The 144,179-nt window shown below is 46.7% G+C and overlaps 1 protein-coding gene across 1 annotated transcript; it reads left to right on the forward strand.

Annotated features, from left to right (window-relative positions):
- The first annotated feature begins 47,257 nt into the window (after positions 1–47,257).
- Positions 47,258–91,683, forward strand: UBE2QL1 (ubiquitin conjugating enzyme E2 Q family like 1). Its single transcript, XM_030813900.1, has 2 exons — positions 47,258–48,233; positions 90,307–91,683. The coding sequence occupies exons 1-2, from the start codon at positions 47,451–47,453 to the stop codon at positions 90,436–90,438; spliced, it is 915 nt and encodes a 304-aa protein (XP_030669760.1). The 5' UTR covers positions 47,258–47,450; the 3' UTR covers positions 90,439–91,683.
- The last annotated feature ends 52,496 nt before the right edge of the window (positions 91,684–144,179 follow it).

A 144,179-nucleotide genomic window follows, 5' to 3' on the forward strand; every position in this document is an offset into this window, starting at 1 on the left:
TGCGGCACTAGTCAACTCCAGTTGTTTCAAGGGTTAGGTAAAGGCTCCTTTCAATACCATGCTTTTTTCCCAGATCTCGGAGAGAGGTGTCATAATTTATTGGCACAGCAGAGCCTTTGCATGTGAACCTGTGGCCTGGTCCAGGCTTTCTCACTTGTCTCACCACAGAATCAGTACCTCCCAGAAGGTGGCTGTCCCTCCAGCCTGGGTTCTGGGTGAGAAGACATGAGTTACGCCAACCCGAGTGGAACTGAGCAGGTCCAGTTGAGCCACCGCCGGCCCCGCCCTGTCTCCACTTCATGTCTCAAAAGCAAGACAGAAGAGATCTTGGTGCAAGCCATTGACACGCTCAGGCTGTTTGTGGTCACAGCAAAAGCTGACAAATACAATTTTTTTGAAAGTCTTCCTGTTTTTTCATGGCTTATCAGTTTTTCTTTTTCCTGGGTAGACTTTTTATCCCTTTATCAGAAACTATCACGAAAAATAGGGTCATGGGCCTATGCTTGGTATCTGCTTTGCTGAATTGTATATATATATGTGTGTGTGTGTGTCTATATATATATAAACACACACACACATACACACACACACACACACACATATATATATTCACAATAACGTCATCTTCATCCCAGAGCTGTGTTTTCTTAATCTTTCCTCTTCTCATGCTGATCTCCAGGCAGTGGATCCAAGGGTAACACATTTCACAAGCATGATAATCACAGGAATTATCCAGCTTTGTTTCTGAGTAAAGGTGTAAATAACACTTGTGTGACTATCGTGACTGTACATTGACCCAAGAATTGCTTGGCCACGAAATTCTCAAAGGACTTTTACACTTAACACAGAAACTCTTCTGATCAATCGTCTGTTCTAAGGTATATATTTTATCCCAGCTTCTGTAAGAATTATTGGCTTTTAGAATTCCATATTTTGCAAAAAGCATATTAATTCTCATTTCTTAAGAGAGAGAATTAACATTTCTCAAAACTTGGCACTATTTATAGTTGCTAAATTGGGGACTGGAATCTTTTTTTTCTTTTTAGCTAACAGGTATTAAAGAACCATTCTATGGCAGGCATTTTTACATGTGTTAGCATCATTAATTCTGGAAATCCATTTTTCCTTTTGTTATTACTTGGTGCATTGGTCTCATTCTTCTATTCTCTTCTCTCTGTGATGGGTTCCTCTTCACAGGATGCCTCGGGGTGGAAACGGGATGACAGCCAGTGGTTTCTCCACACACGGACTTGCCAGAAACTTTCCTGAAATGCTAGGTTGGGAAACTCACAGCTGATTAATTACCGCAGTCCACGGCTTACTCCGTCAGGTGAGTCAGACACGACTTAGAAGAGTCCCCTCAGGTTGTGTCCTGTGGGAGCCTGCGGAAGCCTGACTTGCTTCTTCCCCCGCATATGTGTGTGTTTGTCAGTGTGTGTGTGCATGAATGTGTATGTGAGAGAGTGTGTGTGACTATGTGCATGTGTGTGAATCTGCATGTGTATGCATGTATGTTACCATGTGCCTGTATCTGTGAATATGTGTGTGTAGCGGGGTGGTGGGTAGATGGGGACTTTCAGAATGGAGAGAGCCACAGCACTTGTGGGAGGAATCATCTTTGACTTTATTATTGAAATTTTTTCTTTATTCTTCAGTGAAGGTGAATGAACCTGACTTGCAGGTCCCCTGGGACATCTAGGAATCAAAGCAGGACGAAGGGCCTGTGTGTGTCCCTGGGAGAAACTCCAGTGGGACTGGATCCTGACACCTGGGGCATCGAGGGCAACCTGCATCCTTGGGGTAGCAGCCAGGAAAGTGGGGAGTGAAAAGAGCATCAAGGGCATGGAATTCAGAGCCCAGAGCCAGGACCAGCACCACAGCACTTGTCCAGGCGGACCGCACATCCACCCCTTGCCCAGCCCAGGCCATCCAGGCAAAAGACCTTTTGTTTGTTTTTCATTTGTTGTGTACAGTTTTATAAATTTCCCTAGTAACACAGTACAGGAATAAAAGTTTCCAGTAGTGCAGGAGGACTTATAAGAACAAGCGTCCTCCACCCCAAGCTTCCTGGTCCCCCTTTTCTGAGGATCCCTGTGAAATGTCCCTGCTGTGACCTCTTCTGGTGGTCTCTGCCATCTCTCTAAGTAATGTGCTCATATGAGCATTACTTAACTTGTCGATTTAAGCATTGGCTCTTGATGGCATGCTCTGAGATACTGAGAGTTTAACTTAATTATATTCTACCACTATACCCAATCAAGTACCTCACTATTTTTTTGTTTTCCTGTTGGTTCCTTTGTAATATGAAGGAATACACATTCATTTATTATTCCATCAAGTATAACGCACATATTATGACCCTCAAATGTGTAAGATACTAGCCCCTACTCAATGACTCTTCAGTGCTTTATCTAGGAGGTTGCTATAAACCAACCAACAGGGCTTACCTTGCTAAGACTATGAGAATATACTTACCTACAACCAAATAGTGTGCTTGGATTGCGTTTCTTTTGTTGTACTGCTTGTTATTTTTCCTGAAGTTTCTAATCCCTTTTACTTTTAAAAAATTTGCCTTCTTCACATCCTTTTATTATTTTCTTCCACCTCTCCAGTGTCTGTTCTATTCAACCAAGTCCTTCTTCCCCCAAAAAACCCTTCTAGGAGTTCCCCGGGTGCCATGCCCAGCTCTGGCTGCTGTCCAGGTGACACCACCTCACCCTGGGAGACGCCCTCCTGCTGGGTGGGACCTGGCATTTGGAACCCCTGTCTTCCTGTTTCTTGCTTTGCTTGCACATGAAGTTAAGTAAGTATCTGTGTGTGAAAGGATATTGATACATGAAATATTTGAATGCATACACATCTGCAATGTTTTTATTCCTGCCTCCATGTTTTATTGATAGTTTGGCTGGGTAGAGAAATCTTGGTTCGATGCCGTTTTCCTTCAGAATTTGGACAGTGCCACACTGTAGTCTTTTAGATCCACGGTGGAGAGCGAGAGATCTTATTTCAAGCTGATGCTGGTTGTCTGAAAGAGATTTCCTGCATACTTGCTTTTCTGAAATCCCTCAGGAATGCATCTGGGCCTACATTTTCTCATTCATAGCATTGAGAACTCAGTGGGTTTTTTCAGTCTGAACACTTTTGTTCTTTAATTCTGGGAAATTCACAATATCTTTGTATGTGATGCTTTCCACTCAATTTTCTTTTTATTGGCTATTAGTCTTGTATTGGACCTCCTACGTTTTTCCCTTGGGTCCTTTACTTTTTCACTTATATATTCAGTCTGTTTTGCTGTTATTCTCTCCTCTGAGAGATTTCTCTATTTATATTCCAAACTTCATTGATTGTTTTTTAATTTCAGCAATTGCCTTTTATGTCAGCCATTCTTTGTTATTCTCTGATGGTTCCCTTTTCTTATAAAACCCTATTTTTGCTTAGCAGAAGCAATATATCTTGAATATCTGAGAATACAAAATAGTGGGGTGTATTTCTTATTTACCAAAAAAGTGTTCTTTTGTTCCATGTTTAGCTGTGTTTGCTTAGGTACATTTCCTTTCCTGTTTATCTAGCTTGGTCTTTCTAGCTCCTAATATCGGTTTTCCTTATCCATTGATTCTCACCCCTTCTTAGTTAAGTACAAAGCAGAGCAAAGCTGCCCAGGAGCTCAGTCTGTGTGGGTAGAGCTCATTAACCAGCTGGCTTCCCTTCCCTTCACTTGGCTGGGTATGGTGGGAGGCGACCATTATGCTTCAGGGTCCCTAAATGCAAGAAGGTAGAGTGTATTGCTTGGGAAACCAGTTTCCAGAACTACCTAAGTTCTCCCCCAGCATCTCATCGAATTCCTTAAGAAAATCATTCTACTTTAGGGAAAGAGGGTAGATGAGGGCATGGGGATTATTTGTGTTTGTTGTTGTTAATTGTTGTTGCTTGTATTAGAAACAAATTCCTAGTAATTTGATATTTTTCCTGGGAGCTGGAGGAGTGTTTCATCCTTAAAAACTATAGCATATGCTACAATCACGTCAAAAACTCCTTACAGTAAGGCGCAAGGAAATTTAATCAGAGATTTCTGTGAAGCCAGCAAAAGTAGCAGAATTCAAACCTAGACAAAAAAATGGTCTGACCTTTTTAGATCATGATAAAACCTAAACTTTTACGACATCCCTGATGAGTACAAAAACCACAAGACTTTCCTGCATGTAAAGACTGGAGCTGAAATGAAACAGAATTCCTCAATTACTGTGCATCAGAATGGGTTTGTGGTCTCTCCTGAAATGCATGCTCCTACTATTCATAGCTTCCTCTTACTTCAGTGTATCAGCCTTCCTCAAATTATGTATGAAACTAGATAGCTTTACTTGCCGCAGTCTTAAAGGTGGAAAGTGCCTTAGTAGTCACCTGGTTTAATTTCTAATGTTAGAGATGAGGAAACTGAAGCCCAAGGAATTTTTTTAAGTGAAATGTCAAACTCACGCAAGCACAAGTGGGAGATAAAAGAAGGGAGATGGGATTGGAGTGAAAACACTTTGGTCTTGTCTTTGTGCTGCCATAACAAAAAACCTGGGACTGGATAATTGATAAAGAACAGAAATGTATTTCTTATAGTTCTGGAGGCTGGGAGGGCCAAGAACCAGGTGCTGACAGCTCAGTGTCTGGTGGAGGCTGTTCTCTGCCTCCAAGATGGCACCCTTTTGCTGTGTCCTTCCATGGCCGAAAGGGGCAAAAGGGAAAGAATGCTGAATCCTCATAGCAGAAGAGATGGAAGGGTAGCATGGCAAAAAGGCAGAGCCCTCATCATTTACTCACTTCCTACAAGGCCCTACCTCTCAACACTATCACAGCGGGTGTTAGGTTCCAACATACAAATTTGGGAGGGATGCAAACACTCAAACCATAACAGGCCTGTCCCTCGTTTTGCTGGTTTGAGTTGATGTATTCTAGCTGAGGTATTAGCTGGGATGTGTTTCTGGTGTTAATATATAGACATAAGTCCTGGTAGCAGAAACTTTGGGTGTTCTAAATCCCGATAGATCTTGCAGAATATCAAAATTACCTGAGAAATATAAGCTTAGCATTTCAGGTGGCCTTTTAAAGGACAAGGAAGACACCCCTGGACACATTTGCATAAATCCATTCTAACCATTATTGTCTGAATTGGCAGGTGAATTTTTGGAAGCCAAATGGTCCTTCAAGACTCCTTATGAAGCTGTCAGAGCTGATTTAGATGGCTCCTAAGAAGAGTCAGAGACTTGACGAATTGTAATGTGTTAGGAATTCTAAGAGGCCTTAGAGGTTAGCCATGCTGATGTCTTCATTTTACAGGTGAAGAACAAAATGCATAAGTAACTCGAACAAATTTGCACAGTGAATAAAAGACAGAGAACAGAACAGCCATCACTGGATGGTTGACTGGGGCTTTGCCATCTGGGACTTTTCTACTCACTGTGCCACGTGACCCATAGGACACTGTTCCCCAGCCAGGCGCATGGACCTCAGATCATGAGCTTCCAGATGTGTGGTTAAATACCAGCTGACACATTCCCCAAGGCTGTTCATTCCAGATACACACAGACCATTTTTCTTTTAAAAAATGGAATCACATATGGCTTATCTCTATGTGACTAATGTGCTTATAAGGAAGACATAAGGCTGTATCCTAATTAATGATTTTTAAAATTATTCTGGTAATGATAAACTCTTCCAAGCATTTCCTGGGATCTTAAAGATGGGGATTTTCTCAAACCAGCTGCTGTGAGAAATTATTTTCATACCATTTCCTCAGAAATCTACTTTGGATTCCAAATCTTTATGTATGCTTAATATTTTAAAGAATGTATTTCTATTCCCTTATTAACTTTCCTTTATTTGGTTTGCAGTGAAATTCAGTGAAGAAACAAAAGATGATGTGTCCAGAGTTTACTTGGGAAGCTCACCTTTTCTTTGGAGTGTTTTAATGAAACTATGTAGTATACATTTACATGGTACATTTGTTCCACTAACAACTTTAAATTTTATTAATTTTAACTAGGCATGGTGGCCTGTGCCTATAGTCCCAGCTACTCAGGAGGGAGACAGGAGGATTCCATGAGCTCAAGAGTTCGTGGCTACAGTGAGCTACGATCACACTGCTGCACTGCAGCCTGGGCGACAGAGCAAGACCCCTTCTCAAAAATAAAAAATAAAAAACTTATCAATTTTGAAATGAATGCACATCAGGATACAGAATCTCAATGAGAAATATTTGTTGGGTTTCTTTTTTTGAAATGGAGCCTCAATCTGTCGCCCAGACTAGAGTGTGCAGTGGTGTGATCTTGGCTCACTGCAACCTCCCTCCACCTCCTGGGTGCAAGTGATTCTCCTGCCTCAGCCTCCCGAGTACCTGGGATTACAGGAGCCCCCAACCACACCTGGCTAATTTTGTATTTTTAGTAGAGATGAGGCTTCACCATGTTGACCAGGCTGATCTCGAACTCCTGACCTCAAGTGATCCACCTACCTTGGCCTCTCAAAGTGCTGAGATTACAGGCGTGAGCCATCATGCCCAGCCTGAGAAATATTTGTTGACCAAATATTTCTTAATTCCACTTGGCACACACAAATAAAGTTCCCTTTTCAATCATCTGGCCCCTGCCATTCTCTCTGTTTTAATACAGGTGGTTTTGTAGCAGGACTGTACTAGTTGAATGTGATAACCTATCTTTTGGCTCTTCCTTCTGATTATTTCTGCCCAGCATTCTTAGCGAGTAACTTAATATTGGCAAAGTATTGGAAGAAAATTTCAAAATATAAGAAAAGGAGCCTTGAGAGTAACAGGATCTATGGGGGCGGGGATGTCAAATCCATGGATGTTACTTCCGAAGCCAGCAAGGCCTGCATCTCCCTGAGCGAACAGTGGGCACGCCCAGAACTGCCATCAGCCCCAACTCCAGTGCACAGTTCTCCCCTCATTAGTGGCAGCTTCGGTGGGCCACTTTCCTCCTCTGGGCTTCTGGTCACTCGCTTGCAAAATGGGGCTCTGTGACCAATGACCTGTAGGGTTTGTCCCAGTGCCAGAAGCCCATGTTTCTATGGCACAAGTGAAATAAAATTTTTCCATGAAATGTAGTTGAAGAACAAGCCATTTGAAATGTCCTTTCCAGCTTTAGCAACAGTTTGTGTGTTGTTTTGTTTTGTTTTAACTGAAACCTGCAGCGCCAATGTGCTGAATGCATTTCAGATTGTACAAAAGTTGAAAATGCTACATATCTCAGTGAGAAGTACATTAAAAATCTTTTAAAAGTGTTCATGTCAACTTCCTTCTTTCAATTTCAGGGTCATATTTCATTGTGAATTGTGATGGTGACATTGAATTAGAAATACTGTAAGTGCAAATATGCATGTACAGTTACATAATACAGGTGAATAATCTTGTTCAATTAAGTTTCGTAAAATCTCCAACATGATCCATGGGCATTTGCATCAGCACTTTGAAAATTGATGGCATGACTTATTGTTGTGGCAGAAGCACTAGTGAGCAGGGATCTCTGTAATGAACTTGATTCCTCCTTGACAGCTCCAATTTCATAGCATGGTCCATCTCAGGAGCCCTCAGAGTTGAGCACTGGACAACTGGCTGCAGAAATACACAGCTTGATCAGGTGTTTTTGCTTGCACAGGCCATACCCTGTTCCTGGGGGGGTTAGGTGCCCTAGAGGTCAAATAGCTGTGGCCACCCCCTCTCCTCAGCAAGGACACTCCCACAGAGGCATTCCAGCTTCTGGGCTCCTGTCACCACACAATTCCAGTGGCTCCAGGAATGTTGATTCCATGCCAAATGCTTCTCTGGAAAAACACAGGTTAAACCAAAGCCAGCTGTTATTTGGGTGGTGACCCAATTCAACATCACAACAAACAGGGCAGAGCCAGGCAGGAGCTGCTGATGAGAAGAACAAAGACCTCAGGGAGCTGCAAGCCTTGTGGCAGCCTCCACGCCCTCTACCCCTTATAACACTTTCTGAACCCGCATTGCTTTCAGCGTTCATAGGATTCTGTTTCAAAGAAGGTATGGGATCTGTACAGAAAAGATCATTTACCTTAACATCAGCCCAGAAACCTTGGGAATGAGTCAGTCATCATAGGGCAGAGGGATGTGTGTCTCCAGGTGAAGAAATGACCAAAATGCATAGCACAGCCTAGCCTGGCCATTCCACCCAACCAGCTCCAAGAACAAAGCAATAATGGTGGAGGAAGTCGGGAGCAGCCACACTCTGCCTCTAATAAAATGGGGAGAGGAAGTAATTAACAGATCCTGGGGATGAAATGAATAAGCCCCTCAGACACTGTAACTTCAGATATTTGGTAGATCTTATCCAGAAGTTTTCCTGTGCTCTCATCAGGGTGGATTCTTTGAGGATTTCCCACGATTATGTCTAAAATGCATTTCCCTCAATATTCCAATTCCAGAGCAGCCTGACTTGACAACAACAAACAAATCAGACCAGACGAGCAGTATTGATCCAGCAGGCGTGAATTCAGAGCCACCACGTTGCTTTCTTTGTGATTACAATACGATAATGGAATACCCACAGTGTCGTCAGCCCTGAGCAGCAACAAGGCACAAATCCTGCCTCGTGTCATCTGAACATCACAAACTTGCAACAAAAGGAAACGATGGCTCAGTCCTGTGCTGACCCTGGAAATGCAGTACGAGTCTCCTTACCTCTTCTCCTTCCAGAGATTATAGGCACAGATCCAGCCGTGGGGATGAAAAGTGCTTCTCCTCTTCTGAAGAGATTCAACAATAAATAAATATCACAAGTAAAAGCTACTGCATTAAAAGATTTTAAAGGAGAGAAACAAAATCCTAGGCACCCTGGACAGAGCTCAATTAATGACTTATAGACTCCAGTCCATTTTTGGTAACACTGTTGATCTTCCCATGTGAAAACCTAATAGGAAGAAAATGCATCTAAAAAAAGCTGGGCTTTTTACGAGATTATTCCCAGTACAGGTACCTGGAACAATTGATAAAGACATAAGGTGGATTTGCTTTGCTTTGAACCCTCACCCTCCTACGGAAGACCTAGATAGCCCTTTGAAAGGCGTAAGTGCTCTGTAAAAGTACTCAAGAGTAAAGGCATAATAAACCGTGGCTGCAAGCAGGCATTTGAAAGTGACAACCGAGACCTAAGGGGGAGTTTAACAATATGTTTGTGACAGATAAGTTTGAATATGCAGGATTGGAAAGATAACATTTCTCAACTGCTTCTTTAATTATAGCCTTGAAGAGGAGGTTGTCAGTTCTACCTTCATTCAGGAAACTGTCTTGCGATGTCTCCATTAATTATGACTGTCTATGTATTGCCAGGGAGCTTTCCCATTCCTTGACACCACCAAGGCCTGGCAGCAGGTCTCGGGCTGGGGCAGAGCCTCATTTCCTGGTCAGTGGTCAGTGCAGCTCTCCAAAACAGGACTGAGGTGAGCGGGCCATCTAATCAGGCTCGCATAGCTCCACCTCTTGCCTTTGGTTAGGTGCCCCATCATCCCGGGTACCACGGCCACTCCTGTAGCACTGGCCATCCAGACACCAGACACTAACATCAGTCATGTCATCACTGAACAAGAGCTCTCTGCCTTACTGATGTTTTTGTTATCTGTTGTTGGCAAAAAAGTAAATTCAGGGGACATATGGACCCACCTCTCAAAAAAAGACAAATAATGTATGTAAACTTTCCCCTCCATCCGTGGAGCTTAACACCACCCCTGCCCCCTCAGGTGTGGCCTCCGCTTAGTGACTCACTTCCAAAGAGCAGAGCAAGGGGAAAGTAGTAACATGACAGTGGAGGAAGCTGGCAGACACCACCCAAACCAAAAAGGTCAAGGTTGTCATCCCCAGTGATGTCATGTCCATACCATGGACCCTTGACATGATGCAATACAAAGGAATCTTCACCTTGGTGGTATTTTTTTCCAAAAATTCCCCCAGAAACCCAGTGTAAACAGGAGGAAAACAACAGAGAAGCAAAATGAAAGGACGTTTTACAAAATGCCTTGCCAGCATTCCTCAAAAGTGTCAAGGTCAGGAAAAACAACGAGAAAAGGCTGAGAAACTGTCACAGACCACAGGAGACTAAAGAGGCATGACCAATGCTGTGGTCTGAATGTGTCCCCTCCAAAATTCAGGTGTTGAAACTTCATGGCCAATGTGATAGTATCAAGAGGTGAGGCCTTTAAGGGGTGATTATGCCATGAGGGTTTCTCCCTTGCCAATAGGATTAAGGCCCCGATAAAGAGGCTTCTTGCAGCATTTGGCTAGCTTGCTCTTCTGCTGTTTCGCCACAGGTGGACACAGCGTCCCTCCCCTCTGGAGGATACAGCAACAAAGTGCCGCCTTGGAAGCTGAGAGCAGCCCTCACTGGGCAACAGAACCTGCTGGTGCTGTGATCTTGGACTTCCCAACCTCCAGAACAGTGAGAGATACATTTCTGTTATTTATAAGCTATCCAGTCTTAGGTATTCTGTTGCAGCAGCACAAACAAACTAAGATTAAGCAGTGTGGGATCATGGATGAGAAAGAGGACATAAGTAGAAAAATGAGTGAAATCCAAATGAAGTCTAGTGTTTGGATCATAGGAACGCACCAACCTTCATCTCTTAGCTGTAACAAAAGCACGATGGTCACGTTAGATGGGAGCATGAGAGGAAGCTGGGTAAAGGATATGCGGGAATGTAGCTAGATTTAGGAGTAGGTAAGTGAGGTGCCTGGAGTGTGAATTTAGGAATGTGCTCACTTTTGGAACCATCCCTGTGTGACCCTGTGCTATCTTTGCAAATTCTCTACAAATCTAAAATTATTCCAAAACATAAAGTTTATTAAAGAATAAGGCCCTGGCTAGAATCTTGCAATATCTTCTTTAGGGTACAAAACAGCTACTTGCTCAGCAAGAGAAAGGGAGAATCTGACACACAATGTCCAGGAGGGTCTAGCCCACTTCAGGCCTGGGAGAGAAGGGTCGTCATGTTGTACCTGCCATCCAGGTGCACATGGACCTATGGGATAAATGTGCAGTACAGGAGATACTGGCATTAGATGGTCCCAGCAACCAAATCTTGGGCATGATAGTCACGCAGGAGCTCCCCAGGTAAAATATCCATATTTACAATACCTAAAGGGATTCTTTAACTTGAGGCTTTATAAACCCAACCAAACTTAAGTTGAGGATGGGTGGCCCACAGGCCATTGATGTATTAATGGACTCTATGTACTGCTCACGGGCACCATGGATAATATACGATGGGTTCTGATAAGAATTATCATTTTCTTTTCCCTCAATGACTGACTGTAGTCATAAAGCAGGATGGACAGCATCCAGCTGGGTCTTGAGTCCATCCTGATGTGGACTCTCATGATCTGGACTGGCTGGGAGGATGCTACTGCCTGGTGGCCCCATGCCTGTTGGCCACGGGACTTTCGGCCTTCACATGTTAACTGAAATAATGAACACCATGGTGCTCCAGGTCTCTCGCTCCCATCCAGGCATTCTCCACCTGATATGTCTCTGGAGGGTGGATGCTTTTGTCAGCTGTGTCCTCAATAAACTGCAACCAGGCATGGGGCAATGTGGAGGGAGGGAAAAGATTTAAATTCTTTTTCTGGGGGGAAGAGTCACCTCCTACTGGAATCGAGAGCTAAAAAGAGTTCTTCCATGTGTGCAGTGCCACGTAACTTCCGGTGTAATGCCACGAAACACCCACACGTGGAAAACACAGTTGCCAGTTCTTCCTCCTCCACCGTGAAGCTCCGGGGAGCTGTGGGGAGCCAGCCCCCTCCAGAATTATCTGATGCCAGGGTTGGCGTGGACATAATAATGAACAAATAAGCATTTTTTTAAATTGACAAGGTGAAAAAGAAGGTTTAGGATTAGGGAATCTTGCCTGAGGGTTAGTCGAATGTCAGTGAGGAGAAATAACACTGAATAAACCCAAAATATGTTTTCAGGAAACCTCGAAAATTCTTTCTGCATAACATTATATCTCCCTCTGCTAGAACTGCCAATTTTTAGTTTCTCACTATTTTTATTTTCTTGAGAAATGATCATTTTTATAAATAGCCTTTTAAATGTCAAACTAACTGGTTGAATAATTTATCTCTACTTCTTATCCTGAATAACTCACCCCTTGCTTGATTTTCTAAAGGGTTGGGGGAAAGGGGTTCTCAGACATAAGCGCCCAGAATAAACCCTTCCGTCTGTTAGAGGCTTTGGCTGTCTCCTTTCCCGAGGGTGGTGTGGGCTCCCTGTGGCTGGAAGGCGGCTGTCCTTCCTACGGCTTGCTTCCGCTTGGCTCTGCACGCTCTTCAGTCACAGCCACAGCCAGGGTCTATGAAGGCAGATGACAGACGGGAACCCCCAAGAGGCACCTAACCAGGGGTCACGTGTGCTTTCCATGAAGCCACAGGAAGACCATGACTCTCACTCCTCAGAGCCGCAACCCAGGGCTGCGGCATGATGGGCCTGGTCGGCGCTGGGTGCCTCGTTCGGTGCCAGCAGGAACCAGCACGCAGTCAGGCTGATGAGACCAGGAGGGTCAGCTGGACACTGACCATGGTTCTCAAAGGGTGTGCCAGGACCTGCAACAGAAGCACCACCTGGGAACTTGTCAGAAATGCAAATTCTTGCCCCTCCTCTAGGCCCTCTGAATCCTAAACTCTGGAGGTGGGGCCAAGCGATCTGTGAATGAACTCCCACTCCGGGTCGCACCGACCCACCCTCACGTGCGAGAACCCCTGGTCTAGGACCCTGGTTCTCCAACTCGCCTGTATATGTTTTCAAAATGCTTCACCTCTCGCTGGCAATTTTTAAAAAAATAAATTTAAAAAATGCTAACATCTTGATTGCCACAGATTATGATTCAGTTTCTGTGAGGTGTGGTGTGGACATTGGGCTTTTTGGAATGCCCCAGGGATTCTGATGGGCAGTAAAGTTCCAGAACTCCTGGCCCAGAGCAATCCCCAAAGCTCTGAGCCTGGGCTCCTCCCGAACCTGGTGCTGCACTGTCTTCCAGACCCTGAAATCCTTTTCTCTCTGAGGGTAGTTCTAGCACAGGGTTCACTGCTCTGACTGCACCTGAAAATAAACCCGGGAGATTTCTAAAGGTTCCCATTGAATTGTTTTAGATTTTTTGCATTATCAGTTATCAGTTAATCCTAATGTGCAACCTTGGTTGAGAATCAGAGACTAACTCTCACCCCCATTCTCTTCTGGGTAGAATTTTTCCTCTCCGAACAACATCTGAAATTATCTCCAAAATCAGATGGCAGGGGTGGGTGGGGGGTGGGGGGAACCCCTCCCAAAATGCCCCAGGATTAAAAGTGCCTCCTCTTAGTAGTTTTAAATACTTTGGGCCCTCATTGTTCCCAGACCACCTCTCCTGATTGACGTTTCCAATGACCTGCGGGTTTCTGCACTTGTTCTAGGTCCTTGAGTCACAGCAAACCAGAGATCGCTGTGAGAAATGCTTCCACCACATCCTCCTCCCCACCTTCTGGGCCAAGCCCTTGTGCTCACGGCACCTTTGCTTCTATACAGCAAAGCAGAAAAGTTTCACTTTTCTCCCTTAACGCTCTCTGGGGCTCTCTGTTTGTATTCAAGGGGTATCCCTAATTAGAGAAATTGTATGAAATTCCTTAAAATCAATCATCTCAAATTGCATTTTAGCATAGCCAGTTTCACTGTAACCCAAGTGTCCTGGTGGATGTAAATCACATAGAGAAAATCAAGACCTTCATTTCTAAAACAAGCATGCAAATTCCTCTCTAAAAGGATCTCAGCTGGCTCTAACTTCCTCCAGAAAGCCCTCCCTGATATCCCCCGAGATAAGACTCATTGTCAAAGGCCTCCTAACTCTGTAGACCTCTGCTCATCATGGACAGAGTCTGAAGCCACTGATTTGTGAGGTGTAATTCCTCTCTGTCCTGTGAAGGCAAGGCCAGGCTCTGTGGCCCCTCTTGTATCCCCAAGGCTTGGCTCAGTGGCCGGCACAGTTGTCAAATAAACGGAAGCCTGTTCCTCCTCCTCCAAAGAGCAGGAATCCTTTCCCCCATCTTGGCAGCTTTCTCGGGAAAGGCAGAATAGGCTGCTCGTGAAATCAAAAGCGCCCTTGAGAAATGTAACGTTCCACATGGAAGTTTAAAGCCAGAAGCAGAAGGAAGGCGGTCAGTGCCGGAGGGCGGCTGGCTGCACACGGCTGTGGCACTGTTTGGTTTGAGTTTGCTAGGTTTGGGGATGCTTTTGCTCAAGACAGTTAAGCACAAAGGAGGGAACGTTGTAGGGACTGGGTCCTGCGATTGGATCCAACAGAGAGAGGCTGGGCTGGATGTAGACGTGGCTGTCCAGCCTCTCCTGCCCCTCCTGAGGACACCCGCTCAGAGCCGCTCCTCACTTCTGCAGAGAGTGCAGTGTTGAGCTTTTGATTTTTCTCTGAGTCCCTACATTAGAATGCAGGATGGAACATTAGATCAGGTTCACTCCTCTCCTCTCTGTCTGCTGGGCGCTGTCTGTGTCAGATCATGCTCTGACAATCATTAAGTCCAAACATGAACTGATAAAAACTCTTAAGATAAACAAGATTAATCCATTTTCAGTGACAATTTTATTTTTATTTTTTAACTGTTTTTGGTGACTTTTTATTTTGATGTAATCTCTAAGCTTTCAAGAATAGCACAAGAATAGAATGAGGAACTTCAGTGTATCTTTTAGTCATATTCACAGTTACTTACATTTTTCCCTATTTGCTTTATTATTCTCTATGTTTATATATATATAATTATCATTTGAATCATTTGAGAGTTAGCTAGAAATATCATATCCCTTTGTCACTCAATACTTCTCTCTATATATTTTCCAAAAGCAAAGACTTCCCTTTTATAACCACACTTTAGTATCAAAATTTAACATTGACCCCATTTATTTAATTCATAATTCATATTCAAATGGTATTCATTGCACCAGTGATGTCCTTAAAGCAATATTAGGACCATAAGCATCATAATCAACTAGTTTATTATTATTTTAAATGAAGAGACTTTTTTTTTTTTTGAGACAGAATCTCACTCTGTCGTCCAGGCTAGAGTGCAGTGGCACAATCTCGGCTCACTGCAACCTCCACCTCCCTGATTCAAGCAATTCCCCTGCCTCAGCCTCCTGAGTAGCTGGGATTACAGGTGCACAGCACCATGCTCGGCAAATATTTTTTCTTTTTTTTTTTTTTTTTTTTTGTATTTTTAGTAGAGACAGGGTTTCCCCACATTGGCCAGACTGGCCTTGAACACCTGACCTCAGGCAATCCGCCCACCTCCGCCTCCCAAACTGCTGGGATTACAGGCATGAGCCACCATGCCCAGCCTAAATGAAGATTCTTAAAGCCCCATCTTAGAAAACAAAATCAGTGATCATTTAAAAGGTAAAGTTAGAGTCTGCATAGAAAAGTAAACAATTGTTCCATCTGCCCCCGACCCCACCAAGTGTTTCCCAGATGCAGCTGGGATAAAGGAAAGATCGGCAATTGTCACTTTTTTTTTTTTTTTTTTTTTGTCCCTTGACATGCTAGAAAGACAAGGAATCGAGAAAGGGCAGAAAGTCAAAATAGCAGCAAACTGATTTTTTTTGGAAATCCTAGAACTAAAAAATCAACCCTTGAACAACCAAAAATACATTATAAAATAAAACCTCCAGAGTCAGTTTTCCAGCATGGGGAGTTTCACGGGTAATTTAGGGAACGTTGCATGTGGGTGTGTATACATCATAGCAGAACCTTTTCATTCCATGACCATTTACAGGCATTATCTACTATACATCTCAAAACAGCGGTGAATGAGTATTAGTCCTCCCCTAAGGCTCAGTGAAATGAAGAAATATGGTCAAGTCTGTGCAGCTCTGAGAGCCGTCACTGGGATGTAAACCAAATTCTCTGTCTCTGAATCCAGAACTCTGTTAACCACCTGCAGCCCCCAGAATCTGGACTAAGCCTGGAGCTGGCTGCGGGGTGTTATACTCACTTCTAAGGCTGTTTTAGCACATTACAAAACTGGAGGCTTAAAAAGAACAGAAATTTATTCCCTCACTGTTCAAGAGACCAGTAGTCTGAAATCAAGGTGCCAGCAAGGAGCTCTCAGAGAGAATCCTTCCTGTCCTCTTCCTGCTGTTGGCTCCAGGCATTCCTTGGCTTGTGGCTGCATCGCTCCAATCTCTGCCTCTCTCTTCACCTGGCCTTCCCCTCTGCATCTCTGCATCTTCTTCCATCATAAAGACAGTCTCATTGGATTTAAGGCCCACCCTAATCCAGTGTTTCATCTTGACCTTGACCTTAATTACATCTGCAAAAATGCTGTTTCTGAATAAGCTCATGTGCTGAGGTTCTGGCTGGGCATGAATTTGGGGGAGACACTATCCAATCCACTACCATCGCATCTACAGAATATCTCCACAGCAACACCTACATCAGTGCTTGGTTGAATAACAGTACAGTAGCCTAGCCAAAGAGACACGTCAAACTAACGATCCTGGGGGCAACAAAGCTACAGGATAGTGGTATTCATGCTTGGCCATGATTTCCATCTTTTAAGTTAATAATGTTGTGCTTTCTTCATGGTCTCCAAATGCATAGTCACCAATGGAAGACATGCAACCAATTCTTGGAGAAAGCGTTTGAATCAGAACACCAAGGGAACAGTGAATCTCCTTGCATCCTAAATTCCCCAAGTCAAGGTGGAGATTAGGGCTGTCTCCACCTGGCAGAGCTAAGGTCACTTTGAAGCACACACCAGATTCTTCTGGTGACGCTTCATTGTGAGGTAGGCTGGGAGTGCGGATCTAACCCAAGCAAGACAGCCTGCACCCACACCTGCTCCTTGCTGAGTCCTGGAGAGCTGGGGGACTCCAGGTGTCGTGGACATCGTCCCCGTACCTTGCCCAGGTGGGTGGACACAGAGAGAGATGCATTGAAGTATTCTGGAAAGCAATGATAAAAACATGGGAAAGTGTCTTTCGAGCTGCCTTAGCACACAGCCACCTGCACTGCCTTGTCCCAGCGGCCACTGCACACAAAGAAGTCTCCATGCTATTCTGTTCCTCCATGCAGAAACATTTCAATAAACAACCTTCAATGCAGCGTCTCCTGCTTAACGTGAAGTGTCTTGTCAGCCAACCCAGCACAGCGTGGCTCCATCCTAGGTAGTGGCTTTAAGTCTTTCATGCAATTCATACCCCCAGTCCAAGTTAGGCAGCCCAATCTTTTTAAATCCCCTGCCTTGCACATGAAAACCCAGGCATTGAGATGTGTCTGGTGTTTTCCAGAGATCCTAGGAAGAGAGCCTGAGGGCATGGAGCTGACCTGGCTGCCACTCTCCCTCCAGTGTGGCCTTTGCTCTGAAGCCAGTCATGCCTGGTGACCTGCATGAGGTGCCTCTGCCAAATACCTCCCTGAAAGCCTCACCTCTGGAACTCGCTGCATCCCATGACTCTGAAGCAAGAGAACAGGTGCCCTGTACCCCTCCCTCCACCTTCTCTAGGTGAAAAGATGATTTTTTCTGGAAAAAAAAACAGAAACAAAAACAAAATAAACAAAAAAACAGGGGACTAAAGACAGGAGACCTAGATCTATCCCTCACTTGTGTCAAGACCACCCTTGACCTTGGGGAAAAGAGGGAATACCCTGGGCCTAATTTTTATTGTAAGGAAGATAGGAATCTCAACGTAGACGATGGATGTCAGAACCAGTGTCCAAACCAGACGTTGAGCCCTGTTAAACTGGGCGGTCCTAAACGCACTTCAGGAAGACATTGACTGCCGCTGGCTTGCTTTAAGGATGCTTTCTCCTCCCTTCCAACACTCTCTAATTCTAGGGAGGGAGAGCTAGGGTCTTATGTTGAAGCTCACAGCTGCCAGAGTGACATGGGGCCAGTTATTCCATCATTCTAGGACTTAGTTTCTATGGACAAAAATGCAGCTTGAGTGAGAGAATCCATGTAGACCCTTAGCAAGGGATCTGGCCTACAATGCTAGCAATGACCTCGGTGGGTACAGGATGTCACAGAGGGCTGCAGAGGCCCCAGTTCACCCACAACACATGGGCAGGCAGTTTCTTTTGTTTAAACATCAGAGGCAAGACACTGTCCAAAGGTGCAGGCATGACTCCTCAGGGGACAGGCAGGGGAAGGGATGTTTGCTGCTTGCAGATGTGGTGAGGTTTTAGTATATTTAACAAGTATCTACTTTGGCAATTGCAAATAACTGTAAAAGCACAAATGAAGCTCCTTGGCATCCACTTGATGATAAAGTCACTCTGGGAAGGGGGAAGGAAGAAAAGGAGCTGTTAACCCAGACCTCATTCAAAGGGATGAGAATCCGGGTGGAGGAAGGACATCATACAACATGGGACTGTGCTGGCCTGGGAGATGAGGCAGGGCAGCATCAGTGTACCCAGAAGTCATGGCCCTTCCCAGGGACCACAGGAAGGAACCTGTCCATGGAGACCATCTCTAAAAGGGATATTGGATCAAGAAGGGAGGGAAATTTCTCAAAAATACAGTTCTGACCAGAGAGCCCTGTTGGAAGGTCTTGTGAGGATGCAGGAGGTGCATTCCCGTGTTACCAAGAGCCAGGGTCCCTAACCCTGGTACTGGTCCATGGCCTGTTAGGAACTGAGCCCAGGTCGTACAGCAAGAGGTGAGCAGCAGGTGAGTGAGCATTACCGCCTGAGCTCCACCTCCTGTCAGACCAGCGGTGGCATTAGATTCTCATAGGAGCAGGAACGCCATTGTGAACTGCAAATGCCAGGGATCTAGGTTGCCAGCTCCTAATGAGAATCTAATGCCTGATGATCTGGGGTGGAACAGTTTCATCCCAAAACCATTTCCCCCACCACCCTGTACATGGAAAAATTGTCTTCCATAAGACTGGTCCCTCGTGCCAAAGAGGCTGGGGACCGCAGACTGCTGACGATGAACTGAGGAGGCACTCTGGTCGATTGCCGGCCATGAGGGAGACTGCAGTGCTGTAGGGTCACGTGCCCCCCTGGTGGGGGTGTGCATGGACAGTGGGGGCCTGGAAGGAGGAGCTGAAGCCTGAAGACCTGGACAGACCCCGGGTTTTAAGAGTGGAAGAAAATGGAATGCCCTTGACCCCACCACCCATTTTACAGGAAGAGAAATGAAGGGGACCCTGGACACCAGAAACCACAGGATATTTTAAGATTCATGAAAGGCCCCAATCATCTCTTTGGATATATTGGAGGGCAAGAGGAGAAGTAGGTGTCAGATGATAAAACAATGAGTGGCATCCATGCTGGCAGCCTGAGAAGGCCTGGGTCAGCCGTGGCCCTGATCGCCCACCCAGCCTCATGCCCCTCATACCTGTGGCACCCATGTCCACTAATAATCTGCAGTGAGTTTCCAACATCACTTACTTCCAAGGCCATGTGGGCTAATTTTAATGATCAGCTAATTTAATCACCCTCCAAATCAACTTGCCTGGGAGCACTAAGATCAGCTAGAGAGCCCCAAACAAGGTGATGCCACCAGCGGGGACAAGGAGTGCCAGAAAGGAAAGACGTTGCTTAAAGAGGATAGGGGCCCATTTCTCCCCATTCCCTGTGATTGATTACATATTGGGAGTATTTCTGGACAGGATTATAATCTTAGCATTCGCTTCAGCTTTATCAATAACTAGGTATTTGATTTCATCATGCAAAACTAGGGAAACAAGACAATTGACGTGGAAAAGTAGAATTGTCCAGAGATAAAAATCCACATTGATTTTCTACTACTCCGGCATCAGGCATGGTGCATTAGCTGCTACGACTTCACTCCAAATTTGACCTTGACTAATCTTTGCATAATCCTTTACCCCCTTCCCATAGCCCAGGATTCTCCACTGGGGCAATTTTGCACCCCCCTTCCCATAAGGGTCACTTGGCAGGGTCTAGAGACACTTCGCTTTTCACAGCAGGGGTGCTGTAAACACCCTGCAATGCGCAGGACAGGCACCCCACCCCACCCTACCATCAATAGTGCTGAGGCTGAAAAATCTGCTCTAACCCCCAAAGATTCAGGCTGTAAGTTGTTACAATGTTTTTAAACTCAAGTCATTCATCTAATCCAATCATTACTAACTTACATATCTAAATGATTATATCATAAATACCAAAGCGGGCCATTTAAAACAAAGTCCACAGAAGAAACTAGAATGTAAGGAAGGAAGTCACCGTTAACTTTCCAGTCGGCATTCATTAAAACTGAATGATCAATCTTATCACGTCATAGTGTAAATAAAAAACTAGGTACTAAATAAGATGAGTGTTCTTTTTGACCCTGACTTGTCACCTTGGCATATTCTCTGACGTGTCTCCCATTAACCACTGTGGCAAGAGCCCAGAAAATATTCGCCCTGTAAATACAATGTCAACGGAAGGAGAGGCGTGTAATTATACCAGGCAGGAGACCGAGCTTACCAAATTACATGTTTTCCCAGCTTCACATTTTACAATTTAATAATATCTCCTATAATTATACATTGTTACAGCATGATGTCAGAGATGCATTCGAGCTCTTCTCTCTGGCGGGGGTTTTTCAGTGGCTATGCTGCACCCAAATGCTTTCCCAATCTTCAAGATGTTCTGGTCTTTTTATAGACCTAACTAATAAAAATAGAGAAAGAAATTGCAAGGCGGCTGCTAAAAAGGGCACCTTTATGTTGAATGTTTGTGCTTTCACTGGTGTTTGGCGGCTGTGGCATTTACGGGAGCTGATGCAGATCTTATACTGAGTATGGTTAGACCCGATGGTACAAACAGCCCCCAACTTTTATGGCATCCACTGAATTTGTGCCCCCAGTCTCCTGCGTTGGTGATGCTTCAACCCTTGTGTATTGATGTCCTGGCACACACGGCAATGTATCACGGACTGGGAGCTTCAACAACAGACATTTATTGCTCACAGTTCGGAGAGTCCACGCATCCAAGATCAAGGTGTTGGCAGGGCCGTGCTCCCTCTGAAAATGCCAGGAAATGCTCCATTTCTGTCCTCACTCTTTGGCTCGTAGGTGGCCATCTTCCCCCTGTGTCCCACCCACTCCACTGCATGCCTTCCTTGTATGCATGGCTGTCTCTGTGTCCACACATTCCTTTTACAAGGACACAGCTCAGATCGGGTTAGGGACCACCCTAATGACCTTGCTTTAACTTTAATTACCTCTGTAAGGACCCTACCTCCAAATAAAGTCACACTCTGAAGTACGGGAGGTCAGGGCTTCAACATATCTTTTTCGGGGAACCACAGTTCCATCCATAACACACTGCATTCATGGCTTTGATCCTTGATCAGTGCTCTGTGCAGAGACACACTTGCTGAGGACCCATTAAGTCCCAGGCATTGCACCAACTCCTTTGTACGCATTCTCAGGCGCAACCACCACAAGCCCAAGGTAGAGGTTAAATGTACTTCCATTGTCCTAAATGATTTGACCTGTTCACACAGCTAGGACTTACAGAATCAGGATTAAAAACTGGGTCTGACCAATTCTAAAGCTCATGCACTTACCAGCCCAACCTGCCACTTCCTACTGCTTCTCTTCATCCTTGTAATTAAAGTAAATCAGTCTTAATTTAGCTCTTATGGCATCTAAGAGCCCCTACAGCTCCTCTAGAGAAAACCAGAAACCCCTTGTGTGTCACAAATGTGTCACTGGAAAACTTGCTTCTACAATTTTACATTTTTAAATTAGAGGACAAGTATAACCCTTCAGCTTTATGGTTGTTTTTCTAAGTATGGTGATTATGGTATTGGAGCCTTTGGATCTGATGATTTGTTTTCTGTTTTTTAAACTGAAGAATTCCTTGCCTCTGGAGTCAGAGGCAGGGCTGCACAGCCCCAAGGGTGCACCCACACTGCCAGGACAGCTCCCAGGGCAGCAGGCATCACCAGACGGAAGACATGAAGGGGGTCGCAGAGGTGCTGCGTGGTGCCCGGGCCCTGCTGTAAAGTATGTGCCTGAGGTCAGAACTGTAGATGAAGTCATTGTCCGCCTTCTTCATTGTGTCTGCTCACCTTGACCCAGTTCCCCCTTCCAGTCCAGCCAAAACTTGGCTTGGAAGACAGACTGTGGACTCTGCCCCACAAATCAAGATGGTTAAATTCTGTCCATTTACATTCTGTCAATGACATAACACCATATTCACAAGTGAAAAATCACTGCCACGGGAACTGGAAGGTGTTTCATGGGACAATGGTACGTGGCAGAGGACTTGCGATTGCCCCATCTTCGTGTTTCTGGAGACCCCTCCAAGATCATGCTCCCCACATTTACCATCATCTTCTTGCTAGCCCATGTTTGCCATCTTTCAGAAGAGCATAACTCTTATTTCCTCTCACCTTCTGCAACTGGTTGGATTGTGCCTCCTAAAAAGATATGCTGAAGTCCTAACCCTGGTAACCTGTGAATTATTTGGAAATAGGCTTTTTTGCAGATATCATTAAGATGACGTCATTAGGGTGGGCCTTAATCCCATGACTGGTGTCCTTATAAGAAGAAGAAAGAGCAGGCACGGTGGCTCACACTTGTAATCCCAGAACTTAGGGAGGCCCAGGTGGGCAGATCACAAGGTCAGGAGATTGAGATCCTGGCCAACATGGTGAAACCTCATCCCTACTAAAAATACAAAAATTAGCTGGGTGTGGTCGTGGGCACCTGTAGTCCCAGCTACTTGGGAGGCTGAGGCAGGAGAATCGCTTGAACCCAGGAGGCAGAAGTTCCAGTGAGCTGAGATCGTGCCACTGCACTCCAGCCTGGTGACAGAGCAAGACTCCATCAAGAAAGAAAGAAAGAAAGAAAGAAAGAAAGAAAGAAAGAAAGAAAGAAAGAAAGAAAGAAAGAAAAGCAAGAAAGCGAAAGAAAGAAAGAAAGAAAGAAAGAAAGAAAGAAAGAAAGAAAGAAAGAAAAAAAGAAAGAAAGAAAGAAAGAAAGAAAGAAAGAAAGGAGGGAGGGAGGGAGGGAGGGAGGGAAGGAAGGAAGGGAGAGGGAGGGAATAAAACAAAAGAAAAGAAAAGAAAAACTGGTTGGGGGCAGTGGCTCATGCCTGTAATTGCAGCACTTTGGGAGGCCAAGAGGGTGGATTACGAGGTCAACAGATCGAGACCATCCTGGCCAACATGATGAAACCCCATCTCTATTAAAAATACAAAAATTAGCTGGGCATGGTGGTACTCGCCTGTAGTCCCAGCTACTCAGGAGACTGAGGCAGGAGAATCGCTTGAACCCCAGAGGTGGAGGTGGCAGTAAGCCTAGATCGTACCACTGCACTCCAGCCTGGCGACAGAGTGAGACTCCATCAAAAACAAAAACAAATATTTGAAAATGGATGATTACCTCAATTTTCCCAGCACTCCCTGTTGACCATCTCTCTTGTTCAGGAGCTGGGAATTTTTTTTATTTATTTATTTATTTATTTATTTATTTATTTATTTATTTATTTTGAGACAGAGTCTCGCTCTGTCACCCAGGCTGGAATGCAGTGGCGCAATCTCAGCTCACTGCAACATCCGCCTCCCAGGTTCAAGCGATTCTCCTGCCTCAGCCTCCCGGGTAGCTGGGACTACATGCACCCGCCTCCACACCTGGCTAACTTTTTGTATTTTTAGTAGAAATGGGGTTTCACCAAGTTAGCCAGGATGGTCTCAGGATGGTCTCGATCTCCTGACCTCGTGATCCACCCACCTCGGCCTCCCAAAGTGCTGGGATTACAAGCAAGAGCCACCATGCCTGGCCAGGAGCTGGGAATTTAATGGGCGTGTTTGTACAAGGGGACAAGGAGTCTCCGAGGGAGGGATGTAGGACCCAGGCCATGGCACGGCTGTGGGAGGCACGGGTGATGGCCAGAGCGCCAGCCTCATGTGCTTGGACTCCGTGGCCCCAGCTCATTGTCCCTCAGGGCTCCTCCTGAGTCACTGCTGACCTGAATGGTGCTGAGTTTCTGCCTGGCCCAACTTCCTCTGTTCAAATAAAAGCACTCACCAGAGAGAGGTGATATGGGCATGAAAGTAAATATGTACCACACTCTAAAGGGCAAAGAGGAACTTAGAGAGGGCCACAGAGAACACAGGCAAAAACTAAAGCCAGCTACGGTCACCTGCAGTCACGCTTCTCAGTCCCACCAGACGCCCTTTGGAATACTTGGGACCCTGTCGTGTGCTAGGAAGGGTTGGTTTTATGAGGCAAGGGCAGATCGGTCAGCTCTCTTTAATAATGAATTGAAACTTTAAAAGGTTTCCATCTAGAGGAAAAACACAGGAAGGAAGGAAGTCTGATTAACTTTGTTTAACTCTACGAGTCACCAGGGGTGCCATCTCTGCAGTCCCTTTTTCCTGATGGAATCTCTGCCTCCAGTCTGGGATCGCTGGGGCAGAGGGGAGGCATCATGCTATGCTGTCCCAGCTGGGCAAATCCGTCTGGTGATATGCCCTCTGTCCTCATCCGGGAGGATGTGTCTCTTACTCACCACAGTGGAGAATGCAGACCAGGGAGTGACCCTCATGTGACAGGCCAGCACCCTCATCTTATGGGATTGTTGTACCAATGTCGTCCCCCTCTCAGAGTCTGAGTCTGTCCTGGGTGTCCCTTGGGGGATCCAGAGTCAGTGTGTGGCCCTAGAGGGGTGCACCATCCACCTGGGCCACTCACATCGGCCACGCTGGCCATTTAGGACACTGTCCACAGCACCACAGCGTGGGCCTCACCCAGCAGGAATGCGTTTGGAAGGCTGCTGTGCTCCCAAGAACCAGGCATTCACGCACAGCTGTGAGGGGCTCCTCCTCCCCATCTAGCCCGGCCTCTTATGGGGTGTGCTGTCTACCAGGCAGAACCAAGGTGTCCTCCGTCCTAGCACTGGCACTAGCCTCTGTTAGGGCACTCAGCGCATCACATGGGAGATCTGTTTACCCGCCTGTCTAGCTAGGCCAGCAATCCCAACCTTGCATACTTTACACCTGGGAGATTTTCAAATTACCCATGTCTGAGTCTCACCCAAGAGGTTCTCTAGTTCATTGGCCCTCAGGGAGCCAAGCACCAGTTTTTTCCAAGACAGCCCCACATCCCTGTGCAGGTGAGTCTGTGTGTGCTCAGGGCAAGAATGGTAGAACCAGAAGATAGGCCCGGAAAACCCTGATGGTGTGTTTTACTCCTTCCCTCCTTTCCTCCCTTCCTTCTCTCTCTTTCTCCTTTTCTCTCTCTTCTCTTTTTCTTTCTTTTCTTTTCTTTCTTTTCTCTCTTTCTTCTTTCTCTCTTTCTTTTCTTTCTTTTTCTTTCTTTCTCTTTCTTTCTCTTCTTCCTTTCTTCTTTCCTTCCTTCCTTCCTTTTCTTTCTTCTTTCCTTCCTTCCTTCTCTTTCTTCTTTCCTTCTTTCCTTCCTTCCTTCTTTGCTTTCTTTTTCTATCAAAGCCTAGCAAAGTCTATCACATTCAACAAATGTTAATTAAATAAATGAAGAGTGAATGAATTAAACTTTTATTTATTACTGAGGTTAAAAGGAAGAGTTAAATTCTTAGGTTAAAAGGAAGAGTTTTAAAAGTTACCTGCTTATTGCTTATTCTGAGTATGTAAATACGAAGACTGCTTTCCCGTCAAATTTTGATTTGCTAGAATCTATCATTTGACAGTAAAGGGAAATGCTGTAGGAAAAAATGAACAATATCTTTTCTACACCTGCAAAATTGACTAACAGCAGATCTCATTTGATTCAAATAAATGAAAAATCATTTGACTTTGGAAATAGATGAAATCTGGAGAGTTGCAGACATAAGCCACAACTTGTAAAGATGGGAAACTGACGAAAACTGGCAAATCAAAGGGGGTTTCCAATAGAAACACCTGTAAGTGTACCTGTGACATCGGGCGTGCTGTGGATCAAATCTGGCAGTACTGCAGCTTAACTTTTCGCATTCTTCATAAAGTAAAAGCCCTGGTCAAATGTTGGCTTATTTATCGAGCTTCAGGCAAACAGCTCATAAAAACCAACCAACTAGACTCAAACATTTACACAGTAGGAAAAACCTCCTTCAGACAAGCAAGGGATTAAGAAATCGTTTTGAAAATGTGTAAGTAGAGGAGAAAAATAGGAATCGACCAGGTGATACCAGCCAATGTAGGAGTCCCAAGTTTCTCGTGGAATAAGCTCGAGCAAGAACTTCCAATAGATAGAAATGAAAACATCTCAAAAGTGTGTAAACTGAGACTCAGCAAAAGGAGATCACTGAGTCAAAGAGCACAGAGAAATAAGTTTTCATAAGGAAAGTAACAGTCTCCCAATTCCCAAGCCCTCTTTCTCCTTCACAAGAAAATACGTATTTAATAGTGTAATCATGGTGGGGTGCACTGGCTCATGTCTGCGATACCAGCAGTTTGAGAGGCTGAGGTGGACAGATTGCTTGAACTAAGGAGTTCAAGACCAGCCTGGGTAACATAGTGAAACTTTGTCTCTGCAAAAAATACAAAAATTAGCCAGTCATGGTGGTGCATGCCTATAATCCCAGCTACTAAGTAGGCTGAGGTGGGAGGATGGCTTGAGCCCGAGAGGTCGAGGCTGCAGCGAGCTATGATGGTGCCTGGGTGACAGAGAGAGACTCTGTCTCAAATAATAACAATGACAATAATAACAATAATGTTCTTATTTCCTGCTACTTTTTTTGTAAAAATATACTCTGTTAATTCATATGCTATGCTTCGCTGGATTAAAATGTCCTTGAGAATAGAAATTGTCTTCCCTCTCACTAACATATGCAAGTTCTATGCCTGATGCCATTTTTACTGGAGAACATACACCTAGAGTATCTGCCTCTAATTATATCATTTATGATAACATATGTATTAATATATATGCATATCATATATTAAAAATATTTTATATATGTTACATATATCTATGCATACTTAAATATACATACCTATATGTATGTGTGTATATATGCATATATATAATCTTTAAAAGCAGATCCTACTGGAGATCCTGATTCTCTCTGCACTGGACTAAAACATTTAGCCTTTTGCCTTTTGAGATAGGTTACCTCTAAGGGGCTTTGGCAGATGAATAGATGAATGGATGGAAGAATAAATGAATAGGTGGAAGCATGAATGCATCTATTGATGTGTAGACATAGATCTTGAATCAAATGACATTTGTAAAGTAGAAACACTATAAAGTTTATGGCCTGATGCCGTGGCTCACGCCTGTAATCCCAGCACTTTGGGAGGCCAAGGAAGGTAGATCACCTGAGGTCAGGAGTTCAAGACCAGCCTGGCGAACATGGTGAAACCCCATCTATACTAAAAATACAAAAGCTAACCAGGCATAGTGGTGCACACCTGTGATCCCAGCTACTCCGGAGGTTGAGACAGGAGAATCGCTTGACCTGGGAGGCAGATGTTGCAGTGAGCTGAGATCGCATCATTGCACTCCAGCCTGGGTGACAGAGTGAAACTCCATCTCAAAAAAATAAAATAAAGTTTATCATGCTTGGTACAACCACTCTTCATAAAATTATTTCAACATTTCTCTGGAAGCAGACAGAAAATTAAGGATGGTCACAGGATTTAAGGACACGGCAAACTCCTAGTACCAATTATCTTCTTTAGGGCTAGTCATAGCCTCAAAACCACATCCTTTTACTCAGATTTCTAACAACACTATTCAGTCCCTAAGTAGTTCTGAGCAGCATCTCTTTTCTGTTCAAGCGCCTATTCCTGTCTTTGCACAGACAGCCTGGGTGCACTCCAACATTTTGGGAGGCTGAGGTGGCCAGATCACTTGAGCCAAGGAGTTAAAGGCAAGCCCAGTCTCCACAAAAAATGCAAAAATTAGCCAGGCATGGTGGTACAGGCCCATAATCCCAACTACTAGGGAGGCTGAGGTGGGCTAACATGCCTTAGAGACATGTCAGAAAGCTGTAGGGTGGCATCTGTAGAATCCTCCAAACTCACTTTGAGCCTGAAGTTCATAACTAAAATCTCTATCCTTTCAGGTTAAATTAGTGGTTCTCAGCCAGGGGTGATTTTGCCCCCACAGGAATGCTAGGCAATGTCTGGAGACATTTTTTTTACCACCACACCTGGCATAGGGGTTGCTCCTGGTATCCAGACAGTAGAAGCCAGGGATGCTACTCAACATCCTAGGATGTGCAGGACAACCCCCACCACTAAGACTCACTCGGCCCAAAATGTTGGTAGTGCCAAAGTTGAAAATCCCCTGGTTGAATCACGATGCTGTAGACACCTGAGATGAAAAACAAAGCTGAAGGGAACCATTACTGATATCTTTCAGATCACAGATATTTAAGTGACTTATATGTGCTAGTAATTCTAGAAATGCTACATCTAATCTAGCAATCACTGTGAGAAGGTACTATCCTCATTTTGTTGATGAGAACACAAATTTCACAGAAGTTAAATAACTTGCTCCCAATTAAGTAATTCTGTTGGTGGTGCCCAGAACATCAACCCAACAGAGACCGCTCCCCAAAATCTCTACTGAAATAAAACAGCTTCTCCAGAGCATGAGAGATGCAAGCCTAAGGCAGAAGGAAGAGCAGCCCCGCCACTGTGAGCAAACCTGCGGAACTCCATACTCAACAAAAGTCAAGGCAAGCTAAGAATATATTTCAGCCGCAAGATGCTGCATGAGTTCACAAACAATGCTTCCATGCCATTCTCATGGGAAAGCAGGCTGTCTGGAGTACATTTATGCAACTGCCACCCGAAAGGACCATCGCATCTTTCTGGAAACCCCCTTGAGACTAGGCCTAATATTGTGTCTCATCCTCAATCATCAATCCACAATTGCTTGTCCTTGTAGTCTGAAAAATCTTGGTGCGGTGGTCAAAGACAAAAGTTGGTTGAGTGGGTCATGGATTTTCCCAGGCTTGACGATTGCCGCATTCAGATGTTCTTGTCTGAGAAGAAAGAGAGAAAGAGAAAGAAGGGAGGAGGAGAGCGGGAGAGAGGGAGAGAGGGAGGGAGATTAAACCGATATCAGATGAGTTCAGTTTAGGAGGCAGCAGGACATTGGGGAGTTGCACTTCAGAATAAATCAACGAGTCTCACCCACCATTTCAGGGAGCTTTCCTTAAGACACAGTAATACTTTCAGGCTTGTTTTCAAGACTCCTTATTTATTCATTTTTAATTGACATGTAATAATTGTACATGTTTATGGGTCCTAGGGTTTGCTGAATTTCATAAAATTGTATGTTTCAATATATATAATGTATCAGATCAGGGTGATCGGCATACCCAGCATCACAAACATTTAGCACTTTTTTTGTGTGTTGGGAACATTCAATATCCTCCTTCTAGCTGTTTGAAACTATATACTATTGTTAACAACAGTCATCCCACAATGGCATAGAACAGAGTCCCCAACCCCTGGGCCATGGATCAGCACCCTGGCCTGTTAGGAACCAGTTGCACAGCAAGAGGTGAGTGGCAAGCCAGCGAGCATTGCTGCCTGAGCTCCACCTCCTATCAGATCTGCCCCAGCATTAGATTCTCCAAGGAGTGCGAACCCTGTTGTGAACTGTGCATGCCAGGGATCTAGGTTGAACACTTCTTATGAGAATCTAATGCCTGATGATCTGAGGTGGAACAGTTTCATCCAGAAACCGCCCCCCACCCCCGACCTTGGCCCATGAAAAAATCGTCTTACACAAAACCAGTCCCTGCTGCCAAAAAGCTTGGGGACGACTGGTCTAGAACACTAGGACTTATTCCTCCTATCTATCTACCTGTAACTTTGTATCCTTTAACAAATCTCTCCCTATCTGCCCTCCCCTCCCAACCTCCAGTATCCTCTGTTCTACTTTTCAGTTCTATGAGATAACTTTTTTAAGCTTCCACATATGAGTGAGAACAGTTGATGTTTAACTTTGTGTTCCTGGTTTATTTTACTTAACATAACATTCTCCGGTTCCATCCATGTAGCCACAAATGACAGAATTTCATTCTTCTTCATTTAGACAGAATCTTGCTCTGTCCCTCAGGCTGGAGTGCACTGGGGTGCTCTCGACTCACTGCAACCTTCACTTCCCAGGTTCAAGTGATTCTCCTGCCTCAGCCTTCTGAGTAGCTAGGATTACAGGCACCTGCCACCACGACTGGCTAATTTTTTGTATTTTTAGTAGAGATGGGGTTTCACCATGTTGCCCAGGCTGGTCTCAAACTCCTGGCCTCAGGTGATCCGCCTGCCTCGGCCTCCCAATTTCATTCATTTTAGAGCTGAATAGTAGTCTATGGTGTATATATACCACATTTTCTTTATCCATGCATTTGTTGTTGGACATCTAGGTGGATTCCATATCTTGGCAAGGGTGGAAAGTGCTGCAGTAAACATGAGGGTGCGATGTCTCTTGGATATACTGATGTCCTTTCCTTCTGGCAGATGCCCACTAGTGGGGTTGCTGGATCATGCGACATTCCTATTTGCAGTGTTTTGAGGAGCCTCCATACTGTTCCCCAAAGTGGCTGTGCTAGTTTACATTCCTACACCCCGTGTGGGAATTCCCTCTCCTCGGCAGCCTCGTCAGCATTCGTTCATTTTTGCCTTTTCGATAATAACCATTCTAACCGGCATGAGAGGAGACCTCACTGTGGCTTTGATCTGCATTTCTCTCATGATTAGTGATATTAGGCAATTTGTCATATACTTGTATTTCTAATTTGACACTATTTTCAAATGTGGATATTTTAATAAACTGTTCTCAAATTTGAATATTTCCCAATTTTACTATTGTATAAAACTCAGCAGATCCTGGACCTCTAAGAAATATTCCTTTCATATGTCATCATGACTTAGGACTCTGTGACATTTGAAAGTCATCACAAGATGGGTCACATTTCCTGTTTGTACGCAGACTTGTTCTATGTCACAGACTCGGCTTCTGTGTATGACTTTTAAAAATAGACCTTTCTGGTTCCCAGCCTGAGCTAGCTCATCACTGCTCTGCCTTCCCTTGGAGAAGTTCCCAGGCCCAGGGCCAGTGGGGACACAGAGGAGCTGGGGAACCGGCCAAGCAGAAGGGCCCCAGGCTTAGGAGCCCGCCGGGACCCAGAAGTCTTTGGATCTGCTTTTGCTGCCACCTGTGAAGTCTTTCTGTGACAGTGTTGCCACTTAGGAGCCTGTCCCTGAATCCAGGGATGGACTAGATGCGTTCTGAGGCTCTTCCACCTAGGAGATGGAGGAGCAAAGCTGACTCTCCATGCTGGCAAGTGGCCGGCCACAGCCCAGGGCCGCTCCCTTCCTGAATTTGCCCTCCTTTCTTGCTGTCCTCTCCCAGAGCCCTTGGGGCCTGACCCTTCCACCTTCAACAAGACAGAGGGAAGGACAGGGGAGGGAAGACCTTTCTATCTCCCCAGGTGCAATTCCCCAACGCCCATCTGGGAGGGGAGGGACAGGGAAGGGAAGGGGAGGCCATGCCCCCTCCCATTGGGTCCCTGACATCCTCCACTGAGACCACAGCTTCCTCCATCCGCACAATCTCAGAGGTCATTTTCAAGCCCCAACAGGTGCCAGGCTTTGCTGGCCATTAAGGGGTGCAGAAGAGGAGAAGGTGAGAACCCTGTGTTACAGGCTGTTTGTAACCTACTTGGCAAGAAAGAGTAAGCAAGGCCAGCTATTACATGAAAGTCTTCAAACACAGGAATGGAGAAAGACTTCAAGGACCCCCCTCCCACACCATCCCAGATCCCAGCACCTTGTGCTGGATGAGCCCAGGAAAAGCCCCAGGGGTACCAGCAAAACAGAAAGCAATGTAGCCTTCTGTGGGTGGGGACTAAGTCTGTGTGTCAGACGGGTTGTGAGAGAGGACACAGACCAGCCAGGAAATAATTCTATATATTAGGATTTTAAAAGCCACTGTGTAGTGGTTTGGGGACCTAATTGCTGTGCATAATAGCATTTTAAGGACAAACACAGTTTGTTTTCTAACAGATTTAAAAGTGAGCCTTGGGGACACAGCCTTTCCCAAAGTCAGGGTCTGCCTGTGTTTTATGCCATCAACTACAACTAGCTTAGGGAGGGAGGCTGAAAATAGAAGCCACTGCCATCTGGACTTGGCAAGGAAGCTTTGCTCCAAGATCTCTCCCCTCTGTGTTGTGTGAAATGCCACTTGGGTTAAGAGATTCCTGGAGCGGGGGTGTGTTAGTCTGCTAGGGCTGCCGTAACAAAGTACCACCGACGGGGGGCTTCAGCTACAGAAATTGATTGTCTCACCATTCTGAAAGCTGAAAGTCCAAGGTCAAGGCATTGGCAGGGTTGGCTTTTTCTGAGGCCTCTCTCCTTAGCGTCCTCCTATGTCCTCCTAATTACCTCTTATGATAAGGACACCAGTCACACTGGGTTAGGGTCCACCCCAATGGCCTTGTTTAACCTTAATTACTTCTTTAAAGGCCCTATTTCCAAGTGCAGTCACCTTCTGAAGCACTGGAGGTTAGGGCGTCAATATATGAATTTAGAGGGGGCACAATTCAGCCCTGAAAAGGGGACATTCTGTGTGTGTGTCTTGGAGGGACACAGCATTTTCCTTACCCCCAGCCCATGCTCATTTAAACCCAGTTGAATGATCCAAATAATCCCACACTCCTGGGAGACCACAGGTAACTGAGGAAGGGGAGGCAAGGGCATCTCAGGGACAAGCGAGGCTCTTGACTGGTGGTACGAGAGTGATCATGTCCCAGATCAGAGCATATAAGTGGTCCGGGGACAAGCAGAACCCAATGTGGAGGAGGCCTGCAGGAGGGAGGGACACTGGGCACCACAGAGCAGCCTTGCCAGTGGGTCCCACCCACATCTCGTGCAGCCAGAAGCTGGCTTTGGGGTTGGGAGTCAGCAGCCAGTTCAGCACGCACCCTTGACGAGAGTGACATGAGTGATATCGATCAAAAAGGACCTGGCTCTCAGCTTACTCAAGTAGCTCCTCCACCTCTCGAAACCCTTTAGAAAATATATATATCTTTGCAAATGCGCTGCCCTGCAATACAACCTTCTATATTCTAAATTCCTCTAGCTGAAAACCAAAGGGCTGTTTACATAATGAGTTTGAAAATAAAAGGAAAATATTAGAAGGCATTCCTCATGAATTCCGATAAGGATATTATTCTGTTCAGAGGCATCCTAATTATAAAACTACACAATAAACCTCAGTTCCAACAGAGTTATTCTTCTCTATCGGGCAGATGGTAATTGCTTTTAAAATATATATATGTACAACTTGTGTCTTATCTGTTTTGAGAAAGTAATATCTATCTTTTTAAATTGCCTAATTTTTTATTCTGCAGAGGCTAACTCTGAATAAATCTCTCTTCAAAAAGAATTGCCAGCCTAGGCAAAAAAGCAGCACTTAAAAAATAGAATATTTTCTCAGAAAAGATGAGATTGCAAAGTGATAAGACTCAGAGAGAAGTATTATAAGCTTTTCTGCAGCTACTTGTGAATGCAAAGTGCAAAATGAAGTTTTCTGGCTGTTCTGCCCACACATGCCCACAGGGTAGGTTAGGACTGGGTGAGCTCCAGGCTGACTCACACCCCAGTGGGCAAGGAGCGGGCAGGCTCCGAACGGTTTCGGAATAACTGAGGGTGATGACTCCTGAAGTCGTACTAGGTCCACTCCCTTTCTTTAAAAGATGGCTTCATCTCGAGTGTTCCAGTCATAGCCCAGAATACTGCTTTCCTACCTAGCAAAGCTTTCGATGAAACAAATATTTTGTGGTGTGTGGAGGGAGAGAAGGTTCTATTGTATCAGTAGAAGATGATACACAGTAGAATTTTAACACTGCAAATCAAAGCGTATTTGAAAGAAGTGAAATCAATTTAGCATTTTTTTTTTTTTTTTTTTTGAGATGGAGTTTAGCTCTGTCGCCCAGGCTGGAGTGCAGTGGTACCATCTTGGCTCACTGCAACCTCTGCCTCCAGGGTTCAAGCAATTCTCTTGCCTCAGCCTCCCGAATAGCTGGGATTACAGGCATGAGCCATGACGCCCGGCTAATTTTTGTAATTTTAGTAGAGACGGGGTTTCACCATGTTGGCCAGGCTGGTCACAAACTCCTGACCTCAAGTGATCCGCCTGCCTTGGCCTCCCAAAATGATGGGATTACAGGCATGAGCCACTGCGCCCGGCCCAATTTAGCATTTTCTAAAAAATGAAATACTAGAATATCCTAGACTGGATTAGAGAGGAGAAATGAGGAAATATCCCAGTGCTGTGCACATAGGAAGGGTAAATAACGTGTAAAACTTGAACTCTTTCAGGGTCAAAGAGCAGTTACTCTGTCGTTCACTCACCCATCACCCACCCTCTTGACAGAAAGGGTTAATGCTGCCCTGGTGGCATTTTATGCTAAGAGAGAACACACAGGGAAGATCTGGAGAGTGACTCACATGAGCAAGTGTGACATCCCAGGGAGGACCGGGAAGCTCTATGGGATGGGAGGACCGTGATCAGATGGTAAAACCACAGTATCTCTCCTTGGGTACCCAGAGAGCAACAAACAGGCCAATCTAGTTGCTTGTTGTCTCATGAGCTGATTTCAGTAAAGATGCAACCAGAGACAAAGAGGAAAGGAACGTCACAGTATCAATGTGCACTGAAGCAGCCCACCTTTTCCAATGTGAAAATGGAACGTTTTAGACATTTTCAAAAACAGTTGATTTACTTCTAGTAAAGTACTATAGATTTTTCTTGTGATTGTGCCTGTGTGCGTGAAAGTCCACCCACATATCTCATGCGTCCAAAACACATACACTTTTTGCAGAAATAGTTATAATTAAAATGTATGTTTTAAACAAAAGACAAAGTGAAACACAAATACGGGTATAGAGGTATAGAGACAACTCAGACCAAAAATATCACTGACCCTAAAATAAATATCTGGAGTCCCTAATCAGCAGTGCCTACCATCCCCTATATCTAGCTTTCTTTCAGCTAAATTAATACTCTTGCACTTCAGAATAGTATCAGATCCTACAGCCATGATGGGATGGGAAGAGAGCACACCTTAGTTATTACTCTGCATTCCCTTGAAATCGCTATCATGTTTGACACATTACGTTTTTCCTATCTTTTTTTTTCCTAGTAAACAACCTAAATTAAGCTAAAATATCACTTATTGTTTTCTAACTGCAGCCTGTTCCTTGCATTTGAAAGAAGTCTGTGCCGCGGCTCTCCTGTGGATGAATGTATCTCACACACTAATGATAAAACCCTTCCCTGAACCCCGTGTCAGGGATTCTGAGCTCAGGGCAGATGCGTCGTCGTCATGGTCTTTGCTGCAGTCACGACTCCTTCCACTGTGGGGACCAATCAGTGGTGGTTTCTCTTCCACGTATTGCCTGTCTGTGCAGTCACATCTCTCAAAGCAATGTGGGACTTTGCCAGAGCCAGCTGCCTGAAATGTTCTTCCTCCCTCTCTGTAGTACCTGGATCCTCACGAGAAAACCTGCACAAACATGTTTCTGGAAAGGCAGTATCACCAGTGGAGATTGCTTTGATTAGGGCACAGACTTTTCCATCTAAATATCCATTTCTGGACTAATTTATTTATGCACATATTCTATCATTCAGTAAAACTGAATTCAGAAATCTATGCACTGAGAGAGACTACATTTATCTCATATCTCTCTTGAAGACATTCATTATATATATTTCTCTCTCTCTCACTCTCTCGTTCTTTTAACTTTGTTTCCTCAGGTGTTAATTCTTTGCTTAAGTTTGCTTTTCATCAAACGTTTCATTGAGAATGAGGTACACACTTCCAGAAGGAAGGAACTGGTACTTGTCATCAAGGTGACCAGCTCCCAGCTCATCCTGTGGGGTCCCTGGCTGCATCCAGCTTTTGTCCTAAGCCTGGGTGCTTCTCCCAATGCTGCCTCCTGCTGGCACAGCCAGGTTCACCATGATGAGGATCTGCGGTCCGTGCCCTGCTCTTCATTCCTGCTTCCTCCGGAACAGCTCCAAGCTCTGTGTCAGGACACACCTGCTGTGGATATTCTGGGCTACCCCGTCTGCCCATCTGCTTCTATCTACTGTCGTCTTTCAGGGATTTCTCCCAATTCCAGGTCCACTGGTGGTTCTTCTTCTCATTTTCTAAGTTTTACAGGTGGGAGTGTAAAATGGTGCAGCCAGCTTAGAAAAGAGTTGGGGAGTTTCTTACAGATTTAAACATATACCTAGCCTTTGATGCAATAAGTCCACTCCTTGGCATTTACCCAAAGCAGATGAAAATAAGTGTCTACAAAGACTTGCACACAAGTGTTCATTGTTCATCTGCACAATGGCCAGAACCAAAGCAACCCAAATGCTTTCCGAAAGGAGGATGGATAAACAGATGGTGGAATATCCACACAATAAATACTACTGGCCAATAAAAACGAACTACTGACCTATGCAACAGCATGGGCCAATCTCACCATGAGATTATATGTGGATTCATGGAAGCCAGATATGAGTACGTACTGTATCATTCCATTCATGCAAAGTTCAGAAATAAGCAAAACTAGTTTTTGATGAGAGAAATCAAAACAGAGGGTGCCTCTGGTGGAGGGGTGGGGTGAGCATGACCAGAAAGGAACATGGGGGAACTTTCTAGAGTGATGGAAATATCCCATGTCTTAATTGGGGTAAGTTACACAGGTGAGAACCATTTTTTAAAACCCACTGAGTTGTACAACTAAGATGTGTGCACTTCACTGTATGTAAATTAATTCTCTATTTAAATAGTTTTTAAAATCAGATACTATCTTTTTTTCTTTTTGAGATAGAGTCTCACTCTGTTGCCCACGCTGGAGTACAGTGGTGCAATCTCAATTCACTGCAACCTCCACCTACCGTGTTCAAGCAATTCTCTTGCCTCAGCCTCCCAAGTAACTGAGACTACAGGTGCACGCCAACATGCCTGGTTAATTTTTTGTATTTTTAGTAGAGATGGGGCTTCTTCACGTTGTCCAGGCTGGTCTCAAACTCCTGGTCTCAAGTGATCTGCCTGCCTTGGCCTCCCAAAGTGCTGGAATTGCAGGCGTGAGGCACTGCACCCAGCCTAATTATATTTTTCTAGGTTGACATGGGAGCAAGAAGGCATTTACTGTCATAAACTGCTGGCAAAAAGATTCAAAAGATTTCATTACATTCTAATGCTTTAAAAATGCTTACTATAAATATAATACATGTTCTCAATTTCGACTAATTATACTATTTCACTCACCACCCCACAGCCATGTCAGGAAGCAGAATTGACTTTTTCTTTCTCAGAATACTATATTTGGACCTATATTTAGACCTAATATTTAAGGTAGCATTGAATACAGACGCTACCTTGACATGCAATATCAGCTGTCATTTTACACTTCCACACAACCAGAAAGTAACTGCCTTTGCCTCAAGCAAAGATGAAAGGGACAGGAAAAATTAGATTATTATCTCTGGAAATCTCTTTAGGACCAAGCAGTTTCTTCTTCAGAAAGGAATGCATGACTCATTTCATCACTCAAGAATTCCTTCAACTGCCAGAGAAAATCTATACTCCATAATTACAAAAGCCATCTCAGGTTCCTTCTCTGCTGCAAAAGCTAAGAACAGTATAGGCCAAGAGGAATCGTTCAGAGATTTTCACAAAGACGGTTCCAGGCAGTCTACAAACCCACTGTGTTGGATTTGAACACTGGACATTTGGAGGTCAAAATTCACAAACAAGTTATAATGTTACGCCAGTTCCTGGCAGTTGCTGCCTCGATCATGGAGGTGAAGCCACTGTGGGTTTGAGCAGTCCATGTTGACAACACCTCCGCAGCCATGCTAGTACCAAACCAGCACAGCTCCAGGGGTAAGCTCATGCTCTGAAGCCTTAGGCTAGTGCCCCATTTCTTCTTCTGTTCCTTGAACATTTCCTCATCTTTATAACCAATTATCTGAATTAAATGTTTTCTATTAGCTGAGCATGGTGGCTTGAGGCTGCAGTTCCAGCTATTCAGGAAGCTGAGGCAGGAGGATTGCTTTAGCCCAGGCTGTAGTGAGCTATGATGGTGCCACTGCACTCCAGTCTGGGCAAGAAAGTAAGACCCTGTCTCTCTCTCGCTTTTTTTTTTTTTTAATTTTGAAATTAAAAAGAGTAAGAACAGGTGAAACTCACTCTGTCGCCCAGGCTGGAGTGCAATGGCATGATCTTGGCTCACTGCAACCTCCGCCTCCCAGGTTCAAGCAATTCTCCTGCCTCAGCTTCCCGAGTAGCTGAGATTACAGGCATGTGCCACCACACCCGGCTAATTTTTGTACTTTTTTTTAGTAGAGATGGGGTTTCACCATGTTGGCCATGCTGGTCTTAAACTCCTGACCTCAAATGATCCACCCACCTCGGCCTCCCAAAGTCCTGGGATTACAGGCATGAGCCACTGCACCCAGCCGACCCTGTCTCTTAAAAACAACAACAACAGGCCGGGCGCGGTGGCTCACGCTTGTAATCCCAGCACTTTGGGAGGCCGAGGCGGGCGGATCACGAGGTCAGGAGATCGAGACCACAGTGAAACCCCGTCTCTACTAAAAAAATACAAAAAATTAGCCGGGCGTGGTGGCGGGCGCCTGTAGTCCCAGCTACTCGGAGAGGCTGAGGCAGGAGAATGGCGTGAACCCGGGAGGCGGAGCTTGCAGTGAGCCGAGATCGCGCCACTGCACTCCAGCCTGGGCGACAGAGCAAGACTCCGTCTCAAAAAAAAAAAAGAGGTTGTTTTTCTCTTATAGATTTAAGTTCCTTATAGATGCTGAATATTAGACCTTTGTCAGATACATAGTTTGCATATATTTTCTCCCATTCTGTAGGTTATTTACTCTGTTGATAGTTTCTTTTGTTCTGCAGAAGTTCTTAATTTTCCTATGTCCAGAATGGCATTGCCTAGGTTATGTTCCAAGGTTTTTATAGTTTTTGGGTTTTACATTTAAGTCTTTAAGCCATCTTGAGTTAACTTTTGTATATGCTGTAAGAAAAGGGTCCAGTTTCAATCTTCTGCACGTGGCTAGCCTGTTATCCCAGCACCATTTATTAAATAGGGAGTCATTTCCCCATTGCTTGTTTTTGTCAGCTTTGTTGAAGATCCTATGGCCATAGGTGTACAGCCTTATGTCTGGACTCTGTATTCTGTTCCATTGGTCTATGTGTCAGTTTTTTCTACCAGTGCCATACTTGAGCCCTGTAGTATAGTTTGAAGTCAGGTAATGTGATACTTCCGCCATTGTTCGTTTTGCTTAGGATCGCCTTGGCTATTCAGGCTCTTTTTGGTTCCGTATGAATTTTAAAATAATTTTTTCTAGTTCTGTAAAGAATGTCATTGGTAGTTTGATAGGAATAGCACTGAATCTGTAAATTGCTTTGAGCAGTATGACCATTTTAATGATATTGGTTCTTCCTATCCATGAACATGGGATGTTTCTTCATTTGCTTGTGTTATCTCTGGTTTCTTTGAGCAGCGTTTTGTAATTCTCATTGTAGGGATCTTTCACTTCCTGGTTAGCTGTATTCCTAGGCATTTCATTCTTTTTGTGGTAATTGTGAATGGGACTGCATTCCTGATTTGGCTCTTGGCTTGATGGTGGTTGGTGTATAGGAATGCTAGTGATTTTTGTACATTGATTTTGCATCCTGAAACTTTGCTGAAGTTGTTTAATCAGCTGAAGGAGCTTTTGGGCCAAGACTATGGGGTTTTCTAGATATAGAATCATGTCATCTGCAAACAGGGATAATTTGACTTCCTCTCTTCCTGTTTGTATGCTCTTTATTTCTTTCTCTTGCCTGATCTAAATCTGCAATATTGTCTTTGATCTCTCACAGTATCTGTAGGTGAGGAATTCAGTCAGGGCACAGTGAGAATGAATTGCTTCTGCTCTATAATGACGGGGACCTCAGCTGTAAGACTCAAAGAATGGGGTCCAGAATCAGCTGAGGACCCACTCACTCACATGTCTGGTGGGTACTGCTGGCTGTCTGCAAAGACCTCAACTGGGCTGATGGCTGGAAAACCCACACATGCAGCCACTCCAGGTGGCTTGGGCTTCCTCTCACCATGGTGTCTGGGTCTCCCTGGAAACATCCTGAGAGAAAGCTGAGGAAAGCAGTGTCCTACGATGACCTAGTCTTGGAAGTCACATGGCTTCCATGTGTCCCGACACTGTCAGAGCAGTCTGAGCCGCTGCTCAGATTCAATGCCACAGAACGTAGAGCCCAGCCTTCCATGAGAGGAGGCCAATCAAAGTCAGCTTGGCCATCTTCGGAAAATACAATCTGTCTCAGGAGAGAAATTCTGCAAGCACAGGAAGGGTGTGCCAACGGTGCCAGAGGACGACAAGCACGACAGAAGTCCTCGCCACCCATGTCAGGTTGCAGCACTTGCCTGACCTCCTGCCCTGTCACCCTTTCCACTTTTTGGGCCCTCTTCACCTTCCTCTCTTCCTTCCCTTCTGCCCTTCCCCCCATAGAGGCCCAGAAGCCTGTGCACTGTGGCACCATGAGAATAGCCTTGGACAAGGTATCAGGACCAGGGACCCAGCTTCCTCTCTCACAACCTCCTGCGTGACTCTGGGCAAGACTCACTGCTGGGACCTCAGACGTCTGTGCTGCGAAATAAAGATTGGGTTGGGTTTTCAATTCAACAACAAAAATGTGTGTGCACCCATCATGTGTCTTGAGCAAATGCAGAGGTGAGCCTGAGGCATTCCTTGACATCCCCAAGCTCTTTCCTTCAACATCTGGAGCCATTTGCTGCAGAGTGATTAGAGAATGAGAAAGGCGTCCTCCTAGCGCCCCAGCTGCAGGAGGCTAGGATCTCTTCATTGCTGTCTCTACAGCAACTGCATGCAGTGAGTGCCCTTGAGCAGTGGCCACAAGCTCTGTCTGGAGCCAAAGCTGGGTCTGAATCCGTGCTCCACTGACTGTTCACTGCATTATTTTGGGCCAGTTGCTTAACTTCTCCCTGCTTCAGTTTACTCATCTATAAAGTAAGGATAAGCACAGTACCTACTTAATAGGGCTGTCACAAAGATTTAATGGGTGCATATATGTAAAGTGCTTGGGATGGCGCTCAAGATATGTAAGTGCCATTTAAGTGCCAGGCTTGGTGATGGGAAGTGAATGGCATAAAAGGACACATGACCTGTAACATCACAGACCCACACTGTGCTCCCTCGCAGTGAATTATTTTAGCAGAAAGTGTTTTTTTAATTTTGGCAGTGATCTTAACACCTTAGTTCAAGAGAGTAAATAACCTGTACACATTTAGGGCAGGTATTTTGAGGCAATGTCTTGGTGACTTTAGGAGACTGGGGCTCATGAGGAAATAGGACCAACTGAAAAACTGGGAGGCAGGTTTTGAGACAGGTAATAAATGGGCAAACCACAGCTCTTCATGTCTTCATAAAAGCTGCAGCTGGAGACAGCGGCACCTGGGACCACTGGGTGAATGTTCATGGAGGAGTCATTGACAGATAGGACTTATTCTCAGATGATGGGCCTCTTGTGATGACCAGCATCCCTCTCTCCCTTCCTTTCTTCCCTTCATGCTAGACTGGTGCAGGCTGTCTGCAGATTCCCTAACCACTCCCCTTCCCCACCCCTCAGTGGCTTGGGTTTCCTCTCAACATGGTGTCTGGCTGTCTGCAGATTCCCTAACCGCTCCCCTTCCCCACCCCTCAGTACTCGACAACATAGCAGGAGCTAGATACCCACAGTTGTCCTTAGAAATTATTTTATTTAACTATGATAAATGTGCTTAATTCAACTGTCTCAATATTATAAGTCTAATCTTCAATAAAATGACAACATTCGGTAATAATTTTTTTTTTCATTTTTACTGGTATACATTCCATTTTAGAATATTTGAAAGTCAAAATGGAATAACCACAACACAATGTAACCTCTACACACTGCTGGGCTGGGTAAATATCTGTTCATGCCGGGGTAAAGCAGAACTTTCTAGAATCTTCTGGGATGGAAGAAGGAGGGAAGTTTACAAACCACACAGGCCCTTCTGCCCACCCCTGACCTGACCATCCTGTCACTGAAGGAAATGTTTGGATCCATGGGCTGGAGAACTGAGGAAGGACTAAATTGAGATGTTCTACCTGTACTAACATGATAATAGTGATAACATCATTCAAAATTTATCCTTCTAGTCTTTTTTCCTGTGCATAGTTATATGTAGTTGTAGCTGCCGTGTGGATATAATTTTGCACTCTACTTTCTCACTTAAAATTATTATGTAGATCATGAATATTTCCATTTTGTGATATAATCTTGATAACTGTAACGTTCTTGCTGCAAAATATATTCTAAGTGGATTCAGTGTGATTTACTTAACACTTTCCCTCCTATTGTAAATTTAGGTCGTTTCCAATCTTTAACTAACCTTTAGCTCTAGCCTTTTTAAGAGTTGATCCAAGGTGCTCTAAGTGTGAGGGACAGGAACAAGGGAGGTGATGACCATCTCCATGCCAGCCTGTTCTGGCTTGGCCTCTTGTCTCAGCAAAAGTTTCTTTTCTTTTTTTTTTCTTTTCTTTTTTTTTTTTTTTTTTTTTTTTTTTTGAGACAGGATCTTGTTCTGCCACCCCAGGCTGGAGTGCAGTGGCCCAATCTCAGCTCACTGCAGCCTCCACCTCCTGGGTTCAAGTGATTCTCCTGCCTCAGCCTCTCAAGTAGCTGGGGTTACAGGTGTGCACCACCACGCTTGGGTAATTTTTGTATTTTTAGTAGAGACGGGGTTTCACCATGTTGGCCAGGCTGGTCTCAAACTCCTGACCTCAAGTGATCTGCCCACCTTGGCCTCCCGAAGTGCTAAGATTACAGGCATGAGCCCAGACCCAGCATCAGTATTAATTGTGATCCTTCCACTTACAAAATAAATATCTACAACAAGACAGTAAGGTATTTGATCTCCTAGCAATAACTCCATTCAGAAACAGAGGCCTCACAGAGAGCTGCCTGCAATTTTCAGCTAAACCATTCCCAAACCACATCTGATGACGTGTCTGCTTCAAGTAGGATCAGTTGCTGTCACTGCTACAAAGAGTTTCTGAAGCCTCGGCCCAGGTCAGCGGGTTCTGAAACCCGGACAATCAAGCCCAGGAGTCGTTTTCTCACCTCCCAGGGCAGGATGGAGACCGCACCTGCGTCTGAGACCCAGCAGTGCAGCCGGCGTGGGGCATCAGGTAGAGAAGCACGGAGCTGGCGCAGGGGGTCCCCGCTGAGTGTGGACTCCAGCTGGGCCTCCCAGCACGTGGCTGAGCTGGAGAAGCTGCTGGGCCTCCCTGAGACTCCGTTTCTACACCAATGAAAGTGGTCAGATGAAACCTGAGAGGGCCTCTGTGGAAGTTAAATCAAACACGTAGAGCCTGCCGACCTGCCCGTTCCCTCATGTTAGATGAGCTCACAGGACTTTACAGACACTGTCATCCTTCTCGCCTTATCTTAAAAACACATACATACATACATACAAAAAACCCCCAAAAAACACAAACAAACAAAAAAAAACCAGGGCTGGATAGAGCAAGGTCTCAAAACAAAATCAACCATGAAACCAGGGCAAATAGGCCCTCCTGTCGCAGCCGAGATACCCACTGCCAGGGCACCCACCTGACAGCACAGGCCCCCAGGCCTCCTCAGACGCACCCGTCTGCCGGTCGCCTCTCGGGGACCCAGGCGTGCAGGCACCCCTGCTCTTTTAGCTCACGCTATCAACTGGCTCTCCCGCAGACAACCCAAATCACCCGACCCCAAACCCTTCAGGCCTGAAACTGTTTCCACAGTGGCCAGAAGAGTTAATTTTCAGTGAAAATTTCTAATAACTTAGAAAAGGTAAAAATGGTAAAAGAAGTTAAAAACAAGAAGTCACCATGACGGCACCCAGAGTAAAGGGCTTTCCTGGAGAACTCGGACGCTCCTCAAGTTCAAAGCCAAACCGCCAGCAGCAGCGGCAGCAAGGTTTACAATCCTAAACCATGCAGGCTTCCGGGGTAATCGCTCCTGCACTTCACCATCACTACAGCCTCACCTCTGGGCAGCTCGGCCGCACACACACACCACACACACCACACACATCACACACTCACAGACACGCCACACACTCACACACACCACACACCACACACCACACACACACACCACACGCACACTCACACACCACACACACATCACACACACCACAAACATCACACACTCATACCACACACATCACACACACACACCACAAACATCACACAGACACACCACACACGCACACCACACACACACTCACACACCACACACACATCACACACACCACAAACATCACACACTCATACCACACACATCACACACACCACACACATCACACACACAGACACACCACACATTCACACACACCACACACCACATACCACACACACTCACACACCACACACACATCACACACACCACAAACATCATACACTCATACCACACACATCGCACACACACCACACACATCACACACTCACAGACACACCACACACACACCACACACCACACACTGCACACACTACACACGCACACACACCACACACACGCACACACTACACACATTCACACATCCCACACTCATACACCACACACACCCCCACACACCACACACACCCCCCACACACACACATCACAGTCACACACGACACACACAAACACCACACACACGCACACACTACACACACACATCACACACTCATACACCATGCTCACACCCCAACACACACCACACATATCACGCATTCACACACACCACACGCACAAATCACACACCACACACAAGCACACACATGCACACACACTACACACACACCACACACTCATACACCACACACCCCACACACACCACACACATCACACATTCACACACACTACACACTCATACACTGCGCTCACACACACCATGCAAACACCACACCCACACACCACACATTCACACAAAGCACACACACCACACTCCCACACAACACACCACAATTACGCACACCACACTCACACACCACACACACACCACACACACTATTCTCACACACCACACACATCACCCTCACACACACCACACACACACATCACACACATCACCCTCACACACACCACACACACCACCCTCACACACACCACACACACACCACCCTCACACACACCACACACACATTACACACACACCATGCATATCACCCACACACACCACACACACACACCACACACATCACCCTCACACACACCACACACACCACCCTCACACACACCACACACACATCACCCTCACACACCACACACACCACCCTCACACACACCACACACACATTACACACACACCATGCATATCACCCTCACACACACCACACACACATTCCACACACACCACACACACCACATCACAGTCACACACCACACACACACTAACACCACACACACGCACACACACTACACACCCACATCACATACTCATACACCAGACTCACACACCCCACACACACACACCACACGTATCACGCATTCACACACACATCACACATACCACACACAAGCACACACATGCACACACTACACACACACCACACACTCATATACCACACTCACACACACCCCACACACACCACACACATATCACACATTCACACACACGACACACTCATACACTATGCTCACATACACCATGCAAACACCACACACTACACACACCACACATTCACACACACACCACACCCATACACACACCACACTCACACACACAACACACTCAGACACATACCACACTCCCACATACCCCACACTCACACACACACCACTCACACACACCACACTCACACACACCACACATACACACACATCACACACCACACTCACACACACCACACCACATGCACACACACCACACTAGCACACACACACCACACAGTGCAGAGCAGGATGCTTCCAGCAAACAAGGAAGCTACGCGGTTCCCAGTCCTTCCAGCTCCTGGGGATCTAAACTTGGTTTTTGCTTGAAATTTCGCCCGATTAATAAAAAGAGGGAGAGAGAGTTTAATGGGTTCAAGGAAGAAAGGGAGGCGCGGATGCAAGCATCCCAGTGGAAGGCAGACCGACCCCGTGCCGCGGGCACCCCGGGGTCCGCAGAGGGGGTGCCCTGCCCCTGAGCCCCGACCGCCCGCGCTGGGCGCGCTTCTCCGCAGCCTTCAGAAAGGAGTCACCAGGCAGCGCTCCGCGGGCCCCTCCTCCCGGGACCCCTCTTGGGAACGCGGAGGCCCTGGGCGCGGCAGGCGGAAGGGGAGCGGGGTCGGCGAGGAGAGGTGAACTGGCGAAACAAAGTCGGGACTCAGGGGGCTTCTCTTCGGGGATCGCGGCGGGCACGCTCAGGGCATCCCATTCCCCGGCCCCGATTCTTGGATCGGTCCTCAAGAAAGCGGCCCCCGCGAGCCCCGAGCTGTGCAGAAACGCCAGGCTCCTTCCGACCCGAAGGCATCTGTAGGCTGCCTCCCAACCTTACCCAGATCGCGCTAACGGGGTTAAGTGGGGTCTGAGGCTCGGGCTGGGGGCCGCGGCGACCCGAGATCAGGGCAGGAGGGTCCCGTGCCTGAGACCCCGGCGAGAGCGCCAGGCTCACCCCCAGCGCCCCGCCCCCGCCCCCGCCCGGCTTCCCCGGCCTGGCCTGCGGCCCCAGCAGCCCCCAGCCCGGCCGGCCCGGCGCGCACCGCGGTCTCCCCCAAGCGGCCGCGCGCGTGTCGCCGCGGGAGCGGGCGGCGGGGGCGGCTCGGCGCAGGCAAGCCGGCGGCTCCGCCCCGCGCCCCCCCTCCCGGCCAGCAGGGCCGCCCCCTCCGCGCTTCGCTCGGCTCAGACGGAGCAGCAGCCTCTGCAATGTCAGCAGCCGCAGCGGCGGCGGCGACGCGAGCGGCAGCGGCCCGGGCCCCGCGGTAGCCGCCAGCGCGGCACGGCCCGCAGGAGCGCCAGGCGCGAGCCCGCGGCCACTCGCTGCCTCCGGGGCACTGCGAGAGGCTTTGCGCTCTCCGGCGCGGCGTTCGGACTCGGGGCCAGCACGGCCACCGCCGCGCACAAAGGACAGCAGACGCCGGAACTCGGGGGCTGTGCCCAGGGACCGGCCCGGGGACCCCCGCCCGCGCTGCGTCCACTCCACGCCTCCCCTCCCCGGGCGGCCAGAGCGCGAGCCGGAGCGGGCCCCGTCATATGACAGCGGCGACGCCGCAGCCGGCAAGCGCGCGTGCTGCCTGCTCCGCTGCGCCACGGCCGCCGGCGCCTGGGGTGGCCCTTGCCTCGCCCCGCTGAGCGGTCGCCTGTCGCCGCCGCCCCGCGCCCCCCGCGCCCGGGCTCGCGGGCTCCGGGGGAGGAGCCGAGGGGAGCCCCCAGCCGGCGCCGAGCCTAAAATGGCCACGCTGCTGCGGAAGATCGGGCTCATCCGCCTGCATAACCGGGACACCGAGGACCCCAAGCACCACCACAACCACCGCGGCGGCGGCCAGCAGAGCGCGTCTCTGCGCGGCAAGGGCGGCGCCAAGAGCGGCGGCCACAAGCAACAGCAGCCGCAGCAGCAGCAGCAGCAGCAGCAGCACCCCGGGGGCGCGGGCGACGCCAGCCCGGGACCCGGCAAGGGCAAGGGCAAGCGCGCAGCGGAGCTGGCCCCGCGCGACAAGGCGCCGGCGGCTGCGGCGGCGGCGGCGGTGGCCGGGGGCCCCCGCGAGAGGGCAGCGGGCGCCAGGGCGGGGCCGGGCCCGGCGGTGGCGGCGGCGGCGGGCGGCAGCCTGGTCCCCGCGGCGCGCCAGCAGCACTGCACGCAGGTGCGCAGCCGGCGGCTCATGAAGGAGCTGCAGGACATCGCGCGCCTTAGCGACCGCTTCATCTCCGTGGAGCTGGTGGACGAGAGCCTGTTCGACTGGAACGTGAAGCTGCACCAGGTGGACAAGGACTCGGTGCTGTGGCAGGACATGAAGGAGACCAACACCGAGTTCATCCTGCTCAACCTCACCTTCCCCGACAACTTCCCCTTCTCGCCGCCCTTCATGCGGGTGCTCAGCCCGCGCCTGGAGAACGGCTACGTGCTGGACGGCGGCGCCATCTGCATGGAGCTGCTCACGCCGCGCGGCTGGTCCAGCGCCTACACCGTGGAGGCCGTCATGCGCCAGTTCGCAGCCAGCCTGGTCAAGGGCCAGGTAAGGCGCGCGCGCCGGAGCTGCGGGGCTGGGGGCGCGGGGCCGAGATCGGGTCTGCAGCGCCGCCGGGCGCCCGGGCCCGGAGGTGAGGGCCAGCGCCGGCCCCTCCGGCCATCTCGCTCCTGGCTCTGTCTACACCAGCGCCCCACGGGGATGCTCCGAGCGCCTCCACTTCTTTTCCCTGAGCGTTTTCTTCCTGCCCCTGCGTTCCGTCCCGTCTCTCTCGTCCCCGTCTGGTCTCCGTCTCTGCCCGTCTCTCTGGTCTCGGTCTCTGCCGTCTGGTCTCTCTACCTTGCTCATTCTCTCCTCATCCCTCCATAATTCTCTTCCATCCCTCTTCCTTAGCCTCCCTCTCCCATACCCTCCTCTCCCTTTCCTCCTGGACTCTTTCTCCTCTCATCCCTTTCTCTGTCCCCCCATCTATTCCCACCCCCATTCCTTTTTCATTTTTTCCTTCTCCACCCTCCCTGGCTCCCCTACTCTTCTTTCCCCTCCGTCTCACCTTTTCTCGCCCCTCCCTTGTCTGCTTCTCAATCTCCTGTCCCTATAATCTCTATGAAGGTGAGAACTTTTCCTGGACCTCAGGATTTAAGTGTCCAACTCAGCTGATCTCCCCCCCAACCCCCCCCCCCACACACACACACACATACAAGGCTCCTCCGCAGGGGACTCAGGTGGGAGGTCTGCAGGTAGGTGCCCTGGGGAGGGACAGCTGCCTGCTTGTAAATCCGCCCCCTGCCTTTTTCTGGGCTGCCTCTCCTGGAAAGGTGGAAATTTTGCTCCTGGGAGCGCACTCTAGAGAGGCGGAGGTGTGGTTTGGGCATTCCCTTAAGGGACAAGACCAGACCCCGCCACGGCAATGCCTGTTTTCCCCTCAGAGCACCCCCTTCCTTCCCCGAACCCCTTAGGACCACCACCTCTGGGGTAGACGTTCCAGGTCTTGGTCTCTTTCAGACCTGCTTCTTTTTCCTCATCCCCTCACCCCACTGCCCCAAGCAGTTAAATCCTTTATCAGGGCTAAAGATTTTAACGAAATACCAAACTAAGGGCCAAACGGTTCTCCTGAGCCTTCTCACCTATTGCATCAGATGGCAGCTTTACGCAAAGAAACCCCAAAGTACTTGCGAGCAGGGTGAGTGCGTGATGGTGTTATCTGCTCGACTTATATGCTGTCGACTGCGGTTGAGTTCTCTGGTGTTTTTCTGAATCAATATTAAGCATTACTTAAGAAAATTACATTGCTGTGTGGGCATCTTTTAGATTTATGAAAAATCATTGTTTTCTTTAAAAGACCCCAAATGACCTCGGCTTGATCTTTCTACAGGCGGCCTATCAGAAGCCATCACTTCTTCCCTGCCTGGCACTTTCACTGCAGGCTTTTTCACACTCATCAAATAATGCTTGTTCTGCCAATTTCACTAAAGCTGGAACCCCTGGGATTCCAAACAAATAGCATCCTAACTCCAGCAGAGAAGGTCAGGTAATTCCTGACCCATCCTGCCAGTCCCTCTTTTCTAAGGTTTAGGTTCCACATATTTCCCGAGTTAGAAATAGCATGGTGTAACAACTCTAGAAAAACATCTTCAGCTGAGGGAGGCTTAGTGCTTTAATATCAGAGGTTTATTTTCCATCCTGCAGTTAAATGTTGAGTCTGACGAAAGGTTCATGTGATAGAATGCAAGCCTGGGGGGTAGGGGATCTCAGTTTTATTTTTCAAGCAGGATTTATACAAATGATGTGGCAGAATTCTTTGCAGAAATGCCTTGGTTATTTGCTTCTTGAATCACTGCTAATCAGAATTCTTTGGAACAGTCTGTTATTGTTTTTCATTCTTCGCAGTGAAGATGACATTGAGGATCAGGGGAAGAGGAATGTGTATTCCCTTCTGGGATCACAGAGTCCTAACATTTTAGACTTGGAAGAGATCTTAGAGATGAACTGGACCACTGCCTATATTTTGAAGGATGCAAGAAAATAAAGGGTTGAAATGAGAAATGGGGAATTTTTTTTTTAAGAGAGAGAGGGACCTCAGGAAATTAAATGTTTCCCATTTTTACATTAATGCTGTGTATAATAATAATTCCTTTGGTGCCCATATGCCAAGCGGCAGTATATCAAGGGGCAATATATAAAATACACAGATCCTTGTAAGTATTACATTTTCTTTTCTCTGTATTTAAAATTGAGATTCTCATGTACAGTTTGCAAGTGAGAGATTTCTTTATTGAAAGTAATTATCAACTTTTTCATTTCTTACTTTGATAAAATCCTAATTGAACCCATTGCCCTCCACCTAGCATATCGTGTTATATTGTCTATTCCACATCTAAAATAGAGGCGAAATATCAGCACTTTTAAAAGTACAAGTTCAATTTCTTTGCATTTTTTCATGCTGCTTCCAACATACAGCTGTCTAAGAGAGGGTAATGTGTGGCATGCATAAAATATTCAAAATGCAATGAAAGAAAGGAAGAAATGAATAGTCATTAATGTTTTAGGATTCTGTGCACAAAAGGATTCTGATGGTGTTTCAGGTAACCTGAGGTTGATTGTCTCTTTATGTACTTTTGCAAATTCACTACCTACTGGTTGTTCAGAGCACATATGGTAGTTACCAAATTATTTCCTCATTTAGAGGTAATATGCTTTGGGAAAGCAATCAAAATACCTGATTAGGTATTCAAGGAGAACTGGGACAGCTACCAAACCGATAATTACTTTAAAAGGGAGAGTAGTTATATTCTAGTTATGTTCTGATACTTTTCGGGATTTCTTTTTTAGGATTCATTTTCGTAAGCTGCAGAGTTAGAAAAGGCTGGTTTGCTTCTTTTATAGAGGAAAATATTCACTGCTCAGCTGAACTTTCTGAATTGAGGATACGCTGTTTCTATACTTCTAGAGAAATTGTGAAACAATTTTAAGAGTTTTGTGTGTAACATAAAAATATCTCCTTAACAGTTTTGTGTACAATAAAAAGCTTAAGTTTATCACATCATATGATAAATTCAGTCATTTCGTGAGGCTTTTAAGTGACTCTCTGGCCTGTGTTACCGAAATCTCTTGCATGTTGCTGTATGAATTGTGGTTGTCTTAAATTGAATTAATATATAAATTTCCTATATGATATATTCTATGTGGAAATAATGATATACATATCTTCCCCCTTTGTCTATTATTAAACCCTCTTTTGACTAGAGACATTTTTAGGTAACTCTTAGTTTTTTATAATTGGATTTTAAAACTCTGTACTTTTAGAATGAACTGGTGAAAATGTTAAAAGTATACTTTCAGATAATTATTTGCATCCTTTATTAGTTACTGAACCAAAAGAATACAACCCACAGCTCCAGTGTAAGATTTTTGGCATTCAAAAGCTGGAAGATGTTGGTTTTGAAATGAAAGTAGCCTGTAATCCCAGCACAGTGCTTGCACCTAGTAGGTAGCTTAACCTACAAAAACTGCATTTTCGGACTCTGTAAACCTAGACAAAGTAGCATCAGCATTGGGGAATGCTGGCCATGAAGAGTGCCAGAGTTTACTGGCTTCCACTCCAGGCTTGGAGCATGGGACGATGGTGTGACTGGCCAGGGAACTTGTTGTGGAAGTTGTGTGTGCAGCAGGGTCCCTAAAAGCTGCTTGATGGTTCACTGACTCAGAGTCCTGCTTTCACTGTGGCTCACCTCCTGAGTGTCCCCTTTTTAGTTAATTAGGCATCGCCAGGGGCAGGGAACCAAATGGCAATTGAGTGACAATTCCTCACTCCTCTCCTGGCCCCTCAGAGCCAACCATACAATTCGGCATGCACACGGTGTTGATAATAATAACTGCTGCAGCAGCAGCAGCAGGAAGCATTTCCTACTTGCTTGTGCCAAACTCTGGGCCAGCAGAGAACATAGGATGTTTGAGGATGTGTGAACCTCCCTGGTTCTGCTCCTTTGATGGTCGTTGTACAGGTGAGGAAACCATAGTTTCACAGAGTCAGGTGGAGTTTGTATAGCCGCATGCTCTCATAACAGCTCATGAGTGGCAAGGCTCTGAAATTTCATCAGCATGAGTAAAAGCTGTTGGAAATGGCAGTCGGGCCAGGTGCCATCCAAGCACCTTGCTGTTTCCAGGCAGTCGTTTATTAACTGTGACCATTGTGGTAATCCTTTCTGTCCACAGAGAAGAGCTGCTCAGCCAGCCATCTGCAGAAGATTCACAGAACATCAGGACTAAAGCATCCTTGAGTCTTACTGTTTGAACTTAAAATTAGAAAGCAATTGCAGGACAAGTTCTGTTTGCCTGACGGTTTCTGGATGTTTTTTAATAAAGGAAACTTGTCTAAGTCTAAGGAAAGAGTAAAGGGCTCTGCAGCTCAGCTTTGTGAAATGATATGCAGTGATGTCACTAAAATCCACCTTGGGTCTGAAAGGGGGCTACACCATGGTGTCACTGGGAAGCACAAGTGCACACACACGTGCACACACACACAGAGACATACATAAAGCCCATCTTCCAAAATACTAGGCCTAGAAATAGCATTTCACTTATGACTGTAAAACCAGCAGTCTCATCAGAAAGAGTGACAAAGATGAACAGCCCATTGGGCTCCTAAAATCTGTGGGCTTCTAACATGCTATAACACAGAGATTTTTTTGAGACAGGGTCCCCTCTCTCACCCAGGCTGGAATGCAGTGGCGTGATCGTTGTTCACTGTAATCTTTAATTCCTGGGCTCAAGTGATCCTCCCATCTCAGCCTCCCAAGCAGTTGGGACTACAGGTGCACACTACCTTGCCCAGCTAATTTTGTTTATTTTTTGTAGAGATGTGGCTCTCACTATGTTGCCCAGCTGGTCTCAAATTCCTGGGCTCAAGCAGTCCTCCCACCTCGGCCTCCCAGAGTATTGGGATTACAGGCGTGAGCCGCTTTGCCCAGCCGTAGCCGTACAACACACAAAATGTTTAAAGGCCCTGTATTAGGTTGGGCTGTATTAGGCCCTGTATGGTAGCTGGGGCTGCCATAACAGAGGCAGGAAGTCCAAGATCAAGGTGTCAGCAGGGCTAATTTCTCCTGCGTCCTGCCTGCTTGGCTTGTAGACGCTGTGTCCTCCCTGTATCCTCACATGACCTTCCTTCTGTGTGTGTCTGTGTCCTAATCTCCTCTTCGTGTAAGAACACAGTCAGATTGGATTAGGGCCCATCCTCCTGACCTGACTTTAACTTAATTACCTCTTAAAAACCCTGTCTCCAAATAAGGTCACACTGTGAGGTGCTGTGGGTTAGGGGTTCACCATGTACCTTGGTGATTGGAGGAGAAACAATTCAGCCCATAACGAAACCAAACAGGAATTTCTTAACCAGTTGCTCATCTTGTTTCTGCAGCTGCTGTGCTAGTTTGAAAAGCAATAGATGAAGCCACATGCAGGGAGGCACTGGATGGAGAATGTTGCCCGCAGCTTTGAGCAGAGAAATGGCTGCACACCCAGAGGGAAGCTAGAATGACCTAGAGCAAAAATAGTGACCGGCAGGGGTGGGTAACGCCATCTGATTTGTCCAGGGAGACGTGGATTTTTGGTAGCGTGCTTATGAGTCACTGTGTTATGTCCTGTGCTGTGTACAGGGGACGGAGATTATTGCCACCACCGATGACTCTGCAGCTTGAGGTATCGATATGCTGGACTGTTCAGAGGAAAAAATATCTACTTGTTCTTCTATCAAGTAGGGCAGGCAGGAGGACACAGGCAGGACTGCATCCTAAGAATAGTCCCACACCCACTTGGAGAGCTCCAGCAGCTCAGCCCAGGGTGCGTGGGGCAGCTCCTGGTAGAAGCTACTTTTACTTCACTATGAGACTTTGAGAATCTGAACTTGCAGGAAGAGGGCCGTAGTGTATTTTCGTATACTTTTCTGATTTCCCTTAAGCGATGGGGGAGATTTGGTTTTCTCTGTAAGGACAGTGTAGGTTCATGGCTGTTTCTTAGTGGAATGTGCCCACGTGGACACTGAGCTGAAGTCTGAATGAAAGCCTGACACCCACAACCTGATCAGTGTCTCCCTTCTCATTGCCAGGAAGAGACTCGTCCACACCCAGGTTTAGAAGGAAGGCAGCCTCACTAGTACCATGTCAGAGGCAGATAAGACACCAGCAGAAATGGCTTTTATAGTTCAGGAAACAAAACAGACACTTGTGGCAGGGTTTTTGAGCCACACTTTGGAGCTCCTACAATCAGAGATTGTTGCTGCCCTAGATGTGCTGATGTGGTAGTCAGGAGGGGAGAGGATGGCTGGCCACAAGTGTTAGTTAGTTAGTCCTTTCTTTGCCAGTGGTTCCCAACCCTGGCAGCACATTAGATGCCCTGAGGAGTGTGCAAATTATTTCAGTACCAGGGCTGTCCCCTCAAAGACTCAGACTTTGTGGTCTAGGATCAGGCCCTGGCAGAGGCTGGTCCGAAGAGCTCCTCATGATTCTAATGGGCAGCCGGGGTTGGAAAAGCTGCCTGACGCCGGCCATGGTCCACCTCCTCCCTCTCCACCCATCTGGCAGACACAGCCTCACCCACCAGTAACCACAGCCCAGAGCTTCAGAAGTAGTGATAATTAATCCCCCCAACCTCCCCACCCCACCTGGCTCAGACTCCCTGTCCTAGGTCAACCCTGACTCAGCGCCTTCAAAGCCCGACTTCTGTAGAGATGCCATCCTAAAGCCAGCCTTCCTCCCTGGACTGCTTGTGTAGACTACGAGGGAGTGTAAACCCTGAAAAAGAAAATGTAGGGATGATTCACTCCACCCTCGATGAGACGCAGCTGCGGAGGGTGGTGTGAGCGGACCCTCCAGAGCCGTGGCTGACTGATTAATACAGCACGGGAATCGAGTGCCTCCCGTCATGCAGGGACTTCCTAGGCGTCATTGGTGGATCAGATACACATCAAGTGCCTGCCACAGGGAACATACCCTCTAATGGGGAGAAGACAAAACCCTTCACATTTGCTTTTGACATGCCAAGTGGCTTCACAAGTATTTTTTGTTAATATTTAGGAAATATCTATGGATCTGACAATAGACAGTGGCCTGGGTATATAATGGGGACATGCGCACAGTGGGGTCCTGGGGTCAGCAGGGTCTTCAGAAATTCCAGGTGATGTTCTTAGAGAAAACACTCTACTTAAGGGTGATTGAGACTCGACATTAACATGGGGCATTAGTCACTCAGTGTTTTTTGGAATATGGTTTCATTGCTGATAAATGGAAAGGCCAGGCATGCCCCTACACCGACCAAGAAGTTGTAGTAATGGCAGAAACGTTTCCGGTAATGTCTACATTTTCCTACTCAGTAAGTCGGCAAGCTAAGCTAAGGTTTAATTGTTCAGTTATTTTCTCATTGTTACACACGTCATTCATTCATTCACAGAGCACTGTAGTGACATTGCCCTTGGCATTCCCATGATGACCCTTCCCCATTCTGCATAACGTCTGCGACACTCCCATGGTCCTCTCCCTGGCCTTCTAATCCCACAAGGCTAGGAGGAAACCAGCTGAGTGGGAGGACCAAGGACACCAGACTGGGAGAGCAGATTTGGGACCAATCAGGTGGCAAAGGAATGGGAGATGAGAGCAGGTGTGTCTGCAGAAGTCAGAAGAAGCTGCCCGACCTTGCCCCTTACCTGGCCAGCAGGGCTGGGCGTGGTCAGGGAGCCACACTCACCGAGCCTCTTCTGTTCCTATTCTTCAGTGCTAGGCTCTCCTCTCCCGCTCTCCTCCTCTCCAGCCCTGTGCTCCTGCCTCGTGGGTGCCTGTCCACTGCTTGGATTCCTGCAGTGCCCCCATCCAGTCTCTCTGTCCCTGTCCATCCTCCCTGATGCTACCTGCATGGCTCCTCTAAAATGCAGACCTAGCTTTATCACCTCTTGTTATGAACCTTATGAAATAGAGCTCAAGTTTCCCAGCACTGTGCAGCCATGATGGCATTCCTCCATCCGCCACAGCCCCCACTGAGGCCTCTCTTCCACCAGCCCCTCCTGCCTGGAAGCCCCTCTTGCCCATGGTCACCAGGTGAGTCCCTGGCCATCCTTAAAAACCCTGCCCAGATGCCCCAACTTCTCTGCAAACAGCTCCTCAACCACTCGTTCAATAAAAGCGATGACTTCTCCTCTGAGCTGCGGAGGAGGAAGCTCGGCATTGTTCAGAAAAAATTCATTTCTGTGCTTATCCTGCCAGTTTACATAATTACAACTGTATTGCCCCTTCTCTTTGCTAAATATCCAACACCTTGTGTGTGCCAAATAAATGTTTGCCACCAGATCTGTTTCCCTGAGCAGACTCCCCACCCTCTTCATTTTGCCCCTTCTTGCGATGCAACGTAAGTGCTTACTGTGGGTCAGCTGCTGTGCAGAATGCTTTATGTGAATGATTTGGTTAAATCCTTATAGCGGCCTATGAGGGAGGTGCTGTTGTTATTCCCATTTTACAGAGGAAGAAACTGAGGCTTGCTGAGGTTGAATCATGCACAGAGCTGAGCTGCCACCAGGCAACCAGCCCAGTGCCAGAGCCACCTGGTCCTGAGGAGGTGTCTAGTTGGCAAGTACCACGTGTAGTATTATTGTTCCTCATGGCACATATGGATGTTAGGAATGCCTTTGCAGTTCCATGGTGCGTGGTTTTCCTACAATATTCAGAATCAATCCACGAGAGGACGGATGATACATCCATCAAGTCTGACATGTGGTACGGAATTATCAGCAACGTTGGATAAATTATCGGCCCAGATTCATCATAAGCTCCTTGTATTGATTGAGCAAAATGGATGAATGTGTTAATTGCCTGAAACCATAGGAGAAAGATAATTATTACAGCTTTATTTATTCTGTATACGAAAGGGAAAGGCATTTTAGAGATTCTGAAAATAACTCAAGAAAGAAGTGCTTTTTGAACATAATTGTTACATTGGTAAAATCACTCAGATTGAAGTTATGGCTACCTTAAGATAATTTCTCTAACATAAGTACTAATTCTTCATCACAGTATTTGGCAGGCATTCTCAAGGTGTTTCACTAAGTTCTTTGATGAAGGAGCTAAGGAAATACCGTCTGGTAAAGGATCAGTTACACGTAAAGTTGAATTGTCCTCAGCTCACTTGGAAATTGAAGGGAAAATTTCCAGAAAAATATTTTAAGGGTAATTCTCATTTTTTGATCTTGAAGATCAGACATTTGCAAATATCAGAATATGGAGTTACAGAACTTATTGTATTTTGGTTCTAATAAAAAGCTGTGATTAATATCTTATGAATTTGGACCTTTTGGGCACAAAATTATTAAACCAATTATTTTTGCCTTACAGATCAATATGTATGTATTAGGGTGATTGATTACTTAGTGTCAGATTGGGTGCCCATATTGCTTCCCATAAGATGTCTGTCAGGAATTGGATATAACTGTACCAAGTAAAGATTAATTGCTGCAAGGATTAATTTGTGCTGCAGTCCTTCATGATTAGTGACATACAGTACTCAACTCTGCTTCTCAGCCAAGGAAAAATAAAAATACCATAGTGGAAACTTCACCAGAATGGAGTGAGTTACAAGCTTAAATTAACTGTAACTAGTTGAGTATTATAGAAGCCTTTAAAATGTAACTTTTTAAGAGTCATCAAAATACTAAATGAATCATAATGTATTTAACCTGGCTTTGTGCAAGGAGGCTGTTCTTTATCAGAGCCCTTTCCTGCAGCACACATGTGCCTGCGTCTGACAGCGCCTCTAGGGTGGGAGCCCTTCCTCCTCCAGGTTGGGTGGGAAAGAAGAGCACAGCAAAGCCAGGGGCCTTGTCCACAGTAGCGGGTTAGGATCCTCCAGGGGAAGTGCCTTCATCCAATGTGAACGATGCCTAAAACGAATGCAGGAGAGCTGCAGAGACTGGTGGCTGTGACCCCACCCCTCCAGAGCCCTGCTGACTTCCTTTGATCTCTTTTATAATGTACATGATGAAACATCATTATCTTAGAGAACTCATACAAGACTGCTGCTCTAACTATAAAGATAAAAATGTCACAACGCTTAAAGGACATTACCATAATTCACAAATAAAACTGATCTAATAAAAAGTGAGTTTGAACTGAATTGAAGTGCTTATTTGATTAGTAATTTCGTTTAAAAGGGTATCCTGGCATCTGCCTTTTCATAAGAGAGATAGAGGGCTCTTGGTTATTCTTGATGATCGGTCAAAGAGAAACAGGCAACCAACCACAGGAGTCCCTTCCTGCTGCCCCAGACCCCTTGAAGCCACCTGGAGGACTGCATGGCCTCGAGGCGTCTGGGGACACTTGCGGACTCCTCCCCAGAATAATATCTTTAGTTGCACAAAACAAAATGCATAGGATTTCAAAGGAAATCAATTATACTTAAATACAGTTATCAGAACATGTTTTTAAAACACAAACTAAAATAAATTAAAAAGCACTTTATTAACATATTAAATATTAAGATCTAGAGGCAGGTCTAACACTCTCCTAATCTGACAATAATGAACATCAATGACATTTCAAAATATCTACAACAATATCACAACTGTAATGCGATTTTAAAACATTTGTCTATTGGTGACAAAGCCAAGGCATTGCTAATACTGCTTTGGTTTCTTAACTTTCAATCCTAATTATAGGAAGTGCTGAATTGCAGTTCAAAGTTAGTGAAACTGGAGACATTTTTCCCATCCAAATGTATATACCCCGAGGAGTGCCTGGGCCCCAGGTAGTATGTGGCTCTAGGTGGTAATGGCTGTCTTGGGAAAGATCCTAAACCTTATTCTGCAGCTCAGGGCCGGAGCAATTGGGATCAAGATTTAGGAGCCCAACAGGTGTCTCAGTTCTCCCATGTTATTGGTGGGTGGGATAAAGCTGGGGATCTGCAGGCAGAGGCAAGGCTCCAGCCCCTTCCCTCTGCTAAGCGTGGCTCACTCCTGGGCAGGCACCCACCTCCCTGAGCATCAGAGGCCTCCCCTAAAGGCAAGGAGCATAAACCCAACTGCTCATATGAATGATGAGGATCAAAGGAAATGATGACACGTGTTCCTTGCATAGAGAAGGTGATCAATAGATGTTCCTGCTTCTAAAGAAGAAGGCGATTTATTGAATTAAATGCACAGAAATGTATGGCCAAGACATGGCAGCATCCAATGCACACAGAGATCTGCTTTCATAACGATGAGCGTTTCATGGCAATATTCACCTCCAGGTGCCTCAGGTGTTTCTGTCCATGACTGTATTGTTACCGAGATTCACAGGAAACTCAGAAGAGCCTCCTTTTTGCCCTCATAAATCTACTGCTGTGGATGCTTGCTGTTGCCTTTGCTGACTTTCCATCATCAAATGATTTTGCACCATTGGGGGTGATTTATGGGATTATGTTATTGTCCTAGCACAGATTGATATCTGGGTTTTTTCACCTCTTCAACTTTGGTATCATAAGAATTCCATTACGTTGGTAGCATCTTTAAATTAGCTTGATTTCTTTTGCTGGTGTTAAGTTAGAAAATTACATAGAAGAATATTCTTATTTAAAACATTTACCTATATGCTCCCTAAATGCACACCAAATGTCCTTGTTAGCCATTAAATGTTGTTGATATTCATTCTTTGTTACAGAATGCAATGCCCACTTGAAAACCTCTTGACTACCATTTTGCTTCAAGGTGAAAAACCGGTTCATAAATCAAATTTTAAAATTTGTAAGAAGTTGTGGACTCCAGCAATTATCACAAGTCATACAGAATGAACATCAACTGTTTCAGTACAACTGAAAGAGAATTTCCCTGTAGTCGATTACGTGGATCCTTTCTAATATTAATACATTTAGGAAAGACCCTTTCTTTAGTAGAATTTAAGAGAAACCTAGCTGAAATATTCGACCTGCAGGAATAGCCGAGTTTCCCAGAAACACCTGTGATATGACATATGGTCTTACTGCAATTGGAGGCTATTCAACAGTGGAATACCAATGCCTGCCTCACATTCTCTTAACTGGTCAGTCAACTGAGACCTTGAGCATTGGCCCAAAATCTAGGGTGAGGCTTTCTGCATTTGGGAATAGACTGACTAGCTATCTCTAGGGTTCTCCCCCAGTCTGAAGACTGAAGTGGGTAGATTCTGCATTCTCATGGGACAGGATGTGGGATACAGTTAATTGATCCTCCAGGATTTCTACGCTGTTTTTATTGTGTTCCCAGTGATTTTCCCATAGTTTAGAAATATTGAAATGTCCTCATCTGAGATCATTACAGGCAGAAAGCATCCTCCTGCCCCATTGTTTTTCACCACCCCCTGCATATCATTCTAGGAAGGAATATTATCCTTTATGTGGAAATGGAGGCTGCAATGATATCTAAATCAGTTCCTGGGCCTGGGTGGTGTTGCCATAACTACTGATCTAGGTTTGTAATATCAGCAAATAGAAACAGACCTGCCCTGCAGTGCTCAGACCATTTGTTCATATTTATTTATGTCTCCTTTTTGCTTCTGTTAAACACATTATTTAGCTGTCAGGTAATCTTTTAGTGAGATGATTCCGATCACCCTATCCTCAGAAAAATCTTAAAGGCCCTCCATCCCCACCTTGACTCCAGCCACACACCGTTTAGAGGTCTCAGGGTCCCATTGGTTTCCCAGCTCCACCGAAAGTCCCGTTTGGATAAGCCGCAGGCTCTCTCAGCCCTCGGCGCCCCCAGCTTTGTTGGAAAGGTGAACACAGCAGGCTTTGCAGCAGCTGTCAGTCAGCACTTGACCTTATTGGCCCTGATGAAGGCCAGTAGTCTGGACAAGCCCAAGCAAGGGTGATGGTCATTTAACCTCTACAGGCCTTTCAGACCACCCCATGCTGTCTCTGTGGCCAGAAGATGCTCCAAGACTTCAGAACTGGGTCTTGGTCAGGACTCGACCAGGAAAGACAATCTCAACCTAGGACTCAAGACCCAGATGTGGGAGGAGGCTTATGAAGAAAGCAGCCAATGGGCTACCCTGAGTCAGGGACCTGGCGTCAAGAAAGGAGGGGGATCTGCCGGCAGCTGCAGGGCCACCATTGAGGGTAAGGGCAAGAGAAAAGCAGGGCCCCCACCCCATGATTTGCATTCAGCTCTCCAGTGGACATGCGAGCTTTCCCAGTGGGGCATGCGAGCTTTCCCAGAAGCCCAGGCAACAGAGGGATCCTGGACCAAAGAGTGAGGCCAGTTCCTGTGTTCTCAAGCTCCCGAGGGTGGCGTGGCTGAAGCAGACCCGTGCTCCTCAAGGAGCTGCCAGGGCCCAGCTCCTCCTGCTCCTGCTTAGTGAGAATTGCCCGGGGGCGTCTTCCCTGTGCTGCCTCATGTGGAAGCATCATCAAGGAGGAGTTGTCAAGTGCCAGGTATGAGAGGCCACTAACTGCAGGGCTTGACAGAACGATCTACTGAAAGGCTCGAGGAAGAAAAAGGCCACCCTCACTCAGCGTGCACTTACGGCAGAATAAGCCTCACCCAAAATCCCTGTGGGACTTTCCCCATAGAATTCTATGGAAACTTCCACACATCACCATTAAATTAAGTTGCCCAGGGAGATTGAGGGAAATGTAAGATTTCTGCTGCAGGAAAAGGAATCTGACATTTCCGGCTTCTGAACCAAGCGTGAAAAGCTGATTTGTAATTTGTTTGGTCTTAACGAAAATAATGTTGTGCAATTAACTAGTCTTAGGCGTCAAGCACAGTTTGAGTGAATGATAAACGGAAGGCAGCATTTTCCGTAAGTGAAAGCTTTCAGAGTGTGCATCTCTAAATCATCCATTTCTCTGCTACTGACTCTTTTCCTTTCTTTTGATATTGTTATTTTCTTGACATAATTACAGTAAAGATTGGTACATTGCACCCAGTCTTAATTGTATCTCCCTTCAGTCTCATTTATTTCATTATTACCTGCTATTCCTTTAAATTAGTAAGTCATGATATTTACAGATTGGTAGTATTCTTAAAAATATTTCAAATTGTGCTAGAAGTTTTCACCCTGAAATGGGGCGAGTAAATTCTTTTATTTATTCTAGAGCTTGCAAACATGTTTTAAGTGTATAATAACAGTGAGCCTAAAGAAAGGCTGGGGAAAGAATTCGAGTTTGGAGGATAGCAGTGAAAAGAGGGCCATGTGAACAGGTGAAGTGGAGCCTGGCATGTCTTTGGTGCAGGGCCTTGGGTGAGGAAGGTGTTAAGGAACGGGGTGGTGGCTTCACTTTTCTGCATGGTGCAGACTGCAAACGCCCTTGATTTTGTGACCACCACCCCCTCTCCACATTCTGTGAGCAGCAGGACCGGGAGCCAGACCTTGGTCTGAAGTTCTCCCGAAACCCAGGTAGGCTTATTATTTGTCCTGTTATTATTATTATTATTTTTTTTTTGAGGCGGAGTCTTGCTCTGTCGCCCAGGCTGGAGTGCAGTGGCGCAATCTCGGCTCACTGCAAGCTCTGCCTCCCGGGTTCACGCCATTCTCCTCCCGAGTAGCTGGGACTACAGGCGCCTGCCACCAGGCCCGGCTAATTTTTTGTATTTTTAGTAGAGACGGGGTTTCACGATGTTAGCCAGGATGGTCTCGATCTCCTGACCTCATGATCCACCCGCCTCGGCCTCCCAGAGTGCTGGGATTACAGGCATGAGCCACCACGCCTGGCCTGTGCTGTTATTTTGCACCAAATTTTTGTTCCAGATTATTCTAAGGGCTTTTTTTTTTTTAATTTGAGACAGAGTTTCACTCTTTTTGCCCAGGGTGGAGTGCAATGGCGTGATCTTGACTCACTGCAACCTCTGCCTCCCAGGTTCAAGTGATTCTCCTGTCTTCTAAGCGCTTTTTTAAAACCACAAACACAAATATTGAGAATTACGTAATTAAGTAGAATTGGGAAACAGGCCTAGCAAACAAGGTCAGTTGTAAACCAAGACCTCAGTGATGCTTTTGAGCTGCTGAGTGATGTTTTGAGCTACATTTGGCACCTGCTAACCGCTCAGAGAAAATTATCTTCCTAATACATGAGTGTTTTAGGTCCTGCAGTAGGGACAATGAAACTGCAAAAGATTTACAACCCCATATCAAAACACAATTCCAAATTCAAGATGACAAGATGTCTCACAAGTGGAAAAGGAACAGGAAATAGCTCCCAGTGCATTCCCATAGACTCATAGCACATACGTTGTGGTTTTGTTTGTTCCTGTGTCTGATTAGGTTCTGAAGGTCTTTATCAAAAGTAGCTGATTTCACTGCCTTGTAGTTGAGGGTTCTTGGCCACTGCTGGCTGCACTTCTTAGAGGAACTTGAACAGTTTGTGGAGGTTGGAAAGAAAAAACAAGGAGATGACTTACAGAGCTCAGAGCCAGTAACATGCTGGCAGCCAGCAGGCCTGAAAGGGGCAGCAGGGAGGGCTGTGTCTGCCTTCTCTGGGCTTCAATGGTGGGTGACACTGAGTGCCTCAGGTCACTCTCGGTAGAATTTTAAATGCCTTAATGATGTTTCAAAAATAGAGATTCATTTGGACTTAGAGTGCAGCTAATTTCTGCTCCGGGCATTTTAACCTCTTGCAGTCAACAGCATTCATAGCTCTGCAGGGCCATCTGTGCTGGTCCCTGGATAAGAAGTTACAATTCAATGGATTACCAATAGCACCCTCATGTATGACTACAGAGCCACTGTCGCCACGCTCAGGCACTTTTTAACTATAACTAGCATTTTAGTTTTCTTTTTTTTTTTTTTTTTGAGACTGAGTCTCACTCTGCCAACCAGACTGGAGTGCAGTGGCACAATCTCGGCTCACTGCAACCTCTGCCTCCTGGGTTTTAGCGATTTTCAGGCCTCAGCCTCCCGAGTGTCTGGGGCCACAGGTGTGTGCCACCATGCATGGCTAATTTTTGTATTTTTAGTAGAGATGGGGTTTCACTACATTGGCTAGGCTGGTCTCAAACCTTTGACCTCAAATGATCTACTGTCCTTGGCCTCCCAAAGGGCTGGGATAACAAGCATGCGCCACCACGCACAGTCAGCATTTTAATTTTCTTAGACCTTTAAAAGAAACAACAAATATTTAGAATTACGTCATTAAGCAGAGTTGGGAAACAGCTGGAAAACATTTAGTTTTCTTAAACTTTTTCTTAATGGATTGCAGAGCCAAGTGCAGTGGCAGACAGTAATGAGACTGAGTCTAAATAGGAGTGAATATTTTAATTTCATAACAGAAAACTGGCAGATGAGCAAAAAGTAACTTTCTCCAAGACCCAATCTCAGGATCCAGAGGTTCTCAACCTGTTTCCACTCCCCAGTGCCTGGGGGTGGAGGGCGCTTTGCGCCTCGTTTCAACAGGGACTCTGGGGGGCTTTGGGATGCTTCGGGGTGCCCCTCTCCACCCCCAGCAATTCAGACACAGCTGCTCTGTGTCCTGGAGAGGAAAGAGCCCCCCCGGGATGACGCCTCGCTCACTTCCTGAGTGGGAATCGCTGCTGGAAATGGACCCTGACGGTCTGGGCTTCCCGAGGCCAGCTCCAGGGCGCAGCGGAAGAGCTCCTGCCTCACCTTAAACCTGCCTCCGTGAGGATGGAACCTGGACTCCTCGCCATTTCAGCATTTCCACGTTTGCTTTTTACCCCGCACAAAGCCTTTCCACTTTCTCTTCTCAGTGTATTTGCTCGCTTCCTTCCCCCTGACTACCAGCCCGTCTCCCTCTGCTGCCCAGGGCCCCAAGCAGCCTCCCTCCCCTCACACTCCCTTTGCACCCTCTGTCCTCCCTTCCTGCCCCCCCTCTTCCTTCCCTCTGCCCCTGCCACCCTCCCAGGGCCCTGAGCAGTGCGGGGAGGCATGGAGGGGCTGAGGCCTCCCCACTGACTCGGCAGCCAGGGCGGTGCAGTGCCCAGCATCTTCACAGTGGAACTAGCCACTTCTTCCCCTCCCTGTTTCCTCTTCCAAAAACTGGAAGCAGGGTCACCTTCAGTCCTTGTCAGCACCAGGCAGCCATCATGGGGAGCGAACCGCTCAGCACTCAGGAAGTGTGAGCTGCCCACGAGCTCCTCACACCCCAAGGCCAGGTGTCCTGTTGGAGTGCCCCCGACCCATCCACGTCCTCCCACAGCCGCTCCCCTTCCACACCTGAAAGCATGCCACCTGCAGCTGGCTGTGGCCCGTGGGCCTCCTGGGGGACTGTGTCCTGTCTCCTAATCTGGGGCTGGATGCTCCCCCAGGTGGGGCTGGGCAGTGTGGCCCCCGGCGGGCAGCAACACGGGGCCTGCCGGACCAGCCCAGCCTTGCACCTAGTAAGCGCTCAGCACCTATTGTAGAATGCGGTTGAGTTAATGTCCTTCAGGCACGGCAAGATCATGAACCATCAGAGAAAGAGGAAAGGTGTGGAGTGCACCGTAATTGTAGTGTCAGGAAAGTGGACATTTTTAGCCACAAAGCCAGGGCCGTCAAAGGGCTTTCTGGTGATGCTGACTGCCAAAGGTATGTCACTCCGGTCCTACATCATGTGAATTATCTTTCTCTAAACACCGAATTTATTGGTCAGAGTGTTTTAGTGTGTGAGAATAAGCTTTATGGGGTTTTGTTTGTAATCGCATGCCCTTGAAATGTCATCATACCATTCGCCAGAAAATACAGCAGGCAGGACGTTTGAGACGGGTTTGTATTTTGAGTCAAGAGGCAGTAAGTGGAGGAGTCTGCTCGCTGTTCTGGGCCTGGGACTGTCACCCAGCAGGCATATGAGGCTTTGCTGTTTATTTCCTTAAGTAACTTAATGTTAAGGGTGTCATTTAAATAACTTCTCTGTAAATATCTTTTCTTTTATTTCATTGTAGTCCTTCCCTGATTGAAGATTTCTATGCTACTGTGTAAATTCATTCTCTTCCCACAATCTCTCTCTCTCTCTCTCTCTCTCTCTCTCCCCCCTCCCTCTCCCTCCCTCTCCTCCCCTTTCCTCCTTCCATTCAGCTGTGACTTTTATTCTTGGAGGCTGCATTAGCCTACATTATTTCAGAGCTGCTAAAACAAAGTCCCCACAGGCCGGGGGCTTCAGCGACAGAAATGCATCCTCTCGCAGACTTCCTGGAGAGGGGAAGTCTGAGATCCAGGTGTGGGCAGGGCTGGATCCCGAGGCTGCTGCTTGGCTTGTAGGTGTCATCTTCTCCCTGTGTCCTCACGGGATCTGTCTCCTCTACCTGTGTCTGAATTTCCTCTTCCTAGAGGGACACCAGTCCTATTGGATTAGGCCCCAACCTGATTGCCTCATTTTAAGGTAATTGTCTCTATAAAGATTTCTATTTCCAAATACAGTCTCGTTCTGAGGTGCTGAGGGCTGGGACTTCAGCATAGGAATTTGAGAGGACACAGCTCAGCCCACAGGAGAGCCTTGCTTTCTAAGCACATGTGAGTTTGTGTCATTTGTCTTCTTTCCTGCAGCTTTTGCCTCTCAGATGTCCTCCTGTTTATCTTTGCCAGGGGTCTCTGCCCTGCGGGCCCCACTGCCCCAGCCTCTCCACCCGCGCCCCCCAGACTGTGTTCTTTCCCAGCCCCCTTTGTTCCTAAAGCATCGACACATCCCTCCTCACAAACTTTAGGTTTTGCAGGTTTATCTGTTTTTCTTAGCTGTCCCAGAATTTTTTCTTTCTTCCTTTTTCAGATCACTGTATCGCCTTTATCTCTTATGCCTGACTTTTCCCTCTCTCTTCAGGATTCTTCCTGCCTTGTCTGCTGGGCCTCTCTCCTTGCTCTCATCAGATCAATGAACAGGGACTCGATCCATCTTCTCTGGCACTTTTCCCATTTCCCTGTGATCCCTGGATGACACTATTTTTTGTCTCACTTTACCTTGTCACCATCTCTATAAACCTCCCCCGTCCCCGTTCTCATGCTGCTCCTCTGCACGTGTCCAAGGTTAACAGTGTTCCTTTCTCTCCTTCCTTTCCAGCCACTGCCGTCTTGAAAATGTCTTGTCCTGACTGAGTGAGCCCCCTGCCCTGTTCCCTCGCTCTGGTTCAGAGCATCGCCTCACCACTGCTAACTGCTCATCCTCCCTGGAGCTGGAGCAGGGGGCGGGGTGGGTGAAGGGATGCTCCTGCTGTGTGCACTGGCCTGAGGACAGAGAAAGAGGGAACCCGGCAAAGTGAGAGTGTGGAGGGGTGGAGTCAGGCAGGCAGTGTAGACACTCAGGTGGGACAACAGACATGGGCTGACTGGTGGATCCTTATTTCAAACAGCCGCCTGGAGCATCAGTGAGACTTGAAGGTGGCTCTCCAGTGAGGAGCTGAGGCTGAAATGATCATGGGGAATCTTTTCATTCCATTGGTTTTGATGCTGATGTACCAAGTTGATGCTTTTTCTTAATCACCATTTTCATCATTTTAAATGTTTTACCAAATTTAGATGGAAGATACTTTCTGAAAGCCTTTAATTCTACTTCTTAAAAGAATTTTACTCATTTAACTTGTAGTTACTTCTGGAAATGATTATTAGTTGTTAATTTTATTCATCAAATTGTTTGAAACAAGCACCTACCAAGAGTTTGGGGGATACACCAGACCAGTCACAAGGCGCATCAGAGAGAACAGTTATGTTCCATCATTTGCACTTTACATGCATTCTTATTTTACTCAAAAGTAGACAAATTCATTAAAATATCCTCACTTATCACCACCAGTCTGCCACAAGACTTGAGAAGAGGGTAGAATGGCCTTCTTCATGATTCCTGCAGAGCCTGACAGACTTGTGCGTGCAACCAGCCCACCGCCTCCGCATCTCTTCGCGTTCTTCTTGTTTGCCCAGCCTCCTGTCTCTTTCCTCCTTGGAATCTTGACCGCTGCAAGAGCAGGGCCGACTTGCTTTCCTCCACCAGCATTGATGGAGGGCAGCAAATCTGCCTGAGCTTTGGCTGCGTCTTCTCCAGATCAATTGTTATCTTCATGTGTCCAGATGCACAGCTGGGCAGGTAACACAAAGCATCATTTCCATGCTCAGGCACCCAGGCCAATCCATTCCAGATGCTTCACGCGTTGAGGGATTTTCCATAAACTTCAGAGATGTCAGAGTCCACCAAAATATTATAAGGCTGGGTTCTTTATATATGTATATAAACATAATCTATATTTTATATATTTATATCTAAATATTTTGATCTGTACATATTTATATAATCTAAGGCTTATATATATAAGCTATGGTGTTGAGCTATAGTGTTCAGATTATATATATTTTATATATATGTAATTATGTATGTATATATCCTTAGATTTATACATATAAATATATATATTATATATGTATATACACACACACTAAGGCTCTTTGTAAAACGAAAATGTATGTTTAAAGTAGTTATATAAATTTTTTTATTTAAACAGTGCACACTTATATGTTTACATTTCAATTTCAGGATGACAGCCCTGACTTCCACAATGTCATAATTTAAATGATCTGTAGGGATTTTTTTTCTTCCTCTAAGTGCACTTAACCCAAAAAAGCCAGTTAAATGGAGAACAATATAAATAGATTTTCTCTGTTGCTGCCAACTTTGATCTGCCCTCATGATGATAACAATTTATTAGAGAAGGAGATGGCTCTAATTTGGTTCAGTTTAACGAATGTTACTCCGTTGGAATCAGACGCCCCTCCATGAGGAGAGTGAACACGGAGGACATTCGGTGATAGTGCCGGCCGGGACCCTGCAATGGTCTATGGCGATTATGAGACAACAGCGATGCCGGAGCCGCGGTGTTCAGAGCCCAGCGGCGGCTCTGTTGTGTGGACCAGCAGTGAACGCAGAGCTCCCCTAAAGGCTCATGGTTATTTAGAGAGCAGAACATGGTGTGACGACTTTGACCTCTAAATGAAGGATGGACCCGCGGAATCCTGGTGCTCCCCAGAGGGCTTGTGCCTTTGTGCACCTCCAGGTGATCCATGTGTGTCCAGGCCTGCAACTAGCCAATTATATCATGCTATGATTGCTCTCACTAGTGTCATTTTACAGTGCTTTGGTATTTCATGAAGAGGCCAGAAAAAGCATGGAGTATGTGATCGTGCACAGAATTATAATGGTATATGTTATGTTGTCTAACCTGTAAAACTCCGAATTTTTTTTTTTTTCTGATTATAGAAAATAGCACATGCTAAGGTAGAGAATGAAAAGTTTCATGATTCCACCTGTTAGAGATACTGGCTGTTTTTCTGCACCTGTGAACACACACACGTGTGCACACACACACCCTGTCAGGTGACAGTTAGGAGGCCTCCAGTTCTTCCCTCCCTAAACAACCCACGGGGACCGTCCCGTATATCACGTTTGCTCCTTGTACCCTAATTACCATAGGGAAGCTCCCGGAAATAGGATACTGGATCAAAGAGCGGGAACACCCTCCATATTGATTGGATACAGTGCTGCCAAATTGCCCTTCAGAAAGGTTACCCCAGGTTACAGTCCTGTCAGCAGCAGAAGGCTGGAAACCTCCCAGGCCTCTCCAACCCTGATGATTTCACTACTTCCTAATCTCACTGGCAAAGCATATCTCATCGTTTTTGGCTTACATATTTTCTATTTTATTCAGGTGTAATATCTTTCATACAGTTGGGTTTTTGTATTTTTGGGGGGGAGGATTTAGGGGATGGGTTTTGGCCACTTGACTTTCTCATTTTGCCCTTGGTCCATTTTTCATTTGATTGTTATTTATCTTATTATCTTTAGGAATTTTTTGTCAAGTTGATTCCCAGCCCTCAGCATTTGTTATCTCTTGCAGCATAGCCCATTATCCTAAAACTCAGTGTCTTGAAGACACCAACATCTCTTCTCTCCTAGTTTCTGTAGTTGAGGAATCTGAGTGCTGCATGCCTGGGTGTCTCTGGCTCTGGGTCTGTCGTAGAGCTGCAGGGGAAATGCAGGCCAGGGCTGCTGTCTCATCTAGAGGTCTGACTGGGGAGGATTGGCCCCCATGAGCACTCATGTGCTGGCAGCAGGATGCAGTTCCTGGGTGGTGTTGGCTGAAGGCCTCAGTTCCTTGCCTGTGGGCCTCTCCATGGGGCAGCTCACAGCATGGCAGCTGGCCTCCCTCACAGGGAGCTAGGGAGAGAGAGAGAGGGCACCCAGGACCAAAGCTGCAGTCCTTTGTGGCTTACTCTCAGAAGTGACTTTCCATCACTCCGCCGTCCTCTGTGCAATAGAAGCAAGCTCAGGTCCCTCACACTCGGGCAGGAGGTCAAATAGGGAGTGAACACCAGGAATCAGAGATCCTTTTGGGACAGCTTAGGGGCTGCCTGATATAGGAGCATAATATTTCCTGATTCCGTGGTAAGATCTTGTTTTCATTGTGTGTTCAAATCAGTTATGGATGTATATATAAACTATCACATTTTTACACATACATAATAAATTCTGGCATACATGTTCATGTAAACCACATTTTTATTGTGACTTTCACTTTTCATCTCAGGCATAGGGAGAGGTTAATGATAGCCCGCCAGTCCATCCATGCAAGGCCCATGGGAGCCCATTCTGTTTCTAGCACATATTATTAAATACACTTCATCCTGTCAGGTGTGTCATGTCATTCCGTGCATATGTGTGTTTCATCAGCCCAGCCAATGCCGTCCTCTGTGCCTTGCTCTGAACCTTAGTTATTTCACCCAGAACTTGGGCTGGTGGGCTGGCTGTGTCACTGTTTGTGTGTCCGGCCCATTGCTTTTCACACCTGCATATTTTTCCAAGAAGTGAATTGATCACATTTTGCTCATCCACTCCCCTGGAGATGCCAGCAATCTCCCACCTCCCTGTGGTCTCAGGAACACGGCTACTCACCTGCAAGCGGATCTTCTGGGCTTGATGCCCAGCTGTGAGCTCACAAGTGCGCGAGCCTCAGTATGTGGATTGTCTTGAGGTATTGCCAGAAACTTCCAGAATGCCTTTGACATTCTGGAAGTGGCCGATCAACACACTTCCCCGCAAACACCTGGCATCATCCTCCTTTCTGTTTTGCCCCTTGACAGGACCCTAGGGGCATCTAACTGCTGCTTTCCTTGTGCTTTCCTGGTGACTGGGATCTAGACATCGCGCTGCATCCTTGTCAGCCATCCAGGTGTCTTCTTTAAACATCTGCTGATCTTCTTTCCCTTCCCTACGTTGTGTCCGGGTTGTCTAGCTTTTTCTTCTCAATTTTCAGAAGATTTTTCTTTTTTCCAGGTATTAATTTTTTGTGCAAGTGTGAGACATCACAAATATTTTCTCCCCAAATTTCCTTTATCTTCTTCTCCTTCTCATCTTTTATTGTGGAAAAAAAACCTTCCCTAATTTTGAAGAAGTTACATTATGATCGAGGCTGTTTGGGAAGACCATTTCCCCACCGTCCCATCACGAGGCATCCTCCTGAGCCTCCTCCCACTGGCTTTAGAGCTTTTCCTTTCACATTTTGGATTTCATCCATCTCGAGCCCTTCTCCATGCGAGCTGCCAGGTAGACACCCAGCTTCCTTTCTCTGCAGTAAACACTTTCCTTGACCCCATTGCCTGAGCCACCTGGTCTTTTCCCACGGCTTTCTGCTGCCATTGTTATCCCATGTCAGTCCCATGTAAATACGATTCTCTCTTCTGCTCAGTTCCCTGATTTTCCTGCTCCTGTATAAATATTACACTGCCTTTAGGAATGCGGCCTCCTAGTCCAACAGCCAACAGACTACGACCCCCTCTGCTCTTCCTTTTCAAAATCATCTTAGCATTCTGTGGACCTTGTAATTTTTCAATTATTTGTCAAGAATTTTACTCTGATCGGTGAACTCTCGTTTCCACACAAGAGCATACCCTGAAATCTCAGCAGTTTAATACAGGAAAAGCATATTCTGGCACAGAGTCTAATAAGAGCCGGTGTCTGCTCTCTATCTGGAGCACACGGCCTCCAAGTTCACAGCAGCAGTGGGTGAGAGCAGGGTGAGGGGAGCATGTCGGCATCAGCGCCCGAATGTCTCCACCCGGAACACATATGCCTCCTTCTGCTCACCACCCACTGGCCAGAACTGGCCACATGGCCCCCATCTGACTGCAAGGGATGCAGAAATGTAACGACCCACATGGCTATTTGTGGAGCATTAACGCTCTCTAACAAATCCAGTTCCTCAAAAATAGCTGAGCCTTTAGGATTTTCTATGTAGGCAATTCTAGCATGTACAAATAACGAGGTCAACAGAAAGTCACATCCCAGTGACGCAGAAAAACTCAGTACCATGAGAGCCAGGCAAACAAAGCCAGCACAAAACTTATTTTTGCTGCTTCAAATATGGAGATTGAAGAAACTTGATTTCTTGCTACCTTTGAATCTTACCACAAGCCAATGTAAATATCACAATAACAAAGCCAGGAAAATTAATCTGTAAAATTGTTCTTATGCCATTTAAAGTATCATAAAATACACCTGGGATTAACTTTTCCATTACTAGGAAAAGGGCAGTTTTGATGACTTACTTCTTAGCTCCCTTTGACATCTGATTTAGTGCCTTCCACAATAGGCCCTCAAAAAATTGTTGGCTGCAAACGTGACATATTGCATACAGCCTTTTCAGTAAAATTAAAAGATTTTACCTTGAAAGTCCAGTTTTCTGAAAACATTTACCTTCTAAAAGATACTTATTGGGAAGCTGAGATCAGAATTTGAGTGCTGGCAGAAGCTTTAAGCCTGTAGGGCTAAAATGATGTTGCCTGTGCACGTGGCGTGTAGTGGTACAGCCTGAGGGCTGGCAAACCACAGTCTGTGCCTGCATGTGGCTCTTCCATCCAGCATGGAGCACCCATGCTTAGGAGGTTAACAACCAGGAGTACATGCTTGGCATGGGAAGGGGGCATGCTATAGCTGGAAAAGGTTGGGAATTCCTGGCTTAGGAGGCGTTATTGAAAAATTCCCAGAGCCAGCAGGGTGCTGGTATTTCTTGCCAATGCTCAGACATCACAGGGCTCCAACTCCAGTTCCAGGATGAGGCTTGGGTTGGTGAGGCACTGACTGCCTCTTCCTGCCTCTACTTCCGCAGAGAAGTTCCTTGCTCCTTCATTCTTCACTCAATCATTTGAAAAATCCCAAGTGCATCTCCCTCCTGGGTGAGAATTAGATGACATAGTGTGTAAAATACTGTGTGGGACACATTTTGGAAAATGGCAACATGCGTACCATCCTTTCTTTGGAATTCTAACTGTGGCATGCGGGGGCCTTCAGACTCATAGTGATAACCCCACAGGCTTCATCATTCATTCCTCAGTAAATAAGCTTGAGCACCTGAGAAGGGCAATGAGCACTTGAGTACTGGGATAATGCGTGGTGGGGCACCACCTGGAGGTTCCGTCATCACACGTGGTGAGAAGGGACTGTGAGCGCAGTCTCCAGAACCCAACTGGAGTCCCACCAGGTCACAACCCACCTCCAGCGCCTACCAGCTGCATGGCATTGTGCAATTTACATCTGTGCCTCCGTTTCTCTGTCATGAGGAGAAGCTGGAGCAGTCTTTCCCCAATGAGGATTGAGCATGTGTGTGCATGTGAAGTCCTTGAGGCAGTGACTGGCGCAGCTTTCCCTATATTCTATCATAAAATAAACAGTGTTTGAAGATTTCAAGTGACGCTTGTAAAAATCACCGATCGAATTATTTTCTTTAGCTATTATGATTCTTAATCAAAAAGCCAAGATTGTATTGCAATGCCCTTATACAAATAAAAGAATTAAAATCAGAACATCTCCCAAAGTAATGACCTAAAAGTAATAATAGCCATCCTAGTTGCTTATAGAAAATCTCTTGTTAATTTTATTAGGTCAATCAAAAGCAGTCCCTTAGTTTTCTAAGCTTTTCAACCAGAGACTAGGAATTTGAATTTAGAATCAACTTCTTCTCTTGATTACATTCTGAAGACTCTTTTATGATAATAGAACCCAGCATTTTCCACAGAGATCCCCAACTTGCTTTGTCTACACTGACTAAGCTATCTTATGCGTATCTTTGTCCCCTGTTTCCTTGCAAACATAAAGTCTGCTGGGTTTCATTTACACTGGAACCATCACCTGTATAACACCAGCCAGTCTGGAAAGGTGGAATGATATTGTGTAGCCCTGAAATGGCTTCAGTACATTCCTTTTATCCAGTATTTGTAGCACACTGCTGGGTGGAGTCTCACTGAGAGCTCTTAATTTAACAAGAAACCAGTGTGAGCTGAGGGCAGGGGTAGGAAGGCAGGGCCGGATGATGGGGAAGTGTGAGCGTGGGGGTTGGGGGGCAGTGCTGGAGGAGGCAGGGGCATGGTAAAGGGAGCATTAGACTTTGGCCTTGAAGCCAAAGCTCTGCCAGGTACTGGAAGGGAACTGGCCCTCCAGCCTGCAGCTGGAGAGGACCCCGCCCACCAGACAAGCCCCGCCCCTGTGGAGCAAGCTGGAGAACCAGCTAGAGCAATGATGTTCTGGCCCAGAAACGCACAGGCTCTCCAGGGCCTGGCCCCTGCTAATAGGTGCTGGATTTGACCCCAAGACCTGTCGGAAAGAATGCTTTATGAAATACACTTACTTTTTAAAGTATATTAGGATAACTTGTGATAAGTTCATCACACCCATTGAAATGGCTCAGAACACTTTCGGGACTTCAAAATCAGGGTGGGGTATGCCTGCTTAGTCACGGATGAGTATCTGGAAAGCTCAGGGGAGCCAGTGGCACTGGGGCTCCCTTCTTCCTAGCAGGCGGGGCCTGAGCAGGGAGGGGGTGGGGTCCCAATGTTTGTGCAGAGGAGGCACCTCTGCTGCCTCTGCAGAGCCTGCACCTCAGCAGCACCTCAGGAGCAGCCAAGGCACAAAGCAGTCAACGCGGTGCCCTCAGGGCAAATGCACCAAGCATGGTTCCAGTTTATTATGAGGTGTTTGGTTATTAAAAGTTTTTCAGCACTTAAAGGTCTAATTTTCCCACGGGGGAAAACATCCCATTTTAAGAATGTGTTTGGAGTTTGCCCTCTGGGTCACGGAGCTCCTGGATCAGGGTTGCTGCAGGAAGAAGCTTTGCTAGGGCTGTGCTGTCCTGACTCAACGAGACAATGACCTCATAAAACTGAAACATCTGGGGGGCCCGGTTAAAGAGCCACATGCGGCACCCCTCAGATGTACGCTATTTTACCTGCTCCTAAGCTTACTATATAATATTTGTGAACTGCTGCAGAAAGCAAAGCACGCTCTGCGAATACGTGGCAGGTTTGGGGCAGTACCTTTTGGTTCCTTTCATTGCTTGGAGTGACCTTTGGTCACATCACATGAGGGATGCCCACTTGCTAATTAATGGGTTTCCTCACAGGAAAATATAGTTGAGATTTATAAAAACAAACGGCGTTGTCTTCACTGGACACTAGCTGCCACCAATAATGATTTACCATTCGCAAGGACAGGAGTGGCCCCCTTTTGGCATAGAGAGAGTGGAAACATCCCCTTCCCCTTGGAAACCAGACCCCAACTCCAGGGACCCCGAAATTCCCACCTTCACCCCATCCTTCCCAGGATGGCTCACATGGGAGCCCACAGACACCAGCTCACGTCAGTGCTGGAGGCCCACAGTCACATGAGGGTGCCCTGGGGAGGGACGGGGCAGCAAGTAGGACCCTCTACACACCCCCATGCCTACACCAGCGCCCACACTCTCAGGGCCAGTGATCACCATGACACTGTCTCAAACAGCCCCCCTTGTGTGCTTCTCCATCCTGACCTCCACGTGCCCCCCGCAGGCCTCGCTGGGCCTCACAAACTGACTTGGGCCTGGCTGTGACCTCTTCCCAGTCACCCTGCCACTATTGCAGACAAGTCGCCATTTTAGTCATGCCAAAGATTCTTGGTGAATTGCACGCGGAGCACAACCCCTTGCACTGAAGGTCAGCCTGCTGAGGACAGGTGCGCCCCGAGGTCAGCCTGCTGAGGACAGGTGCGCCCAGAGGTCAGCCTGCTGAGGACAGGTGCGCCCAGAGGTCAGCCTGCTGAGGACAGGTGCGCCCAGAGGTCAGCCTGCTGAGGACAGGTGCGCCCAGAGGTCAGCCTGCTGAGGACAGGTGTGCCCCGAGGTCAGCCTGCTGAGGACAGGTGTACCCGGAGGTCAGCTTGCTGAGGACAGGTGCGCCCGGAGGTCAGTCTGCTAAGGACAGGTGTGCCCCGAGGTCAGCCTGCTGACAGGTGCGCCCGGAGGTCAGTCTGCTAAGGACAGGTGTGCCCAGAGGTCAGCCTGCTGACAGGTACGCCTGGAGGTCAGCCTGCTGAGGACAGGTGCGCCCGGAGTCCCTACAACCACCAGCCCCACCTCCAAAACCCAAGAGGCTGGACCTGGGCTTTTGGTGACATTCCAGACTTTAAGGAGCTGGTTGACTAGAAGTCAGCGGGGCTTTGTTCAAAATAAGGAGGTTAAAAGAGAGACCATTTAGGCAGAAAGTTGATGAGCTGGATCTTACAACATCCACATGGAGACAGCAGCTGCTGGCCTGGTGGAAGTGTCCAGCAGGACGTGGGTGTGTGGAACTGGCATTTGGGTGGCAGGGAGAGGCTGCAGGTGGGAATTTCAAGAGTTACCCCATGTGGCATGTGTAAGCCAAAGACCAAGTGGGCTGTTGACCAAATCTGGGTGGTTCTTTGGAAACAAACTGTATATCCAAGGCTGTTTCAGGAGGTTTCATCCATATCCCATATCGCACAAGTTGCAGCTTCACTCAGTGCCTCAAGAAAGCAATCCGGACAAAAGACAGACCTGGTGTCTCCCCAGAAACCACCCTCCTAGAACAAAGTCAAATACCTGCTTGGCAGGTATGGGGGATCTCTAGGGGCATAAATTAAATCTCACATCTTTATGAGCACAATTCTTTCTTTTAAAAATCAGAAAAGTAACAAAGTAGGTGAAGTAAATAATCCATGTAGAGTCTTACTATTGCTGTGTTTTATTGCAAAAACAGACTATTTGAAAAAGTGACCTATCTTTTATAGAATTTGTGCCCAAATCATAATATTTTCACACTGAAATTTTACCTGAAAATGTATCTGAAAACTTCCAGTGGTTCCAAAATCTCATTTTTTTTTTTGACGTTGCTGAATTTCCTTCTGCATTGTGAAACTCCAGCGCTGAGCATGCTGTGTGACATGAGCTTTCTCTGTCATTGTAAGTAACATGGCTTGGAAAGAGAGCGCAGCCGTGAACTGCCACCGTCAAGCGCAAAGCCTCCCTGAAGCCACCTCAGCAGTGAAAGCACCAGGCGCCGTTTACCTGGGTTGCCTGTGAAAATCATGCGTTCCTTCTTGATGCAGTATTTCTAGAACAACTAAGTTTGGGCTTTTTGGTCAAAGTTGTGAAGCTCCTGCTAGCAGGGGCAGACAGCGAATGGTGGCTGCCTCTGTTTTGACAAATTCATTCCCAGGCTCTGATTCCTGTCATATTTCCTAGTGACATTCTTGGGGTCTCCTTTTTTTTTTTTTTTTTTGGACTTTTCCCTCTAACAGCATTGCTGTACCTACTGTCTGTGCTGAGAGAACTGTTCCACAGCAAGGCTGGGCCATAGCAGTGGTGAAATGAAGTGTCCCAATCACCCAATGGCACGGGTGATCAAAGCCACAGCAGACCACAGGCAAGGGCTTAGGGCCACAGGTGGGTGATCTCCTGTGCACGTGGGAGAGTGATCCTAGGAAGTGCAGATGCCTTCTGTCAGGAAACAGGCAAAAGGCAGGAGACATGGCGAGTGGGTGCCCATTGGTGCCTCTGATCTCCCTGGCACACCTCCACTCCCCTCTGCTACCTTCCTGCTCAGGGGCTTCATCCTTCCTGGGAGTGAGGAAGGCCAGGCCTCATGACAGAGCTGCCTGCCCTGGGGGTGTCCCTTCTATCGTATGCAGCATCAGGAGTGCGTTGGATCCCCAGTGCCTCATCCTGAAATCAGGAAGGCGTGGCAGGGTGGAGGCAGCCGTGGGCATCTAGGGACACACAGCACGGGAGGCCACAGAGCTGAGTGAGCAGAGTCCCACCCGCCGGAACAGGAGGGCGAAAGTGAGAATTAAGCCACCGAGAATGGGTGGGCTGAGACAGCGATGGGGCCCTGGATTGTCTTCCTGTTCGGTATGTGTTCCAAGAAGAAGGAAAAACATGGAACGCTGAGGAAGACCAACTGTGCAGGGAAAAGAGCTGGCCGGATTCTGATCTAAGAGGTCAAGTCGGGTAGGAGAACACCATTGTTTCTTGCAGGTCACTCACTGAGCATAGGAGCAGACAGAGCTGACTTCAACTAGGGGTGACTTCAGTAAGAAAGTGGAGGTCTCTGGGGCTAGTCAGGGAAATGTGTGCCTTAATGGAGCCGAGTCCAAGGAGTAAAATGTTGAAGTAAATGAAGAGGTGCTGATGTCTGTATCCTCCGTTGAGTCTGTCCATCATAACAAGGGCAGAGGCTGTGCTCATTAAGACTTTTCCAGAATCCTCTGTGAAGACAGCTGGAATGATCTCACAAGGAGAAAACACAGCCCGGGGGGCGGGGTGCGGGGGAGGTGGTCTGCTTTGTGCTGAGTAAGTGTTTCAGGCTTGAGAGTGGAGTGCAGCATCCTGGGTGCGGCCCAAGAAAAGCAGCTTCCTTTTGCATTCTGGACCTGGCCAAAATGACAAACACAGACTGCCCCCATCATCTCGGAACAGAGACTCACGGGGGAGGTCACCCGCCCTGTTCACCACGTCAGGCAGATAGCATGTGCCGAAGCCCTCACATGTGCTGCAAAGACCAGAATCTATGTAGTAAAGGTAGACTCAGGGCCCTGATCATCTCGGGGCTTACATAAACCGTGTGGCAAACGACAGGATGGCTGGCCAGGAGCTCCCTGTTGAGATGACGGTGAGAGAGACACAGGTAAGTGGTGACCAGGGAGCGTCCCGTGCCAGGGGGCACGGCCAGGCGGGTCACGTTTTTTTGTTTGTTTTTTGAGTGAATGGTCAGTATCTTGTTTGCCTTCTGTTAAATCCGTGACCCTTCCCCACGTTTCTGAGAGCTGGCCTGGCCTTGGGGTTCAGAGTGTGGCCTCCGAAGCCAGGAATTCCTGCACTAGGATCCTGGCCCTTGGCCACTTCCTAGCTGAGTGACTCCAAGCACCTTATTGATCTGTGTGTCTCCATTTTCTCGTCTGTAAAATAGAGCTGATGACAGCAGAGCCCACCTGTTGGAGTGTCTCGGCATGGTTTAGTGAGAGCATTTGCCCCATCCTGAGAACAGGGCCTGGCTCAGACAGCCCTCGACACAGCCACCACGATGCCACTAATGAGCATATCTGTCACTTCCCTGTCTTAAAGTGCACATTAATGAAACCCACTGGGATCCGGCTGCCTATGCGAAAGTATTAGTGGGATCTCCAAAAAATAACCTTGAGAGGATTATCTCATATCATTACATTTTTAGCAAAAAGTTCCTTTTTCTACGCTTGCTTCCTCCAAGAAAGTACCATCTGTTTCAAAACAGATTCAGTAATTGCTAGAACTTTCTTTAAAATGTAGAGGCAAGTGCCGCTTCTGTTTTGTAAGCGCCCATGAACTGTGCCTTTGGTGCTGCCAGAGCTGGAGAATTTTGTATAATATTAAGTAGAGTGGCTTCGCTTTAATTCCTTACAAGTATCACCAAAGTGTACACGAAACTGATGCTGGCTTTGTCATCCTGAGAGGTTTCACAGTTTTAAGAAAGAGTTTCTGAGTGCCGGCATTACCTAATACCCCGCTTGAAGTCTGTGGGGTGGCAAGCATGTCATAAACCTCTGGGGGTCATGGCTAAGCTACACTTTTTTAAAGAAGCAGATTTTTCTTAGTGTGCAAAGAGTGCTAAAAAATAAGGTCAAAAGGAGTTTTTAAAGTTTTGATATTATGATAAACCAAGTCACCATCACACATCTCAGATGACTGTTTTCCAAGAGTTGGCCCAGAGCATGCTTCTTGGGCCATTTCACCTGTGCACGCTTCGTTGCAGCTGCACCCGCCCTAATCCCCCTTTTCTAGATTTCTTGCTTCTCCTCTTGACTGTCCCCAGCCAAACACACCCATCCTCCCAGGACCCCACAGCCTTCTCCTAAGACAGCATCTCTCTGCAGGCCTGGCCCTGGGTCACTTGGCATGGTGGCCCACCACCTCCATCCCATCTCGCCTTGCACGCCAGGTGCTCATTATCCCCATGCAGGAGGTATGGGCAGGTAGTGACACGGGCGCAGCGACTAGGTGCAGGGAGAGTGACCTGCTCACGGGCCTATGGCTAGAGAGCAGAGAGGAGGCACGCTCCCCTCCCCGCACACCTCTCCCTGCGGAACCTCATCATTTAGGTTCCCTGGCGTGAGGTCCCACCACTATACGCAGCAGCCTCCTGCCTGGATTTCTGTGCACACCTCAAAGCCAGCCAACCCAAACAGAACTCAGTATCTTATCCTAAAAACCTGTGCCTCCTGGGTCAGAAGCCTGGAGTGGCTCAGACCTCCCACTGATCCTTCCCCCAGCCCTGCCCACATGGCCTTAGTTGAATTCACTGAGTGGCCTGTGCCAGGCCCGCACCATCTTCTCTGGACCATGACAATAACCTAACTGGACAACACCCCAAAACTGACCACCACACCACCTCCCAAATGACCCATCCACAAGGAAAACGTGGCCCAATGTGCTCCCACCTGCAGAATGGGTGCAAGTGCTGAGGCACAGGTGAAAGGCCTCTCTGTCAGCTTTATGCCTGCCGTGGGCAGAGTTGTATCCTCCCCAAAATAATTGAAGTCCTACCCCCTGTGGCTGTGAATGTGACCTTATTTGAAAATAGGGCCTTTGCAGAAGTCATTGAGTTGAGACAAGGTCTTGCTGGGTGAGGGTGGTCCCTAATCTAATGACTGGTGTCATTGTAAGAAGAGGGAGATTGGGATACAGAGACAGATTCACAGAGAACACCGTATGGCAATGGAGGCAGAGATTAGAGCGCTGTGCCCACAGGCTGAGGCACACAAGGGTGCTGGCAGCCCCCGAGTGCTGGAACAGAGTCCTGGAGCAGACCCTCCCCCGGGCCCACATCTCCATGTCAGACTTCTGGCAACCTGAACTGTGAGAGAGCACATTTCTGTTGTTTCAAGCCCCCAATGGGGGTGCTGTGTTCCAGCAGGCCCAAGAAACTAAGGCATCTCTCATCCCTGCCTCGCCCACCTCCACCCCCCAGCAAGCTCCGACTCCCGGAAGCCTCAGGATGCTCACTGCCCACCCTCACGTGGCGTCTGCTCCTACTTCCCCCTCTCCTGCTTTCTGATTGGATCATTGCCACTTGTCTTTTGCATTCAGCTCCTGAACCACCTTCCCCTGGAAGTCTCCTCCACCCGTCTGGGCCTCCAGCCCTGTTAGGTGCCCCCTCCTGCACCCCCACACTCCACTCTAGAGCACGGCTTCTCCACAGGGCTATTCAGCCCCCTGGGGAGTGCTTGGCAATAGACAGAGACATTTTTGGTTGCCACCACTCGGGAGAGGGGTACTAGTGGCATTCAGAGAATGGAGGCCAGGAGGCTGCTGAACAGCCTCAGTGCACATGGCTGGGAACGACCCAGGGAGGCTGCCGAACACTCTGCGGTTCACATGGTCAGGAATGACCCAGGGAAGCTGCTGAACACCCTTAGTGCACAGGAGCCCCCAAGCCAGGAATGATCCAGCTCCAGCGTCAGCAGGACCCAAGCAGAAGCACTCTCATCTAGAGGACACCTGCTCCTGCAGAGATACCAGATGTTTTCATCGTGTCTCCCAGCTCCAAGTGGGAAAACTGCACATCCATGGTTGCGCACCACCCACCATGCCAGCAAGGCCTTCCTGCTGCGAGTCCAACGCTCTCTGATCAGACCAATGATGCCCTTGTCAGCACCCAAAGAAGAAAAGACACATGCTTACCGTGTTCTGTACACTCTTCCACATCTTCATAGGCTCAAACACGCCTTCACAAATGATAGCCCTGGCCGGGCACGGTGGCTCATGCCTGTAATCCCAGCACTTTGGGAGGCCGAGGTGGGTGGATCACTCAAAGTCAGGAGTTCAAGGTCCACCTCGCCAACATGGTGAAACCCCGTCTCTACTGAAAATACAAAAAAAAATTAGCAGGGCATGGTGGCGCAGGCCTGTAATCCCAGTTACTTGGGAGGCTGAAGTAGGAGAATCACTTGAACCTGGGAGGCGGAGGTTGCAGTGAGCCGAGATCATGCCACTGCACTCCAGCCTGGGTGACAGAGTGAGACTCTGTCTAAAAAAAAAAAAAAAAAAAAAAAAAAATGAGAAGCCCGCAGATGTGATGCTCAGAAGGTGCGTTTGGAGTGAAGGATCGTGTTCCCTGCTTGTCAGCAGGGTGCAGCCAGCCTTCTTCCTGAGGACACCGCATCACCTGCTGGGACTCTGCTCGCCTCTCCTGGACATTCACAGCCCTTCCGCCCCAGTTCCAGGCCTGGAAACATTCTCGCTAGAGAGAGAAATTTTACTATAATGGGAATGGGTTTCCCAGCGCACTTTTTCTGCAGAAACTACATATCTCTATCAAGGTGGGAGCAGGGCCATGGAGGAGAGTGGTCTTTTCCACCTAAAGCCACACCAAGGGCTGGTCCCCTTGTGGCTGATCCCTGTGTGGCTGGTCCAAGTAGCCCTGTGGCCCCTCGTGCCCCACCACCCAATGCACTGTCTTCTATGCCCTCAGATCTGGTGGGATGTTTTAGTCATCTACTTTGTGAAGCCACTTCTCTGGTTGCCTGTATGTGTTTGGCTCGGGTGTGAGTCAACAGGTCTCTGGGGCAAACAGTGCGTTCTGAAAGTGTAACCAAAAGATCACGTTTATGGCTTCTGAGGTGACTATTTTGAGTTGGCACTTTCCAGAAACCACTCAACAAATTTTTTAGCTACCAGATCTAGGAACTAAATCACAACTAGTCATGGGGGGTGCGTATGAATGAGTCTGTTGTTGGTGTCTGAACGATGAAAGGAACCCCAAGCCATATTGGGCACAAACTTTGAGTGAAACCCAACAGGCCAGGCTTCACGCAGGAAGGTCACGCAGAAGCCTGAGTGGCCCGTGTTGGCTTCGGAAGGGCGGCAAGCAGGGAAGTCTGGTCCGCATACTCCAAGTCCTGGTTTCCTGGAGGGAGTTGCCCAGCCTGTGTGGCTGCCTCCAGCCCTTTCCCTGACGATTCTGGGCCCCTCCGCAGGCTCTGGCCCTGAGGCTACCTGTCTTTGGTCTTGCCCCTCAGGGCACCCTCAGCTCCCATGCGCGCTCTTCTGCGGTGCCTCTGCCTTCAGTCTCTGGAGCCCTTGATTTGAACCCAGCTCTTCTATAGCCCTTGGCAAGTCGGTTAATGGAAGCCCAGTTTCCTACTCATTGCAAAGGTTGCCCAGGTCAACATTTAATGAGATGAGATGTGAAAACAGCCACGCGGCGGCCGCACATCAGAGTCAAGCTGAGCATGGAGCAGTCACCGCGGCACTTGTGGGCGGTGTGGGGACTCAGCAGTCTCTGGAGTTGCCCTTCAGACAAAACCTCGACATGACCTCACTGGCGGCTCATCGGCTCCAGCCGCATGTTCCCACCCTGTCCTTTTCCCCCTCGCCTGTTTCTGCTCTCCCAGACCTCTCTGCTTGTCCCCTCCCTGCACTGGTTGGTGCTGGGTGGGGTTCTGACAGATTCAGAGCCTACCAGGCTGAAGCTCTCCCTGTGCAAAGGGACCGCCCATCAAACTGGCTCGTGTGGCCTGGGGCTCCCTCCACTCAGCCAAGAGCCTTCCCTCGGGTTACTGTGGGCTCTAGTCAGCAGCCATTCCACAGCAGGGGGCTCACATCGGTCCCTGCAGTTTGAATGTAACCACCATAGCCACCTGCATGTGCATACATGAACACACATGCTCACATGTGACACGATACATGTGTATAAATACCCACAAACACACAAATGAGCACACGTGCACACATACGCAAATGCACGTGTATGTACATGCACTACTCATGTGCACATGCTCACATATGCGCACATATGCGTACATGCATGCACACACAGCCAGACCCACAGTAAGGACTATATTCACCTTCTCTGGATCCTTCTGTTTCCCGTCTCATCAGACCAGACCCAGCTGAAGTCCCCTGCCTGTCAGTGGCTTAAGTGTCATTGATCTGACTTGGGAATGTGTTTCTTAGAAGAGTCTGATCTGTTGTAGAGTCTCATTTGTCCTTTAGAAATTTACAAGTTGATTTTTTTCTAGGATTTGCTTTGAACATTAAACCTTAAAAGAAAGGTGAAATCCCCAATGTCTTTCCAAAGCGGACCTCCTTTGAAAGATGCCTGTAAGCATTGGCTTTCCTCAAACCAAGAGACTAGTGAGCTTTAATTTTTGCCCCCAGATAGAAGTTTTAGGGAAAGCCTAAAATGAGTCTTGCACACATTTACAACCCATGTCAGGGCGTTCAAGGTTATGAGTGCTTTTAGACTGACAATTACTCCTTCAAAGACTTTAAAAACAAGTAGCAGCTCTGTAATTTTGGCTCAGGAAATGAGTGCAGGAAACTCAAAACTTTACGTAAGCAGTCTGAAAATTTTAACTATTTTTAGAGGGCAAAAGTCTGTAATTCATAGGCAAATGAAACACAAAAATACCAAGAAAGTATGTTTGCAAAGAAAAGGAATGAGAAGAAAAATCTAATCAAGTAAGAAGTATAGAATTAACGTATTAATGTCAACCTGTTAAGACAGACATAATTCAAAAGGCTAAGAAATTAGCCATGTAAATGCAATATACTGAATTTGCCTGTGGACATTTTTGTGACTGAATAAGTCATAAAATCTACATGAAAAGACAGAAATGTTGTGCGTTCTTTCAAGAGAACCGAATGAAACTATCTTTACCAAAGGAGAAGAACTTCTGTGATAGTTGAAAAAATAAGAAGCCCCATTTATTGTGTTCACCCTGTGCCTGGCATTGGGCAAAGCATGTTTTATGTCTTAACATATTAAATTCTTATAGAATCCAATGCCACATAATACTATTGTAATGCTGATTTTACATATGAGAAAATCGAAATTCAGAGAGGTTAAGTGATTCACCCAAGGTCACACAGCCAGGAAGTATTGGAGCAGGGATTTGAAGCCAGGTCTATTGAATTATACAACTCCTTCCCCACCAAATACACACACAAGTGCACACACACACACACAGACACACAAACACACACACTTAAATTCCATGCCCAAGCCTCCCCCTGCCCCAAGCATCTGAGTATAGTGAGCCATTTCACACCTTCAATTTGGGACCCCTTGTCCTCTCCCACCATAGCCTGGTAAACACCTGCCCACCTATGTCTCAAAGCTCAGCTTATGTTATTGTCAACAGAAATCTTTCTGAACACACAAATCACCACTACCACCCCTCTTCTCTCTCCTTTCTTTCTCTCTTCCCCGGTGTAGAATCCATCATACCCTCTGGGCTATAAGTTCCATAAGGACCAGAATTATTATTCTTAGAAAGCTCTGCAGTCCCAGTCACCAACACAGTTCCTGACACAGGGAAGACCAGCAGCAATCGTCTGCTGAATGAGTAAAGAATGAATTGACTCTTCCTGCCTCTGGCTCTTTCAGTTCTACACACCAGTGGATCTCAATCAGGAGTGATTTCACTCCTGTGGGGACATTTAACAATGTCTGGAAACAATTTCTGTCATTACTCACAGGATGCTGCTAGCATCTAGTGGGTAGAGGTCAGGGGTGCTGCTAACTTCCTTCCATGCAGGTATAGCCCCTACAGCAAAGAATTACCTGGCCCAAGATGCCAACAATACCAAGAGTGAGAGACCCTGCCTGCTCCACACCCTCTGTCCCAGCAGCTGCAATATGCCTGGTTATCTGCCCGTAATGGACTCTAAGCCCTAAAGGCAGAGACCTGGCATCACTTTGTCTTGTTAGACCCAGCACCCAACACATTGAATGAATGCATAAATTAATAAATGAGAAACATTAGACAATTGAGGGAGATGCAGACGTGCCAGGCTGAAATTCAAGTACACGGGGGCCGAACTGGGGACTTAAGTTTGGGGCCACTTGTCATCTTGTTAGCTGTGTTGAAATGTTTTCATGCTGAATCATTGCTATTGGCCCTCAAAAGGCCATAAGGGAAAAAAAGAATCAAATCAAAGTACCACCTACTGGTTTTGTTTGACAGATGCAGCCCTGGAGAATTGTATTCTCATTAACACTGCTTGACTTCTATATTACAATGAGACTTTTAAGGTGGTGATGGCAAAATCCTGTAGTTGTTCATAAATATACACTTACTGTGTGTGGCTCAGGAAAGAGAGGAAGTGTTACTTCTCAAAAGTGTTACTGTAAACTCTGAGTGATAGCACAAAGCTGTTGTAGTGGATGAGTGAAGAGTCACATCCATGCCTTTTAACATTAAGTACAAGTAGAGATATTTTAGAAGAAATGAGAATTATTCAAAGGAAATATCTCCGACTAGATTCTTTGATTATTAGTTAAATAGAAACAGACAAGGGAGAAAGGTAAATGTTATGAAAATAAGAAAAACGCTATTAATTGTATGAAGTTCAAAGTCCTCAGTATTTTCAAATGCATTATCTTATTGGATGTTCGTCATGGTGCATGACATGGGTATTGTCTGCACTTGATTCCCAGAAGTTCACATTTCAAGAGACTGTATCCCGGAAGGATGAATGGGAATGCCCAAACACCTGCAACAAGCAGGGAACATGGATGGAGGGGTCCTCCTCTTCTTGGTGCAGTGGGCGCAGAAAGGGCATGTCAGAAAAACAGCTCTGTGACCCTGGCAGAGCCAGGAAATAAAGGGGAAATGCAGGGAGTGGCTTCCAAGTCCAGCATTTCACGGTGTCATATTTAAACAGCCAATCAGGAGATGAACCTATGGAAAAAAACTGTTAATTGTAAATGTGGGTGTAAGAGACAGGAGATGAGATAAGAGCTTCTTATCAACAGTGTAGTGCAATAAATGTGCTGAGCCTCTGACTGGCTCATAATGGGCTCTGTCTCCCAGCTGTGGAATTGACTGAGCACTGGGGTTTCTGTTCATAATTCTTCCAGGGAAGAAAAGGCAACAAAGAGTGGTCTGTTCTTCTGGGGTTTTGTTTGTTGTTTCTTGTAACAGTTGAGACTTTCACAAAGAATAGGCAAAGTGTGGGTTCTTGCCAAAAGCCACAGAATATTCCAAGATGACTGTGAGCCTCTATTTGTCTAGCTACCTTTAGTTCAGGATTTTCAAATAATGCCATAGATTTTCAGTATTGTGGACAAAAAGGATAGAGATGGTTAAAATATGCATTTTCACCAAAAAAAAAAAATCAACCCTTGATACTTGCTGTCACTTGATGCAGAAATTGATGCTGGCTGGGCACACTGGCTAATGCCTATAATCCTAACACTTTGAGAGATCAAGGTGGGAGGATTGCTTGAGCCCAGGAGTTCGAGATGAGCGTGGGCAACCAAACGATACCCTGTCTCTATAAAAATATTTTAACTGGCTGTATGTGGTGGTGCATGCCTGTTGCACCAACTACCTGGGAGGCTGAGGCAGGAGGATCTCTTGAGCCCAGGAGATCAAGGTTGCACTGAGCTATGATTGTACCACTGCACTCCAGCCTGGATGGATGACAGAGCGAGACTCTGTTCCAAGAAAAAAAAAAGAAGAAATTGATGCTAACATCCTCACAAAGACGTGAAAGATGTGTTTTCATATGTTTAATAAGATAACTTTGGACTTTGATCTCAGCCCACAATGATGATGATTATGAATATATCAGCTCTGAGTGGTCTCTTTTTATCAAGCATAATTACATGGCATAAGCAAATATGCTTGAAGTTATAAAACTCAAAATAGGAGTCAATCCTAGTGAGGCATGGGGATGTTGCTAGCAGTCAATAAATGGCCATTTCCTGTCATCTTTTCCTCCGTTCTTCCTTCATCCTTTTAGCAACTCTTCCTATGTGAGTTATACAGCATTTTCGAAAAAGTGTGCATGGTGGCACATGCCTATAATCCCAGCACTTTGGGAGGCTGAGGTGAGAGGATCACTTGAGGCCAGGAGTCCAAGACCAGTCTGGGCAATATAGTGAGACCCCATCTCTATAAAAAATAAAAAATTAGATAAGTGTGGTGGCTCACACCTGTAGTCCTAGGTACTCAGGAGGCTGAGGCAGGAGGATTGTTTGAGCCCAGGAGTTTGAGGTTGTGGTGAGATACGATTGCGCCACTGCACTCCAGCCTGGATGACAGAGCAAGATTGTGTCTTTAAAAAAAAAAAAAAAAAAAAAAAAAAAAAAAATTTAAAAAGGAAAAGGTTCTGCTGCCCCCAGTGACCCAGTGACAGATGCACAAGTGAGGCCAGAGGGATATCCAGAGCGGGCAGAGTTTGGTAACCCTGGACTCCTGACTCCTCAACTACGGATCGGCCTGTGTGTCCACTGTTGAAAAGACAATTATTGAAAAGGAAGCCTAGATAGGCTCTGAATACAGGCATGTGAGATGGCCTCTTCCACTCCACGTTTCAGGTGATTGGGCACTGTCTGCCCAGGAGATTTAGAGGCCATTGCAGCTGCCTTCCTATTGGAGTTGTCAGTGGGTTATCAGAGAGCCAGGGTCGGGTGGATCATGCTTGCTGGTGGCCACACAGACCCGTGTGGCTTCTGCCCTCTATGGCTGTCCAAGGCACCTGGCTGCTGTGCGTTGTAGGAGCTGCTGGCGGGGAGGCCTGGTCCCATTCACATCCTGGTACGTGCCCACAGTTGTGCTGTAGCACCAGTGCCCCGAATTGGGAGTGCGGAGGGTCTGTTCAGAGAGAAATTCTGTTCGCGAAGCTTCCTGAACAGCAGGCGATGGTTGGTGATCGTGCGCCTGCCAGTAGATGAAGCTCAGCCAGTTCTTCCCCGGCATTTCTGCCCCATCTGCAAAACATGTACATGGGATGCCCAAGGAGAGGAGCAGATCTTCCCGAAGAGCCTGGGGGAGGCTAAGTGGAAGTAAATGTGCCTCAGAGGCTAAGGGAACGTTTCAGTTGATCCACCATTAAGAGACTTAATGAAGAGTAATTGAGGCTGGAAGAGCGAGAGCTGCCACAGGTCCAACTGAGGCCAGCATCACCCCGAATCCTGGTTGTCTTCCATCTGCTCCTCCCCTCTGATGCCAGATGTTCCACATTTTCCAGGGCTTCCCAAGATACCGTCACATGGGCAGTGTTGCCTGGTTTCTTCTTCCGCATAGTCCAGAGCCCTCTTGTGCCATCATAAGATGGGTCAGTCCCTTTTGGCCACTGCAGAGACAAGTGCTCTGTCCTTGGGAGCAGAACACGCCTGGTCACTGTGAGGGGGCATGGCCCTCTCCACCAGCCCCACCCCCTCCCGGGATCGTGTGACGAAGCACCTGCCCTGACCTCTACCCTCTCTTGGACCTCGAGGATGGGTCTGTTCTTCCATGCAAATGTCCACCGTCACCTCACAAAATGGTGCTGAAATGACATGAATTCCAATAAATTCACTAATGGCTCTAGAACTTGAATTTAAAAAAATAGAGTTTTTATATATTAGTAGAAATATACAAATATACACTCTCTATAAATATATTTATCTTCGCTGTTATGACAGACGAATTTGAAGCGATAATTAAAGGCATTCTTTTGAGGGAGGGAAAGGAAGTTCGAACAGTATATCGCCTCAGGGAGAGAATGCTTGGCTGTGAATTGATGCCCTTTTGGTGAGGCCGGCCCCTCCTGCGTGTCTCAGGAACTGGGGCAGAGATTTCTCTCCAGCACCGTGGAATGAGCAAGTTCAGATTCAGCCAGTGCTGTGTGGGGGTTTGTAAAGACAGCACCCCCCTCCCCTAAAAGGCTGCCAGCCCCAGGCTGCCCCATCTGTTTGGTGTCAGAGCTGAATTGTTCTGCACCTGGGCAGTGAGGCTGCCCCCACCCTGCAGGTGGCCAGTGCATTGCATTGATTCAGACGTCAGAAATCCCCACGACTCTGTGTGTTTTTAATAAAGATGGTAGGAAACAGAATTCCCAGTGACGTTCTAACCTGGTTTTTCTTTTCGTCTCACGCAGGGACGGATCTGTAGAAAAGCTGGCAAATCAAAAAAGTCCTTCAGTCGCAAGGAAGCTGAAGCCACCTTTAAGAGTTTGGTGAAGACGCATGAAAAATATGGTTGGGTGACCCCGCCCGTGTCCGACGGCTGATGTCTGCCGCGTGCAGTAGACGCCCGAGCGCCTGTCCACACACACACCAGTACCCTGACATCTCCTTAACGCTGTGCATCCTCCACCCTTTTTTACTCCAGCCAGAACTGCATCCTGAATGCCAAGGAGACGTTTAAGTTATTTATGAAAAGATGTGTTTACAGAGAGGAAGAGGGAGCAAACGCCGTTCGGATTATGTTTCGATTATAAATGAATGATCACCTCGAAGTCACTTTAGAACACATGTTGAGATGGTGACATTTCCCAGCCTGCCTGCCCCTCTGCCCACCCCGGTCACGTTGCCCTGAGCTTCTTTCCATGACAGCAGCTCCGACGAGCCGGCAGGAAACTCAATGCCCCTGCTGGCTCCATTTCCATGTAAATGGCGCCGTTCATATTTCATAGGGACGCCGTGCATCGCCGCCGTGCGTCCCCCGCACGTGTTTGCTGTGCTCTGTATCTCTGTTTTTCTTCCTGGAAGGTCAACATAACTTGAAAATGTGTCTTTCTGTGGCCCATGGTCCGCTGTGGTGACATTTAGACCTCATTTGTGCTATGACCTTTGGCTCATGAAAACACAAATTTAACATTGCCAGGTTCTAGTGATTTCAAACCACAACTGCCCACTTGGTGAAAATGTGCTCTCGATGCTGATTTGTGGTGTGCTGCTGTCCACAGATAAACCAGTGCCATTAGATGGAAGGCAGAGGATACTGCGACCACCCCCGGCAGACGGTGGCGTGGACACCGGGTGCGCCCTCTGGGGCTCAGAGCAACGGATGGTCAGCTGCGAACAGTCTCGTCCGATGTTAGGAAATGGTCCTACGGCCGCGCCTTTGTGTTCCTGTCTTCTCTCCACCACCAAAAGCAAAAGATGATTTCCCATTCACTGCAGTCATCTGACTCGTTTTATTATCTGTGCTAGTGACAATGGACGTCAGAACTGCCAAAGGATACCAAGTGATCATATGATGATTTGCATGATCGGGTCTATTTCACCCAATAGTCACTTGTGTGTCCCCTGAAATTGGGATGGGTGAGCACCCTTGCTGTGGTGTAAACTTCCTGTTATTTAATCTCCCCATGGTTTCATTTTTCTCTTCTGTTAAGTTACTTAGAACTTTCTAAGAAACTCCATGAAATGAGGAAATACTGTTTCTAATAATATGAGGAAAGAGGTAAAAATGTTCATTCCAAGTGGAAAGTCTTATTGGACACATTTTAAATAAAATCATGCATACCTGATACACTGCCTCAAGGATCCAGTCATTGCGGGCTATCGTTCCATTTAAAATATTTCAGATATTCTTAAATTATTTAAATATTGCAAATACTACAACATGTAATTCCAGAGCAGCGTTCTAAGTCAGGTACCAGAAATGAGTCTTACGAACCCACAGTCTTTGCAAAAATTCAGTAGATTGAAATAGTCCCCAGAAGCAGCCAAGGAGCTGAAGGGATGATTGGATCAAGTTCAGATGTTGCCAATTGTATCTTACCACTGTGAAGGAGGAAAAGTCTTCCGGGATAATATATTCAATTCTTCAGGCAGTTTTGCCTACTTGGGGACCTGCCCATTGGTTCAAGGTTTTCAGAGATCCAAGAGGCCTTGCCTCAAAGAACAAGGATTGGCGGCTTTCAGCACAGCTGGCCATTCACCAAATTTATTGTTACTTTTGTTTTTCTTTACCACTTTCTTATTTGCCCCCAAGTGCACACAGGCAGCTCTGCCAGACCAAAATGACAGTGTATTAAGAATGCGGGGCCTGCTCAGGTTCCCTGTGAGTCATAATAGTCGTGAAACTTGATGACAGTGAACTTACGATGTTCATTCAACCAACCGTCTATGGTGGCATTCTCCATCCTGGAAACCTGACATTTGGCTGATGGTCTTTGGACCCTGGAGCTATTGGTCATCATGGAATTACACTGTGGGGATTAAAGACCTAGGACAGAAACATCTTGCTAGGGAAAGCACCTGAGTTTATTCCTTTCTAAATATTTTCCTCTTCTAATGAAAACTAAAAGCAGCTTTACTTTAGGGGGAAAAATATATCCAAAGGCAGGTCATTTCAGTAGCATTTATTAGCTGATTGAAAAACAGGTTCACGGTGGTCTCTGAGAACTGCACCAAGGGGTGCAGCCAGGAGACTGGTCTGACCCTGGGTTGGGCTGGGTGACAGCCGGCGACAGAGCAGAGAGACACTCAGCTCAGTGTCGCTCCTTCCATACACTCAGTTTGATTTTTTTTGCATGGCACTTCCATTAGGTTTGTTAGAAACTTATAGAAGAAATCAATTCTTTAGTGAATGAAATACCATTTTTCACTTCAATTGGTAAGGATTTCTCATTTTAAAAGCAGTAGAAAGTAATGTAAAACTCGACCATTGCTTGGACTCTTAGGAGTGTGGACTCCCTTTCTGGTGGACTCCCTTCGTAGGCAAGCGTGGTGGTACCCAGCCATGGAGGCAACCTTAGGACACTGAGCACAGGCCTGGCTGCCCGTGCCTTGGCCACAGCCTCCTTCCACCCCGCTGAAGTGGACACCTGCTTCTGGAGCCCAGGGTGAGAAGGAGAGGCCTGAACCCTGGGGCCACAGTCCCACACAAGCCAAGAAACCTATTCCTCTTTGGACAGACAGCGAGCGGATCATCAGACAGTGGGTGCAAATGTTCATGTCCCAATAGCTCCACACACCCATGTATCTGTGGGAACTCAAACCAAGCCAGAGCCCACAGAGCCAAACAAACAGAAAATCACAAACCCCTCTGTCCTCTTCTCAATGCAAAACTCCTTCCCATCCAAAGGTTTTCCTGAACCAATCACCCTTGTTAGTGGGTAGCTTCTCCACTGCTGGGTAAGGGCCTGCATGTGGCCTGTCTGTAACTTTCTAGAAGACTGAGAACTGCTTATGCCTTAGGGAGTTCTATGTGAGCAGCAAGGTTATTCCCCCCAGTTACACACACATGCACAGGCACCAACACTCCTGCAAAGACTTGCTGTTTCTCAAATCCACTACTCAGAAAAACCAGGCTGTCAGCTTAAAGTTTTCAGATCCATCTGCCAAAATTTGACCTTCTTTAAGAGGAAAATATGTAGACGAGTGAAAAAGACCTGGGATTGAAAGACAAAAAGCCCTGTGTCCGTGCAACCCTGGCCAGTCACTCCACCTGCCTGAGCCTTGGCTTCCTCAGCTGTGTGCTTCTACCAGGTCAGTGTGGGAATTGGCCAAAATGACGCAGCACAAGTGCTTTGGAGAATAAAGATTGTCAACGAAATGTAAGTGTCATTTTCATAGTATTAGGACATTTACATTACAGCAGGCTTTAATTAGAACCCACTTAGATATCGACTCAGAATGATCAATTACAGCGCTTAAAATACACGTACCTGGTTATCATATACTTGCTTTCTGTCCCCAGTTCTTACATTAAGTCAACCAACTGACCCAAAAATCAACCAATAACTAACTGGCCATCTCTCCACTCACTCAGCATTCTCCTCCTAAACGCAGGGCATGCAGAAGATTAAGGTACAGCCCCTTCCCTGGATAGGAACTCAAAAGATAGGAATAGCACACAGCACCAGCACCAAGCAAGGCAAGTGCCAAATTGCATTGCAGAAATTACAGACATTGTGCAAGTCCAGAGATTTTCTGACTGAAAATCAGTAAGATTTCATGGAGTAAATCAGGTTTGAGCCATGGCTGGGCAAAGGGAAGAAGGGCAGGTGTGGAAATGGGAGGGGCCAAGGGCACCTTGAAAGGGAGAGTGGACTCTGTCCTCACTGGCCCTGAATGGGAGAACTGGAGTCTCCTTGCCACCTGTCACCTGCAGAGACCCTATTCATGGAGCTGATTTCAGGAAGCAGGACACGGTCCCACCTGACAGCCTAGCCCGGCGTGTGGAGCTTGCCCTGTGTGTAGCAATTATATTTCAGTGTGCCCATCCAACAGCATGCAAAATTTTAAATGAATTTGCTTTCTAAAGGGGCAGAGCTTACTTCCTGACTGTAGTGAGGGTAAAGCCACTGAATCTGGAAGACCACTTAGCCTAATTTTACACCCTCTGCAGTGAAGGAGGCGAGCCCAGAGACTTTGAGGGGCTTGTCCACAGCAGGACAGGAGCCACAAGGCCACTGCCTTACTGTGGCTTTCTGATCCTTTATGTTGCTTCATGAGACCATTAAGCAATTCATGTCGCTGTCATCAAACACACAATCTTCACCCTACCATTGAATCAGTACAGTCACGAGTCTTCCAAGCCAGCTGAGAAACACCCACAGGATCCATTCTGTGCCCAAAGCAAATTGGAGCAAAGGGCAGAAATTCCCTCCAATTGTTTTGGGAAGCTTCTGTAAGGGGCTTGGAGCTCAGCCCATGGGACCGTAGTCAGAACTTTGTAATTTTTTTCTCTGAAGACACTGAAATCATGTACAGCTCTGTTCTTAGTTTTCTGCTAGGTTCCACTTATCCTTCTAATTTTTGCAGCCTCTAGTTTCCGTAGCATTGAATATCATTTTTAAGCCCAGGGCCTGTCTGATCCACAGAATGTGGTCAATAAACTGGAAAGGCAAACAAACTCTGTTGACATTCGGGAAAGCAATAAGTGATGTTAGTTTGGTTCCAGAAGAAACACGGGAGCAAAGTGTGCTGGCCAAACAGCAACAATCAAAGCAGAGGGAAGCAAGATTTTCTTTCAAGGTCATGATAAGGCTAGACAAATAGAGTGCAATGAGGGGGTCAGGTGCGAGGCTGTCCTCCCAGGTCAGTAAGGCCGCATGGAAGGATAAAGAGATCCCTGCACTGCCCCCAACCGCCAATTCACCCTGTGTCTCTTGCAGAATTAAAACCAGGAGGTGGCTTTCTCTTTCCTTCTACTGGTGGTAAATTAAGTGACTGTCCTACTTTGTAGACATGCAATCGTTTTGTATCTCTAGATCTTGGGCAATCACTGGTGATGACACTAATTGAACTAACACAGAAACTGCTGTCACCTGATGTGCTTGGTTTCATTCCTGCCTGCCTTCTCTACAATGTGACTTCATTTCATGAATGTGGTTGCCATTATGAAGTGCTAGTATGCTGATCTGTATACCAAGAGTGACTGCGAACTTTCAGACTCTCACTGCAATTCATGGGGAGACTTTGGTGTATCCTGTTTCCAGAGTTGTCCTCTTCTGTGATCCTCAAAAGAAGAGAAAAAAATGCATGTGGCAAAACTCAATATGAAAGAAATGTTTACACTGGAAGATGGTGAGTGCCTGAGTCAAATAATCTAGAGGCACTGCCCTAATGAGAAAAAAAAATGATTCTGGAAAATAAAACTTTAAAACCAATAAACATCTTTACACAGAATGCTTCCTGCGTCCCTGCATGGTCTGTGTTCAGTAATTCTCAGGATTTATCTGGGTCTGCACGTGTGTTCTCCCCGCGGGCCGTGGTGAGTGACTTTCTGTCACTTGGCACCCTCTGATCTTGTGTCCCTTGACTCATTCGTGGTTTGCCAAATGAAAACCTTGAAGCATATCATGTGTATTCTCCATAAAAATCAATGAAACGTAACAACCAAATCTAATTAATCTAATCAGTGTGGTTTAGATTTCTCCTTCAGCTGCCATTTGCATTATAAAGATTCTTAAACATTATTGACAAAGATTTCCATTAAAGTTTCTCAGTGTAAGTGAAATAGTGTGCTTAGCACAAAACTGTAGCCGAAACTACTACTGAACTATAGAGATATTTCTTTGGAGAACTTACAGAGTAACAATTCTGAAAAATGACAATTTTCAAGTGCCCTAAGCACAATTTATTGAAGAGGTACTTCAGCTCACTTGTCACACTAGCATGTATGTTGGTATTCAGTTTTTAAGCCGTTTACCCAAGGAATTTCTCCGCCCTAGTCAATATTCAAGATCATTTTCTAATCAAGAGCATATTTTTTAAAATCTCAAAATGTGGCTATTTTAGTACTGGACAGACCTGGGCTATTGATCAGATCAGAAAATCATGCCTCTTATCACATGTAGATAAGGCACTCAGCCTTAGACCCAGACACTTGGCTTCCACTTTCCAAACTGAAATTCTGAAGTGCATATCTACTGTTGAGGGCTGTCGTGACAAGACAGGCAATGTGTGGGAAGCAAGAGCCCAGGGCCTGATGTTTAACTGGAACTCAGTACATTATTTTACAAATAACAATGAGATTGATTTGGCACAGCCAAGTTGACCACTTGAGTTGGCTGTTAGGATCCACTTTCAGGCTGTTCATTTCATCCAGGTGAATTTGCATCCTTTCCTTTGGGTAAAAGCATGAAAGATACACCATCAATAGGGCATTGACTCTGAACTTGTGGGGTGATGGAGATGGAAGTGTGCCAAATCACAAACTCTCCCCAGAGTGCATCCAACCTCAGCTGTGTCAGAGAGTAACAGGCAGCGGTCTGGGTGATCTGTGTCCAGGGACGTATTTTTCTTAAGGTAAAAGTAAAAGACCCAGCAGGATTGAACAGAGCCCTGGCCTTTCACATTGACAATTCAAGCTGTGTTTTGCGTCAGTAGGATAGGGGCAGGGCAGAGCTATATAAAATTCATGCTCTCCAGCTCTTCTTTGCCACTTAGGTGTTTGTCTTAAGAGAGGTCTTGATATAGTTTGGCTCTGTGTCCCCACCCAAATCTCTCTTGAATTATAATAATCCTCACGTGTCAAGGGCAGGACCTGGTGGAGATAATGGAATCATGGGGACAGTTTCCCCTATGCTATTCTCGTGATAATGAGTGAGTTCTTATGAGATCTGATGGTTTTAAAAGGGGCATCTCCCTTCCTTTGGCACTCATTCTCTCTCCTGCCACCCTATGAAGAGATGCCTTCCACCATGATTGTAAGTTTCCTGAGGCCTCCCCAGACATGTGGAACTGTGGGTCAATTAATCCTCTTTTCTTTATAAATTACCCAATCTTGGGTATTTCCTCATAGCAGCGTGAGAATGGACTATTGCAGGTCTATTTCCATGCCAGAATAAATGTTATTGGAAACAAGTTATTTTTATTTAAACAAGGGGAAATGATAGAGATATTAAAGTGGACATACACACAAACTGCTTGACAAAATGAAGTTGAAACAGTTCATGCTTCATTTGTTCAACCTTCGAGTGTCGGGATTATGTATAACTGTATAGCAGTGAGCCAGGATACCAGCAACAAGGTCAGGATACGGTGAGTTTTGAAAGTACAATTTTTTTAAACCCATTACAGAGTATTTTTTGAGTCATTAAAGGTTTTCATATAAATAATTTTGAAGGTAAAATCCAATGGAATAATTATAAGCAGCATAAATAAACTTTCCCATAGGAAAACATCCTTTTTTGTCTTTTCCTACATTTGCAAAGTTTTTAATTTTTCAAAGACCTTTTAAAACTATCTTCTCATTTCATCTCTAGGCAACACTGAGAAGCAGATTTAGTAGGCAATAGTGTGCAGCTTATAGATCAGAAGCAGGCATTAAGTATAATTGATTTTTCTAATCTGATTTTACTTAAACATGGTCAATTACTTTCCTATGTCACTACAACATTACATTAAGTCAATACTAAAACAACTTTCAAGTCTCTAACTTCAAGGATGTTTCTAGCTACAACTTTGCAGTTGTATCATTTAAACCTCTTTTAAATGATTCCTATAATTTTGCATTAGATAGTGTTCCTCGCCTTTACCAAATGCTGAGTATATTCCCACATGTGTGCTTGGTTTCATTTGTGACTTCATGAATGTGGTTGCCATTATGACAATGCTAGGATGCTAATGTGTATACCGTGAGTGACTGAGAACTTTCAGACTCTCACTGCAATTCATGGGAAGTTTTAAACCCCCATTAATTATATAAACTTGATTTACGTAACCTTATTCTCATTGTTTCAAGGGTTTTCTTCTCACTTTACCCTAGTTTCTACATGTTATGGTGTTGCTTTTCCATAAAACATGCCAATTTCCAAAACAGCATACAGTTCCTTATAACACTGCCTCATTTGTTCCCCTCCTTTTCTGTGCTCCTGATTCTCCTGGGGGGCCTCCTTTCTTGCCTGCCAGGGATCTTGTGTCCCTGTCTGATGTCCTCAGAGCCCTGGACCTCATGGCATCCAAGGTTCAGACCTTCTCATATTCAAATGGGAATAGAAGCTGCTTTTGGTAAATGATATTTTGGAGCTTGTTAAAATTTACTGTAGAAAGATAGCATCAAAAATTAAAGCAAAGCCTATGACTTCTAATTTTCATGCCAATTATTTACTTAATAAATAAATGGAAAGGGCCTCAGGGATTCTTAGGATCAACTCCGTGATTTAATTTGCTTTAATTTAATTTTGCTGTCTGCCCCAGGCTCAGTCCTCAGCTCAGAGCCTGTTCAAACACACTTCCATGCCTTCACATAGAGGGGTTTAAAACTAGCCTAGTCCAGTGACTTCTAAGAGTGAAAGGATTCTTTATGACAAGGGAAGTATAACCCAGGGACCCCATTTTCTGGAAGATTGTTTTAAGGCACAGGAAGTGAAATTCAGAGTCTGGGGGCCTCATCGTAATGTATTACGATGCTGGGACCAGACACGGGGGCCTTGTGACTTAGTCACGCTGCCTGAGAAATATAAAGTGTATCTGCCCACGCATGCATAGGATGAATCCAGGAGTGTGGCACTGCCTTGGAACATGGAGAAAGGAAATAGAAGAAACCAACCCTGACAGTGCCTTGATTTGGACTTCTGACCTCAAGAACCATGAGAATAAATTTCTGGGTTGGTTTGTTTGTTTTAATTTGAGGCGAAGTCTCGCTGTGTTGCCTGGCTGGAGTGCAGTGGCTTGATCTCAGCTCACTGCAGGCTCCGCCTCCTGGGTTCAAGTGATTCTTCTGCCTCAGCTTCCCAAGTAGCTGGGACTACAGGCGCCTGCCACCACACTCTGCTATTTTTTTTTTTTTTTTTGTATTTTTAGGAAAGACGGGGTTTCACCATGTTGGCCAGGATGGTCTCGATCTCCTGACTTCATGATCCACCCACCTCAGCCTCCCAAAGTTCTGGGATTACAGGTGTGAGCCACCATGCCTGGCCAAATTTCTGTTGTTTTAAGCCACCTGATTTGTGTTAATTTGTTAATGCAGCCCTAGGAAAAGAATATGGGTAGAGATAGATAGATATAGATGTAGATATAGAAATAGATATGTACACACCTCCCAAATTTATTGTCTTACCTTATGAATGATCCCCCCAAAAGAGAAAAGAATTTCTTCAATTGGGTGAGATTTACTCACTTCAGTCTATATTAGGGCACATAATTTTGTAATCTAACAATGGAGGACAAGTATTTGTTTAAAATCGGATTTTGTTACTCAGCCACCCAAATTAGAACCATTAGCAACTATATAGGGGTCACAGCAATAGCGTAGGTCATTGTCAGTGGGCCAGAGGATGCCTTACGGAACACAACACACCATTTCAAAAACACCACTGAAACCCGCATCTTTTCAAATAATGTCAATTCCCCCATAAGTTCTAAGCACTAACCTCCAGGGGTACCAACGTCCCACCCCTCATAGTGAAGGAATACCAATAATGGTCAAGAGAAAAATGGGATTATTTGGGGGCCAGGTTGCTATAGTGTGAAGCTTTGCAGGTAGGGGACAAGTAGGTTAAAAGCATGAGCTTCCGAATGAGAGTTTTCTGTTGACTCAGTTTCCTGTAAGTTTCCAGCTCATTTGGTTGTCACTTTGGATTTCTCTTTTTGAACTTACCTTACTTTAGTCTTCTCCCATAGGGCTGGTGAAGTGCAAAGGACTTGGGTGGAAAATGTTAGACAGAAACCAAGTGGGATGCAGAGGATGGATGGATGCGTGATTGGGTGGATGGGTTGGATGAATTGATGAATGAATGGATAGATGGATGGATGGACTGGATGACTGGATGGATGGGTGGATGGATGGATGGATGGATGGATGGATGGATGGAAGGATAGACAGATGATCAGATAAATGGATGGACAAATAAATGGATGGATGGATGAATGGATGGATGGATGGAAAAATGGATGGATGGATGGAAAAATGGATGGATGTAATGAATGGATAGATGTTGGATGGATGGATAGATAAATGAATAAATAGATTAGATAGTGGATGGTGAATGATTCAGGCCTGCCCTATGGGCCTTACATGGAAATATCATTTTTTTCCCTTGGCATTTTTCTAGGCAAAGGTTGTTTCTCCCATAGGGGCTTAGGTTAGACTATGGGGACCCAGGAAAGGAGCCTAAAGAAGCAGTTCATTCTGCTTCTTAGTACCAAAGGCCAGAGGCAACACAAAGAGTTCTCCTCCTTTACAGAAGACACAGGCCCTCCCCGCAACCCGCCACCAGTGCTCAGGGTTCCTCTGAGCCCAGTGGGGCAAAACCCAGGCCAGGAACATAGCTTTTAACTGCCAGAGCGTCCTCCAGGCAGACATCGCCCTCAGGTGTCCAGGTGGTCTAGGCCAGAATTTAGGCGCGAGTCCCATCCACCACATGTTAATCACTCAGGACCTCACAGATAAGAGTGCTGTAAGAAATCCTCAGGCTTATGGTAAGTTTTCTCCTGGTTTCCTGCCATGTCAGAATAAGAAATGCAAAGCAGAAATTGCTGGATAATATACTTCTATGCCCATTAGTTCACTACATGTTTTATTTATATTTATTCTTGTTCTTTTGATAAGACCTTCAATGTATCCTTAGTGTCTATTATAACAGAGTTTGGAATTTTTATTTTTTATGCTGCTCCCGCTGCCTTTCAGACATACTTCACGAGCACAGAGAATAATATCCTGTACTATGTCCCAGGGAATTTCTCCCTAAGTCCTTAAGATCCTGGACAGAAGGCAGCAAGTTAAAACTCGATGTTTTTCCTGGCTTTTTCCAAACTATCCGCCTTCAGAGAAGCCTTTCGGAGGCCTCTGGCACTTGGCAGTCTGAAGTGGTCCTGTCCCTGCAGGATGCTCTGGACCGTATGTGCAAGTGCGTGGGACGTTGTGGGCCAGATTCATTACCTTTCTTCTCAAACCTCATCAGGCCAGGGCTAAATGAAACACAGAGTCATGCATGTTTCATGGGAAATGGGTGGCGTCTGGCCTCTGTTGCCCTCTGTATCAAAGCATCCTGCAGGGACAGAACCACTTCAGACAGGGCTGCAGGTCATGGAGCGGCCAGGCATTGGGAGTCCCTGCAAGACACTAGACTCAGAGCTGGACACCCATGGTCCCATTTACGTTCATCTGATGTCATGTTAGTGTCAGCATTTGAGGGAATGTTAGTGTTCACAGTTTAGGGAAAAGAGACACCAAAGAGCTGAAGCAACCCACTCATAGCCACACTCTGATGAGCAGAATGGAGTATAGAATAAATTCCGCAGGATTCCTCCTTCGTGGGTGGCAGATTATTGGATTCACTGAAAGCCATCCCTTTGAGTTTCTATCTTTCAGAAAATTCAAGTGCCAAGGCCTCAGTGCCATCAATACTTTGTCCCACTGGGAGGAAAGAGCAAAGATCCCAGCAGTGCATGGGTGCTGGCTTCAGGTGAGGAAGGAAAGGAGCTAGGAAGAAATCAGAAGCTTGAAAGAAGAGCAAGGAAAAAAGTCCCTGCAGGTGAGCCAGCCACACTTGGAGGTGACCTCCCCAATGAGTCATATCCACATCATCCCCTGCCCTGAAGTGGGGAAACCAATAGAATACAGCAAAGGAAATGGAATATCACCCCATGATTATGTTACATTATATGGCAAAGATGAAGAGGTTTTTGAAGATGTAATTAAGGGCCCTAATCAGCTGAGTTCCATTTATTGAAAGGGAGATTAACATGGGTGGATCTGACCTAATCAGCTGAGCCCTTAAATGCGAGCCTACGCTATCTCTGAAAAGAAAGATCCTCCTGAAGGCCTTGAAATAAGATCCCAAATTGTGAGGGGGCTACAGGGGAGGGCACTGTATGTGCCTCTTGGAGCTAAAAGTGGCCCCTGCTGACAACCCACAGTAGACAGGGACCTCGGTCCTTCAGCTGCAAGGGTCTAAATTCTGCTAACAACCTCCTGAGCCTGGAAGACCCCCAACGCCCAGAAAGAGACAGCCCAGCCAACTCCTTGATTGCAAATTTGTGAGGCCTTGCGTAAGGGACCCAGCTAGGCCATGTGCCTGGACTCTCAACCTATGCAAATTGGGAGATAATAGATGGGTTTTTTTAAAAATTGGGGTTTTTTTTGTTTGAATATTATTATTTCAATAGTTTTTGGGGATCAGGTGGTGCTTGGTTACAAGGATAAGTTCTTTAGTGGTGATTTCTGAGATTTTGATGCACCCGTCACCTGAGCAGTGTACACTGTACCCAGTGTACAGTCTTTTATCCCTCACCCACTCCCCAACACTTTCCCCCAAGTCCCCAGAGTCCATTATGTCATTCTTATGCCTTTAGGTCCTTACAGCTTAGCTCCCACTTACAAGTGAGAACGTAGAATGTTTGGTTTTCCATTCCTGAGTTACTTCACCCAGAATAATGGTCTCCAACTCCACTCAGGTTGATAATAAATAGATGTTTTTTTCAACTGCTAAATTCATAGTAATTTATTACGCAGCCACTAATGTACCTGGCAAAGCTCACATTTTTGCCCTGGTCTGCTCCTACCCTGAGACATCAAGCTCAGCAATGAAAAGGTGGTTCTGGTAGAGTTCAGAGGGCTTGTCCTTGTCCAGCTATTTAGATGTGGTTACCAGTGTGCCCTTAGGCATTTTACTTATGTCCTGCACTACCGTAACAGATGGCCACAAACTCGGTCAATTAAAACAACAGAAATTTATTCTTTCACAGTTCCAGGGGCCAGAAGTCCAAGATCACAGTGTTGGCTGGGCCATGCTCCCTCCAAAAGCTCTAGGTGGAGACCCTCCCTTGCCTCCTCCAGCATCTGGTGGCCCCGGGTGCTCCCTGGCTTATGGCTGCCTCCCTCTAGTCTTTGCCGCCATCTTCACGTGGCCTTCTCCTCTCCTAGCCGCTTCTGTCTGTGTTAAATCTCCCTCTGCTTTCCTCTTATAAGGGCACTTGTCATGGGATTCAATAGCAGCTGAATTGAATTCAGGGCCCACCCAGATAGACCAGGATGATCTCATCTCAAGATCTTTTATTTAATTACACCTACAAAACTCCATTTCCCAAATAAGAGAAAAGGTTTCAGGGTTTAGGGCGTGCACATATATTTTTGAGGGCCACTTCTCAACCCACTCCAGCACCATTGTTAATACGGAAATCGGCACGAACACCTGCATCCCTGGTCCACCTGTAGCTGGCTTCAGAGGAAGCCCTTCCCTCCTCTGTGAGCTGCAGACCCCCACCACTCGCACTGCTCCATGATCATAGCACTGCCACACCAGAGCCCACCCAACTCCATCTTTCCTGTGCTGGGTCGAGGCAGGGCCTGGCCCCACTGAGCAGGTCAGTGCATCCGAGGCCAAGACCAGTGACAGGAGGGACACATGGTCTGTGACAGGAGGGACGCATGGTCTGTGACAGGAGGGACACATGGTCTGTGACAGGAGGGGCACATGGTCTTGGTCCTTCTGCTTCTCCAGAGGAAACTTTGTCCAGGGAGAAAAGAGGAGGCAAGGAACTTGTGGTTCTCTTTGGTCTCAGGGTCCACAAAGGACATCATCAGAACAGCTCATTTCATTAGGAAACCCCATGTTGGCTCCTTCAGGAGAGTGAATCACCAGCTGCCAAAGTGTACCTTTTTGCTTTAATTGGATTTTCCTCTATTGACTCTGCTTTAAGTCATGAAAAGCTGCAGTTAAATGTTTGCTAGTCACCAGCTGACCACCCCAGTCCTGCCATTTGGTTCTGCAGATGTTCCCTGCAGTCCTGACTCATCAGCCCTCATTGCCTGTGCCCCTCCTGGCTGGGAACAGACGTCTTCAGGGGCAATTCAAGCATGAGGAGAAAGAACAGAAAAAAATGATTTGGGTACAAAAAGATCAATCTTTCTAGGAAAGGAAGGGGCCAGTCATTATAATTTCATCACCAATAACCACGAGAAAACATTGCTGCTTTCTGAAAAACAAACTTCCCTCATTGCCCCCTTAAACACACATATGGGGCCTGCATCAATGCTAAATAGCACCTGCTTGTTCCCAGCCGCCTGCCAGAGTTCAGCCCAGTGCATAGCCCTGGTAGAGCTGTCTTGTGCAGAATGGATTCTGTGAGACTTGGTGCAGGGTTAAACAGAAACAGGGAACATTTTAACAAGAGAGAAATTAGAAATAGGGTCATTGATGTAATTTAAAACGTTTGTTTAAAGCATTACAGTATTTTTCTGCGACCATCAATTAATATGAGGGTTTGTGCTATAAGAGTTAAAGCATATGCTATCATTGTATTCTTTAAGAACCTTATTTTAATAAAATGTAAATTTGTTGAACCCTGCCACATTTAGCATCCCCACCCCCAAATCCTGTTCTAATGAAAAAATTAAAACCTGATATAAAAAAAAAAAAAGAAAGAAAGAAATAGGGACCAAGAGAAGAGGGCAACAGAGGCCAGACGCCACCCCTTTCCCATGGCCAGCAGCCTCTGGACCGCATATGCAACTGCGTGGGAGGTTCTGGGCCAGGTTCATTACCTTTCTCTCCAAAGCTCATCAGGCCAGGACTAAATGAAACACAGAGTCATGTGTGAAATAATCAGACTGCTGCGTTAGATCAGATTGTCTCTCCGGGATAGCCGATGCCAGCAATTTCTGTTGGAATGGTTGGTCCTAGAGAGAGCCCTGCACAGGAATCCAGGGCGGGGGCGAAAGCTTCTGGTGCTGCCCTTGGGTGCAGAGGGTTCGTGCCCAGGCAGACCTGCTGGCAAGACCTGCCTGCGGGAAGACATGTGCCTTCCCATCCCAAGCCACCAACAGAAGACTGTCATTTCCCAACCACAAACAGAACACAAGCCTGCCACATGAGCAAGACCTGAACAAAAATATCAGTCCAGAGTGTGCCCTATAATTTACTTTCCCTCTCATTTTCTTCTTTCTTTCTAAAGCTCCCTTTTCCTTCCCCCATCATTCTGAACATGGGGTGGAAGTGTTCCATAAAAGCTTCCCATTCTGCTTGGGGTCACCTGGTCTGGGGCTGCACTGATTCCACTGAGGCCTGCCAGGGACGGGCCCTTGGAACAAAGATTCCTTGGGAGGAAGCAGGGCTGCGTGGGCCAGCAAGTGACAGAATTCACACAGAATGGCCCAAATTGCCCACTTGAGCTTCCTTGAATTCTATTTCTGTGGATTCTTTTTTTTCCCCATTTTAGTAGGGAAAAACACTTTATATTTCCTGTACATTTTTACTTAAAAGGAATCAAAGGTAAAGGGATCAGTGAGAAAGCAGAAATGAAAAGGAAATCTGTGGTCAGGAGGCTCCAAGAGACTGTGTGAGTTGAAGGGGGCCATCTAAGATATTTAAGGGGCTGCCGCAATGTCAGGTGGAACACAGAGCAGGAGGGATGGGGGATCACCTGACTCTACCCAGGGGCTGGCATGGGTGAGAGGAGGGGGTAAGACAAGAAAGGAGATGGGTTGTTCTAAGCTCATCAGCAGCCTCTGCGGCGGCCCCATGTGTACACCCTGCAGCACGTGGGTCTCGAAGGACGAGCAATTTAACCCAGTTAGGTATCCTGAAAGTCCCTTAGCACTGACTCGGGGCCAGCCTGGGGACCACAGGTCAAGCACCCCTTTTATCAAACAGGAGTTTTCAGGCCAGGTGCCCTTCTCCGGTGACCAAAGAGCAGAATTCTCAGTGGTGAGGACGCATCTGCACAGCCCAGCCCAGCCCAGCAGAACATAAAAGGCCCAAGAGCTGCCACAGGTGAGACCAGCAGGGGTGACAAAAACATAGGCCTGGCCCGGTGCGACTGGCAGACTCACGGCCTCCAAGGACATCCTAACGGACGTCTTCCCCAGGACCTGTGCCTATGTCGCCTCGAGTGGCAAAGCGGACTTTGCAGGGGTGATGAAGTGAAGGCTTTGCGGGGGTTGCCCTCCATTGTCCGGGTGGGCCCAGTGTCAGCACAAGGGTCCTATCAGAGCAGGGAAAGAGGGTCAGAGTCAGAGGAGACGTCACGACAGAAGGCAGGAGTTGGAGTGATGTGAGGAAGAAGCCAGGAGTCCTGGTACACAATAGCCTCTAGAAGAACCAGATTCTCCCCTGGAGCCCCCACATGGAGCCGGCCCTGCTCACAGCTTCACTTTGGGATTTCTGACTTCCTACAGGGTAAGACCAGTGTGTGTGCTTTAAGCCACTATGTTTGTGGTGTTTTGTGACGGTAGTGACAGGAAACCAACACACCTGAGCCTCAAGGCGAGCTACCTGAGCTGCAGGTCTAATGTAGTTTGGATGCCCCCTCCAAATCTCGTATTGAATTGTAACCTCCAGTGTTGGAGAAGGGGCCTGGTGGGAGGGGTTTGGGTCACGGCGGGCAGATCCCTGTGTCTTGGTGCTGTCCTGGTGACAGTGAGTGAGTTCTCAAGAGAGCCGGTTGTTGAGGAGTGTGGCACTGACTCTCCCTTGCTCCCACTCTGTCATATGACGTGCAAGCTTTCCCCTTCCACCATGATTGGGAGCTTCCTGAGGTCTCCCCAGAGGCAGATGCCAGCACTATGCTTCCTGTACAGCCTCCAGAATCATGAGCCAATTAAACCTCTTTTCTTATAAATTATCCAGTCTCCAGCATTTTTTATAGCAATGCAAGAATGGCCTGACCCAAGGTCCCTGCAGGTGACCTTGGGTCCTCGACACTCACAGGACATTGAAAATCCCAGGGCCGGGCTGTTCCCATGCTTATCACGTCTGACTGTCATCCAGCCAGGGCCACAGGGAGTGGGGCTCTGAAGGTGAGAATGGTTCTGGGGGCTTAACAAACAAACTTTGACAAGAGTGGGCGGGGGGCATACGGTCCCCAAGGGACAGTAGGGTCACCTGGGTCTAGAAGCACCTGACCTGTGAGTACCCCAGGCCTAAAGAACAAGGGGAGAGCATGCCCCCCAACCCTGGAAGGGTAGAGAGAGCTACCCTGGGGGTCAGTGACCTCTGTTTGAGGTGCCCCAGCACCTGATGAACTCTGGGGACAAAATAAACGAAGCCCCCATGTCCCCTGGTAGAGGTTGCCTCTCCTGGGAGAGCGAAGTCCCGGTGAAGGAAAGAGACGCACAGACAAGGGCAGATTCGCATGAGTGCTGTGAGCTGGGGAGCAGCTCGGGGGCCTTGGCTCCTGTAGAAACAAGTGCGGTTGGGGAGCACCTTCTGATCTTTGGGTTGCCGTGGCCAGGTCGGAGAGTATCCCGGGCAGCAGAGCAGCTTCAGCAAAGGTGACAGAGGCAAGAAATGGCAGGAATGGTTGGAGGAACAGAGGGGTGCACAGCCAGCGATGGGCGCGTTAAGCCAGACAAGCACAGGGAAGGCTGAGCAGCATTTCTAGAGCAATGAGAGTCCATAGCACAGGAATGGCCGTCTTTGATTGTCCCCAGTGCCCAAAGCAGAAAGGCCTGGGACAGGGAGGCCATTCATTACAGACGTCCAGTAGAGAGAATCCAGCCATACATCTGGGCAGCAATGGCCATGGGTGTGGGGGAGGGGAGATACTGAGACTTGTGGCAGCACCTGGTGACAGCGTGCTCCCCGAGGGTGGTGAGTGGCATGAGGAGTCCAGGCTGATTGCTGGGGCTTCAGTCTGAGACATGTACATGACAACACTCCCAAATCGTGTTCAGCCACGTCTCCCATCACAGCATCTGGTCCTTGTGTCCGCCCACAGCACCTGAGGCTCAACTGTCCCCAAGGGACTCGCCATCCACCTGAACATGCGTGCGCTCATTTTGCCTTCCTCTGTGAAGGTCACCACAACCCACCCTCCACCCATGCTGGAGTCCTCGTTGCTCCCATACACACAGCCAACACCCACCCACCTCGGCCTTTGATCCTGGACCAAGACCCAAGGCTGGGCGCCGCCTTCTCCATCACCTCCCTGGCTGGATTGCTGCCTGGGCCTGTCTGGCCTTCGTGGCCTTGCTCTGCCCCAGAATGCCTGTTCTCCCTGTGAAAACCAGAAAGGCCGGTGGAGCCACTTGAGTCTGGTCTAGAAATCACTGACCATCCCTAACACCCACAGAATACTCTCAGCTCTGGGGACAAAGTGGCCCGTTCCAACCCAGGGCGGTCATGCCAGGCCTCTCTAGAACACCCGTGAGTGTCCCCCTTCACTAACTGCAAAGCCGCAGCCTCCGGGTGACCCCCAAGGACAGGCCTCCCATTCTCCGTTTCTACTGGGACCCCTCTCCTGCTCCTCCCCTGGTCCTTGGAGTGTACCAGCCATTGCTCTCAGCCTCGGGGATTTTGCCTTCTCCTGCCTGAGGTGCTCCTTCCCCAATGCTTGCTAGCCGGCCTTTGCCTGACAACCTTGGACTGACACTTGCCTTCATGGTGGGGCCCATTCCCAGCTACTCTGTCTGTGATGGTGACCTCCTCCACCCCATCCCAGCTCCCAGACCCCCTTGCCCTTCCCTGAATTTTGCTGCCCCTTACCTGCCATGTTTCAACATTTAAAAAAAAAGTAGAGAAAGAGATGTATCTCTGGATTAAAGGTTTTATTTGGAATACTATGCAAAAGGTAGGATTGCACTCTGGGGCATACATGCAGAGCAGAATGGCCTCCGGCATGTTCAAAGAATACAGGGAAAGGTTAGGGTGTCCTGGAGAAAGAGGAGGTTATGCAAGTTATTTTAAAAGAAAGTTCATTGGCACTGGCAGCATTTTACAACAGCTGGTGAGCGTTGACTGGCAAATGTCAGTAGCTGCTAGATACAACTTCTAATCTTGGAATTAGAGTTAGGCACCTGTAGTTTTGCACTGGGTTTGTGAGACAGTGTGTTGGGCAACTGTTTATGAATAAGCAGCTAGCTGTGCTGTGTGACTTATCTAGTAAGCTGTGGTTTGGGAAAAGTTCTTGTGATAGTTCCTATTATCAGGCAAATAGTGCATGAGAACCCTTCCTGTATTAGTCTGTCCTCACAACTGCTATAAAGAAATACCTGAGACTGGGTAACTTATAAAGAAAAGAGGTTTAATTAAACCTCTTTGGCTCACATTTCTGCAGCCTGTACAGGAAGCATAGTGGCTTCCATTTCTGGGGAGGCCTCAGGAAGCTTACAATCATGGCGGAAGGGAAAGAGGAAGCCGTAACATCTTACACGGCTGGAGCAGGATCAAGAGAGAGAGGAGGGAGGTGCTACACAGCTTTAAACAAGTAGATCTCACAAGAGCTCACTAGCTCGATGACAGCATCTCAAGAAGGATGGTGTTAAACCATGAGAAACTGCCCCCATGATCCAATCACCTCCCATCAGGCCCTACCTCCAAAACCAAGGATTACAATTCAACATGAGATTTGGTGGGAACACAAGTCTAAACCGTTATCACCCCTGTTCTTACCCTCCCCAGCTCCATTTGCCAGGGTTTGACACAAGTGATTCCATTTTGAGTCTTACAGCTTTTACACTTCCCCGTTTTGATGAAGATATTTCTCTGAAAGTATTGCGGATCAACTATTCTGTGGTTAGGTTTTGATTGTCCTGCTGTGCCAGGACAGATCTGTCCTTGGTTACTGGTCTGGTCCTATGTCAGGGGAAGTGATTGGCTAACAGGAGTTAGTGTCAAAATCCTCTTAGCCACATTTGAGCAACCAAGGAGGTCTGGAGAAAGTGGCTGTCAGGCTAAGTCTACCTGGAGTCCACCGTTAAGTTTCATGTTGTCAGTTCCATAAGCGTTGGTTATCATTTTGAAGTGCTGGGCCAGCATTACTATTTTTGGAGTGTCATTGCTGCAGAAGTTGGACAGACAACAGGTATTATTAAAGGAAATAATTCAGAGTAAATTGAATTATGCATAATTCATTTATGTTCCAGCATAATTATTATTATGCAGGAGCACAAAAAATTGAGTTTATGGCCAGATGCAGTGGCTCACACCTGTAATCCCAGCATTTGGGGAGGCCGAGGTGGGTGGATCATCTGAGGTCAGGAGTTCAAGACCAGCCTGGCCAACATGGAAAAACCCCATCTGTACTAAAAATACAAAAATTAGCCAGGCATGGTGGTGGGCACCTGTAATCCCAGCTACTTGGGAGGCTGAGGCCCAAGAATCGCTTGAACCTGGGAGGCAGAGGTTGCAGTGAGCCGAGATTGCATCACTGCACTCCAGCCTGGGCGACAAGAGTGGAAATCTGGCCAGGCGCAGTGGCTCACACCTGTAATCCCAGCACTTTGGGAGGTCGAGGCGGGCGGATCATGAGGTCAGGAGATCGAGACCATCCTGGCTAACACAGTGAAACCCCGTCTCTACTAAAAATACAAAAAAAATTAGCCCGGCGTGGTGGCGGGCGCCTGTAGTCCCAGCTACTCAGGAGGCTGAGGCAGGAGAATGGTGTGAACCCGGGAGGCAGAGCTTGCAGTAAGCTGAGATCGTGCCACTGCACTCCTGCCGGGGCAACAGAACGAGACTCCATCTCAAAAAAAAAAAAAAAAAAAAAAGAGTGGAAATCTGTCTCAAAAAAAAAAAATCCAGTATATTCAATGGCTTTGGACCAAGAGCCCAAGCTCAAGCGTATGGGCAACAACTAAGCTAATCGAAAGGCCAGGAGGGAACTGGGCAAGACCTGTTGTAGCCTTTGAGTAGCATTCTACGACTTGGCTGAATTAAAGCAGAGTGCCAACTCTACAAAAGGGACCACCAGTACAATTTGAACAAAGAGCCGTGTTAAGGCTGTTGTTAAAGTTATCCACTAGATGGACTAAAGGAATTTTTAGGTCAAGTTCTGTCAAGTTACCCATAGCAGTTACTAACTGTGAAATTTTACCTTCGGCATAATCCTGACAAGCAACAAAGGTAAGAGTGTAGGAGTCTCATTATGATATGGAGGCTTGCTCTGATGTCTTGGGAAAAGCTGTCTACAGTGTGAAGTTGGCAAATTGTTGTGTAAATGTCTCTGATTATGGCACTGGGCAGTTTGGTGAACTCTCTGTATGGTCCAAACATCAGGCACAAGATTTGTCCCTTGAAATTCATTCAGTTTCAGCCTATAGGGCCTCAGGAAGACAACAGTTCTTGTTCTTAGTGGGAGGGTTGTAACCAGATATTGAGCAGAACTCGAATTCAGGATCTAGTACAGCCTACAGGTAGATAACAAGATCTCAAAAACAATTCACAGAGCTGCAGTCCAATGGCAGGTGATATTATAGTCATTCTGATATCTGCCAAAGATAATTGGAGTAAGAATAATTTGCTTGTAAAATAAATTTAGTTTCATCAGATTTGGCCTGATTATTTACAAAAGTGTAGAAAGAATAGTGATTTAATCTTGGCTTGAACTTTTTTTTTTTTTTTGAGGCTAGAGAGCCTCAAGGCAAACTTTGGATTTTATCTATAGTGCCTATGTGCAATTTTTAAAATGACATGTTACTAAAATCTTGGTAATACAATTGACATTTCTAGATGCATCCTGTTATAAAGAAAACAGATTTGTATTGAACTTATGTAAATAGCTATATCATCATAAATTAAAAATTCACAGTTTTTGAATTTTGGATTCAAGTTGGAAGAAAAAAATAAATGTTTTCACCTTCGTTTATAACACTATACTTCACCAAATTGCTGTAAACTGTGGGTAGCTTAAAACAGAAAGTTGTGTTTAATCTGGAAAGCAAAACATTTAAGCATCAACAATGTTTCAAATAAAGAACCAACAACATTTCAAATAAATATCAAAAAAATCATAATTTTCATCAGTTATTCAATCTCACATAATTAAGTTTTGTTCTGCTTAATCTTGATTAGAAGTTTCATGAATCAATCAGTTTTTCATTTGAGTTTTAAAAATTTTTATTTAGTCCACTGATCTTAAAAGTTATTAGAAGCCTGTATTTAAGAGCACTCAGTAGAGTCTTTTTTATTAATCTGATTGCAGATGCCTTTAGAGAAAAATCTACCTGTAGATGACAAGAACTTACAATGATCATAATTAAAATTGGATGAAGTTTAGCAATCGACAAGGGAATTCAGTTATTTCTATTGCATTTTAAGATAACAACCAGAATCATGATTGATAGCATCACATCAGAACTATTAGACTTTTATAAATGTCATATAACGTTTAAATATTCACATTGATAACATGTCCACTTAAATATAAGTTTTAAAAGATCTAGTACCACTTTATTATTTGGCAGTGCTTTTTACATCATCTAAAATATCAAATAAGCCTAATGAGAAATATATCCCTTGAGGCCTTTAAGGAAACCAACTGAAAAATCCCAAAGTCAATTTTAGGTGAAAAAGACTTTAATTATCATCTGATTTTGGGAAGTTTGTCAAAGACGTTAAAACGCTTAAAATATTTAATCAAAATAGAGTCACATGTCACTGAGAAATAATAGCCACTTATTTACCCAGAATGATATTTAAAAGATGTCAAAAGCAAACACAAAAAGTTACACAGTTGAGAGGAAAAAAATCTTAGACCTGAATTAGAGATGACTTCATTTTCCCAAGTAATCAAAAACCTAATAAAGATGGCACAAAGCACACAAAACTGCCTTACCACATACTGTCTCTGTTTTTCAGGCTGTTTATCTAAAAGGTAGAAAGAAAACAAGACACATCTCCTACAATATGACTGCTTCTTTTTATTGGAAGCCTGTTTGGATAACCTGGAAGTCAAACCTGATGAAAAAGTACTTGAATTCAATCAGGTAATGGAATAGTAGGCATCTAAGGTTGTTCGTGTACAGCAATATTATAGAAGAATCATATAATCAAGAGAACCAATACCTGAGCAGGGGAATGCATGGCTTCTAGAAAAACTAAAAGAATGTGAGCCTGGTTACATAGAGCAATTTAGGCACCACAAGAAAATCTAAGAGTACAGAATCAAGTTCTGTAAAAGAAAACATTGTTCTCTTAGGCCTTAGAGAAGCACTCTCAGCATCAAACCGCAATGGCAGTCAGATCTGGAGCAGTAAAAGCTATAGCAAAAGACAAAAAATTTGAGGGAGAAAGTCACCACTGTAGTTAAGCAAAAAGATGTGCCTTTTTAAGGAGAGAAGGAAGAGGAGTGGAAGGCAATGATGCATGACCCAGAAATTGCATGTAGTGACATGGGTAAGAAGCCAGACCCTTGAGATCCTGAATCAGAAACACTTTAAGAGGAAAACTCTGCACTGAGAAATAAAATAATCATTTTAAATGAAGAAGACAGCACTTCCAACTTGAAATTAGATAGAAACTGTAAAACAGGAAAAAGCTGTAGTTCAGAAGATGGCTGGAAATTTAAAGAAACCAATTTCAAAATTGAAATCAAAACCCTGTACGATGCTTTGTTTCGTTTTGTTTTCTCATAAGAGCAAATCAACATCTTCAGAAAACCCTGCTCCAAACATACAGGACAGACTCCAGGCCTTTATCAGCATGCCCTGACATCAGTGCTCAAAACTTGTAAACAATTCCCTTCAGATCCCAGCCAGCCTGGTCACACACGAAACTCCAGCTCCCTGTGGCAGGCCCATTCTCCAGAAACTCTGCACGAGCTGCTCAGCCCTTTCAGCATTCTCCTAAGCCCCCACTCTTGGTCCTACGTTTCCCCCTTTTTATATTGAAACATTCCGTTATTTTACCTTAGGACAAAAATTATCTTTATTCCCTTTGTCACTGAGATCACACAACATTCCTTCCCATACAAAAATTATTTTGTGTATATTTTGCATACAGAATATACGTCTATTACATATATTAATTTGAAGTTTTTTTAGTAACCTTAATTTTTAATAAAAACCCAGAAAGTAACTTTGACCTATTATATACTGTGTACATATTAACAGCTCATGACCATATGTTTTATAATCTCGGCCGGGCGCAGTGGCTCACACCTATAATCCCAGCACTTTGGGAGGCCAAGTCAGGTGGATCACCTGAGATCAGGAGTTCGAGAACAGCCTGGCCAACATGGTGAAACCCCATCTCTACTAAAAATACAAAAATTAGCCGGGTGTGGTGGTGGGTGCCCGTAATCCCAGCCTCTAGGCAGACTGAGGCTGGAGAATCACTTGAACGTGAAAGGCAGAGGTTGCAGTGAACTGAGATTGCGCCACTGCACTCCAGCCTGGGTGACAAGAGTGAGACTCTGTCTGGAAAAAAAAAAAAAAAAAAAATATATATATATATATATAATCTCTAAAAACATATTTTTATAGAAGAACTTCTCAATGTGGAGGAAGACACATTTATTTACTAATAGACCCAAATGTCTTTTGTCTTTTTATACAATTTAGGAAACCAAAAGGAAGTAAACTTGAATCTATGTTTGGCAATTCATGTTTCAGTATTTTATTTAGAAATGACCCAGCTATAGAACACATGGGACACAGGGAGGGGAACAACACACACTGGGCCCTGAAGGGTGGCATATGTACGGCAGGAGGGAGAGCATCAGAATAAATAGCTAATGCACGCTGGGCTTAATACCTAGGTGACGGGTTGATAGGTGCAGCAAACCACCATGGCACACGTTTACCTATGTAACAAACCTACACATCCTGCACATGTATCCAGGAACTTAAAAAAAAAAGAAAAAAAGAAATGACTCGGCTATTTTATGAGTCTCTATTATTTAATTCAAGACAACATACCTAAGATTTCAAATTTCGTGAAAAGTTTAACTATAAACATTTATTCTATTTATATGCACTTTATTTTGAACAATTGTACCTAGATTACTTATGCAAACTGAGATGTTAGACAGAACTAGTTATTATTTCAAATTATTTTCCTGTTAAAGAAAAACCCGAAAAGTTAAATTATTGTCTTTAATATACAGGAAACAATGGACATTGCATTGCACTCCTATCTGTACTTTTGTTCTTAGGTCAAACACATACTTTTATGATTTTAAATCATTTAACAGAGACAAATATAACCTTTGGCCAAGAAACCCAGGACCACCCTCCCCACCCAAAAAAATAATGTGTACTAACAATTCTGAAGGTATCTTCATTTTCATTTTGTCAACCAATTTAAAGTCAGCCTATTTATCAAAGATAACTAAGTCAGGTGAACTAAAAGGAATTTAGGATAATTACTGTATTTGTGATAAATTATTTTATTTAAGTGCTTGTTTATTCTTTAAGCCAATAGAGTTATTTTACACATTTTGGTAGAAAATATCATACAATATAGCACATAAACATTTTTAAAATTATATAAACATATAGACAAAGATCTTACAGTTTTAAGAAATTTTGTCATGAATAAAACATAGTAATATAAAGTCATTAGTTTATAAAAAGAGAATTGAATTCTAAATATATGTCTGACAAAATGGAACAAGGCTAAACTCGGAGGTTTTTCATTTGCCCCGATAGCTAATCTTATGAAGGCTCTGAACCAAATTCTGTGAGGAGGCTTAAAAGATAAAAGTTACTCTAACAAGGTCTGTGCGGTATTTCCTTCACTTTAATTCCTGGTCCTTGAAGATAAGAGTGTTGTCTTTCCGTCAAGTTCAGGGAGTGTGTCTTTTACATGGGAATTGTATCTTTTGCTTTTAAGAAACAGCATGAAGGTCAAATGATTCTTTTTTGTACCTGCTGTTTTTCAAGTGTTATTACTTATATAGTCAGTATGCCAGAATAGCTGAGGAGTTTTGGAAAATAGACTTTAGCTTGAGGAGGAGGCATGGGAAGGTGGGCAAGGCTCCCAAGGGGAGAGAGCCCAGCTGGCTTTGAGGCAGTGTTTTGCAGCAAGGCAGTCGTTGAGTCCTGGGTGCAGCTTGAAGCTTGGAGTTACCCACCGAGATGCCCATCCTATCTGGACTATCTGATTTTAAGTCGGAGTCTTTTTGTGTAGTTCTAAGAAAAACAAACTGCTTGAATGACCTCCATAATGTTTGAACGTGTCACCAGCTAGAGTCCCAGAAGAAAGGAACTATCTTAGCCTGCCTTTGAACTTTAAGAGCCCATACTTTAAATTAATGTATCGAGGCAAGTCAGCACTAAGGCCAAACACATAAAAGCAAAATATTCAGGTGTGCGAAATGAAACCAAAGAATAAGGTATGTGCTCACTGGGAAGGACGACAAAGCCTTCTTTAACAGGAGGGAAAGTCCCTCATAAATCAGGAGAAGAAAAGGCCCTTGTATTAGTCCATTTTTATGCTGCTGATAAAGACATACCCTAGACTGGGCGATTTACAAAAGAAAGAGGTTTAATTGGACTCACAGTTCCACATGGCTGGGGAGGCCTCACAATCATGGCAGAAGGGAAGGAGGAGCAAATCGCATCTTACATACATGGCAGAAAGCAAATAAAAAGAAAGAGAGCTTGTGCAGGGGAACTCCTCCTTTTAAAACCATCAGATCTCGTGAGACTTATTCACTATCAAGAGAACAGCACGGGAAAGACTTGCTCCCATGATTCAATTACCTCTCACCAGGTCCCTCCCACAACACGTGGCAATTCAAGATGAGATCTGGGTGGGGACACAGCCAAACCATATCACCCCTCTTAATAGGAGACCTCAGCAGCAGGAGAGAAAATGACCCCTCACAAACAAATCCCAAATAAAACCAAAGAACTCAACCAAAACAAAAATGAGAGCTCAACTCAAGAAAGAGTCACGGTACTCGGGGAGGAGGCAACCCCTGGAAGCCAGGGGCAGGGACGCTCAAGGAGCCACAGAGTCAGCGCCCCATACAATCCTTCCAGGAACGTTGATCTCTCCAAGGTGAGTCGGCTTCAAACCCCACTTCTGACACCAGATTATGTCAACATAAAAAAAAATAGAGATGAATCTCTAAATAAGAAGGTTTTATTTGGAATAATACACAAGAAGTAGGATTGCAATCTGGGACATCCATACAGACCAGGGTGGCCTCTGATGAGTACAGAGAACAAAGGAAAAGTTAGAGTTGATAGGGAAAGAGGAGTTGCCCCAAGCTGTTTTGAAAGAAAGTTCACTGGGGCTGGCAGTGACTTGCAAGAGCTGGCGCGTGCCAATGGGCAAATGTGAGCAGTTGCTGGGTATGACTTGCAATCTCGGAGCTAGGGTTAGGCCCTTGTCATTTTGTATGGGGCTTGTGTGACAATGTGCCAGGCGAGTGTTCTTGTGTAAGCAGGGGGCTGTCCTGATGCTGCTGGCTGCCCTGGTGCTGCTGGCTGCCCTCGTGTGAATCATTAGTGAGCTCCAGTTTGGGAAAATTTCTTGTGAGAGTTCCTATTATCAAGCAAATGGTACACGAGACCCTCGCTGCTTTCCTGGCACTATTTGTCAGAGTTTGACACAAGTGACTCCATTCTGAATCTGACAACTTTCACGGTGTGCACTCCTTGTGTATTAAACTGGAATTTATGGCTCTCGATGTGGGGCGAGGGTCTGTGCATGGGTGCACCCAACTGCCTAGGCACCACCTGGCATGGAGGAACCCCCCATCTCGCATTGCCTCCACCAGTTTCACCTCTTCTCTGCCCACTAGAATGGACTTCATTCTGTTCCTCGCCTGGGGCAAGGCTAGATCAGCCCCACACAGGCCACCGTGACCCTTCCAGGTTGGGTTGATCCTGCCCATTCTGTGCTTCTCCACACCTGCCCCCCCTCCTGGCACCCCAACTGGGTCATAGCCCTCACCACCCTGTTGTAAAGTCCAGTTTCCTGGTCATCAGGTGCTCAGTAAGCATCTGTTACAAGAGCAAGTGGAGGAGAGTGAACAAATCCCCGGGGATTCTGATGAGGCCTAGGAGAGGGCTGGTCCTGCAGAAGCCCAGGAAAAAAAAAAAAAAAAGTCCTGAATTATTGAATCATGTCTCTGCAGGGTCACACTTCCTATCTCAGGCAGGTTGCCAAATTTAACAATTAAAAATATAGGCTGCCCAGTTGAAGCTGAATTTCAGATAAACAGTGAGTGATTTTTTAGTGTAAGTATGTCCCAAATATGGTATGGGACATACTTACACTAAAATGTTGATTATTTTTATCTGAAATTCAAACTTAACTGTACATCCTGCATCTATTTAAACTGTACACGAAAGCATCCTTACCCCAGAGCATCCTATACCCCGGGGCATCCTGTACGCTAGAGCATCCTGTACCCAAGAGCATCCTCTACCTGGAGAATCCTGTACCCCAGAGTATCCTGTACCCTGGGCATCCTGTACGCTAGAGCATCCTGTACCCAAGAGCATCCTCTACCTGGAGAATCCTGTACCCCAGAGTATCCTGTACCCCAGAGCAACCTCTACCCGGAGCATCCTATACCCCAGAGTATCCTGTACCCCAGAGCATCCTCTACCTGGAGCATCCTGGACGATGTGAAGAGGGAAGACTCCTTGGGAGGCACAGTGGCAGCATGAAATTTCCTGACTCAGAGGCTGAGCACAAGCCCCACTGTGGCAGGGAGGCCTGGCTCTCTCCCCAGCTGGTTTCTCTCCATGTCCTGCTCAGCATGCACTGCCCATCAGACAGCAGAGGCTCAGGCTTCCCAGCCAGGGAGGAAACAAGGGGCTGGCTCCCCGGGGACAGGAGGTACAGGCAGAATGAAGGGTGGCGCAGGAAGGACCCCTGAGGGGTCATAGGTTGACCATAGGCAGGCAGTGAGCAGCTTCTCCCCCTGCCTCCAGACCTGGATCGAGCCTGCCCCTTTCCAGTCCAGTCCTGCTCAGCCCCTTAAGAGCTTTGCAAGTCCATGTCCTCCATTTACAAACACCCCAGCTGATGCCAGCACCTCTTTGAGAAGGCGTGGTGAGGACTCAGCGAATGAGGTGCTCTCCCAAGTTGGAGCATCTGCGAGGCCTCCAGCTCCAGCCCTGGAAGTCAGCAGAGATGGACCATGGAGCCATCTGCCATGCCTGGGGAGTAGAGCCAGGTGAACTGGCCACCAGAGACTGAGCTTCTTCCTGCTCAGGGCAAACATGAGCCCCGTCTGTGTGGGCAGAGGCACCCACAGACCTGAGCCCCTTCCTATGCCCCGAATGGTCTGGCCCCAGCCCTGAGGGCCTCAGAGCAGGAACTGCATGTTGCAGTGGAGGAGAGCTAGAGGGCGTGGCTCCAAGCAGCCCATACCCATTCCAGAATCAGGAGCAATGGGAGGCCATGCCCGAGAATGACAGGGGAGCAAATAGTGACTCAATTTCCAACATGGATAGTTCCAGAAACAGCAATTCTGTGAAACCTAGATCTGTGACTGTTGATAATTACTTGCCAAAGGCCAGCATGGCCGTTCACTTACATGTTAGGGCGACAGATCCTCTCCTCAGGGGTGTGAGTGTGTGGCAAGGGAGCTCCAGGGCAGATCACGGTGCGTCTTGGTTCTGGGGTGGTTCTGGGGCAAACTTGTGAAGCCCCTGCCTATGTCCCATGGGTAGGAAGATAGAATATGAGCTGGGCAATAGCATCGTCCAGTGGATTCAAAACCACTGGATGGCCATGCCTGCGAGTGTGGGTTACTGGTCTGAGGTCAATCTAGAGTCCTTCAGTGGCTCCAAATCCTATTCCATTCCAGATGTTCATCCCTCCTGATGCCAGGGTGATACCTGGCTGCCTCCAGGGGTGGATGGAATGAATGAGCTTAGAATAACCTCCATAAATATTCCAATCAGACCTTGGCTGATGGCTTGGGTGAAGCTACGGATGGGCTGCTTATGAGGTTTGCAGACAATCTGTGTTTAGAGGGAAGCAAACACCACACGTTGCAGAATGAAGGTTCAGAGACCAAATTTGCCAGGTGGCAATGTTGGGCCAAAACAAGCAAGGTGAAGTTTAAACAACATAAACATAAAACTCCTGCATCCCAATTACACAAATAGAAGTTAAGCGGCCTGTTCTATAATTCAGGGAAGACACAGCTCTGGGATCGGAGAGTGACAGGCTGCTGCCAACGCTAACACAGACGCCTGTCGTGTAGGTCAGGGTGGCGCAGCCGCAGGTACTGTTGCTGGCGTTTGCTGCTGGGACCACATGAAGTGGATTGATTTTAATTCCAGGACCATGTTTCTCTGCTGTAATATCCAGAGAATTATTCTGAAAACCCGCTGCTCCAGTGCACCTAGAAAGGCTGGAAACCCTCTTCTCCAAAGCCTGGAAAGGCTCCAGAGCACCTAGATAGGCCTATTGTTTAAATGTGTGATTAGGCTCACAAAAAAAAAAATAAGGAGAAACCTCAAAAGAATAAGAAGAAGACTAGATCCCAAATCCAGAGAAGTGTGGTGGCACTGAGGCCTGAGGCTGACATTGGGCTTGAGGTGGTTCCTGTACCCTGGCGTTGTCCATCTGTAGGGATCTGTGGGGACAGGAGACAAGTTCGTGGTGAGATGCCTCCCCTACAGCCCACGCACCCCAAGGACTCACCTCCAGCTACAGGGGAGTGAGGGAAATGGCTCAGATGGATGTAGGTGTGAGACATACTGAGAACAGCAGGGACGTCTGTAAGGAGGGAAAGCAGAGTGCGCAGGGCAGAAACAGAGAGGCTGAGCCAGGCTCAGAGGACGCCCAGCAGAGGCAGTCACACAGGCCAGCAGGGGTGGCTCTGGAATCCCCGAGCAAGTCGTGGCAGCAAGGAATTCAGAGTCTGAGGGGTTTCAGTTATAGGTCTGAGGTCTATAATGACAACAGGCAGGATGCCAGCTTAGCACTAGTGGGGAGGTGAAGACCTCATAGGGGATAGGGATGGGACAAAAGAGGGAGGTCTCTCACATACAAGACCCATTTACAGAGTCTCGGCTCATCAAAAGAATATGGGGGGAGGGGGCTTCACGCTCACGGACAATTGGGTTAGGGGAAAGATGATTAATCACAGGCCGTGGAGGGGTTTCGAGTTAGGAGCCAGCCTTATGGCAGGGTAACGAAGGGGATGGCAAGGGCTGCTTTGTGGGGGTGCATGGCTGGGCCCGCAGCACCCCACCTGGTCACTAGGTCTGGGCAGCAATTAGACCTGCACCCAGCAGGGCCCACAAGGTCAGAACAGGGACTGTGAAGATCAAACGGAAGCGCAGGAGGGTGCTCGAGCCTTCGGACAGGGCTTGTGCTTCCCCCAAAATCAGTGCAGGTTTGCCGGTGGCTTTCAACCAGAAAGCACTAAGGAACGCTGTGTTCGTCTGCTGGGCTGCATGACAGAGTACCTCGGGCTAGGCAGTGCAGCCAACAGACAGTTATTTTTCCAGTGATGGAGGCTGGAGGTCCCAGAACAAGGTGGCAACAGCGGCGTGTCTGGTGAGGGCTCTTTCTGGCTTGCAGACAGCTGCCTTCTCCCTGTGTCCTCACATGGCAGACAGGGAGACAGAGAGAGCTCTGATGTCTCTTCCATTTACAAGTACACCAGCCCTACTGCACTTGGGACCCACCCTATTACCTCCCTATGAAGGCCAACTCTGCCTGCAGTCACACTGGGGATTAGGGCCTTAACATATGAATTTGGGAGGTGCATGCAGTCCACACAGGCTGAGGCAGGGATGGGAGGTCGGGGTGAACTTGGGAGTGTTTGAAACTGAAGGAAATAAAGTATGGCCAGGGAACCGCCTTCCAACATTCCAGCGGGTACCCTTCAGGGCAGCACTTCCTGGCCCTCAGGCTGTGGGTGGCCCCGACAGGTTAGACGTTTGGCTCAGCCTGCTCCAGAGAGCGCAGGTGGCTGCACCCACAACCCTGTGGGCAGGACTCCGACCCTCATGCTGGCCCGGGTAGGGGGCGCCTCCCGTGCCCTTGGCTCAGCTGCTGACCCATGTACACCCTTGCTACACGACCCTGTGGATTTGCCCTCGTCCCCTTCACAGAGGGGGAACCAGAGACAGCATTTCCACCCGGCTTTTGAAGTGAGATTCTGCTGGGGGGTTTGTGTTTTCTTTTGCTTTTATTAGTGTCTGGCGCTTCTTTTACCCTCTTTTGTCCATTTCAAATTGTATTTTTATCCTAATAAAATATGTATAACATAAAATGTGCTATGGTAACCACTGTGAAGTATACAGCTCAGGGGAACCAAGCACAGTCACGCTGTTGCACGGCCGTCACCTCCATCTAGCACCAGAACGGGTTTCAGCTTCCCAGACTTCCCATTCCACCTCCTGTCTCTAAGAACATGACTCCTCTGGGGACCTCATAGGAGTGGACTCACAGCCTTTGCCCTTTTGTGACTGGCTCATTTCACTTAGCACAATGTCTTCGAAGTTCACCCCCTGTGCCATGTGTCTGTATTTTCTTCTTTTTTAAGAATGGATAATATTCTCATGCGAGGATGGACCACATCTTGTTTATCCATTCATCTGGCGACGAGCACTGTGTTGGTTTTTCTCTCCCGAGCACATGAGGATGCCTGAGCCTGGCTGGTCCTCCTGCCCTTCTCAGGGAGACGGACGGCGTGTTCCATCTTTGCTCTCTGCTACATTGTGCATTTGGGCACAGAGAGAAATTCAGAAAGGCTTCTAATTATGCAAGGAATCGAGGTCTCATCTCCTCAGCACACTTGTTTACAGCACTGAGCCCTCCTCTCCCTCTCCCTCCGACACACACTGGGACTTTGTCCCCTCTGGAACAGACACTGGTCAACAGCCTGGTGTCATCCCACAGACCTCCTGTGTGTGGACCAAAGGTCTTCAACATTTAGGGATGGTCCCCTAACAGGGGGGTCGGCCCTCTGTGTCTGAACGTGGCTGAGCCACAACTCCTGATGGAAAGTTACAAGGAGGCCAATGTGAGGAAGAATTTTCTACAGAACAGAGCTCTGGGAGCAGGGAGAAATCACCCGCGGAAGTGAGTTCCCCATCACAGGGGGGATCCAATGGCTGAACGCCCATGAGTGAGGAGTGCTGAAGAGGTCTCTGGATTAAAGGGTAGGTAGGAGGCATAAGAGAGTCCATGTCCTTTCCAACTCCAGCATCCTCATGGCCTTGATACCCCAGAGTGAAGACTATGAGGCCCCAAGTCCTCAAGAGGGAGAGGGGCTGCCGCCTGCAAGGGAGAAGGATAGAGCCAAGGAAGCAAGCCCAGGGGCCTCTGGGAGACACTGGGTGAGAGTCCAGGGGGCAGGGTCTATTCCCAGAAATGAGGTGGATTGGAACGGCCACAGGAGGAAGGCGATGGGATCGGTCACCTTTGCAGCATTTGTTGTTAATGGACAGAGGTGCTGCCCCTCCTGACTCAGCCTTGTCTGCAAGACCAAGTGGGTACAGGCGCTGGCCTGGTTGCTGGGAGGCACAGGGCAGGAGAAGCTGTGCCCCTCTCTCCACAAGGTTGGAGCTAGAGCTAATGAAGTCTGGCTCTGTGGCCTGCCATGCTGGGCCAGGTGTCCCTGCAGAGAAGGGAAGCTCTACTCAGCCCGGACAAGGCCACAATGTCGACAAGGGGACGATGTGGATAAATCAGCACAATCTTGTGACTATGGCTATTGGTGGGAATAACTAACAAACTAACAATGATGATGACTGTTAACAGTCAAGTGGAGACAGATGTAAATTTCAGTTTAACAAACAGGAAAGTAAGACCAAGTCATTTCTTTATTTTCTTTAAATCCATTGGACTCTAACTTCAGTCCCCCCTCTGCCATCAGGCAGGAAACTGAAACTCACCCAGGCATCAGGGAGGCCCCGGAGTCCTCCCTTAGTGGCCTGCCCTGGTCACTGTGGGGACACCCACTGTCCAGCCCGATAGACCCTTATCTGCTGCCCCTAATGGGAACTCCAGAGGCCCTGCCTGGGGGCTGGTCCTTCTGAGGGCTCAAAGTTCTTCCCTCTGCAGCCAGGCCATCCACCCAGGGATCCCCAAGTCCCCTCCACACCTGGGACCTACCTCTGAACATCCAGCAAACCTCCACCCTTGGTTTTCACTTTTCTCAAATACAGGGAGGGAAGTTTCTTACAAATGGCTTCCGCTTTTGACCATTTAATATAACTCACACTCACCTCACCTGAAGAAACAAGGAACATAAAAACCGGGTCACCCCATGAAATAGTGGGTGGGGGGAAACCAGAGAGAAGATACTAAATCACGTGCCTGAATAAGCGCATCTCTCACAAGCACCCCGCAGCAGCTGGCCAGGGGCAGGTACTGTCCGAGCCTAACTGCACCCAGCCTTTACAGCAGCCGCATGGGGAAGGAGTAATTACGATCCCATTTCAGAAGTGAGGAAAGTAAGGTTAGGATATGCTAAGGGACTCGCCAGCAGGGAATGTGACATCAGAAACCCCATCCAACCAGCAGAGGTCCAGGGAAGGCTCCCCCATTGTGATAATTTTATATGTCAGGATAATTTTATGTGTCAACCTGTCTGGATATGGTCCCAGTCATTCGGCCAAACACTAGTCTGGATGTTGCTATGAAGGATTTTTTTAAAGATATGATTAACATTTAAATCAGAAGACTTTGAATAAAGCCAGTGACACTCCATAATATGGGTGGGTCTTACCCAATCAGTCGAAGGCCTTTAGAGCAAAGACCGAGATTTCCCGAAGAAGAAGGGATTCTGTTGAAGATGGCAACATGGAGACCCTGACTGCGTTTCCAGATCACTGCCCTGTGAGACTCAGACCCAAGACAACACCACCAACTCCTCCCTAATTTGCAGCCTATTGATTCTGTTTCTTTGAAGAACTCCAACTATAATACATCCCCATCTCTATGTGGACAGTATGGGGAGATTTCCCAGGGAACTCCAGACTTCAGGCAGAGAATTCAAGACCCCATCTGGCACCAGTTACACCATCAGCCTCCACCCCTTGCCACCTCTAGTGCCACTTGCTTTCCCTGATAGCATTTATTTACTTGGGGTTCAAGTGAACCTTGATCTAAACACATCCCTCTTAGCAGAGAAGTTCCAATGATGCATGAGTATGTGTATGTTGATTTGAGTCCTATTTGTTTTTCTTTCAAAATATTGAAAAGGTTTTTCTCTCTAAATGTCTGTCTACTGACAAGTTTTGATCTGTCTTCACTGTTCTGTAATTGCCGCTGAGATGTGGTATTCAGTGTGATGAAAATCCCCATTGCATTCCTCTAATTGAAGGTTTTAAGGGAAGAAACATGTTCAAGACAACGGGCATCCATGCTCAAGATTGGGCGTCACCACCCAGGCCAGCGAGCCAGGTAGGCACAGTGTGCGGACATGGGTGTGTTGGCTACAAACAAGCGTCCCCAATCAGTTGGGTCACTCTGTGGGGAAAGCCAGCCAAGCCATTTACCTGGACCCAAATAGTCAAAGAGAGGTTTTACATCACACACCGGGGCCTGTTGTGGGGTGGGGGGAGGGGGGAGGGATAGCATTAGGAGATATACCTAATGTTGAATGACGAGTTAATGGGTGCAGCACACCAACATGGCACATGTATGTGTATGTAACTAACCTGCACGTTGTGCACATGTACCCTAAAACTTAAAGTATAATATAAATAAATAAATTAATAATTAAATAAATAAATAAAATAGAGGCCATACCCTTCTGCTCTTAAAAAAAAAAAATTACAACCCACTGAGTTAGCTGCAGGTAGTCATACGCTAAGATAGAAAACTAAAAAACTAGAAAAAGTTGTTTTTTCCTTTATCAACAACAAAGGACATAGCCGAAATCTTAGGGTGATGTACTTTCCCCAAAAGCTTCATTTTGACAAGAGTCATGCATTCAGAGACCTCAAAACACTCTAGATCCCAATGCACTATTAGGATTTGCATTTTCGGGCAGATTTGTTTTCATAGACTTGAACATGTTGGATCTTTTGGGCCTTTTGAATTTTATAATCTTCTTTTATGCGGTGAGAGGAGTCAGTGTAGACAGGGGGTTGAGTAAGAAGGAACCTGCAATAGACTTGTGGTTAATCAGGTCACCAGGGGCAGAAAGGGCCGGTCAGGGCCAGGTGGCTGAGCCAGACAGGATCAGGTTCCTTGGACCCTTCAGGAAAGGACTCTCGGCCCAGTCACCTTGAACTGTGCTGGGTGAGCCACGGAAGGCAGGTTTGTTTATTACAGGAGCTCTGAGACCCTCTCATTAGGGACTGTGTACTAAGAATCCCCTGGTGAGCAGGAATGCTGGAGTAAATATTGTGGGAGGTGTTTGCCAAACTCAAGCAACAACAGTGAGCGTCAGAGAAGGAGCCAACATTTACCCTTGGGGAACAGGTGCCAGCCAGCAGCTGCGGGTCTCCCTGCAGGCAGGATGGCTGAGCCAGCTGTGGTCTGGCCCTGACGCCCACTGGGTAGGGAAGGGATAGCAGCAGTCTCTGAACATGCAGCGCCTCCAGGGCCTCCATGGAAACTGTCTGGGTGCTTTGAGTGGGAACCATATCACACCTTTTCTTGAAAGGTAAATTGAGTCAGGCCATCCGAATAAGTTTTCCCGCAAAAGTCAGCCCCTCTTTCTAGGGTTCCAGAGTCACACAGACCTCCTTTCGCGTTCAGCACCTTCCAAGTTGGTATCACAAGCACATGAGCCACAACCAAACTAAGCACAAGCCCCAGAGCACCAAGAAGACCCCTGCCTAGAACAGGATGCAGTGAGAGTGCCTGCTAATGGGCTCAAGGTCCCGGCATGAACAGCCAGAATCAGAGGGGCTATAGAGGAGTCAGCTGGGCATCCCCCACCCTGGGAAAGAGGGCCTCAGCATCCTTCCCTCCTCAGAGAGCCCAGCGAGTCTCATCCTCAGCTTCCTGACACCCAGAGGAAACACCGAGCACCCACATTTGTGCCCACCTCTAAGCTCTGAGCGCCCACCCCAAACACCACCCTTTATCTCCTCACTCCTCCTTCCTTCCCATGGACCCTGGTCCCCATCCTCATGGCAATCTCTGCCCTGATCTTCACCCCTTCCGGGTACGCTCTCCCCAGGCCCCTTCAGGCTACACACGCACCACCCCCATCTGGTCTCAGGAACTGTCAGCTCTGCTCCTGGTAGCACCTCTAAGCCTTTGCCTCCTCCCTGCTGTGCCAGTGCCTATCACTTCCCTAAAACTTCCTTCCCACTTGGGATTTTTGCTAGAAAAATAAGTGTGGACACCTGGCCAGGGGCTGCCTGATGAACAGCAGCAGCTGGTGTTGCTGGCTGGCACCCACCCCGTCTCTCCGTCTGGGGAGGCTGCTCTGCTCTCTGTCCTCTCTCCCCTGTGCCTCCCACCACACCACGCACTCCCCTGCTCCTCCTGGTTCCCTTCTTGCCTGCTAGTTGTAACTGATTACCATCTTACATTGTAACTTATACTCCTGGGTGATCTCACTCATTGCATGTCTCTACCTATTACTTCAGTGTAATCTCTACCCCAGGCCTCTTCCTTAATTCCCAGGTCCCCATTTCCAATAGCCTGAGTGTTCTCTGACCCAAACCAAGCTCATTACATTCCCTGATATACTTCTCTCCCCACCTCCATCTCTGCCAGTGCAGTACTCAAGCATAAAACTTGGGTGGCATCTGAACCTCTCTCTTTGCCTCACACCTCCTGCACCAACTACTCATCAATACTTGCATCTTGTGCCACCAGGATTGATCAACCAATAGTCTTAATCTCCCTTCCTTAAGTGTGTTAGGATTTGGTTCAGCTACCTATAACAAAAAACCTCCAAACCACAGAAATTAAAACATAAAAATATATTATTATCTCACATAAAGTAACCTCAGATGGTTAGGCTCTGGAAGAAGTCCTAACTTAGTCTCCAGCATTAGAAGTCTTGAGCCTCCACACCAGAGGTTTATTTGGGAGACAGGTAGAGTGACCCCACGGGTGCCAGGGCCCAGGCTACTTCTATCTAGCTCCTTCCTGTTCCCAGTACATTGCCTCATCATCCAAAGCAGCTGCTGAAACTCCAGCCGTTACAGCTTCATTCCAGACAACAGGAAAGAGGATGGGAGGATGAAGGTTATGCCTCTGTCTTTTGAATATAGTCCTAGACACTTCACACAACATTTCAGCTTACGTCCTATTGGCCAAAAGCTGACTCCAAAAGAGGCAGAACCATTTTTCATTTATTTATGCCTCAAACAAAAACTGGGGTCTGTTACTGTGAAAGGAGGAGAACAGACATAGGGAAGCAACCAGCCATTGTGGCCACGCTACAGCATTTTCTCCAACTGAGCACCAAGATGAAGTACAGTCATCCCTCGGTATCCATGGGGAATTGGTTCCAGAACCACCCCCAACCCCTACAGATACCAAAATCCAAGGACGCTCAAGTGTCATATAAAATGGCATAGGCTGAGTGCAGTGGCTCACACCTGTAATCCCAGCACTTTGGGAAGCCGAGGTGGGAGGATCACTTGAGCTCAGGAGTATGAGACCAGCCTGGGCAACATGGCAAAACCCCATCTCTACAAACAATACAAAAATCAGCCAGGCATGGTGGCGCATGTCTGTGGTTCCAGCTACTCGGGAGGCTGAGGTGGGAAGATAGCTTGAGCCCAGAGGCGGATGTTGCAGTGAGCCGAGATCATACCATTGCACTCCAGCCTCGGTGACAGAGCAAGACGCTGACTCAAAAATAAAATGTCATGGTATTTGATATAACCTATGCACATCCTCCCTCATATTTTAAATCACCTCTAGATTATTTATAATATCTAATACAAAGTAAATAGTTGTATTGGGTATTTTTTTCTTTTTTTCCTTTTTTTACTTACGTTAAATACATCAGAAAATCAGCAGTCACATTCTGTTACCACGATTGTTATGTTGGGAGAGGAAGAAAGGTAAATGCTTTCTTAGAAGCAAAACAAAAACAAAAAAACCAGAACACCACGCCCCCGCCCCCACTGCCTTAAAAAAACTGGCCAGAAGAAAAAAATGAGCTGAGAAATTAAAAAAAACTAATATCCCCAAGCCCAACAGAGCTCAAAAGAAGGCAGAAGATCTGGTAGGAAGTAGAGGGAAGGCAGCCCATTGCCCGGAAGCTAAGGCTAGATCCTGTTCCTATAGGGGTGGGGGAGGGAGAAGCCTGGAGAAGTGCTTTCTGAGCCCCAAGACAATGAAACACCTTCACTCCTGCTTGCTGGGGCAAAGCTTCACAGAGAAAGAACTTCATTTCTAAGAGACTTTAGAAAGCCATCCTAGTTCTTCCACTTGTAAAAAGGATGCACTAGGTGCTCTGGGGGGCTAGAGGCTTCTCAGAAAGGAAGGGAGAAATGTGTGTGTTTCAGGGCCATGGGAACTAAGGCTGCCGCTGGAAAAGGAAGGCTTCGGACTGAGGCTTAAGTGGAAGAACCTAAGCTGGGCCCTTCGGAATCTCAGCTTCATAGATTTCTCAGCTGTTCTGGAATAGAAGGCAGTCTGCAAGCCAAAAGGGCAGAAAGGTTCCAATCCTAGGTCACGGTGAGTCCTCATCATCATCTCCTCCTTGTCGTCATCTCCTCCTCCTCCTCCTCCTCCTCCTCCTCCTCCTCCTCCTCCTCCCCCCCTCTCCCTCCCCCTCCTCCTCCCTTCCTTTCTCTTTCTTTTCATTCTTTCTCTTTCTTTCTTTCTTTTCTTTCTCTTTCTTTCTCTTTCTTTCTTTTCTTTCCCAAAACTCTGGGCTGGAACAAGGAACTTAAAGTTCTCTTTTGCCTTGATGGCTTCCCACAGACATCTTAAAACATGTGATCAGGGATATGAAGAAAGGCTAGAGATTTAGAAAGGACCAGCGTCCTCTGATAATGAACTGGTTGTAAGGTACCTTCAGTGCCAGTCATTCCCTGTCCACAGAAACAGGTGGTATGATATGAGGGTATCCCAAGGAGGCCTCTGTGGTACTAGCCCCTAGTGGTACATGGATTAAACCATTGGTTGCATGGTGGGGAGGGGTGGGGATTAAGGATGGAGGGACTAAATTCAATATATTAACAAAGGAGAAAGAAACAGGCCTGATAGGAGACAGAAGACAGAACAGACTATACAGTGGGAATAAAGATCATACCTATTTACAGGAAGTAGAAAAGACATGGTAATGGATATCAAATTGAGTGTGAAACCTGGGACAGGATAGAAAACTCCTCCCATAATGGATATCAAATTGGATGTGAAACCTGGGACAGGATAGAAAATTCCTCCCTTTTGCCCGACCTCCTTTTAACTCCCCACCTTGGCCTATGCTATCCTGAGACACTCCCCAATTACCCAGTTAATTCTCCAGGAAAGGCAAACCTATACGCCATAGCTAGGTTGGCAAGAATATCGGTTAAGAATTGGAGTTGGAGGAAGCTAACAGTAGAGATTGGACTTGAGTAGCTGCCACTGGTTTTTATCTATAACCTCTCCAAAAACCTCATATTAACCTCAGATTCCATTGAATTAAAAAGAAGGTGGGAGGGCAGGTAAATCAATCAAAACTCCTGTAAAACAAGTACCCCAGCTGAACTACCGTCAGTTAAAGTGCAAACTGCAGGGGCATATGGTAGCTGGGCCTGAGGCCATCTAAAGGCCAGAGGGGAAAAATGCATATGTATAAATCAGAAGATGAGTATCAGAAACTGGTCTCTCCTCCAGTTAGATCACAGCAGAGCCAACAATGCAGGCAACCAGTGAAGATTCTTTGGAGGACTCGGGTCCAATCCCCACAATAGGGGAAATGCCATTTAAGAGGCTGAATGAGGGGAAACTGGGCCTTGGAAGAGTTCCAGAGCCGCAGATGACGCTGCACCTCCACCTCTGCCCATTTAGCTAACAAGACACCTCATGCCTGGTGCCTGGGAGCTTGCCTCCCCATTCTCACCTCTACCTAGGAACATCCTCCACAAGGCCAACTCATGGATACTGCAGTGTTTTCAAATATGAGAAACTCCAACCAAATACAAACAAAAAGTGTTTCCTTACTCCCTCCTGCTCTGAGCTTTATTCTCCCCCAGGGCCCTTAATGTAAATGAACTGGAAACCTCCTTCCTCAGCTCCTGGGTTCACCACCTTCTGCATCCTGGGGAGAGGAGAAAAGAGGATCAAGAACAGGGATTGACCAAAAGCAGATTGACCAAGAAGAGACAGAAGACAGAAGTGTTTTCTGAAAACATGGGGAGTAACAGTAGGGAGGAGGAGAAAAGAGAAGTAAATCACTGTCTTGTACCTAGAATACAAAATGAAGAAAGTTGGTTTTGGAAGGTAAGTCCTGGGGGAGTTGATCCCCAAGCCCCAGAGTAGGGGCTAGGAGGCCAGTGGCAACAGCTGCCTGGTGTTTGTTGCTGAAGCATTAAGAAGTGCCATGGGCTGGGCGCAGTGGCTCACGCCTGTAATCCCAGCACTTTGGGAGGCCAAGGCAGGCAGATTACCTGAGGTCAGGAGTTCGAGACCAGCCTGACCAACATGGAGAAACCCCATCTCTACTAAAAATACAAAATTAGCTGGGAGTGGTGGCGCATGCCTGTAATCCCAGCTACTGGGGAGGCTGAGGCAGGAGAATCACTTGAACCCGGGAGGTGGAGGTTGCTGTGAGCCGAGATTGTGCCATTGCACTCCAGCCTGGGCAACAAGAGTGAAACTCTAATCTCAAAAAAAAAAAAAAAAAAAGGTGCCATGACGGAGGCATCAGGAGGCAGCCCATGGAAGCCAGGGCTCAGTGTGCTGTTAAAACAGATTGCAGTAAAGAAGCCAGCCAAAACCTATCAAAACCAAGGTGGCAATGAAAGTGACCTCTGGTCGTCCTCGCTGCTCATTATACACTAGTTATCACACATTAGCATGTTAAGAGACACTCCCACCAGTACCATGACAGCTTACAAATACCATGGCAATGCCCCGAAGTTACTCTATATGGTCTAAAAAGGAGAGAAACCCTCAGTTCCAGGAATTGCCCACGCCTTCCCCAGGAAACTCTTGAATAATGCACCCCTTGTTTAGCATATAATCAAGAAGTAACTATGATTAGTTGAGCAGCCCACACCTCTGCTCTCCCTATGCAGTAGCCATTCTTTTATTCATTTACTTTCTTAATAAACTTGCTTTCCCTTTACTCTTTACCCACCGAATTCTTTCTTGCAAGAGGTCCAAGAACCCTCTTGGGGTCTGGATTGGGAACCCTTTCCAGTAACAACTGTAGACCTTAATCACACCTACAGAATTCCTTTAGAGCAACAACTACATGAGGCTTGACTAACTGGGGACTGGAGCCTCCCAGGTTGACAGAGAAGACTGCACCATCACAGGTGCCTACTCCATGTTCTACCCGTCTGCTTGGAGCCGACTCTCACCCGCGTAAAGAACGCTGCCATGAACACCTTCATGCAGGTTACCTTAAGAACCTCGGTGAGAGTCTCTTTAGGATCCATTTGTAGGAGCAGACCTGCTGGGCATAGCTATGTGTATACCTAATGTCACTAATTCTGACGGATTGCTCTAAAGAATGACTACACTAGTCTATAATTCCGTTCCCCACCCTCCACTCCCACCCCCACCCCCACCCCCACCCTGGAGAAAGTTCTATCCCTAGATACAAGTGACATTATCCAATTTGCAAACGTTTTCAAGCCTAATGGTATAAAGTGAGAGTTTTAATGGGTGTAAAGTGATAGTGTCTTTCAATGTGCAAATTCTTTAATTACTAGTGGATTTAAACAACTCTCTCTTTTTGCAAGTCTTTGATGTTTCTTCTGCTGTAAATTGCCTCTTTGCATACTTTGCTCATTTCTCTAGTGGAGTTTTTGCCCTTTCCTTGTTAATTTCAATGTTTCCTTTTATGGTCTACTTATTTTTCACTCAATGGTTTTAGACATTACACATATCTTCTCCCAGGCAGCATTGAACAGAAATCTTTATCATGGTAATACTAAATTCATCAATAGTTTTTTCAGTCATGGCATCTTGGGATTTACAGGTCTTTCTCCACCTCTGTATTACAAAGACATCACTTACATTATCTTCTATGACTTTAAGGAGGCACCACCTTTGTCGTACATTCTATTCCCATGTGAGATTCTCAGGATCTCTCTCTCTGAGCTCTGTGCTATGTTATCTTGGCTGTTTTTTTTCTTTCAAAAATACCATATTGTTTCTATTACTACATCTTTACAGAATGTCCTTATACCTAGTAGGACAAGTCCCCTTTCCCACTCCTTTCTTAGTTTTGTTAGATTCTGACAAATTTTATAAGTTTATCAAGTTCCTCAAAAAAATTCAAATATTGGATGTCTCACTTAAGAACTATCTTCTTTAAAATATTGTCATCCCAACTCGGAGAGGGATTATTTTCTATTTATTCATATCAACTTCTAGTATCTAACATATCTCTCAGTAAAGTTTTAAATGTTCCCCATAGAAGTTTCATATACTCTTAAATGATTTCTAGATACTTTATATTTTGTTTTTCTAGCTGGTTATTTCTGTTGTACAAAACCACTGGATTCTTTTTAACTGATCAGGTATCCATCAACATCGGTAAGTTTTCTCTTTATTGTAATCATTTGTTGATTCTATTGGTCTTTCTTGGAAGATGATTGAATAGCTTGCAAATATTGACCTTGTATTAAAATTATTCATGTATCTAACTCCTTGGAAAGACAGAATCCATGCTTGACCCATCTTTTAAGACCATAGTAGCAAGCAAAGTGCAAAGAAGTTCAATCAATATTTATCGAATGCATAAGTGAATGATGGACCATCAGAAGAATGTGTTGAACCTATCTGAGGTCACTAAGGAAGTGAAAAATTCTATCACATTGATTTTTGAAGTTAGGTTGAGCAAAAAACAAACATGGCTGTTGACTCTCTCATGAGTGGTTGGATCTGATACAGGGCCCCTTCCCTTGGGTACTTATTATCAAATAGAAAACACAGTTGTATCAACAGACTTAAAGACAATATGGACAAGGGATAAAGGACAAATGATAAAACACAAGAAATTCAATAGTGCAAGGTAGCTCAGCACTGAGCTGTCCAGTCCTCACCAGTCAAGGCCAAGAGCCCTGTAAACAGTGCCTCAGCCCTCCAACTCCACATCCTGCTTCCATCCAAGGCCCCTGTCCTGGCTGTGGTTGAGGTTTTTGATGCCATCATTCCCCATTCCACAGCCCTGACCAGGGACTTTCTATTGGACATGCTTCTACTCAACAATCTGCCTGGTATTCTTACCTGTCCCTTCTACCCACAAACACCACCTTGCTAAATGCCTTTAGATCTCACCAGGCTCAGGTTCAGCCCCGCCTCTGGTTGTGGGTGACCCTGAGAGCCCCTTGGTCCTTTGAGGGTCCTGTCAATAAGTCTTTGCCACGTAGGACCCATAGAGCCAAGAAGGCAACCAAGATGGTACTGGGTCAGGCCAATCCAAGGCAGGGCAAGGCCAGGCCCCTTGTCTTCTTTCGAGTCCACAAGCTGAGAGCAGAAATTTGTTCCATTCCTCCCTGGACCTGCTGTTTTCCCTGGTGATCAGAAGAAATGATTTCTCCTCCAGAGAATCTAGAGAGGGTTGTTCTGTGGGATCCCTACAAATGCAGGCCTCAACAACCTCAGAAGCTGGCAGGCCCTTGTGCCTTACTCCCCAAGAAGTCTCCTAATCCAGGCTGTGACCTAGCCTGTTGGCCTGCCCCAGAGACCTCCAATGCAGCTGCTAATAGCTCAGATTGTCACTTGTTGCCCAGAGTCATCAACCCAGGGCCACAGAAGGGGCCCTTGCAGGGACCTCAGGACCCAGATTTCTTGTCTCCCATCTCCAATACCTCATACCTCTGTGTCAACATCACTCACGTTGAGGCTCAAGGATCCACTAAAGGTGGGATTCTCCTTTCTCTGGGCTATTCCAAACTTGGACTTTCACCACAAGCAGACATTTTACCAAGAGGCAAAAACCAGCTAAATGGTCTTCACTGGACCTTGTTCCTACAGAATACCATGTCTAGCAACACCTGATTATGACCTGTTCCACTCCTGCCCTTTGTGCAAGGGTGCAGACCCTCAGTCTTTAAATAGTCCGGGGCCTCTGAGTGTGGTCACTCAGTCTCTGGGGCAAAGAACTGTTCCCTTCCCTGTACAGGTCCCCTGACCTGATCAGCAGGTGACCATTCTGAAGCGTTCTGCTGTATTTTACTGCTCTCCTCAGGAAAAAGATGTAGGCCAGAGCTGACAGCCACTCTCAGCTCTCTAACCCTCCAATTTAGGCTTACTGAGGATGTACAGTCACCACCACAGTCACCAAAGAGCAATTTTTTTCTGCTGTTCTTTAACAGAAAAAATAAAAAATTAGCAGGCCTAATTTCAAGGCAGAGCAGATTCTCATTAGAAGTGTGCAGATATGAGATGTGAGGCTGGGCACAGTGGCTCACGCCTGTAATCCCAGCACTTTGGGAGGCCAAGGATCATTTGAGGTCAAGAGTTTGAGACCAGCCTGGCCAACATGGTGAAACCCTGTCTCTACTAAAAATACAAAAATTAGCTGGGCGATAGTGGCACACCTATAATCCCAGCTACTCAGGAAGCTGAGGCAGGAGAATCACTTGAGCTTGGGAGGTGGAGGTTGCAGTGAGCCAAGATCAAGCCATTGCACTCCAGTCTGGGTGACACAGTGAGACCCTGTCTCAAAAAAAAAAAAAAAAGAAGTGTGCAGATGTGAAATGTCCTCTTCCCTCTGCAATGTGTATCATTTATCATCTTCTAGTGATGGATTAGCAGCTTCTCAAAGAACTCTGCTCAGAAACAATAGAAAATAGCAATAACCCGCACACACAAGATGAAAGTCACCAAAAGCTCTCCCTTCAACAACAAAAAAAGAAAATTGATTCCTCCTTCATCCCAGATGCCCAAAGCGTTACCCACCAGGAAGGGAAGGATGCTGTGTTTGGCTTTCAGGGTGACCATTTAGCTTTTCTACAGCACAGCTCCCAAACTGCCCCCATCATACACAATGCCTCTCTTATCCTACGACCTCTTCCTGCTGGACAGGTCTGCAGCTCCTTGTAGTGTGTGAGGGTTAATTTTATATGTCAACTTTACTGGGCTACACGGTACCCAGATATTTGGTCAAACTTTATTCTGGGTGTGTCTATGAGGGTGCTTTGGAATGAGATTGATATTTAAATCAATAAACTGAGTAAAGTGGATTGCCCTCCCTAATGTGGTGAGCTTCATCCAATCCACTGAAGGCCAGAATAGAACATAAGGGCTGATTCTTCCTCGAGTAGGAGAGAATTTTTCCTGCCCGATGACCTTCAAACTGGGATGACAGTTTTTTCTTGCTTTTGGACTCTGAGCCCAGCTTGCTAACTGCAGATCATTACATATATATAAGCTCTATGTATATACACACACATATGCCCCTACATTTGACCCTTGAACAACATGGGTTTGAACTGCATGGGTTCACTTATACTTAGATTTTCTTCTACTTCTGCCACCCCGAGACAGCAAGACTAATCGTTCTCTTTCTCCTTCTTAGCCTACTCAGTGTGAAGACAGTGAGGATGAAGACCTTTATAACGATCCACTTCCACTTAATGAATAGTAAATATATCTTGTGTTCCTTATGATTTTCTTAATAAAGTTTTCTCTAGCTTACTTTATTGTAAGAATACAATATATAACACATATATCATACAAAATATGTGTTAACTATGTTATCAGTAAGGCTTCAGGTCAAAAATATGTTACTAGTAGTTAAGTTTTTTGGGAGTCAAAAGTTTTGGAAGGTCAACAGTTATAAACAGATCTTCAACTTCTCAGAGTTTGACTCCCCTAACCCCCACATTATACACACACACACACACACACACACACACACACACACAGACATATACACATATGTATATATTTTTCATTGGTTCTGATTCTGTTTCTCTGGAGAACCCTAATAAAGAGCATTGGCAATCTCTTCATTACATGGCTTCAGAAAAGCTCAGTCTGGCTCATGGCCTGCAGAGTGCCAGTGAGCTCACAGCAGCCTCTGAGAATGCCAGGTGGGAAGTCAAAACATGTGTATTCTCATCCAGCTCTACCACCTCTTCCCTCTTGATGGGTGATCACCTTTCTGGGCCTCACTGTGTCATCACTAATAGGAAAGACTGAGAGAAATAATCCCTCATGTCCTTTCATTTCTAGCATTTTATCTAAGTGTCATGAAGGCTGGACCCTGAGCTGTCATGTCCACTGCCTATTATCAAATGGCTGGCACAATGTCTGGACACAGTAGGTGCCCAGCGAGAAGTTGTTAAATAAATGGAGGGAGGAATATTTGGATGGATGATTGGATAAAGAGATGGATTGATGGACAGATGGATGAAGGGATGGATGGTTGGATGGATGGCTAGATAAAAGGATGGATGGATGGATGGATGGATGGATGGATGGACGGATGGACGGATAGATGGATGGATGGATGGATGGATGGATGGATGGATGGATGGATGGATGGACGGATGCTTGGTTGGATGTTTGAGTGGATGGACGATGGATGGATGAATGGTTGGATGGATGTTTGGGTGAATGGATGATGGATGGATGGATGGATGGATGGATGGATGATGGATGGATGGTTGGATGGATGTTTGAGTGGATGGATGATGGATGGATGATTGGGTGGGTGGATGGATGGATGGATTGATGGATGGGTGGATGGATGGATGAGTGGCTCAATGAAGCTCATTACTCTGTACCCTTGTTCTTTTATTTGTTCTCATTATACTCTGGTGTTCCAAATCAATGCACTGCAATCCCCAGTAGATCTAGTTGGTACCTGTCAATAAGAGTAGAGATTGTCATGCACATGTGCTGCTATATACTTGTACAAGTGCCTGAGTTTATAGTATAGAGTGAGGATGGGGAAGTGGTGAACAGAGACTGGACATGAGCCATGTTCCATTCACAGTTCTAAGCAAGTGAGCACAGAGTTTGAAACTTTTTGGTGTAGACCTTCTTCTGAGCCAGTCTAGCTAGGAACAGAGTTCTCAGCAGCTGAGTTTTCCTAGGACTTCCCTGGTTCTCCTGCTTATCAGAAGCTAGTCCTGAGGGATCCCAGTCTTGGACTTCCCCAGTAGCAGAAATACTGGTCAGGGCCAGCCTTAGATTTATCCTGGTCTATGAGCACATGAGCTCACTTATGGCAACCCTTTGTTCTCCAGCATTATTATAGGATGTGTTTATCCACAGAGGTGGTTTTCCAGTCCACAAAAATCTTAAAGTTTAAACAAAACTTTAAGCGTTTTAGCCATCTTTGATAAAAGCACTGAAATATGGGTGTACATTACCATACTTTTGAGTAAAGAATTCTGCCTTAGTTATAAACACCATAGTAACTCAGTGTGAGCTTCAGGAGTGGGAGTTGTCCTAGCACTGCCCAGACCCCTCTCAGGTGATGTGCTGGTGCGCAGAGCAATTTCCTCAACATGCAGATGGCTATGAGCTTTTGAGTTCTTGGCCTGTGTTAGATAGTTCCGGGCTGCTCTCATCTCTTGTTGCAGCCCTAGGTCTTAATCTACTAAGTCTGACCCATTGATTTTCTGCATCCAGCCTGTGACAGCCTGGAAAAGCAGTTTGCAACATTTGTTGGAAATTTATCAAAAGTCACAGTCTTAAATAGGCTCTGAGTAAGAGTTGGAGAGACTCTTCTACATTAAAAATACACACACAAACAAGCATTAGCAGGTGGACACTGTGACCTCTAGTTTACTTGCTTGAGAATTTTTTTTGCACACACCTTTGAGTTCAACACTATATTCCAGAGGATCATAATCCCTGAGAGTTTAATGTTTCAGGGAGCCTGAGCTCATTCACAATATATAATCTTTCGCTCATCCTACAAGTATGCACTGAGTGTTTATGTGGCAGACGCTATTCTAGGAGCTGAGAGCCCTGCAAAGACAAAGTTCCTACACGATGGAACTTACATTTTAGCAGGAAGGACAAAAAAAGAGTGAAACATACACAAATAAATATAACAAACAGTTTATATGACTAGGTAACCATATGTGCTCTGAAAAACAAAACAGAGCAAGGGGGAAAAGAGAGAGGCTTGGACAGGGAAGACCTCTCTGAGAAGGCAGCAGGTCAGCAGAGACTACACTAACCAAACCGATGGCAGCTCGTGCGAATGTTTGAAGGAACAGCTTTCATGGCCTAGGGAAGAGCAAGAGCAAAGAATCCACCTTGGAAAAGCCAGAGCATGTTCCGGGACCATGAAGAAGGCCAGTGTGCTACATCAGGATAAGTGAGGAGGACAGGGGAACAGCGTGCAGAAGGAAGGATAGCCTGGCCACACAGGGTTTTTGGCGGCCACCTAGGAACTTGGGTCACCATAGTACAGCCACATGCAAACTGAAGGCATCAGTGTGGGTGGCTCAAGTATAAGGCCCTTGCTGGATCCAGATAAGAGATGATCAGAGCTTGGATACTGCAGCAAATGGAAGTGGAGGGACAGTGGGATTGTGGACACACCTTGAAGAGAGAGTCAACAGGATTTGCCAGTGGAGATGAAGAAGATTCAAGGATATGCATTTCTACAAAAGTAACTTTCTTGACAAAGCAGATTTGAGGTCCAATAAGTTATAATCTTTACGTGGAAATGCCAGGACTAGTTTCTCAACCCCGGCCCTGCCACCGTTTTGCACTGGGTAGTTCTTTGTAGTGTGAGACTGTCCTGTGCACAGGATGTTTAGCAGCATCCCTGGCCTCTACCCATTTGCTGCTAGTAGCACAGCTCCCCTCCAATTATGACAACCAAAAATGTCTCCAGACGTACATGGATGTTCATAGCAGCACTATTTGCAATAGCCAAAGGGCAGAAATAATCCAAATGCCCATCCACGAATAAGTGGGTAAACAAAACGCAGTCTATCCATACAATAGAATATTATTCATCCATAGAAAGGAATGAAACACCAATCCACGCTGTAATGGGGATGAACCTCAAAAATATAATGCTAAATGACAGAAGCCAGATACAGACGTGTGGACAGTGTGTGATTCCATTTATATGAGCTATCCAAGGTGGCTAAATCATAGAGACAGAATGCACACTGGAGGTTGCCAGGAGCTAGAGAGAGTGAAAATACAGAGTACCTGCTTGATGGGGATGGGTTTCCTTTTAGTTGAAAATGTTTTTGAACTAGATTAAAGTGGTGGTTGCACTGGGCACGGTGGCTCACACTTGTAATCCCAGCACTTTGGGAAGCCGAGGCAGGCGGATCACAGGAGGTCAGGAATTCGAGACCAGCCTAGCCACCATGGTGAAACCCTTTCTCTACTAAAAGTACAAAAATTAGCCAGGCGTGGTGGCAGGTGCCTGTAATCCCAGCTACTCAGGAGGCTGAGTCAGGAAAATTGCTTGAACCCAAGAGGCGGAGGTTGCAGTGAGCTGAGATTGCATCACTGCACTCCAGCATGGATGACAAGAGCAAGACTCCGTCTAAAAAAAAAGTGGTGGTTGCACAACATTGCGAATGTGCTCAAATGTGCTTAATGCCATTGAGTGGTTCACATTAAAATGGTTAATTTCGTGTTATGTGAATGAATTTCACTTCAATTAAAAAAAAATATATATATATATACCAAGCAAAGGTGGGGCCTTGATGGGGAGACCAGTGTCCTTGTAAGAAAAGGCAAGAGAGCTCTTTTATCCCTCCTCTCTCTCTCTCTCCCCCACTCCATGTTTACACACACACACAGAGAGAGAGAGAGAGAGAGAGAGCGCGAGCAAGGTCACATGAGGACACAGGCCAACTACGAGCCAGGAAGAGGGCCCTCACCAGAACTCGGCCATGCAAAAAAGTATTTTATCCACTCTGTAATGTATCCACTCCCTGCTCCTCAGAACATAAAACGGTCATGGGCTCCGGGCATCCCTGGGGGGTCTTACATCCCAGAAACACCAAAAGAGCAAATAGTCCACCAGGATGGAGTTCACAGGCATCTTTAGCACCTGTTCGCCCCCTTCCTGGGCCATGAAACTTCCCTCTGGTCTGGTTCCTGACCCCAACCCCAGCCCCAGCCCCAGCCCCGTTCCCTCCAGCGCCCTCCTGGCATCCATCCCTGGCCCTGGTTGCCTTCATCCCATAGCCCTTCCAAATGGGCCCTCTGCCTGGGCTCTGAGTAACCAGTGGGAAAGCTAAAGGGGGATGCAGTGAATTCAGGGGTGAATGACTCCTGGTTACTTCACATAACTCCCCTCTGTAGTGGGCAAATTGTGCCCCCAAGAGATATGCTGAAGCCCCAGCCCCTTTTACCAGTGGATGTGACCTTTTTTAGGAAATAGGGTCTTTGTGGATGTCATCAAATTAAGGTGTCATACTGGACACGTGATCCAATGATTGGTGTCCTAAGAGGAGAGGGAGGTCTGCAGGCAGAGACATAGGATGGGCAGTCACATGAAGATGGAGGTGGAGACTGGAGCCCTGTGGCCACAGCCAAGGAACATCATGGGCAGCCAGCACCCTCAGAAGCCAGAGGAAGAGCAACCCCCCACCGCCCCCACCCTCAGAGGGGGTGCCGGCCTGCCGACACCGCCATCCCAGTTTCTTGGTGTCCAGAAATGTGAGAGAACAAATTCCTGTGGCTTCAAGTCACCCAATTTGTGGTAATTGGTTACGGCTGCCCTAGGAAACAAATCCACACTCTGTGACAACATTGGTGCGTTCACTAGAATCGTCAGTAACTGTCACCAAAGAACAAGTAACATGGGAATGGGGAAACGTTTTGGGGATGTAGAGCCTCTGGTGCCCCTGAGACCATGACCCTCATGCCACCCACACCACACCTGTGCTGGCTATGTGCCCGCAGCTGGGGTCCTTTCACCCAGCCATCGCCATCCCCGCTGGGTCCCCTGCGCAGGGCTCCGTGATCCTGCGAGGCCTGGTTCCTTCTCCACGATCAGTGCCAGCACCTTCCAGGCACAACTCATCCAACTCCCTGGACTGCCTCCCTTAACTCGTCTCCACCCCTGCCCACCCCTGTCTCCAAAGGAGCTGGAATGGGTGTCCCAGCACCAGCGTTGGCACATCCCGCAGACAAGCTGCAGAGTCTACGGAGGCCAGTGTCGTGCCCACACCCTGCTCCTGCAGCCTCGGCAGCCTGCACTCTCCTGGTCTTCCTGTGGGCTCTTCAGTGCCCCTTCCCCTGAGCCCGGGACCTCCCCGGCCTCCAGCAGGACCTTTCGTCACCTCACCCTCTGCTCTGAAGCGTCATTCCCTCCTTTCTCCCATGAAAAGTTGACCATTCCCAGAAGGCGTCGCATTGCCCGGAGTCCTCCGTTCTCTCACACACCCAGTTCCACCAGTGCTAAGTGGAGTGGGCCAACTCCCCTGTACTCCTCACTGTGTAACTGAACCCAGGCTCAGCTGCTCACCACTCAAAAGCCAAAAGTCAAGAGATAAGAGTTGGTGGGAGGAAAAGCAGGTTTATTCGGAGAGCCAGAAAACCAAGATAGTGGCCGACTAGCGTCCTAAAGCACCATCATAAGTCAGTTCAAATTTTAGGCTCTTTGCAGGTTAAGGGCAGGTGGAAAAACGGGGACTGGGAGCAAAAGGGAACGACAACTGCAGACACCTGGGCACCAGGGAGAGTCAAAGCAGGTGGGGAAAGTATTTGTGCTTGATCAGGTGGCCGTGCTCGCATAAATCCTTAACAAAACATCATTGTTTACATACTTTCCCTTTCATCCCAGAGTCAGTTTTTAGAACTCCTCGACTGCTGTTTTTGCATATGATCTCAGTGCTCTAAAATTATCCTAGCCTACATGCAGGAATGGGGGTAGAGATCCCTTAAACAAAAATGGAGTTCATTCTGTCAGTTCTTTTGCAGTTTCACTGTAACAGCTGCACCTAAAGACCGCTCCCCTGCCCAGAACCTCGGAGCTCTGTGCTTTGCCCGCTTACCATTGCCGTCGCCTGAAGCCTGCTGTGTGAAGTGGGCTTCTGGGCCCAGCAGCAGCAGCCTTCCCTGAGAGCCTGTGGGAAATGCTGAGTCTCAGGCCCCGCCTCGGTCCTGAGAATCAGCACCTGAATTTATCACGGCCCCCAGTGGTCTGCACCTGCAGATCGTGCGCCACACACACTGCTTCTTCCTCCACAATTTCTGAGGACATCGGCACCCACGTCATCACCCACATCCGTGCTCCTGGCAAATCCCCAAGCCAGTTAAATCCAATTTCCCCAACTCTGCTCCTACGTCTGGGTAGCTGAATATAGCTAGAAAAATAGCACTTACCACGCCAGCCTCATTCAACCTCACAGCCAGGGACATCCACTGGGCCCTGATACTGCCCAGAACCCAACCTCATGCCTCTCCTTGCCTCAGGCGCCCGTCTCCACTGCGACTCTTCCCACTCTCAGCTGGACCATCCCGCTTCATTGAGAAAGAGAAAACTGACCCTGTAACAGAATTGACAACCTACTTGCATGTGTGCCCCTCCTCTGCCTTCAGTTCCCACGAAGGAGGCTGAATTCTCTGTGTGCCACTTGTGCATGGGATCCCACCTCCTCTTTTCCTCTTTTTTTTGGAGATGGAGTCTCATTCTGTCGCCCAGACTCCAGGCTGGAGTGTAGTGGCGTGATCTCCGCTCACTGCAACCTCCACCTCCCAGGTTCAATCAATCCTCCCTGCCTCAGCTTCCCAAGTAGCTGGGATTACAGGCACCTGCCACCACGCCCAGCTAATTTTTGTATTTTTTAGTAGAGATGGGGTTTCGCCATGTTGGCCAGGCTGGTCTTAAATTCCTGACCTCAGGTGATCCACCCACCTCGGCCCCCCAAAGTGCCACCTCCTCTTTTACACCCAAAGACTTCACCTCACAACTGAGCCTC

The sequence above is a fragment of the Nomascus leucogenys genome, chromosome 6 (assembly GCF_006542625.1).
Source record: "Nomascus leucogenys isolate Asia chromosome 6, Asia_NLE_v1, whole genome shotgun sequence".
In the NCBI taxonomy this organism is placed as follows: domain Eukaryota; kingdom Metazoa; phylum Chordata; class Mammalia; order Primates; family Hylobatidae; genus Nomascus; species Nomascus leucogenys.

Coding starts and splice junctions, on each gene's coding strand:
- UBE2QL1 (XM_030813900.1), top strand. CDS start 47,451: ATGGCCACGCTGCTGCGGAAGATCGGGCTCATCCGCCTGCATAACCGG. Junction 48,234..90,306: donor CCAGCCTGGTCAAGGGCCAG/GTAAGGCGCGCG, acceptor CGTCTCACGCAG/GGACGGATCTGTAGAAAAGC.